We start from the raw sequence: 144179 nt of genomic DNA, 5'->3' as shown, positions 1-144179 counted from the left end.
TCTCAGCAGCCTCGACTCTACTCGACCCCAAAGACCATCGCACTGTGTTGTACATGTACCAATTCTACTTGGAACCTGCTACCTCTGTACTGATGATCAGGGATGCTACAAGCACACCAAAATTGGTAGTACCCTACAAGCTCTGCGCAAAATATCTCCACCAGGCCCATGATTGTATCAACCACTCTGGGATTACCCACATGCAGGAACACCTAGCCAGCTACTGGTGGGAATTTAAAGATCGCGACATCAAGGCATATGTCCAGTCATGCTAAACATAAGGGAAACTATGGCATGCACCAGAACTGGCCCACGGGCCATTGCAGGAGAGGGGGAAACCCATTCGAAGTTGTGTACATAGACTTTGTCTCAATGCCCCTCTCAAAGGGCAAATGGTACATAGTAACTATGCTAGACAGCTTCAGCCGTCACCTCATGGCCATACCATGTGCCAGAGACCACGCAATCGACGCAGCTCGCAGGCTCTATCTGTTCTTTCTTCATCACCGCGAGATTCCCCGCATCGTCTCCTCCGACCGAGGAACCCATTTCACTGGCGAGGTCTACAAGGATTTCTGCGAATTAACCTCAATCACCCGAGAACTTCACTGCAAATGGCGACCGCAAAGTTCATGGAACATCGAGAGGCAACACCGGACTTTAAAGAATGCTCTCTACATGATCTGCGAAGATAGAAATTGCGAATGGACGGACGTCCTCGAATCTATAGTATCCTCGATGAATGCCACAGCCAACACTGCCACTGGTGCATCCCCACACTACGTTATCACCGGCCGCCAACCACACATCGGTTTACCGAAGATCCCCTGCCAAGACATTGCTAATAACAATCCAGGTGTTTATGGTATGCAGATAAACGCTTTGCTTCGACAGGTGCACCAACGAGTTGCCCTGGCGAACAATGAGGCTGACCAAAAAATGGAAGCCAAACTAAACCAAGGCACCTTTAAAGACCCTATACGGGTTGGAGACAGAGTACTACTCCACCGACCGAAATCCACAGTAGCCCACTCGTCACACCTGCCTTGGATAGGTGATTTTGTAGTCATTAAAACGAACGGTTTGGTGATTCAAGTAAAAAATGAAAATGGTGAAACAGATTGGGTTCACTGCGGACACATCCACCGACTCATACCGCGACCAAATAACCTACAACACAGGGATCTACCACTTCCACCTCCGCCTCCATCCACGCCAAGCCAAATTCCTGATCACTCATTGGCTCGCCTCCCCACATTTTCGTCAGGGGGGGGGCATCACAGCACAAATAACTGCAGTTCTAGAGGTGGTGCGGAAAGGCAAAATCTAACGAAGCGATCAACACGCTAACGACTCCCAGCACGCTTCCAAGATTTCGTTATGTGCCACCAGACAAAGTAAAAAACATGCACATGCAGGCAGACGACGGACGACCACATGGCAACAGTCTCGAATCATGGTAAGATCTAAGGGTGCTGTTACAAGATGAGATCTTGCCCTGATGCGAGAAACGGAAGTTTTTGTTATCTCGAGTGCGGAGAAAAGGGGATTTTTGAACATCTGCGGGGTAGTCCGGGCGGACTTCTGAAAAAAAGAAAGGAAAAAGGTGCAACACGTGGCCGACCGGAAAATCGCAGCCGCTACGGGATTTTCTATTCACAAGTGAACTGTATTTATTTGTGTGTTTCTATCGTTATTCGATAGTTGCCGTATCACGCGACATCTCCACAACGTTATGATCAGACAAGCCACGCCTATACCCCGAGTCATGGAACAACAACGTTTTAACAGACGAGCCGGCTCTAAACCATTATAGATGACGATAAAAGATTCAAACAAAACCTCATCTGATTTATGGTAAATAAATATATGTTCAACTTACTCAGTTATCGTATTCTTGTTTTTACAACCATACAACATTAAAAGTTGTCTAAGTTATTTTTCATTTTAAATTAAAAATACATTTTACTAAAAATTTTACGGGCGGACTTCTGGAAAAAGGGAAGAAAAAAGGTGCGACCGGAAACTGTATTTATTTGTGTGCTTCTATTGTTATTCGATAGTTGCATATCACGATCAGACAAGACACGCCTATACCCCGTGTCATGTAAAAACCAGACAGACAAGCCGGCTCTAAACCGGCTCAAGACTTTATTGTGACCATTATAGATGCCGATAAAGGATTCAAACAAAACCTCATCTGATTTGTGGTAAATAAATATACGTTCAACTTAATCAGTTATCGTATTCTTGTTTTTACAACCATCGCATTTTATCGCCCACAATATATAGAATATAACAATATATAGAATATAACAGTTCGTTTTCTGTTTAGTTGCTAATATTAACATTAAAAGTTGTCTAAATTATTTTTCATTTTAAATTAAAAATATATCTAACTTAAAAATATAACTTAATTTTTTTTTATTCTACATGAGTAAAAATAAGTTGTTTTAGCTGTTTTGCATTTCACATTTGTAAAAGAAAACAAGAAAGCTAAAGTACAAGCCAAATTGAAATTTTTTTTTTTTTACGTTTGAATAAAAAATAATTATCAATGTCAAAACTGTCGTGTTCTCGTCGAGTAAGTTTTTTTTATTCAAGAAAATGAAAGGTACTCCTTAAAAAAAAACTCCCCCTCCTCAAAGAAAACAAAAAAAGAAAAAACAAATACGGCCAAAAAAAAAATATCCACAAAGAAAATAAAACATAACGAAATAATCCGAAAAGCGCAAAATTCAAACTAAAACAAAACAAAACAAAAAAAAAATGGCCAGTTGTCAATTTCATTTCGTTTTCCTGTACGCTCGATCTGACTTTTTGATCACCCGTCTGGTCGGCCATATTAGATATTCATCGTTAGTTATTTACACGAGACATACACATTTAAATCATGATTTTCTCTAGTTCAAATGGGTGCAGTAAATAAACTTTTAACTCGAAATGACCCCTAATGTACTAATGTATAACATAAGACACAGAAAAGAAACATTTATAATGCGTACACAGCTTTATTTTCTCATATAATCAACATACGCTCTCCAGGGATATTACCTGCATGTTATATGTAATTTCATTCTAAAATGGATAAGTATCGAAATTTTTACGAAAATCTAACCATTAGTTGATTTTTGCTAGATTTATTAAATACGTTCGGAATGTCTACTACATGGAAACGTTATTTTAAAGCGCCAATTATGTAAACACGATTTTCGTCTCGCAATTTCATTATTTTCGTTAGATGAAATTTTTTTAAAAATTATTACTTGTGTATTTTGTCCTTTTAAATGGTACAAAAGTTATACTGATAATATTAATTTATAATAAAGTTACATCGTGTTACATACAGAGTAATTCTGTGGTGAATGTTGGCAGTCCCTATCGATCTTGGTTGTGGTAACTGATTTTGTGACATCTTTTTAATATTTGGATTGTGTAGATGGACTAGAAAAACGTACCATTAACATCGTAACACCGGCTATAACTGCGGACTTAAATGCTTTATGGAATAACCATGATGATACTCTTCGTTGATCTGGTCCCTATACGCAAGAGAACTGCTAATAATTTTAACAACATACAAAAATAATGTAAACGCGAGACAAAAATCTTTCCTGTGTATTGATGTTTTTGAAGCCATAGACATACCCATTTTTAAGAAATCTAAAAAAAAATTCATGCATCCTCTACATTGGTTATGCATTTTTGGTACCGGGTTATTTGTGAATAGTGTTTTCAGGTAAAATTCAAGTTTCGTCCTATTTTTTTTAATACTGACAGCCCCTCCCCTTCCAAAGGTTTAAATCACATTGGAAATTAAAAAAAAACAATATTATTTCAGCACAATACCAAAAATACATATGTACCCAAAATTGTATTCTGCATTGTTCAACGTTTTTAATATTAAAAAAAAAAGAACATGTATTCATTGTAAAACTTCTGATCTTCTTCAGTTTTAAGTCGGGTTTTCCGTGATTCTCGGTAGGCAACGTCCGGGGAACGATGGAAACCGGCAGATTATACAGACTGCGCAAAGAGAAACGAGTACGAGCCAACAGGCGATAAAAATAGTAAGAAAAATGTAAAGGAATGATTTTAATAAGAAATATATATATATATATATATATATATATATATATATATATATATATATATAGGGCAGAGTATCATTGTGTCAACGTATTATAAACAACCCAACCTCCCATATTAAGAACGGCTTACGGAATAAACACCACCAACCTCAGAAGTGGCTCTTAACACAGGGAGGTTTGACTGTGGTCATTTCGAAAGCCGTTCTTAACATGGGGAGGTTGGATGTGTTTATACTACGTAAGAAAAATAGAAATAACTTTGCATACACAAGCAAAACAAAAGAATATTTATTGCGGACTTATTCTCATCTTTATTGGTTGTTGTTTCACGACGTTTCGCCCAACTATTCCTCTGACCTTCGTCAGGTGGTAACCGCGACGAATAGAAACGTCGAATCCCCGAACTGCATTCTCAGCAATCCCTGCCATCTGTAGTTGTTGTCGTCTCGCCACGTTTTGGCCAAGTAAGCCTCTGGCGGGCTTTGGGTAGGATTGAAACCGCTATCTTCAGACAATGCTCATCTGGAACCGTAGTCTCTATCAACTGAGCCACTTGGCCAAAACGTGGCTTAAAATTTTAAATGCAAAATCAAGTATCATGCTTCACTTGTGCTCTAAATAGAATCATTCATTTCGAACGCGTCGCAGTCATGTCAAAGAACCACTGTTGATTTTATGCGCCGGACCTTTCTGCTTGGGTGGTGATAATGGCTTGAATTTAAGTTTAATATACAAAAGACAAATATCTTGGTTCATTTGTGCTCTGAACAGAAACATTCATTTTGTCATTTTTTGTCATATCAAAGAACCGCCTGGTGTTTTTATATGTCGAGCCTTTCTGCTTGTGCGTTAAAACTTGCCACATCTCAATAATGAATTCAAATTAAAATAATATACAAAACAAACAAAAAAAATGTTTGTAATACTGACAAAATACCCTCCCCTTCCGAAGATTAAAATGGCTTTGTAAATAAAAACCAATATTATTTCAGCACCAAAAATACGTAAGTACCCCAAAGTGTACTTTGTATTGTTCAACGCATTTAATATTAAAAAAGAACATGTACTGATTTACAATCTTCGGTACTTCTGTAGATTTAAGTAGGGTCTTTTTCCGGGGTTCTCTGCGGACAATGCCCAGCGAACGACAAAAACCGCCGAATTATATTAAATTATATCGATCGATCAAAAAATAAACGCGAACGAACAGACGTTAAAAAAAATTAAATAAAAAGTAAAAGAATGATTTTAATAAGAAAAATAAAAGAAACGACAGAGTATCATTAAGTCCACGTATTACTAAAAACCGATCCTCCCCATGTTAAGAATGGCTGTCGGAATAAACACCTACCAACCTCAGAAGCCCTTCTTAACACAAGGAGGTTTGGCGTGTTTATACTACGGTTGCGCAGGTCGTAAGAAAAATCCACAAATAACTTTGCATACAAAAACAAAAAGAAATAAATGGAATGAAATGAATTGTTACAAAAATTTGTCACAATAGTAAACGTTTTTCCTGTATATTTTTTATGTTTAATCGATAGACAAATGTATAAACATTCTTGTAAAAATAAACTATCCCCGTTGCATGTGATTTTGTAAAAAATACTAAACGTGTTTTTCCCAATATATTTTTATTCGCTTCACAAATGTATAAACAGTCTTGTAATAATAAACTTTATTAAATTTTATTATTTAGGAAAGAAAAAAAAATCAACGGTATGCGAAAAGTTTTATCAAAGCAAAGTCAGTTTCGTTTAGAAAAAGAAAAAAGCCAACTCCATTCCTGTTGTACAATTTGAATTTTGAATATGTAAACATTCTTGTAAAAATAAACATTATTTAATTTGAAGCCTTATAATGCAACCATTAAAAATAAAAACGGCGTATTTCTCTATCTCTCTCACTCCGGTACGACAGAGCTTTATCAAACAATTATTTTTGATTTGCAAGCGTAAACATTGATGTCAGCTCCGTTAAAAATAAAACCGGCTTATTTTACACCGTATCTCTCACTCCTAATCTTTGTATCTCTATCTGTAACTGTCCCTCACTCACATTGTCTATAATCAGGACTTGTATCGCGTAGCTGGTCAGCATTTATGTTTTGGGAGTGTAACATTTTCACAAGTAAATAATAGAAGATCAGAGTGTAAAAGCGGAACAAATTCACGAATAATAAATAAAACGTAAGGTTATTGTGCACGTACCGAAAAATGGCGGCGAGTTTAATAGTTGATAAGTGTTCGTTTATTTGGTGGAATAACCGAACGTTGGTATTGTAGAAGGAATAGTTCTCATCCAATCAGCGGCGCCAGATATTTAACAGGGAGAAATCCTTATTTTGTCGGATTTAATGGGTAAGAATATGCGTGTGTGTAAGAAATGTGTAATCGTGAAAAGTATGTAAAAGTATAAAAGTACTCGGTGTAGAATGGTGTCGTAAGAGTTGTCGGTAAAGTGAGGGTGAAATTTTAGCTACTTTCTCTTTAGGTTAGGATCATGATGGTCATGGCGCTTCTAGGACTTAATGTACTTGTACTAATGTGTATGTAATTGCGGTCTATAGTTAGATAACGTAATGACTAATGACGTAAACGTAGTAAGGTTTTATGTGCGATCTGTTGTCAATCTAATGTAGTTTCATCAAGATAGGGAAAATTGCGTCTCTTATATTATTTATATACAAGATACTGAGATAATGGAGGTTCTCTTCTGTAGCCGCCTCAACGCTGTAAGAGGCGATAAATTGTTTTAGCTGCAACAATTTCTTTTCTGCAAAAACTCAGCCGATTCTGGAGCTTCCGTTATAAATATGTGGTCTTGTTTTTTGGGTTTTTTTTTTTTTTGCTCAGGACGGCCTTTGTTTTTTTTTAATTGCGAGACTCATAATTTAGAGTTCTGCAACTTAAGATATCTGGTTAAGCTCCAGATGAAGTGTGTTGTATGTTACAACTTTGAATAGCAGCAGTAACTTTTTATTTCTGTCGTTGTAATTCTCGTAGTTTGAGAACCGAGCGCTTCTCTACATTCCTATACTCTGGCCATTGACAATCGGGTTTCGCAATTTCTAATGTTACTGTCCAGTTGTTTGCAATAGCTTTGCCATTGGAAGTAGCGATGATGCACCAGCGAGCGACGGTTTGATAGTTTTCCATTATTAGCTGTTGATAAGGGACGTATAAGGGAGTCAATTCACAAATAAAATCATGGTTGTAAGTGATGAGATGCCATGGTCAAAATTGTAGAAAAAAAATAATCACATTGTTTACAAGATTATAAAGTGTGAGTTCTGAAATGTGTAGAAAGATGTTTACGAGAATTGTAATATTAATATTGTTCACATGAATCTGGTTTTCACCTTTTATGGTGTTTCATATGTTTTGTTAGTTCTTCTTTATGAAAACATGAATATACACATTTTTCACATGAATATGGGTTTCCACTAACGTGAAATTTCATGTGGCCCGCTAGACTATGTTTGTATGCACATGAAAAATCACATAGTTTACAAGAATATGGTTTTTCTCCAGAGTGAATTCTCATATGTATTCTTAGTTTTGATTTAGTTGAACATGAATATTTACATAGTCCACAAGAATATGGCTTTTCTCCAGAGTGAGTTCTTATATGTGATGCTAGATTTGATTTTTGTGAACATGAATAATTACATACTTCACAAGAATATGGCTTCTCTCCTGAGTGAATTCTCATATGTATTTTTAGTTTTGATTTAAATGAACATGAATATTTACATTCTCTACAAGAATATGGCTTTTTCCCAGAATGAGTTCTTATATGTTTCGGTAGATCTGGTTTATTTGAAGATGAATACTGACATTGTTCACGAGAATATGGCATTTCACCAGTGTTAGTACTCATATGCATCGCTAGATTTGGTTTCTCCGGGCTGGAATATTCCCATTGTCACCAAGAATATGGTATTTCTCCAGGGTGAGTACTCATATGCATCTTTGGATTTGGTTTCTCTGAACTTGAATATTGTGATTGTTCACGAGAATATGGAATTTCACCAGTGTTAGTACTCGTATTTATAGCTAGATTTTGTTTATCAGGACTGGAATAATCCCATTGTTCCCAAGAATATGGCTCTTTTCCAGTGTGAGTACTCATATGCATCGGTAGATTTGGTTTCTCAGAATGTGAATAATGACATTGTTCACGAGAATATGGATTTTCTCCAGGGTGAGTACTCATATGCATTGCTTGATTTGGTAGCTCAGAACGTGAATATTGACCTTGTTCCCAAGAATACGACTTTTCCTCCGTTTGAATACTCATATACATCGGTAGATTTGATTTCTCTGAACTTGAATATCGATATTGTTCACGAGAATATGGATTTTCTCCAGGGTTACTACTCATATTCATTGCTAGATGTGCTTTCTCAGAAAAGACATTATCCCATAGTTCCCATGAATATGGGTTTTCTACAGTGTAAGTACTCATATGCGTCGCTAGATTTGGTTTCTCTGAACTTGAATATTGACAAATATCAGATTGTTTTGCCACAGATGACAGTTTATATCTTCAAACACGAATATGATTTTCTCTGTAGGAAATATTAAAGAAAATATAGACTCGTTCAGATTCAACACAAGCGTTCAAGCAGGAACATCTGCAAAGAAAAAATAAATATAATTTTATTAATTGTTGCCAATATCATTTTAAGTGATTTGTATTAAAATATTTGAAATTTTTATCGTTATGGAATTTGTTTGACTGTTTAAAAACAATTATTTAGAGATTTCGCTTTTATATTAATACAATCATAACTACGATTAATGTATTTTATATTGATACAATCATAACTATGATGAATATCTTTTATATTGATACAATCATAACTATGATGAATATCTTTTATATTGATACAATCATAACTATGATGAATATCTTTTATATTGATACAATCATAACTATGATGAATATCTTTTATATTGATACAATCATAACTATGATGAATATCTTTTATATTGATACAATCATAACTACGATGAATATTTTTTATATTGATACAATCATAACTACGATGAATATTTTTTATATTAATACAATCATAACTACGATTAATGTCTTTTATATTGATACAATCATAACTATGATGAATATCTTTTATATTGATACAATCATAACTATGATGAATATCTTTTATATTGATACAATCATAACTATGATGAATATCTTTTATATTGATACAATCATAACTATGATGAATATCTTTTATATTGATACAATCATAATTATGATGAATATCTTATGTATATGTTTATTCAATTTTCACCCCAAACAAGGTAGAGTGCACCTTTTTAGTAAGGGTTACCATCGGGGACATAAGTTTTAGGGTATTATGAAGAGAGATGAGTGGGAAGATGTCTGTTTATATGACACTTGAACTTCTGCATGCCAGTATAGTTGTGAAAGCAGAAACCCGGGAGCGAGTTTCAAAGTCTAGCAGTCCTGGGGAAGAAACTATTGGAGTAGAAGGCTTTTTTACACCTTGTGATCTCTACTTTGAAGGGATGACATTTAGGTGCTTGCCGCGTTTGTCGGGGGTGCTCACGTCGAGGCGTACAAGTGCTTGTAGTTCGTCAGAGCATTCATCATTAAAGTAGTTTTAGAACATGCAGAGCGATGCAACATTTCGTCTATGTGACATAGGTTCTGAACTGTCATCTAAGCTTCGGCATATCAGGTTTGCGACTCTTTTGAACCCTGTTAAGAAGTAAGAGACAAGTGGCAGATGCACAAGCCCAACTGTGAAAACAGTGCTCAATACATGGACGAATGGTGGCCTCATAGAGGTATAGGATACTTTAAGGCATAAGTAGTTTTCTAGCACGGTACAGAGAGCCCACATTTTGGCAGCAGCCTTGGAAAAGCTCACAATGTATCTATTCCAGTTCATGTTCCCTGTAAAGGTTAGGCCAAGGAGTTTAAAGGAAGTACTTTAGGGTAATGTTTTTAAACATTGCTGTTGGTGGTAGAGAAGGTTTCTTGTAGTTATTGAAGGAAACAAGCTTAGTCTTGGCACCCTTGAATGTGACCCTCCATTTTTGTCCCGTCCACTACAGATTGGAAGCTATCCTCTAGTGTTTCTGCCATTTCCTTAGATATATGTTCATTTGTTTTCCCCTCGTGCCTGGTATAGAGTGTGGTGTCATCAGCAAATATACCCATCTCCGAAACAATTTTATCAGAGGTCATTCATGAATATCAAGAAAAATAAAGGTCCAAGGATAGACCCATGAGGTACTCCCGCATTTATATCATACTAGCAAAAGTACCCGTCGTTGACTGGGTTCAAAAACAGCATACAGAAAACGGACTCTGCTTTATTAAAGTACTAGCGGGGGTACCCGGCGTTGCCCGGGTGTTTGTAGGTGTGTGTGGTGTTAAATAAAAAAGAAACCGGGGGTAGGTTCGAACCCGAAGCCCTGAGGCGAAGTTTGAAAATAAAATCGGCCAGCCAGAATGAGTTAGTGAAAAATGTTTGAATTTATTTAAGTAAGAACCAAATTGACAGGTGCGCGCCAGGAAGTCGTCGAGCGTTATGACGACGAGAGAAGGTTTGTTTGTTATAAGTAAAAAAGAAAACGTTTTAATTAAGCAGGGGGGGTAATCAAAACCTCGGAAAAACAAAAAAAAACTAACGTAAGGCAAACGAACGATTAAAACAGAAAAACGAACACGTGAAAAATGGCGTAAATAAGCCTGTTTCGATATTAAAATTTAAAAAATCGGTGGGTACCCGAGTGTTTTGGGGTGTGTGGCCAGCGCTGGATAATCGAAGTTAAAAAATATCAGAAAAACGAACGTTGCGTGAAAAATGGCTTAAATAACTCTTGTTCAATATTTAAATTTAAAAAAAATCGAAAAAAAAAAGAAGACATCTCACACCACGATTCGAACCCAAAAGGTTTAAATAATGAGCCAACGTTCTAATCGACGGACCTAACGCGACGTACATGAAATTTGTTCAGTTTTTCAACTATTTAAAGTAAATCAGGTCATGACGTCATCTGGCACATGCGTAGAACCGCTCGTCGTCACGAGAGGACCGTTTTTGTTGACCCATCCTGTCGAAAATTATCGATTTCAGGGTGAAAAATGAACGTTTTTGGCAAATGTTTCAATATTTTTCGAGCGAAGGATGAGGCTTCGATATGATACCGTTTTTGTGAATTTTCGTTATGTCTGTCGAAAATTTTTAGCAGATACACAAACATACATACATTTTCGCTTTTATATATATAGATTTCAGTTACAACCGTCAAGGACAACCTAGATTTTTCTGTTATTTAAGAAGGATATAATTACTTTATGTATTCTTCCAGTGATACCATATAATCTAATCTTCCTTCAAAAATCACTGTGCCATACCCTGTCAAAAGCCTTAGATATATCGGGAGCTACCGCTCTACCCCCCCGTGTTTTGTCCAGTTAACAGTATATACGTTCAGAGATTACAGTTAGGATATCTGCTGTGGAATGGGCTAGCAGAAATACATATTGATTGTCGGTCAAGGGTTTAGCAGCTGTACGGTGATGGACTAGAGGTTGATTAATTAAAGACTAAAATATTTTGGTGAAAAGCGGGAGAAGGCTAATGGGGCGATAATTTACTGGGCCAGTTCTTTCGCCAAAATTCTTGAAACTAGCACCACAGAAGCAAGAAAGCAAGATTCGTTGAGGCATTTGTTGTTAAGTTTGGATAGAACTGGAGCAACATCAGCGGAGCATTTTTTTAATAGCACAGCTGGGATGAGATCGGGTCCACATGCTTTTGAAGTGTCTAGGTTTTTTATGATTTTTTTTACAAGTTGATCACCACTTATCAAGGCCCGGAAGATAAGTGAAAATGAGATTAAATAAAAACCATCTGTTTTTAATAAAAACAAAAATAAAAAAACGCGTTCTATTTTTCATTTTGTATCTAGTCTGACGACTTTGTAGCATTTTTCTCGGCTAATGAACAGTTGTGGTCATATATATATATATATATATATATATATATATATATATAGACAACACAAGGATTTTGCAACGAGAAAGTAATTGTAAAAAATTAAGAATACTTGAAGCATTATATATAAACATCCAGCACCCATCTATAAATAGCATTAATTTTGAAAGTAGCAATAATGTGCTGAAATGTTTAGCATAACAAGTATACGACTGGTTTTACAAACATTGCTGTTTATCATCCTAATTTTTAATCGAGTTTTTTATCACTCGTAAATGTATATCTTAATCGACTTTTCATTGACTCTTTATCATTCGTAGTAACTATATAATTCACTTCTATTTTTAATATTTATCTCCACCTGATGATGATTCAAGAAAGAATCGAAAGCGCCTGTGTGAACCATGGAACATATGTAAATACCTTATTAATCATTAAGCAAGGTATCTCTGTTGATTTTAATAATGTTTGCTAATGAACAGTTGTGGTCATATATATATATATATATATGAGTGTTCAAAAATACAAACAAAATTTTTTTTTATCCAAACCTTCAACGTGCTGTCATAAAAACGTGTTTTTCCACTGTAAAAAAAAAAAAAAAAAAAAAAAGCCAAAGTACTCGATCAAATTAAGTGAATTTTTTTTTCGGAAATCTTCAGTTCAAAACGGATACGGACAATATAACCTTTTTTAGACTTAAGTATCAAATTAACAAAAAAACAATTGAAAAATAAAATAATTTAATGACTTTTAAGAAGGGATGCTAATTACATGACAAGTCGGTAAAGATAGGTACGGGCAAAATGAATGCCGATACTCAAAATGTATAAACATTTTCACCCTTCCATTCACTTAAAAAAAAAAAAAATCAGCAAAAATCAGGAAATTAACCAATTTTAATGAAATTTTCAGTATTTACCAAATAATGATCGCGGATTAGAATGAACTAATAATTTTTATTTAACTCTGAGTGAAAATATATTATTTTGTTTAAACAAAAAAAAATACCTTTACTAAAGGTATAATTTACAGTAGTAAATAAAAAACGCAAGACTTTATTTTTGTTTTTTATGTAAATAAAACATCGTAATTTTTAACAATAGAAATAAAATAATTTTCATAGGAACATTACGAAAAAAGCCCCTAAATCCGTATTAATTAAATATATATATAGAATTCATTAATACGGATTTAGAATTGTAAAAAAAATATTTCTACTTTTTTTTTAATTACGGGTTTCGCATAAGTTTTATATGCAAGATTTTAATAATTTCCTGGCTCGCAAGAATGTGAAACTTTCGGCGGAACATATTTTTTATATATTATTGAACAATTAAGAAAAAATAATAATTTAAAAATAGGAACCTGGAAAAATAATTAAATTAAAAAATGCAAAAATTAATACAATCGTTCAGAAATGGAATGTACGGATGCGCGACAGGGGGGACTTCCTCCCTTTTAATTACATGATGGCATTTTCACAATCTTTCAACTGACTGAAATTTTAGGCCTTCGTAATTTTCGTGTTCACAAAATTTTAGTTTTTTGCGTTTTACGAACACCAGAATCACTCGGTTTGGGGCTAATTAATATATGTTTTGTACAAACAAGTTTTTTTTCATTCAATTCAAAATCTTAGGACTTTACTAATAATCCTATAAATAGACACTGAAAACAAACATTTATTTTTTAAAGGATTTTTTTTTTTACAATTAATTTATTTAACTTCAAAATTTAGCTGAATTAGGTAGCTCGCCGTGAAAATATTTTCATAACTTTTTTTCACGTGTACAAATATTTCTTTTCTTTTTGGAAATTAAGTTCAGTCCTTAATCTTTCAAATACAATAAAAAATTAGTCGGAAACCTTAAAACAAATTTGATAAATCGGCTTTCAAAACTAGGTCCCCCATTTTATGTCCGCCCATTTTTGCCCGGACCTATAAAAGAAATGGATCCTAAGGTAGCAATGAAGTAGATTTTCATTAAGTTGTTTTTTTTCTCTTATTAAGTCATTATGTCATCTGTGATAATCGTCAAAAGAAAGTTAAAAAAAAAAAAATTGTAAAACACGCATTTTAGAGGGTGAGAAATCTCGTACAGATCCGCCGTATTTTTCTTCCGGTAGGTAGCGGGGGAGGGGTCTCAAGTTTCCGCTAGGTGGCAGTGTCGGTTGTAGAGAAGTAGATTTGGTAAAAAACATGGCCGCTAAAGAATACAATGCATAATACTGTTTTTTTATATCTCGATTACCACTGTCTTCCCAAAATTTCAATGCGATTTTCGTATTCAGCATAGTCGAAAACCTATGTAAGTCGTCATTTTAAAGAACATTGTGGACCTTCTGGACCTAATTTAAAAAATTACCCTTTATTTTTTTGTTACACCTTATTGTAATGATGTATTCTATATAATATATTCCTGAATAAATCGTTTTTTTCTGTAAAAAATATTACCCTTTTCTTCAGTATATACAAAATATGAACCGTTTTTGTTTTAGTTAGAGTTTTAAAGTTTTTACCGTATTTTTGTTGTTCATTGTTGGAGAACAGTAACAAAAAAAATCATCCCCTTCTGTTATAGTTGCCATTTTTTTTGGTGGATAATGAGAATATATTTTAACTAATGTTTTTATTAAATAATGCAATTATTTTTTTTATTTATTGTTAGAGAACAGTAACAAAGAAAAAAAATAATCCCCCTTCTGTTATAGTTGCCATTTTTTTCTACTGAGAATATATTTTACATAATGTTTTTTTATTAAATAATGAAATGTTTATTAATTAAATAATTTAATTTGAGTCGCTTCTAGACAATTGGGACAACATTTTATAGTCGATAAATGAAGTTTTCTGATAAAAAACAATGGTTTAAACTGATGTTTTGTTAATTCTTAGAAATTACAATGATAGCTTCCAAATTATGCAGTCAAAATTACCCAAATATAACAAAATTATTAAAAAAAAAAACTAAGCGTGGTAACAGTTGGAACATTGCCGCCATCTTGTTTAAATCGAAACGGAAAATATCTCCCTTTTGAACTCTCCTGTATCTTACGATCAGTTTGCTCAAATCTAATTGTTGTATTTCCTTTAATAAATAATATTCTACCTCATCGATTTTCGTAATTTTTTATATTATCATCGTAAAAATACGGTGAATACGTTGATACACTTGCTTTCATGTGGAATTCACTTTTAGAATTTCCGAAACTTCGTCCGTATAATGCAGAAGCGCTAAATTAAACAAACAAAAACAGTATTTTTAAAGTTAAATATTTATAATTTCCTACATTTGACACCATGTTATTTTCCTGTCCCATAAAACACATTACTATTTTTAGATATATAGTAAATAATATGTCGTATCTCACATAATCTATTCTTTTTTTTTTTTTACAAACATCAATAAATTTTATAATAATGATGACTTTACCCATACAGAATATTTTAAGATATTTTTATATAAAAAGAAATAAAATGATTTTAAAATATTATATCCCTTATTTTAGAATATGCCTTATGAAATATGTTTAATATAAATATATGTTTAAATATATTATTTAATATTCCTTGACATTTTAATATTAACATAAATTTTTAAAAACAAGTACCGCATATAACTTATTTCTTTAATTTAAATGCGCACATATTCATTTTTAAATATATTTTATAATTTAGCAGAGAAACCTGCAAACAAAAATTAAAAATATATGAGTGAAAAATTAAAATGTATGGCAGCTAAATATGACCAAAGGCAATATAAATTATAGTTTTAACTACTTGGAAAAGTTTTGTGTGGTTGAACATATTTTAAAGCGTCTATTTAATTCTAAACACAAGTAGTAACGAGTTGGGGAGTTAAAACGACAAGATGCCCGACATTCAACTGCGAAGTCTCGATAATCGCTTAAATCATGAAAACAAAGCAAACTAGAAACTTGTACTAGTGCACTTTTGATCCGTGAAGTATTAATGTTATTATTTAAAATAACATTCTTAACATGGGGAAGGGAGGGATTTTTGTACCTATTCTATACTTTAACCTTACAATTGAATAAAAAAACCCCAAAAACATAATACAATTTTAATTAAACTTGGAAATGCGATTTAAAAAATAGCGCGGATCAGTAGAGTAGCACCTAGAAACTTATACTTGTCGGCCTTATTTATTTTTAGAATAAAAAGGATTTCCAAGTTTAATTAAAGTTTTATGGGTTTTTTTAATTAATTGTAGGGTTTAAGTATGGAATATGTACAAAAACCTTCCCTGCCCCATGTTAAGAATGGCTTTTTAAATAATAACGTTATTATGTCAGCACAGAACAATAATTTTTTGTGAAAATAGCGAATAATTCCACCCCATCTTTCCAAGCTTATAACTCCTCGAAAAATGCAATTCAAGCCCTAATTTTTTTTTTCAATTAAAGGAGCAAGGACCAAGATTTCATTAAAAAAAAAATAAAAAAATAAAAAAATAAAAAAAACGTGTTTTTTTTTTAAAAAGGTTTTAAACTTCGGACTTTACAGGTAAAATTCGACGAGAACACGATGTCCGTTTTTTTTAAAATTTGAATATATTATGTATTGACCTTTTCTCTTCAATTTGTGAGTAAATAATTATGTACTTATCCGAGTCGAAATTAATTATTATTAGACATTTACAAAATTGGAGGCGTGAATTATTCGACCCCCTGTCTTTCCAAGCTTATAACTCCTCGAAAAATGTAATTCAAGCCCTAATTTTTTTTTCAATTAAAGGAGCAAGGACCAAGGTTCCATTAAAAAAAAAAAGAAAAAAGAAAAAACAAATAACGTGGTTTAAAAAAAGGTTTTAAACTTCAAACTTTACAGGTAAAATTCTACAAGAACACGATGTCCGTTTTTTTTAAAATTTGAATATATTATGTATTGACCTTTTCTCTTCAATTTGTGAGTAAATAATTATGTACTTATCCGGGTCGAAATTAAGTATTTACTTTGTAATAGACACTTAACAATTGGGATGGGGGGGGGACCGTGAATAAAAAAAAAAAAAAACGTTTGTCTAAAATATTATATTCGGTTTATTGGAAAGAACATAAAATTTCACACTGACCCTGAAAATATCGTAAAAATAGAATCAATAGAAAAATTTTGATAGATTTTTAAAATTTAAAAATTTAAAAATATTGAGTTTAAAAATTGAAAAATATTGAGTTCGGAAAATTCATTACTGTTTTAAAAAAAAAATAAAAATATTTTTATTACTTTTAAAACAACTGTAATAGTTTATTTTGGAAGTATAATTCATAAAGAAAATAAATAACCCACTTTTAACAGAGAAATTACGAGATTTTTATATTGTATTCGCAGTTTCGTGTTAGGGGTGTCAAAAATTCCTACAAAAATTCTGATAGTGCTATAAGTGCACTTGCACTAGTACCAAAAAAAAAAAAAAAAGAAAAAAAAAGAGGATCCAGCTCGAAAGAAGAGTAACTTTCTTTTATTTGATTACATTTATTTTTTATATATCAAGAATTTTACCTTTTTTTGTTATAGTTGCCATTTTTTTCTACTGAGAATATATTTTACATAATGTTTTTTTATTGAATAATGAAATGTTTATTAATTAAATAATTTTATTTGAGTCGCTTCTATGCAATTGGGACAACATTTTATAGTCGATAAATGAAGTTTTCTGATAAAAAACAATGGTTTAAACTGATCTTTTTTTAATTCTAAGAAATTACAATGATAGCTTCCAAATTATGCAGTCAAAATTACCCAAATATAACAAAATTATTAAAAAAAAAAACTAATTGTGGTAACAGTTGGAACATTGCCGCCATCTTGTTAAAATCGAAACGGAAAATATCTTCCTTTTGAACTCTCCTGTATCTTACGATCAGTTTCCTCAAATCTAATTGTTGTATTTCCTTTAATAAATAATATTCTACCTTACAGATTTTCGTAATTTTTTATATAACCATCGTAAAAATACGCTGAATACGTTGATACACTTGCTTTCATGTGGGATTCACTTTTAGAATGTCTGAAACTTCGTCCCTATAATGCAGAAGCGCTAAATTAAACAAACAAAAACAGTATTTTTCAAGTAAAATATTTATAATTTCCTACTTTTGACACCATGTTATTTTCCTGTCCCATAAAACACATTACTATTTTTAGATATATAGTAAATAATATGTCGTATCTCACATAATCGATTCCTAAATGTTTTTCTACAAATATCAATAAAATTATCTTTTAATAATGATGACTTTACCCATATAGAATATTTTAAAATATTTTTATATAAAAAGAAATAAAATGATTTTAAAATAATATATCTCTTATTTTAGAAGATGCCTTAAAGTATGTTTAATATAAATGATATATTTTTAAATATATTATTTAATATTCCTTGACATTTTAATATTAACATAAATTTTTAAAAACAAGTATTCCATATAGCTTATTCGTGAAATTATTTATTTAATTTAAATGCGTACAGATTCATTTTTAAATATATTTTATAATTTAGCAGAGAAACCTGCAAACAAAAATTAAAAATATATGAGTGAAAAATTAAAATGTATGGCAGCTAAATATGACCAAAGGCAATATAAATTATAGTTTTAACTACTTGGAAAAGTTTTGTGTGGTTGAACATATTTTAAAGCGTCTATTTAATTCTAAACACAAGTAGTAACGAGTTGGGGAGTTAAAACGACAAGATGCCCGACATTCAACTGCGAAGTTTCGATAATCGCTTAAATCATGAAAACAAAGCAAACTAGAAACTTGTACTAGTGCACTTTTTGATCCGTGCTGAAGTATTAATGTTATTATTTAAAATAACATTCTTAACATGGGGAAGGGAGGGATTTTTGTACCTATTCTATACTTTAACCTTACAATTGAATTAAAAAAAAACCAAAAACATAATACAATTTTAATTAAACTTGGAAATGCGATTTAAAAAATAGCACGGATCAGTAGAGTAGCACCTAGAAACTTATACTTGTCGGCCTTATTTATTTTTAGAATAAAAAGGATTTCCAAGTTTAATTAAAATTTTATGGTTTTTTGTTATTCAATTGTAAGGTATAGTATAGAATAGGTACAAAACACCCTCCCTGCCCAATGTTAAGAATGGCTTTTTAAATAATAACGTTATTATTTCAGCACAGATCAAAAAGTGCACTACTGAGTAGTGCACTAGTACCAGAAAAAAAAGAGGATCCCGCTCGAAAGAAGAGTAACTTTCTTTTATTTGATTACATTTGTTTTTTATATATCAAGAATTTTACCTTTTTTTGTTCGTTTTGTCTTTGCTAAATATCTATATTCATTTTTTAAACTTTTATAATTGTTTTGTTTAAATAATAATTAGAAAGACTTATAATCGGACTTTTTTTTTTACAGATTATATTGCCTTTTTCTTTCGATAGGATGTTGAGGTTAAAGTCAATTCTTATGGTTGCGGTTGTTAATTAAATTGTTGACGACACTACAGATTATGGTTTTATGTAATCGATATCACCATGGGTTTCTAAATAATAGCGTTAGTATTTTAGTACGGTCCGTGTTTTGTGTGAGTAACAAAAAGGGTACTCATGCAGAGAGTAATCCGTGCTTAAATAATAATGTTAATGCTTAAAAAGCCATTCTTAACATAGGGAGGGGAGGGTGTTTAGTACCTCTTCTGTACTTTAACCGTACCATTGAAAAAAAAAACTTTAAACGTGGAAATACCATTTAAAAAAAAAATGGCGCGGATCAGTCTCTGCATTAGCACCACAAAAAGAAATTGTAATTTCATTTAAAAAAAAAGGGTTTATTAAATTAATGTTTGTACAATTTCGGATTCATTTATAAAACAAACTGATTTTTATTTTTTGAATTGAAAATAAAATGAACATTGCAAATTGCTTTCTTAAAATCCATGTAAACAATGGAGAAACCGATTTAAAATATCAAACGTTGAACTGACTTCACAGTTGACAGCCATTTTGAGTGGAAAACTACACATTTTACCATTTAAATATATTTTTATATTTTAAGTATAAAAAGTTTTTTTAAAAATAGAATAGAGTTCTATATACTCAGTCACCATGTTAAGTATGGATTTCTAAATAACGTTAATATTTCAGCACGGTCCGTGTTTTGTATAAGTAGCAGAAAGTAAATTGTAATTTAATTTGAAAGAAAACAGTTTGTAAAATTAATGTTTCTTCAATTACGGATCCATTTATAAAACAAACTGATTTTTATTTCCAATAAAATTGAGAATAAGGAGGAATGTTTTTAGGTACTAGTGCAGAGAGTGATCCGGACGTTAATAATAACGATATTATTTCAAAACGCCATTCTTAACATGGGGAGAGGAGGGTGTTTTGCACCTATTCTATATTTCAACCTTACAATTGAATAATAATAAAAAAAACAACTTTAATTAAACTTGGAAATACGATTTTACAAAAATAAGGTGGATCAGTAAGTGCACTAGCACCTTTTCTTAAATAGAAAATTTATTTCTATTAATTCATAAACACGTTTTTTTTTTTTAATAGAAAATGTATTTCTATACATTCATAAACCCGTTTTTTTTTGGGGGGGACTGGTTTAAAATAGCGAACGTTGAAGTGATTTCATAGTCGGCAGCCATTATGAATGGAAAACTACACATTCACTATTGAAACGTTTTTACCGTTTTTACTTCTTTAAGTAAGCCTGTTATCGAACAAAGGGAATATCAAGATTTTCATAGGAAATACAATGATTTAAAATGCATTAAATTTGTTAAAAGTTAAGGAAATAAAATATAGAAAAATCCTTACCTTTCATTTTAGGCAATTCAATACGAAAAAAAATTGGATAATTTCTTTTTCTTATTTTGCTCGTGGTCAAAATTGAAAATTTGGTCGGTTTGTAGGAATTTCTTTAGTAAATGGATACAATTTCGATTTCGTGTGTCCAGTACATGAAGAAATACGAGAATGAAGATTTCAAAAATGTAAAAAAAGAAATAAAAACTCAAAATATGATTGAAACGTGCATTAAAAATGGCTGAACAAAGAATGAAAGATTAAAATGTAAATAAAAAATGTGAAAATTGTCAAAAATGAAAACGAAAATAAAAATGAAACGTAAATTTAAAAAAAAAAAACTCGGTAATTACGTGTGAAGAAACGTTTAGCACATATTCTGTCCATTTAAAACCGAAAATAATGAAAGGTGAGATAACCGAATAAAACTAAGATATCTTTCTTCCGCGTTAGCTATATTTTATATAACGGCTTATATAAATATAAATATAAATATATATATATATATATATATATATATATATATATATATGTCGTGTGTGTGCGTGTTAGTGTGTGTGTGAGAGAGTGAATGTATGTATGTATGTATATATGTGTGTGTGTGTGTGTGTATGTATATATATATATCTAAATATGTCTATATGTGTATATGTGTATGCATATATATACATATACTTGAATATATATGTATATATTTAAATATATATACTTATGTAAATATATATGTAATTCAATTAGTTATTTATATATATATATGTGTGTATATATATATATATATATATATATATATATATATATATATATATATATATATAAAATTGAACGTGTCTGTGTGTCTGTGTATGTACATTTTCCTACACAATAACTCTGTCAGGTTTAAGTCTACAGACTCGAAATTAGATATACAGGGTACAGAAATTTAGGAAAATCTTTCGGATCCGTTTTCAGCCAGAGATCCGATTGTTAAGGGGTCTAAGTTCAACGATTATACCTTTGAGCCCTCCACTAAACTCCTCCGAAAATTTTGGATCTAAACACGTGAAATTTTAAACAGATTCCTTGGACATGGATCTAACTTAATAACTTGATTTTAACCCAAAAAACAATAAATGTTAAAGGATCATAATAGGGTTCAAAGTTTTAAAAAAATTGACCGTTTTTTTTTTTTCGCTTAACACAAACCTCCAAATATGCGGGCAACGCCGGGCGGAAATGCGAGTATATATATATATATATGCGTACACATAGTGGGTAGGAAAAGTATTTGCCACATTGAAATTTTTTCGTATTTCTCAAAAATAATTATTTTATATTAATTAAATTTACACTATGTCTCTGGAGAGATATTATCAAAAAACAAAAAAGGATATTAATATATATTTAGGTGACAAATCCCAACGAAAAATCAAATTACCCCAACGCAAAAGTATTCATCAGATTTACTCATATTTAGTTATATATCCTCTGCTACAGCATCTGTTTTACTTTAAAACCTCCAAACGCTTTCCATAACTGCCTACTAGTTTCTTACAAATTATTGCTGGCCGTTTCTCTATTCTTCATCGAAAATTTCTTTAATTCTTTGATATTCTTGGGATCTCTTGCATGCACCCTTGACCTCAAAGTTTTCCACAGATATTCGATGGGATTTACGTCGCTAACGGCCTAGGCTACTGCAGAACGCTTATCCTATTATCCTTAAACTATTTCGTAACTATGTTAGCCTTGTGCTTGGGATAATTGTTTGAAGATAAAAATCACGGCCCAATCCTTAATCTGCGGCATTCTTGCGTTGACAAAATCTTTGTGTATTTTACTGCATTCGTTTTTCCTTCTATGTTTGCAATTCCTCTAACTCCATTCGCAGAAAAGAAGTCCAAATCATCTCACTTCCAAATCAAAATTTTCCTGGGGGAATAGTATTAGATGGTTTAATTCTATGCCATTTTTCCTTTATACACATGTGCGCATGTTTCTTCCGAAAATCTCAATTTTAGTTCCATCTGACGAAATAACTCTGTTCCAGAAGTCATCCGATTCATATTGATATTTAAAAACAAATCTCAAATCATCTTTCACATGTCTTGGATTCAACAATGGAGTCTTTCTAGAATACAGGCCTGTACGATTCAACAATTTCTTGGTTGTGTTCTTGCTTACTTCAATATCAGCTTTCTGCAAATCCCTCTGAATTTCTGAACGAGTCAGAAATGGTTCTTTCTTCACGTTACGAGCCATGTAACGATTCAGAAATGGTTCTTTCTTCACGTTACGAGCCATGTAACGATTCAGAAATGGTTCTTTCTTCACGTTACGAGCCATGTAACGATTCAGAAATGGTTCTTTCTTCACGTTACGAGCCATGTAACGATTCAGAAATGGTTCTTTCTTCACGTTACGAGCCATGTAACGATTCAGAAATGGTTCTTTCTTCACGTTACGAGCCATGTAACGATTCAGAAATGGTTCTTTCTTCACGTTACGAGCCATGTAACGATTCAGAAATGGTTCTTTCTTCACGCTACGAGCCATGTAACGATTCAGAAATGATTCTTTCTTCACGCTACGAGCCATGTAACGATTCAGAAATGGTTCTTTCTTCACGCTACGAGCCATGTAACGATTCAGAAATGGTTCTTTCTTCACGTTACGAGCCATGTAACGAGCAGTAACCATTTACTATACTTAAGAGATTTTTAGTATTACCACTCATTGTTTTCCAATTTATCATGACAGTCCTAACTGTACTCATCATCAAATTTAGTTCTGAAGCAATTTTCATGTACTGTTTTCCATCTTTATGCTTTGTTATAATTTCATCATTAGTCAATTCCTTTGTTTTACCATTGTAAAACAGCAATGAAAGAGAAAACCTTCGCACTGTCTGAGAGCTGTTATCAACTGACGTATAAGGAGCCAAAACTCTGAGGTGCCTTCTGATTGGCTAAGATATCGTAGAAAGATGAAATGACTGCTTAAGAATGAAATTCCTGCTTGGTTGAAATAGTATAACAAGATGAAATAACTGCTTAAGAATGAAATTTGACAGTGTGTTAAATACTTTTGCATGTGTGTAATATAATTTTTGGTTAATAAATATTTGTCAACTAAGTATATTTTTATTTCCGTCTTATTTTTAAATAGTTAATATCTATCCAAATATTGAGTGTAAATTTTATTCGAATTAACTGCATATTTTTGGGAAATACGGAAAAAAACAAGGTACCAAATACTTTTGCTACACAATGTATATATATATATATATATATATATATATATATATATATATATATATAATATATATTTTATATTATCTATTAATTATATATATTTATAATTAAACCTATATATATATTATAATATGTGTATATTTATATATATTATAATATATATATAGTATAATATATATATATATTTATATTATCTATTAATTATATATATTTATAATTAAAAGTATATATATATTATAATATATATTATAATATATGTATAGATATTATAATATATATATATTATAATATATATATATATATATATTTGTATTATGTATTAATTATATATATATATATATATATATTTATGATTAAAAGTATATATATATATATACTTTTAATTATAAATATATATATTTATTTTTATTTCTTTTTCACCTCAGAAAAAGCAAAGTTACACTTTGATGTATGAGAATACTATCTGGGATATATCTTTGTACGGGTACTATGTAGAGAGAGAGCAGCAAGATGCCTGTTTACATTACACTTGATCTTCAGTACAATTAAGAAAACAGGAACCCGGAAGGGAATTCCAAATCTAGCATTCCTAGGGAAGAAACTATTAGGTTAGAAGATTTCTTACATCTAGAGATTTATACTGTGTAGAGGGGATTTTTGCTGCTTGTCGGGGCTGTCGGAGGTATTTACGTTGAAGGGTCACAATATGTTGTAGTTCTTCGGATCACCTACCATTAAAGTATTTGTAAAACATTTCGCTGATGGCATAGCGGTTTAAGCCTAGCTGATAGTGCGTGATCTATTAAGTTGGCAACTCTCTTTTGAAGCTTGTCTAAGATGAAGAGACAAGAAGCAGATGCAGCAAACTTGGGCGAATGGTGGTCTTGTAGATGTACACGATTCTCTAAGGCGAATGTTCTTTTGCAGCAGCTTTGGAAATGCACTCAATGTATTCGTTCGAACTCATGTTCCCCGTGAATGTTAAGCCGAGCAGTTTTAACGAACTACTATCAGCTAATGTATCATTTGCCAAGGTTTCTTGTAGTTATTAAAGGAAAGGAGCTTAGTCTTGGAAGCATTGAATGTGACCATCAATTTTTGTCCCCATTCCACCACAGATTGGCTTAGATACGTGTACATTCGCTTTCCCCTCGTGCCTGTTAAAGAGCGTGGTCTCGTCAGCAAATATACCCATCTAAAAGACAATTTTTTTCAGGGAGGTCATTTATGAATATCAGGGATAATAAAGGTCCTAGGATTGACCCCTGAGGTAATCTCGCATTGATATATTGTTTTGACGTACGTTCATCGAGGACAACCTGGATTCATTTCTTAAGAAGGATTTAACTATATTAAGTATTCGTCTAGTAATACCATATGATCTTTTGAAGGTTTTGTTTGTAAAAAAAGAGACAGAGAAGAAGAGAGAAATAAACTTTAAAAGAACCTTGCAACCTGCATGTTTTTCTTTTGAAGGTTTTGTTTGTAAAACTAAAGAGACAGAGAAGAAGGGAGAAAAAGAAATAAACTTTAAAAGAACCTTGATTGTGTTTTGTATTGTTTTTTTTTTGTTTTATTTCATATGTTACAGGTTTTGAAAACCTGAGCTTAGAAAAATATAAGTAACCGTAATATTTTCTTGTTTTAAAATAAATTCGTATTATTTTAAATTCATTTCGGGTCGTTATTTAATTTGTTCATTCTTCTTTGCTGTGATTGTTAAATTCCTCCCTTTTTTTCCTTTAATTTATTACCTTTAAAAGCAGATTTTGGTGACGACCCTAAAATTTCCGTCACCAGGTCAGAATGTCCCATCAGTTAAATCGCCTTTTCAACATTGAATGATTTTGTGATTTGTTTTTGTATAATTATTTATTAAAAAAAAACGACAAATTATTTTTTTACTTTTACATTTTCACAGTCAATAAATTTGTGTGTAGAAAATATGATTTAATGTTTGTTTTGAAAATTGTTTATTCGTCGAGATTTGTACACGTTTTTATGAAATATGAATCGGGGTGCATTACAATAAAATGTCAACATCCCAATGCTTAAACAAGACGTAACTAAACCAACCACCAGAACTACGAACCGAATATTCTTGGCAATATAAAAATAGTTTCTAACGGATTGATGGTTGTTCCATACTGAGATACAAAACCAATCTTTAATTACAAACATTCCTTTAACAACAAAAGTGACGATATATTGTGTTTTCTTGTTTTCCTTTTTTCTTTTTTCCATAGCCATCACCACTTATCAAGGCCGGGAGACCACTCAAGGATAAGGGTTAAAGGGTGTGCAGTAGTCAAAAGGACAATATAGTAACCGATAGTAATGGAAGTTCGTTAAATTTGTTAACTTAAGTGGAACGGCTCATGAGAAACTTGTTCACGTTGGACTTGAAGACAACCATATGGAAAGCAAGAAAGCGGAAGAGAATTTCACAGGCGTTCAGTTCTAAGAAAGAAGCTTTGATTATGGAATCTACGGTTAGGTTTAGGCACAAATAAAGAGTTGGGGGATTATTGATAATGTTTTCAGCTAGACGAGTGTTTCTTGTAAAAGTTTGGCGAGGGGGGGACCATAGATTGAAGCTCAGTCGAAAACTTTCCATGAAAATATTGATAAAGCAGAGACAACTCGCAACATCTCTTCTGTGAGATAGAGGTTGCAGCGAAGAGAAAAGAACATCTCCCCTCGAGGCCACGAAGTCTATTTTGAAGCCTATTAAGGCAAGACAAGTCCTTTCTAGCAGCTCCTGCCCAGATGTGGCAACAATATTCCATGCTTGGGCGTACCTGGCTCTTATATAGATAGAGAATTTACTGGATCGATAGAAGGATCCGACCATTTTTCCAACGGCCTTGGCAACAGATTTGATATACGTATTCCATTTAAGATCAGGAGTAAAGGTCAAACCCAGAAGCTTACAAAGATATTGTTTCAACCTCATTCTTACAACCAATCAGCCAATTCCCTCCTTCAATTATGACAGACAACACATTAAATCGATCATGGTCATTTGCATGTCATTGCTTTTCAGACAAGCTTCGGATGCTGCTGCTGCTGCTACAGTTATAATCAAAGAAAAGGCAAAGGTGGACATAACATGTTTAACCTTTATTGACAAGAAGATAAAACTCCAGTTCGAAAAGGGGATGACTGTTTCTGAGGGCAAAGATGGGATTCTGAATGAAGATGACTGCGAACTAAATTAATTAAACGAACGGTCTACACGTTGCGAGTTTGACGTGCACCAGCTGACCAAACATATGTATAGAACATGTTCCTGTTCCCCTGGCACGTGTTTCGTCTTCTCCAACTCATCAGAGTGGCTGAATCTAGCGTGACTCGAAATCGGGCCCCCATGAAAAGCCCAAACCTCTACCACGGGACCATCGCACAAGAATGTTGGGTCATCGGGGGGGGGGGGGTTCTGTAGATATTGTTTATTTGTTTTTGTTTGCGATAATTTTTGAATAAATTCAAACAAAAACAAATAAACAACATCTACATTTTCAAAAAACGCGATGGTAGAGATTTACGCTTCTTATAATGGGGAGGGGGGTCGTGATTGTGAATCACGTTATATTCAGCAACTCCCAAACACGTGTCAGTGGATAATTACATTTTAAAAACAATACATATTATTCCCAACTCGCAATTTTAGTAAAAATACAATTTCGTATAAATAATTTTAATGTCCCTGGTGTCGCACAGTTCCCGAAAAATCACGTCTCACACGTGATTTTGAGGGGCGCCATGTCACCATGAAAGAAGGTTGCTGGGTGGTGGGGCAGAAACGTTCAGACCTGTGTAGAGTGAATATCGTCAGACTTTTCCAAACTTGTTTACATTGGACTTGAAGGCAATTTGCTAAAAAAATATGTTCCTTTTTATTTCAATTTTATTATGAAAACATTAATTATGGGCATGAAATTGAACAAATATTAATTAAAAAAAAACTTTTTCCTTCTTTTAAATTAAATTACAATTTAATTTTTTGGTACTTATACAAAACACGGACCGTACTGAAATAATAACGTTATTATTTAGAAACATATGCTTAAAAGAAGGTTGCTGGGGGTTTAGAAGCGTCCAGATCGGTGTAGACTTAACATCGTCAGAGTTTTCCGAACTTGTTTACATTGGACTTGAAGTCAACGATATTGTAGTCGGTCAAGACGCAAGCCAGAAAAACAGTGTTCCATAGGCGGACAGTTTTAAGAAAGAAGTGTTCAGATTTGTGTAGAGTGAACATCGTCGTGCGACTCGTCAGATTTTTTCCGATCTAAACAAAATAGAAACCATCCGATTTTTTTGTATTGAATTGCTTACAAAGAAAGGTACTTTTTTTTTTCAATATTTTATTTGTTAACTTTTACCAATTCAATGCATTTTAAATCAGTGTAATTTTATATGTCAATCTCGATTCCCCGTTGCCCGTAGACAGCCTTAAAGAAATTTAAACGCTAAAATGTTTAGTTTTCCATTCAAAATTCCTGCCGACTGTGAAGTCGCTTTAACGTTCTCTATTTTAAATTTGTGCGTTCAAAAATATGTACATGAATTTATAGAAAGCAATTTGCTATTAAAAATATGTTCCTTTTTTATTTTAGGTTTATTAGGGAAATAAAATTAAGTGTATCTTATAAACTGGTCTGAAATTGAACAAACATTTATTTTAACAAACTTTTTCTTCTTTCGAATTAAATTACAATTTCACTTTTTGGTTCTTATACGAAACACGGGCCGTACTGAAATAGTAACGTTATTATTTAGAAACACATGCTTAACATGGTGAGAGTGAACATAAAACATTATTCTGTCGTTTCATCTAAAATTTAATAAACAATAAAAACCATAAGAATTGAATTTAACTTGAATGTCTTATCTAAAGTAAAAGCCAATATAATCTGTATAAACATAATCTGTCGTTTCATCTAAAATTTAATAAACAATAAAAACCATAAGAATTGAATTTAACTTGAATGTCTTATCTAAAGTAAAAGCCAATATAATCTGTATAAACATAATCTGTCGTTTAATTTAAAACTTAATTAACAAAAACCATAAGAATGTAATTTAACCTGAACATCATATCTATCATGGAATAGTTCAAGTGAAATGTAAACAGACAACTTGTTACTCAACTCCCTACATAGTATCCTTTCAATTATGTCCCAGCACTCCACGTCAAAGTGACACTGTGCTTTGTTTGGGGAGAAAACGCAATAATTTTTTTCTTTTTTAACTATAAATATATATTTAAATATATGTATGTGTATGTATATTTATAAAAATATACCTTATAATATATCTGAATATATAAATAAATATATGTTTTAACACACACACACATACATTTATTTATATATATATATATATATATATATATATATATATATATATATATATATATTAAAATATATGCAAATATATCTGTACACATTTCATTTAAATACATATATTTACATATTTAAACACACACAGACATATATATATATATATATATATATATATATATATATATATATATATATATTTGGTAACCGTTAGCATATAAATAACGCAGAACAGATGCCTTAGACGTATTCGATTCACCACCTTTATTCATCATAGTTTTATGATTGGACAATACGTTCTAAACTTGATATGAAAACATTTCATCACACGTAATTAACGAACTTTTAAAAATTGACAAAGTTTTATTCTACTATTTTTTTGTTTTGTTTTTTGTCATCTTTTAATCTTGTTTAATTGTCATATTTTTATATATTCATTGTATCCTTACGTTCTTCGTTCAGTTATTTTTTTAAATAGACGTTTGGTTCAATTTAGTAAAGAAATACAAATCGACCAAAGTTCATGTTTTGAACACAAAAAAAAAAAAAACAATTCATCCGATTTTTTTTGCTTCATTTTAATTTAAAGGTAAGATTTTTTTTTTGATATTTTATTTCCTAACTTTTAACAATCCAATGCCTTTTAAATTATTGTATTTTTCCATAACTTTTAACGATTCAATGCCTTTTAAATGATTGTATTTTTTCCATAACTTTTAACGATTCAATGCATTTCAAATAAAGTTTGTTTTTTTAAATTGTATTCCTATGAAATTCACAATTTCCTCTTCATCGGATGACAGTCTTGCATTGATTTAAATTTTTAATTTAAATTTTAAACAAAGAAATTTAAATGATGAATTCGTAGTTTTCCACTAAAAATGGCTGCCGACTGAAGTCACAATGTTTTCAATATAATTGTTCCAACTCATGTTTCCTGTGAACGTTAGACCAAGCAGTTTTAAAGATGTACTCTCAGACAGGGAGTTACTGGCCATTGCTATTGGTGGCAGAGAATGTTTCTTTTTTTTTTTTCTTTTTTTTTTTTTTACACGGTAATCACCACTTATCAAGGCCCGGAAGCCACTCAGGGATAAGGGTTATTGCAAGTACATTACGTTAGTGAGGAGATTTGATGAAGTGTTTAATTAGGGGGGCGGTTCATTAGGAATTTGTTAACATTAGACTTGAAGACATCCAAGTTGTAGTCCGGAGGGAAGCAGGCAGACGGAACAGAGCTCCACAGGCGTGCAGTTCTAAGAAAGAAGCCCTGTTCATGAAATCCGCGTTTTGATTTAGGCACAGATATAGAGTGGGGGAAATTTTTTACAGTGGATTCAGCTAGACGGGTGTTTTTCGTGAAAGATTGGTGAGGGGGGACCAGGGATTGGAGTTCAGACGAGCACCTGCCATGAAAATAACGATAAAACAAGGATAGGCTCGCAACGTCTCTTCTGTGGGAGAGAGATTGCAGGGTAGAGAAAAGGGCATCCCCCACTAAACCACGAAGTCTATTTTGTACTCTGTCAAGGCATGATAGGCTGTTTTTTGGCAGCTCCTGCCCAGATATGGCAACAGTATTCCATCCTTGGCCGTACTTGGCTTTTATATAGATAGAGAATTGCATCAGTCGTGAGATATCTTCTGGAGCGGTAGAAGGATCCCACCATCTTTCCAGCGACCTTGGCAACAGACTTGATGTACGTGTTCCATTGTAATTATTGAAGGAAACCAGTTTAGTCTTGACAGCATTGAATGTGACCATCCATTTTTGTCCCCATCCCACTACCGATTAAAGCCAATGCAGTAATCCGCGTTATTTTTTATATCGTATTTCCACGTTTAAAGTTTTATGTTTTTTTTTTATTCAATTGTGTAAGGTACAGAATAGGCACAAATCAACCTCCCCTCCCCAAGTTAAGAATGGCTTTTTATATACTAACGTTATTTCAGAACGGATCACTTTCTGCATAAGTACCGAAATGTATGTTTATGATCGTTTTCATAAAATTCTATGTATTATTTCCGCTTTATCGGATGACAGTCTTGCATTGATTTAAATTTTTAATTTAAATTTCAAACAAAGAAATTTAAATGATAAATTCGTAGTTTTCCACTAAAAATGGCTGCCAACTGAAGTCACTTCAACGTTCGCTCCAAAAAAATGTACATGAATAAATTTACTATTTTTAAAAACTGTTCCTTTTTATTTATTCTTTTATTGGGAGAATAAAAATCTACTTGTTATATAAATGCATGCGAAATTGAACAGACTTTAATTGTATAAACTTTTTCATCTTTCGATTTAAATAACAATTTAACTATTTGCTACTTATACAAAACACGGCCCGTGCTGAAATACTAACGTCCTTATTTAGAAACTCATGCTTAACATGGTGAGCTGTGACAAAAAAAAAACTATCCCGAAGTTTCATCTAAAATTTAATAAACAGAGGCATAAGAATTGAATTTAATCTGAACATCATATCTAAAGTAAAAGGCAATATAATATGTAAAAAAAAAAAAAAACAAAAAAAAACTATTCATATGAAAAAATGGTCCGATTCTGACTAAGTGTTTCCCATTCTTAAAGAACAATCATAAAAAGTTTATAAGAATTTAAAGTTATTTAGCAACGAAGACAACAAACAAAAAAAAAAATTAAAAAATTAAAAAATATAACAAACAAATATAAGACAAAGTTACTCTTCTACATAGCGGAATTGTAATTTAACGTATTTTAATGTTTTCTAACGTGTTTTAATGTGTTATTTGGTTCGAAAAACAAGCAATGCTAAATTGCAAGGTTAAAAATTAAACATGTCCGGCAAGTATAAATTTCTGTTTTGTTTCCATGGTTTGATCAATTATCGAAACATTCCTATTGAATGTTTGAATGTCGGCCATCTTGTTCTAACTTACCAATTTGTCGCTACTTATGTTTTGAATTAAATAGATGTTTTAAAATATGTTCTACAACACCAATCTTATCCAGGTAGATGAAAGAATAATTTATTTTGCCTTTGGCCATATTTAATTGTTCAGATTTTAATTTTGGACTTTTTTTATTTGTAGGTTTCTCTTCCTAAATATATTTAAAATTATTTTATTATTTAAATTAAGTGTTTATTTTTTTTACATATATGATGTGTACAGTGTTTAAAAATATATTGATTACTAAAATGTCCAAGAATATGAAATAAATATATTTAAAAATAATTATTTTATTTCCATTTATATAACAAAATATTTAAGAATATTCTATGAGATGTCATTTTTAAAAAGTAATTTTATTGATGTTTTTCTAAAAATATTTAAGAATAAATTATCTAAGATACGGCAATATTATAAAAAAAAATTACATACAAAATATTAATATGGGAAATAATATGAGGTGTTAAAAACAGTAAATGATAAATGTTTAACTTGAGAAATACTGTTTTTAAAATCAGATTTTATTCATTAAAAAATTTAATTATTTAATAAAAACGTTATTTAAAATATATTTACATTAAAAGAAAAGTCCTATATAAAACGACAACCCTCACAGAATTCATATTATACGGAATACGGCATTACTATAAGGTGATATATATAACAGCATTTTTTTTACAGTGATCACCACATCAAGGCCCGGAAGCCACTCAGGGATAAGGGTTATTGCAAGTACATTACGTTAGTGTGGTGATTTGATGAAGTGTTTACTTAAGGGGGCGGTTCATTAGGAATTTGTTAACATTGGATTGAACACATCCAAGTTGTAGTCCGGTTGGAAGCAGGCAGACGGAACAGAGCTCCACAGGCGTGCAGTTCTAATAAAGAAGCTTTGTTCATGGAATCCACGTTTTGATTTAGGCACAGATAAAGAGTGGCGGAAATTTTTCACAGTGGATTCGGCTAGACGGGTGTTTTTCGTGAAAGATTGGCGAGGGGGGACCGGAGATTGGAGTTCAGACGAGCACCTGCCATGGAAATAACGATAAAACAAGGATAGGCTCGCAACGTCTCTTCTGTGGGAGAGAGGTTGCAGGGTAGAGAAAAGGGCATCCCCCACTAAGCCACGAAGTCTATTTTATACTCTGTCAAGGCACAATAGGCTGTTTTTTGTAGCTCCTGCCCAGATATGGCAACAGTATTCCATCCTTGGATTTACTTGGCTTTTATATCGATAGCATTTTTCCGAATTAAATAAAATCACATGATTTTTTTTCTTTTAATTCGGAAAAATGCTTTTTATAAAAATTTTTAAATTGAAATAATAACGTTATTATTTAGAAAGTAAAACCTAAGAAGGAGGGCTTTATTTATCTATTTTGTACTTTCACCTGACAAAAAATACGATGAATTTGAATTCAACCCAAACTTCTATTTAAGAAATAACACGGTTTGTAAACCGCACAAGTTCTGAAGGAAAGTTAGCTTTTTCTTTTTTTTCATCGAATTATACAGAAAAAAAAATCTGGATTTAGCTTGAAAATTTGAACTAAAACAAGTCCAGTCCTTCTTCTGCATGTACTAAAGAAAGAGGTTGCATTTATTTTACAGAAATTAATGGCGTATGAAAACAATTAATTCAGGAATATATTATATAAAATACTGTATTACTATGAGGTGTTAAATAAGTATATTACGAATTTTTTAATCTATGAAAATATAGATTTTATAATGAATTATATAAATTGAAACAGTTTGTTAAATTGAAATAATAACGTTATTATTAAACATAGCTAAACATAAGTAAACGGGGATTTATTTAACCATTTTTACTTTTATCTTACAATAAATACTTTAAATTTGAATTTAACCTGAAATCTCTAAGAAATAGCACGATTCATAAACTGCAGAAGTTCCGAAGGAAAAGTTTGTTAATTTTTCTTAATTTTTCATCTGAAAATCGAAATTGAACATTAAGTAAAACCAATGGTACCTAATTTGTCAGGTCGCAGTAATAAACATCCAAATAATTACGAAAAACAGTGAGGTAGAAAATTACTTATTAAATTAACTAGCCGGACATGTGGAAATTCCACAAGGGACGCATTTAAATGTAATATATTGATGTTGGAATTCTGTAGATGTTCAGCGTAAATGGAGACGCTTTGGTATTGTAGCTCTTTTGTTAAAACTGCAAAAGTATTTGTCTAAGCTAGCTGAGACGCCCGGCTGTAAAATATGCTTAAATATATTTTAATTCTTGCAGATTTCGTATATAATATTATAATGTTCTATGCAAATAAAGAAAAACATTACGAATCAATTTGCTAAATTGAAATAATAACGTTATTATAAAAAAAATCAGAAGACGGGACGTCATTTAGCTATATTGTACTTTCATCTAACAATAAATGAAAGAGTCTAAAAAAGGCCAAATTTGACATCAAAAAATGGCCAATCATTACAGACTTAGAAAGGCCAAAATTTCAAAACAAGATGGCGGTCTCGACTGTTTTACATTTAGTCTAATAAAAAATGTTGCAAAAACAACAAAAAATTTTTCGGATTTTATTTCAGTCTTAGGGTCTAATAATGTGTTTTATATAAAAACAAAAAAAAATTATATATTTTTGTCTGTCAAATAATGTACGCCGCTGAAATACACATTTGCCTAAAAATACTGTTGGAAGTTCGCTCAATATATATTACCGTGACATAAGTTATTCGGTGTTTTTTTTTAATAGTATTTTGTCTAGTTTATTATTTATAACACCTTTTCCCGAACTTACCGTGTTAAAGAGAGAGTCGGGCGCCATTCTGATTTTTCCAGTACATCGGTAAATACTGCATGTTTTTCGAGCTGAATAAACATGTTACATTGAATAAAAACACAAAAAATATATCCAGTGTGGTAGAAAAGTAACTTATCTTGCATCTGATAACATTTATTTGTTATATATTTGTTTTTTGACAACTTTTTTCGAATCTGTGTAGAGTAATACAAACCCACACTGATTAATGTGTAGATTAGTGATTTTATAAATTGATCCATTTCAGACGATAACGGAATTACGTACTTACCTGTCATGTTAAAATAATTATAAATTAAAAAAGTTACGAAAAATATTATCTATTAAAAAATAATTTTAAGTATAATAGAATTTCTGGAATTATTGCGTTTTATCGTATGTTTTAATGTGGAAGAGTTATGAGACCAATTCAGCATGAGAAACTGTCTTATCTCACTTGACATACATTGCCTAAAATTAAAGGGTCGTCTTTTTCGTAATTGTGGATGTTTATTGTTAAAAATACATTTAGCACATTTACTGGATCATTATGGGTAAATTAAAGAACTTATGCTAATTTTGACATGACACGTAAGTACGTAATGTTTTGTTGTTTTGTTATCTGAAATGCGTTGGTTTTAAACGACTACTAATCTACACAAAAACTATATTATTTTGTAATTATTTTCTATGGATTAATTTTGCATAATTTCTGAAATTTATACTTCATTAATTTCTACGTGATTTTTATGTACGTAATGTTTTCAATTCAAATGCGTTCATTTAAAATATTATCAATTCATACAAGCACTGAAGAAACTTTTCCTTCTTGTTTTTCCGGGACAAGAACACAAAATGGCGGACGTTTATGAAATCACTAAATTACGTCCATTTCTAAATTTCACAATAATTCTTGTTCCATGTTTAGCTCGTCAATTACTTAATTTTCTGATTTTAAAAAATGCTAATGACTTTATCGTCGTGAGTAGTTTTAATTTATAACGTTCTACAAAATTGAACACCTACATTGTGACCATCTGAAATACTGTTACGAAGGGAACTCTCTTAACCCTTGTCTTTCTCTTGTGAGATATTTTATCTCCCCGGGTTTTGCTCCAAAGCAGTATCAAAAAATTAATGTAAAAATTACATCAAAGCATACTTAAAAAAAATCGACACAAATGTTTTATGATCTTCAAAAATACTGAAATTAACTTATAATAATATTTCAATTTCTCTAATTTTAAAATCAATTAACTTTTTGACATTTTCGGCTTCCGTACAATTTATGCGCGGCATCCTTTCGTTTATTTCGATGATACAAAACGTTGGGTGTTACTAAACTTTGAATTTTCGGGGCTAATTAAGCTATTTTTGTAGAAATAAGGTGTTTGTTTTCAATATCTTTCATTTCTAATGTTTGAAAATGTCACAGAAAACTAATATTTACCTTTCAAGTGATTTTTATAATTAATTGATTCAACTACAAAACTTAGTTTAATTTGTCAGTTTTCCTTGTCGTGTATGACCGCCATTAGATTTTAAAACCAGGTATTATGACCTTAAAAGTACGTTCAAAAACAAAACAGAAAGAATACAGAACTAGCAAACCAATACTGGGAACTTAAAGACAAGCAAGTACATGTAGAAACCTAGCCGATCTATGTAGATTATGCATAAATGAATGATTTTCTATCCTATTCTTTAAAGAACACAACATCTATTAAATTGTAGAAGAGAAATAGCAAACAAAGATTGTAGATTCTGCATAAATGAATGATTTTCTATAATAAAAAGAGAAAATAAATAAATAAAATACAATAAACATATATTCATAAAAAAGTATTTCTATATATCTCTTTAATATATATATATATATATATATATATATATATATATATATATATATATATATATATATATCCGAAATCTAGACTAAAAGAAAAAAACTACAGCTTCGGTGAAAGTAGATCCGCTTACTAGAACAAAATGATATCTATACTTCGCATAAACACACAAGGAGAAGGGTGAACCGGAGGTAAACTATGTCTTTGCCTTGTAAGTGCCCGTCCATTGGCTGATTAAGATGGACATGGTGGCAACTAGGAGGTTGATTGGTTAACTAGAAATTTCAAAAGCATGTGCATATATATAAATGCGCGATAACCAAAACTCACGTTTAAGCCTGACAAATCCTCACGAGAACGAAACGCAGAATATTCTGTGTATTCATTTTACAATGATTAATATAATGTATAAAATATAATTCACTGTTAAACATATGGAAATTAACGACTGTATTGTGTCTAAAAGCAAAAAGGGGCAGGTTTGCAAATGCATACAAAGTTCGAAAGAAAGTCCAGTTATAGCTGATGATACATTTGGAATATGAGAAATTAGACGAAAATAACGGAGGTATTCATCATAGTTATGATTGTATCAATATAAAAATATTCATCATAGTTATGATTGTATCATAAAAATATTCATCATAGTTATGATTGCATCAATATAAAAAAAATATTCATCATAGTTATGATTGTATCAATATAAAAGATATTCATCATAGTTATGATTGTATCAATATAAAAGATATTCATCATAGTTATGATTGTATCAATATAAAAGATATTCATCATAGTTATGATTGTATCAATATAAAAGATATTCATCATAGTTATGATTGTATCAATATAAAAGATATTCATCATAGTTATGATTGTATCAATATAAAAGATATTCATCATAGTTATGATTGCATCAATATAAAAAAATATTCATCATAGTTATGATTGTATCAATATAAAAATATTCATCATAGTTATGATTGTATAAATATAAAAATATTCATCAATGTTATGATTGTATCAATATAAAAATATTAATCATAGTTATGATTGTATCAATATAAAAGATATTCATCATTGTTATGATTGTATCAATATAAAAAAATATTCATCATAGTTATGATTGTATCAATATAAAAAATATTCATCATAGTTATGATTGTATTAATATAAAAAATATTCATCATAGTTATGATTGTATCAATATAAAAAATATTCATCATAGTTATGATTGTATCAATATAAAAAATATTAATCATAGTTATGATTGTATCAATATAAAAAATATTAATCATAGTTATGATTGTATCAATATAAAAAATATTAATCATAGTTATGATTGTATCAATATAAAAAATATTAATCATAGTTATGATTGTATCAATATAAAAAATATTAATCATAGTTATGATTGTATCAATATAAAAAATATTAATCATAGTTATGATTGTATCAATATAAAAAATATTAATCATAGTTATGATTGTATCAATATAAAAAATATTAATCATAGTTATGATTGTATCAATATAAAAGATATTAATCGTAGTTGTGATTGTGTCAACATAAAAGTGAAATCTCCAAATAATTTTCATAAAGAGTCAAAGAAATTCAATAACGATAAAAATAAAAAAAATAGTTTATTACAAAAATCCTTTAAAATAATATTGGCAATAAGTGAAAAAAGTTAATTATATATATTTTTTTTTGCAGATGTTCCTACTTGAACGCTTTTCTTGAATCCGAAGGAGTATATATTTTCTTTTAATATTTGCTACAGAGAAAATCATATTGGTGTTTGGAAGATATAAACCGACATCTGTGGCAGGAATATATCTCAAATTCTCATATTTATTAGAAAAAATCCTGAATAATTTGTCATGAGAAAATACTGAAACCTGCAAGTACACAGTAAATATAAACCATATTGTGGTTTAGTACGTGAATGCTCCACTTCTCGAAAAATACATCTTGTTCAACAGATTGTGAGCCACACACAAAAGAAAACTCTTATTTTTGTACAATGTGCGCATCTATTTTTTCTCAGAAATAGAATCTAATGCGACATATGACAAAGCTGAGGATTCGTGTGAAATTTTTTATTCTGATGAATCAAATTCAGCAAAACATAAGGATTGGTGTTAAATTGTTTGTTCTCGATTATCAAATATAGAGAAGCCTGTAAGAACTCATTCTGGAGAAACCAAATCTAAGGAACGAAATCTAGCGATGCATATGAGTACTAACACTTGAGAAAAGCTATATTCTTGGGACCAATGTAAATATAAACGTTCTAATAAACAAAATCTACCGATGCATATGAGTACTGACACTAAGGAAAAGTCGTACTCCTGGGACCAATGGGGATATTCCTGTTCTGATAAACCAAATCTAGCGATGCATATGAGTACTAACACTGGTGAAATGCAATATTCTCGTGACCACTGTCAATATCCACGTTCTGATAATCCAAATCCACCAATGCATATGAGTACTCACACTGGAGAAATGTCATATTCTTTGGAACAATTGGAATATTCCTCTCCTGAGAAACAAAATCTACCGATGCATATGAGTACTAACACTGGAGAAAATCCATATTCATTGGAACAATTGGAATATTCTTCTCCTGAGAAACCAAATCTACCGATGCATATGAGTACTCGCACTGGAGAAAATCCATATTCATTGGAACAATTGGAATATTCTTCTCCTGAGAAACAAAATCTACCGATGCATATGAGTACTCACACTGGAGAAAATCCATATTCATTGGAACAATGTCAATATCCACGTTCTGATGATCCAAATTTACCGATGCATATAAGTACCCACACCGACGAAAAGTCGTATTCCTTGGAACAATGGGAATGTTCCCCTCCTGAGAAACCAAATCTACCGATGCATATGAGTACTCACACTGGAGAAAAACCATATTCTTGGGAACAATTGGAATATTCCCCTCCTGAGAAACCAAATCTAGCGATGCATATGAGTACTCGCACTGGAGAAAGGCCATATTCTTTGGAACAATTGGAATATTCCTCTCCTGAGAAACCAAATCTACCGATGTATATGAGTATTCCCACTGGAGAAAATACATATTCTCGTGAACAATGTCAATATCCACGTTCTGATAAGCCAAATCTATTGACGCATATGAGTACTCACACGGAGGAAAAGTCGTATTCTTGGGAACAATGGAAATATTCCCGTCCTGAGAAACCAAATCTAGCGATGCATATTAGTACTCACACTGGAGATAAGCCATATTCTTGGGAACAATGGGAATATTCCCGTCCTGAGAAACCAAGTCTCGCGATGTATACGAGTACTCACACTGAAGAAAAGCCACATTCTCATGAACAATATCAATATCCACGTCCTGAGCAACAAAATCTAGCTACGCATATGAGTACTAACACTGGAGAAAAGCGATATTCTTGTAAAAGATGTGATTACTCATCTTCGTATAAATCACATCTAGCGGTACATCTTAGGATTCACACTGGGGAAAAGCCATTTTCTTGTTCACAATGTGAATATTCATGTTCACAGAAACAAAGTCTAGTGAAACACATGAGATATCACAGTAGTGGAAGGCCATATTCTTGTGAAAAATGTGTATACTCATGTTTTCATAAAAAAGATCTAACAAATCATATGAAATACCATACAATGTGAAAACCATAATTATGTGAACCATGTTAATATTAAAGTTCTCATAAATAAAATCTTGCTTCACATCTCAGAACTTGTCTTCGGATGTCTTCACGCTTTCTTTATTTCAGGTACCATCAACCTGTATATGAGGACACTTCCCACTATAAGGTCAACTATTAATCAAAATGTCGTTAACTATAAGATAATCATATGTAAAATAATAGGAAACAATACAAACAAATGCCGGCACACAAGATAAAGGACAGAAATAAGACGATTTCAGTCTTGATAAAATCTATCCAGGTCCGTGTTTCTCCATCATTTGTAGCAACAAAGAAAAGAATTAAGAACTCATAAAACTCCTGAATTTTTTGTAATAAAAGGAAAGTGTTTGCTATCACTAATCCAACTTTGTAGCAAATTAAAATCCTGGCTGAGAAAATTAAAAGAAAAATAATACACTGGTTGACCCTAAAAAATAAACTGTCAGCGACGAAAGTCTCTGGTGTTTTTTTTTTGTTATGTGTGATCGTCTAGTTGTTCTGTCTATTGGTTGTATATCATATTTAATTGTTGTGTGTGTGTGTGTGTGATACATGTATTTTGGACAAACCTTACTTCATGCATCGTTGATCTTTCCAGCTGGAATTCATCTCAGGTCTTCGAGGGGAGACTGGGCCTGTTTTAGACGACTATTCAGAAGAATGGAAAGTGAATTCGTTACTTGCGTGGTCAACGTCTAATTTTCACACCCGTCAGCTCGTCCCGCTCTCAGTGAAGGGGAGGGGACGACCCGTTAAACCGTCTACTCTCGTCTACATCCAAATCCAAACTCACTGATCACAGCTAACCTGATCATATGATTCACATGCAATCCGATCAGGTGATCCGCAGTTCCGGCACAACGTGTCTACAAAATGATTTAACACACCTCCCTCTTTTTCGATCCACTTCCTAAGATTGGTCTTAATGAAAACACAAATATCATTTCTCAAAATTAAAAAAGAGAATCCCAATTGGCTTCATTCAACAATGCATCAGAAACACATGTTAAACTACACTACCATTCATTTGTTGATTCATTTGAACAGTTTTAACCATGACATGTCATCACTTACAACCATGATTTTATTTGTGAATTGACTCCCCTATACGTCACTTATCATCAACAGCTAATAACGTAAAACTCTCAAATCGTCACTCGTTTCCATCAATGGCAAAGACTCACTTTATCTTTTTCGTTATTATCACACCGTTACTCGCTGATTCTTTCTCGTTATTATCAATGGCAAAACTACTGGACAATAACCTTAGAAATAAGATAATCATATATAAAAATAACATGAAAAAATACAAGTAAATGCCGGACCCAAGATAAAAGACAGAAATGCGTTTCAGATATAAGGTCTTGATAAAATCTATCAGTGTGTTTCCATCATTTGTAGCAACAAAGAATAGAGAATTAAGAACTCATAAAACCCATGGATTTTTTATCAAAAGCAAGTTTTTTTGCTATCAATACTCCAAATTTGTAGCAAATAAAATAAAATCCTGGCTGAGAAAATTAAAGATAAGAAAGCGATGTCACTGCAAAGAAAAATAATTCACTGGTTCGACCCCAAAATAAACTGTTGTCGACTAAAATATCTTTGTTTTTAACGAAAACACAAATATCAACTCTCATAATTAAAAAAGAGAATCACAATTGTCTTCATTCAACAATGCATCAGAAACACATGTTAAACTACACTACCATTCATTTGTTGATTCATTTGAACAGTTTTGATCATGGCATGTCATCACTTACAACCATGATATTATTTGTGAATTGACTCCCCTATACGTCACTTATCATCAACAGCTAATAATTTAAAACTCTCAAATCGTCACTCGTTTCCATCAATGGCAAAGACTCACTTTATCTTTTTCGTTATTACCACACCGTCACTCACTGGTTCTTTCTCGTTATTATCAATGGCAAAACTACTGGACATGCTAGTGAAATGCAAATCCTCCAGTTTTTCTTAATACAAACGTATTTAACCACATTTTTATATGAAGATTATTTTGATTATTCTGATTACTAGTTCAACATATTATGAGTCACACACGAGAAAACCCCTATTTTTGTACAATATGTGCATCGATTTTTTCCCAGCAAGGAAATCTAATACGACATATGATAAAGCATGCTGATGAGTGGTGTCAAATTTTTTGTTCTGATAAATCAAATTCAGCAAAACATGAGAATTAGCACTAGGGAAAGGCCATATTCTCGTGACCAATGTCAATATTCACGTCCTAAGAAACAAAATCTAGCGAAAAATATGAGAACTTACACTGGAGAAAATCCATATTCTTGTGAACTATGTCAATATTCATGTTCACAGAAATCACATCTAACAGTACATATGAGAAATCACTCTGGAGTAGAGAACTTGAATGCCTACAGGAGAGAACTTGAATGCCTACTAGACCCTATCCTCGAGTGTCTAACGTCTCTCTGTACAGGGGTTTGTCAAAACAATGTGGCATAAGGATACTTTTTCCATAGAAGTAAACCCTGACCAAATATTCAAAATCACATAGTATTCGCAGCCCAAATAAGATCTCCTCACTATGTACTCAAAATGTCGCCGTCATTTAGCTCTCTGATTTTGAAGTTCGTTTGGAAAAAAATTCTTCGGCGCTACTACTACATACCCTTCATGCTTACAAAAGTAAAGACGAACATTTGAAAGAGGAAAAAAACGTATCGTTCCGACAAACACGCACCGAAAATTAAATTATACAAGTAATCAGTTTTCGCTTCAGTTTTGTTTCTTCGTAAACAAACATTATTTATCCCAGGAACGATAGAAATGTAGAATATTTAAAAAAATCTGGACATTAATTATAAAAATGTAAATATCTAAAAATATAAAGGCGGCTGATTATGTAACATGTTATACATGATATAATATTTTGACTTGCCTTGTAAAAAATAAAAATATAGGATAAATGTATAAAAACCTTTGTTTCATTAACAAAGCTATTACTTGGTTAATCTATATAAATTTTGCTGAAATGTTCAATGCTATATGATGCTAAATGTCCATTTGTATTATGATCTCGCTTCGAGTTTTGTTCAGTAATAATTGTAACTATTTCTGATTCTTTTGAGCTCCTGGGATGATTGTGTGTTTAAGAATATTTTTCAATTAGAGACATCATATTGAAATGTTTTAATGAAAAAATGAATATCCAATATTTGTTTTGCATTTTTAAATATATTCATTTCAAGGGTGTGGTTTTACATTATATTTTCTTTGTGTATAAAGTTAGATATATTCGTTTTCTAACGGTACCAATAAACACAGTCTTGAATTATTTATATTTCAGTTGTCATTTTGATACTACGTATCAGCATCCGAAGATACGATTCTTATTCATATGGACCAATGATATGAATGATGCTATATAAAGAAACTGGTGTTGTATTTTAACGTCTTGTTGAATATTTACTGAAATGTTTGTAGTAATAAAATAGTTGATTTACAAGAGTTAAACAAATATTTTCTTGTTAGATTATACACACGGTAATTTCTTGAATTGTTGTAAAATTATTTACTATTATTGACTGAAACAAAGACATAAAGTCGGACGAGTAAAAAATATTTTGGGGCAAGTAAATTTTCCCTTACACTCGACCGGCGGTCGAGTGATTGTTTTTTTCAAATATCAAAGGCTGGTGCCCGTTCCAGTAGTGACAATAAATACAGGTTCTGTAATACAAAAATGGAAAGTGTGAGTCATCTGATATAAAGTGTCAAGGTACTTTTAGGGGATGGCTACTAAACTGCGAGAGATGATGGAGTATGTAAGTACCTTCACTGGACCATCTGTAAAAAAATTAAACATCCAGTGTAGCAGCAACAAGTCCTGGGAACATCAACCTGAAAGAGCAGTTAGAAATGACTTGTATACCATACATTACGACAATGGAATCCCTACAGCCACCTAGCTTGAAAATGCCGCTGTGAAACCCGACATAGTTATATGTATGGTGTATTGTGTTTCGTATGGATACGAAACTTCCCAATAGCACTCTCCCTGAGGAAGCGCTAGCTCTGTATACTACTCCAGTAGTGTCCGCCATGTTACTTTATAGTGTTGACGTCGGACCCGACGTATCGTTCTTTTGTGCTAATAAAAACCTTATTTATAGGGTATATAGTATTTGTTTTACTTACAACAATTTTATTAGCAGAAAAGGGTAAAAAAGTAAAAGATTTTAAAATGGATCGTGCCCTGAGGCCTTCTCGATTGGACGTAAACCCTAATTCATCTAACGTCGAGCGAGAATTTAAACACTGGCTTGCTATGTTCAAATATTTTTAGCGGCACTACCCAAGGAAAATCTCAACAAGTTGTCGGTCCTGATAAATTTTATTTCACCGGATATTTTTTAATACGTCAGCGATTGCGGAAATTATGAAGAAGCCTGGCTCAAACTGGAGGAACTTTTTATAAAACCAAAAACAAGATATACGCACGGCATCTACTCGCCACGAGGCGACAACAACCAGGAGAAAGTCTGGACGAGTATCTTCGGGCATTACGAGTCCTTAGTAAGGACTGCAATTTTAGGGACGTCAGCGCGGCTATGTACGCTAATGAATCGATTCGGAATGTTTTTATTGCCGGAATTCAGTCCCATACCATTTGCCAGCGTTTGTTGGAAAATAAAACGCTCGACCTGGGCAATATGTTTGACCAGGTCCGAGCGCTGGACAATGCAACGAGGAATATGGAATCGTATTCACCAGCACGATACCGGGAACCAATCGCTACAGCCCTCGGGAAAGAAGAGACATCGGAGTTGGATTTTAATCAAAGAAACCTAAATGCTGCTAGATCAGAAATTAAATGTTGGAACTGTGGAAATTATAAACACCCAAAACCACAATGTCCAGCGAAATCGAGTATTTGTCATCGATGTAAACGGATCGGGCATTTTGCAAAATACTGCAAATCAAATAATACTACTCAATCAACTTCTGCCTCGGTCCATTATCGAATCTTAGCCTCTATAAGATCGAGTTCGGCAGTTCCATCGTTCCTACAGAGTTCTACCGTAGAAATCCACATTTTGGGTCGGCCAATAAGAGCACTAATGGACAGTGGTAGCTCTGACAGTACCAAAGTAGCCGAGGATCTTATCTCATCCAAAGTAGTAGGTGCTTGTTTTCCTAACGTACTTTTTAACAAACGTATGTATCCCAACCAGAAACTGTCAGTTTTAAATAACCTCTCTTGTGATGTGATTTTTGGACTGGATTTTCAAAGTAAACATGAAAGCGTTACCTTCAAGTACGGTGCGAGTTCAACTCCTAGTGAGATTTGTGGACTCGCTGTGGCTTCGGTGGAACCGCCTGAACTTTTTGCTAATATAAATAAGAACTGCAAACCGGTTGCCACCAAGTCTAGACGTTATAGCGCAAGTGATAGCAAGTTCATTGACTCAGTGGTTAAGCGCCTATTAGAGGAGGGGATCATCGAAACTTCAAACTCCCCCTGGAGGGCACAAATGGTCGTGGTTAAATCCGATAATCAGAAAAAAGAATAGTCATTGATTATTCTGAGACTGTGAATAAGTACACAAGCCTTGATCCCTACCCTAACCCTCTCCCGGCTGGATGACGTAGTGAATAAGGTTGCTCAGTATTCGGCACAATCGACCTGAAAAATGCATATCACCAGATCCCTATCAATGAGAATGCTAAACCCTTCACTGCTTTTGAAGCTAACTCCGGTTTGTATCAGTTCACCCGAATACCGTTTGGGGTTACATACGAAGTTGCTTGTTTTCGGCGAATTGTCGATAAAATTAATAGTTCTGAGGATTTAAACGACACCTTTGGATACCTGGACAATATTTTCATCTGTGGAAAGGATCAATAGCAACACGATGAGAATCTGGCGAAATTTATCAAAGTAACAGAAAAACGTAAAATTGCGTACAATAAAGAAAGATGTGTTTTCTGTGAATGAACTGAGCTCCATCGGTTATATCATTTGACCCAACGGTCAAATTAAACTCGACCCCGAGAGGTTGAAGCCTTTAAAAGAACTCCCTTATCCAACTGACGGCAAGTCACCCAAGCGAGCCCTGGGTTTTTTCTCGTATTATTGAAAGTGGATCCATAGGTATTCTGATAAGATTCAGTTTCTTATTGAGACCAATTTATTTCCCTTTAACCAGGAAGCTTGAAATGAATTTGACAGTCTAAAGCTAGATATTGAATCAGCGGTAATAAAAACTATCGACGAGAATGCTCCCCTTGAGTTGGAGACTGATGTCTCTGATTGTGCTCTTTCTGGAGTCCTCAACCCAAATGGTAGACAAGTTGTTTTTTTCTCACGAACTCTACACGGCTCTGAACTAAACCATCCCGCTGTTGAAAAGGAAGTGGCTGCCATTATAGAAGCAGTTAGATATTGGCGCCATTAAGTCTTGGGGAAGCACTTCAAACTTATTACTGATAAGAAATCAGTAAAATTTGTTTTGAATAAAAAACGATAAATTGCTTCGTTGGAGATTGGAGCTTTCATGCTTCAATTTCGACATTATATATCGCCCTGGTGAGAATAATCTTGTAGCTGACGCATTGACACATACTTCTTTTGCTATTGTGAATAGTAGCAACAACCTCCTCAATTTGCATCGATCCTTTTGCAATCCTGAGATTACAAGGATGATGGTCTTCATAAGGAGTAGAAACCTCCCTTACTCTCTTGAGGATATTCAGCAGATGACAAAGGACTGTATTGTTTGCAATAAGTGCCTACCAAGATTTTCTGCCCTGTTGATGGGCATTTAATCAAATCAACTCAACCTTTCGAGAGGTTGAACCTCGATTTTAAAGGACCCTTACCTAAATCTACCCCAAATAAGTATATGTTGGTATTAGTTGATGAATACAGCCGCTTCCCATTTGTATACCCTTGCAAAGACATGGTGTACTGCAATCTTGCTCCAACCTGTTTTCTATATTTGGCATGCCCAGCCAAGTTCATTCAGATAACGGGAGTGATGAGTACAAGAATTATATACACGGCAAAGGGATCTCCACCAGCTACAGCACTCCATATCACCCGCAGGGGAATGGTCAAGTGAAGCGAATGAATGGAACAGTGTGGAAAGCTATTTCATTAGCATTGGAAGACAAAGATTTGCGGACTGAACACTGGGAAGAGGTTTTAGCAGACTCCCTCCATTTCATTCGGTCTTTAATATCCACAGCCACAAATGAGACACCTCATGAGCGCCTGTTTAAACACCCAGGAAGACTAGTGACCGGGACAGCGGTACTGTCTTGTCTGACCGAATCTGGTTTTGTTTAAATGCGGAGACACAACCGGTTAACTAAATATGAACCTCTGGTGTATAAGGTTTAACTTATAGATGCTAACCCCATTATGTCTTTGTTCGATCTAACGAGGGTAGGCAGATGACTGTATCTACCCGTGACTTGGCCCCGTTGAAAGACTTCCAATTCACCGATCACCTACATGACTCGGAAACTAGAATCAGCAGCAGATCAGCAAGAGGAAAATTCACCCCCACCAGTAGAACCACCTGTTTTGCGACGGTCAGAACGTAGTAGAAGACCACCAGATAAGTTGAATTTGTGATTCTAGAGTTTAGTGAATCTTGATTAAATTTATTTTGCGCATCAGAACTATTAAATTGCACTCCTTGTGCTGGCTGAATTAGTGAGTTTTAACATTGTGAACCTGAACTATTAAACTACATTCCTTGCATTGGTTGTGATCAACCCACCTTCATACACTTATACTTGAATGAACTTTCCACCCACGACAGGAACTTCCTAATTAAATGGAGGGGAGAATCTTGTATTGTGTTTCGTATGGATACGAAACTTCCCAATGGCACTCTCCCTGACGAAACGCTAGCTTTGTATACTAGTCCAGTAGTGTCCGCCATGTTACTTTATAGTTGACGTCGGACCCGACGTATCGTTCTTTGTGCTAAAAAACTTATTTAAAGCGCATACACTATTTGTTTTACTTACAACACTTATGTAAAAAAAATAATGTGTTACTATGTTTTATTGCTGGTAAAGTTTATATAAAAAATGACGAGTCTCCTGTAACAAAATAATAATAAAATTCTCCTTCCCACAAAATTTCTAGTTTTGTCGGCAGGAATCGCATTTATTCTGTTGTCATGTTCCTAACTGTTGACTTTTTTCTTATTCTGCGACCATTTATCCTTAGTAACAGGTTTGGTCTGATTCAATTTACCGGCTAGTCGAAATCTAACGTGATATCATCAATGCTCAATTAACTCATCGAGATAATCATCTATACAACGTGATAGGTATCAGCAGATCAACAAGATCTCAGTAGAAAACAGTTTATTTCTTAATCGAGAACAAGTCATCAACCCAAAACCATTCCAGAAGAAAATTCTTGAACAGTTACACACTTTTACGCATTTACGGCATAAAAACAATCCTGCGAATTAGACAGTATACTGGCACAAGATCAACATAGACATAACTGACATGTGCAAAAAATGTATAAAGTAAATATAAAGAGTTCCAAAAAGCTTAGCAGCTTATAAGTCTACTAAATCAATAGAAACCAACAAAATCATGAACCTATTTTAGACATATTTTTTGCGAAGTCGAAAATCACCATGAAATTGTACTAGAATATGAGGTGCGAACACAACCATGATACTATCTAGGGATTTACCTATTCTCGTTGGATGCGGAAAACTATCTGGTCATTGCGAATTACTACAGCAAATACATGAAAAGTTATTGAATATGGTATACCATCCACCATGAAGTCTGACAATGTTGCTCAATACAGCAATGCCAAATCCGAAAATTTGAATCAAATTTGAATTGCAGACATGTAACATCATCAAAACAGATCCAGCTGTTTTTAGAAACAAATTCAAATAAAAACATTTAAAAAATCACGAGTCAATCAATATATTGATCAGAAACTTGCTGAACTAATCTTTAAAAGAACAGTAAAGGGCCACATTGTTCTGGTATGAACGTCTTTCATGATTGACTACATATGTGACACCTTCATACACTAATACTTGAATGAACTTTCCACCCACGGCAAGAACTTTCTTATTTAATGGAGGGGAGAATGTTGTATTGTGTTTTGTATGGATACGAAACTTCCATATAACATTCTCCTTGACGAAGCGCTAGCGCTGTATTGTATAGTAGTGTCCGCCATGTTACTTTATAGTGTTGACGTCGGGTTAGGTGCAAATGTATAAAGCAAATATAAAGAGTTCCAAAAAGCTTAGCAGCTTATAAGTCTACTAAATCAATAGAAACCAACAAAATCATGAACCTATTTTAGACATATTTTTTGCAGAGTCGAAAATCACCATGAAATTGTACTTGAATATTGTACTAGCAGCTTACTACATCAATAGAAACCAACAAAATCATGAAGCTATTTTAGACATGAAATAGTATGAGATGCAAACACAACCATGATACTATCTAGGGATTTACCTATTCTCGTTGGATGCGGAAAACTATCTGGCCATTGCGAATTACTACAGCAAATACATGAAAAGTTCTATGGAAGTTATCAGAACAGTGAGTTAAAAAATGTGTTTCCATGTAAACAAATATTTACTGAATATGGCATACCATCCACCATGAAGTCTGACAATGTTGCTCACTACAGCAATGCCAAATCCGAAAATTTGAATCAAATTTGAATTGCAGACATGTAACATCATCAAAACATTACCTCAGATACAGCTGTTTTTTAGAAACAAATTCAAATAAAAAACATTTTAAAAATCACGAGTCAATAAATATATTGATCAGAAACTTGAACTAATTTTTAAAAGAACAGTAAAGGAGCACATTGTTTACACAAAAAGTCATTCCATTAATTCTAACTCATTTTTGTGTAGGAAGGAATATAGTATGTTCTGGTATGAACGTCTTTTATGATTGACTACATATGTGACACCGGTGAAATTGTAATCTTCTTCACATGGTGTATGGTACGACTAGTTTGAGTGCATATATGTTCTATCAATGAAATAAACATAAAATACACCAGTATATTGGAATCTTATTCAGACTAGTTATTTTATTGCGGTCGCAGGTGCTTCACCTACAGTTTTGTACATTTTGTTTTCCAACTTCTAACCCTATTAAAGGCAGCATTGTCTATGCTGTTTATGTGTTAAATTGTGTCGAGAGAATGTTTTGAAGTTTAGCATTGGATAAAGTATTGTATCAACAATATCACCCACTACAGCATTAAAAGCATTACTATAAAAAATATATACAATCAAGCAAAACAAAAAGCTCTAAAACTCACTGCATAAAACAGGGCTGACCCAATCAACTTGTACAAAATATTAAAACTTTATCAAGTTTTCTCCAGCTGATCAAACAATAACTAAAATACAGAATAACAACAGATTTTCTGAGAGAGTTTCTATACAATATGTTATCATGAGGGTAACTAATTTTTATTAGCTATAAGCAAAGGTACACAAGATAAAGTATAGTATATTTTTAAAGTTTTGATACAATTGGTTTTGAAAATATTGTCTAATTTTTAATGTTTTTTTTAATATTAGGACAATTATATTACTTCGTTTACTGTTTTCAAGTCATTTCAGGATATTAATAATTCCTCTGTAGCACTTCCACGAGATAAATTTTAGCCCCCCCCTCAATACATTCCCATCATGTAAAACACAGGTTGTAATTTTATTCTATATTAGTAAATGACATTAAAGGCGCTTTATATATTCTCTCTGTACTTTATCATTTATTATCAGAAATTATTGAAATATCCTTACTTGTTGACAGTTTTGGTTCAGGTTTTTATTAACCTTTTTATTTATTATCAAACGCTCAAGCGTTGTAATATCCTTACTCCAATAGATCATCTCTATCAACTTCTGCTTCAGTGGTTGGAAGAGGGTTCGGTTCTGCAAGACATGCGTTACACCAACATCAGAACGCTTTACCATAATATAGGTGATTGTGGTGATTGTAATAATTACCATGGCATCCCTCTGCTCAGCTTTGTTTGAAAGGTCTTCACTCGTGTTGTATTGAAAAGACTCCAGTCACTCGCGAAGAGAGTTTTACCAGAGGCGCAATGCGGTTTTAAAGCAGAAAAGTCAACTGTTGGCATGGTATTCTCATTACAACAACTATAGGAGCAGACGAAACCACTGTATCTCGCTTTTATTGATCTCACAATGGCATTTTCATCAGAAGCGACCTCATTATGTTACTACAAAAAATAGGATATTTCCCCAAACTCGTGAGATAGGATGTTCCTCCAAACTCCTGAGAATGATCACCTCTTTTCATGAAGACATGAAGGGGGTCCGTCAAATTCAATGGATAACTTTCAGAATATTTTCCCATCTTCAGTGTTGTTAAACAGGGCTGTATTCTTGCCTCAACTCTTTTTGGCATATTTTTCTCATTTCTGCTACTATGCACTTTTCATGAAGTTGGTGTCTATATTCGCACAAGAGGAGATGGGAGTCTTTTACACCTGACCCGTCTATGCGCCCTCATCATGGAAATGCTGTTTGCAGATGATGCAGCATTAGCGGCCCATTCTGAGGACCCCCCAACAACAACTCCTTGACCGCCTCACCCGTGCTTACAATGAGCTTGGTCTGACAATAAGCCTCAAGAAAACAAATGTCATGGTTAAAGATGTTAGCAACGCCCCTGCATATCCATTGGAGATCAAATACTAGAGGTGGTGAAAGACTTCACCTATCTAGGCTCCATTATTTTCAACAACCTCTCACTGGACGCCGAGCTAAACACCCTCATTGGAAAAGCAGCAACAGCTATGGCCAGCCTGACAAACAGAGCGTGGAATAACAACATGCAACAACTAAAAACACAATGATGGAATAACAACATGCAACAACTAAAAACACAATGATGAGCATGTATCAAGCCTGTGCCATCAGCAGGTTACTCTACTGCAGTGAGACATGGACCCTCTACACATGTTAAGAGCGCAGACTAAATGCCTTCCATCTATCTTAGGCATTACATGGCAGGATCGCGTTCTGAACAAAAACGTTCTTGCCAAAGCAAATATTCCAAGAATGTTTGCCCTCCTCTCCCAGAGACGTCTGCACTGGCTAGGGCAGGTGGTCCGCATGCAAGATGGCTGAATCCCGAAAGACATCCTGTATGGCGAGCTCTTAGCAGGCAGTAGACCAACCGGTAGATCACTCCTCAGATGTTATGGTGTTTGCAAAAAGGGACTTAAAATCCGGCAACATCAACCTTTTTGACCTTGAATGCTATGCTGCAGACTGTGACTCCTGGAGAGTCAAAGTTAAGAAACGCAAGCGAGAGAGGAGATGAACAGTGGGAGGAGAAAAGGAGCAGACGCAAAAGGACAGCATCAGCAGCAGTCACATAAATAGTTGCCACCACTCATGACAACCTTCAGGCACGATTCTATATCGTCTATCTAGACGGAAGGACGCATACAATAGAACAGGTGATTAACTTTTTGTGCGGCTTTGGTGCAGATTGTAAGCATTCTAGCATTTATTAAGAAGCAGACTTTTTGGCAGGTGTACATTTTACTAATTAGGAATGCTTAGATTTCCTTGCTTTTTCTTCTATTACCTGCAATAATTGTGCTTGATGCCCAAACACTTCATATATTTTACTTTAGATTGAATTTTTCATATATTTTTCATAGTCAGGGAAGGGAATTGTGTGCTGATGAGGGAGTAGATTTATGTGTTTCAATCATTTTGGGTCTAATTTAATTTATTGCCAGAAAAATTAAGTAGACACGGGTGTGGCATATTTACATATATTGTTTTTCCCTTTTATGATGTTGACATCATGGATTGTCGTTGTTCAATTAATATTGTTTAATAACAGTGTTTTACCAATTTTGTAGATATTTTTTCTATTACAAATAATCGCAATAGATAAAAGTGGGGCACTCTATCATGTGCGTTTCATAATTAAAACCATCGCGGAGTACATTATAATATCATTTATAGTAATAAATTCTAGTAAATTTGTAAATACTAGATTTCTATTAAATCTCATATCATTTTTAGTAATAAATTCCAGTAAATTTGTGAATACTAGATTTCTATTTAATCTCATGTTAATTTGAATATTTTGCATCTGATTTTGTTTAAATCTTGACGTAATTCATGAAAAGCATGTGATTTACTTTGTTTCATGACCGATTTGAAGTATTGGCAGTTTATGAGGAATCGAAAAGGTAATATCACTCCAAATGAGTAAACTACTGGAAGTTACTCTTTATAACAACCTGACTGCACTTGACTATGAGAAAATAAAATCCTACTAAAAATGTCACCTTGTAAAAACTTGAATTTATAAAGTCGTCAGATAGTATAAATAAGTGATTGACTCTCGTTTTTGTTTTGTCTATGCTCAAGTGTTTATTTATACAATATGGTTAAGTAGCAGAATTAATGACTCAAACATTTAGTCAGTAGAAGATTTATCGCATTGATTATCGCTTTAAGAATACATAATATAAGCTGTACATTTACAAGATTCATTTTCGCATGTTGATAGCAGGGGGTGTTATTTGTCAATATAAAAAGCCGAATGTTTTGTTTAATAATCTAATCAATGCTTAGGTTTGTCTGTTTCTTTTCACAAACCTCAATAAAAATCCTCTTAACACACTTCTTCCTGCAGACGAGAATTGTTTATAGATGGTGTATACAACCAAGCGAAGGAAGAGCATGTGTTGAAGAGCATGTGTGTGTGTATATATATATATATATATATATATATATATATATATATATATATATATATATATATATATATATATTTGCATATATATGTGTCAGGTTGTATAGCGTCAATGTAATTCTCTTCATAGATGTTTGCCTTTGGATGTGCGTAGAGTGTTCTCTCTTCTAATTTGTAGTATATAGCGCCATTTTTGTAACAGTGTTCACAACCGCGGCAACTAATGTACGCGATATAATTATTTTAACATGACGAATTGAAATATTTGTCATTGTGGCAGATAAGACAAAAGCAAAATATACCTTATATTTTACTCAGGTTACAAAGAGTATAACTGTACCCGAGTGAAACACTTTAGCACCAAGTTATATTATAATTATTTTAACATGACGAATTGAAATATTTGTCATTGTGGCAGGTAAGACAAAAGCAAAATATACCTTATATTTTACTCAGGTTACAAAGAGTATAACTGTACCCGAGTGAAACACTTTAGCACCAAGTAATATTATAATATAGCTTTATTCCATGTCTATGACTTCCCTTTAAGTTGAACACATCATCTCTAGTAAGTTCATCTGCTTTCAGAGATTACAGCAACAGAATCTCGATCCATGTCCGCTGTTCAATCTTGAGTTTAACTGACAAACTCTTGCTGACTTTCTTAGCAAGTGACTATGTGATGACTCGTTTCATTCTCTTACGTCACCAATTAAGTCATCTTATAGTTTACAGTAAAAAAAAATAATTGTAATAATTCTATTTTGGTTATCTTACATTCCAACATTTGTGTAAATTCTCTTTTGATTATTTTTGTATCATAATAAATTCCCATTGGTAATCAATCGAAATCAAGATTAGAATTTTCTGCTCCTTTCTTTTACCCTTTTTTATTATATTTGTTAATACTTTATGCTACCAGAAATTTTGTAGAGTATTCATCACATTGCGATACATTCAAGATCTACTTGATGTGTTGCTTATTTTCTGATCATTTTGTTCTAGCTGAGAAAGAGCATCGTAGCAGATGCCAAGAAATCACCTGTTATCTTATACATTACGTAGCGGATGCCAAACAATCACGTGTTATCTTATAAATTACGAGAAATATTTTTTAACATTCTAATGATCCCTTTAATCGCAATTGTGTAAATATATGTAACTTAGTTTAAAATGTATATTTACAAATAGTTTTGGAATTTTCCTCAGTGTAAATTCTTTTACATAAAATTAAACTTTAATTCTCATATAATTTAGCATTTCGCCGTTATTTTCTATCAGAATAAATGCTTTAAAAGAATATGACTTTTGTCAAGTGTTTGTATGGGCTAATATTTAATTTTCATTATGATTAAAATATATACCAGAATTTTTTGCTTTTGTACTTTTATTTGTTTTTCGCAAAGACTTGGTCTTCTATGAATTGTGTCTAATTAATACTTGAGATTTTTATTAGCGTTTTTGCTGTCATAAAAATCTGTATAATATGTAAATATTTCAGAAACAACATCCTTTCTTTTTTTTACATAGTGTAAATATTTTAAAATCTAAAATCAATATTTTTATATTTCAGAGACAATATCATTTTATCCAATTTCTTTTTTACATATTGTAGCATATTCTAAAACAAAAATAATATTTTTATATTTCAGAGACAATTTTACCACATTTCTTTATTTCTATATATTGTAGAATATTCTAAAATCTAAAATCAATAATATTTATATATTTCAGAAGCAATTCTTTACTTTTACATATTGTAACATATTCTTAAATATAAAATAAATATTTATATATTTCAAAAACCATGTCGTTTTAACACAATCCTTTACTAAAATATATATTGTAGCATATTCTAGAACCTAAAAGAAATAATATTTATATATTTCCGAGACAATGTCGTTTAAACGTGTAGATTCTTTACTTTTACATAATGTAACATATTCTAAAATCTTGTTGCATATTCTAGAACCTAAAATAAAAATATTTATATATTTCACAGACATATTATAATAATTTCGAATTATTTCATCCATCATGAATTATTTCACGTTTGTCTTATTTAAGCTCAAAATTATTATATGAAAAATGCAAACTTTTAGAATAAAGTTATGCACATAGTTTGCAGAAAAACAGTCTCCAATGATTTGCTTTTTCATGTGTATCGAAAAACTTAATAAATGATAACAAAAATCGTATCATAATAATAAATAGGTTTTCCCTTGTCTGAGTTCTCATATTGGACTGAAAATTTGATTCTTAAAACAAACATATCAGCATACTAAAAACAATGTTGATTTTCGTTTTTGTTAAATTTTCTTCCTTTGATGATTGTAATGCTGAGTATGGAGCAGCCAAACATTGCTTTTATTTAAAACAGTCAAAAGCGCTCTTTGTTCCTTGTCTGAATCTCTTTTGCATTTGGTTCACTATTTGGTAGGTACGGTTTCAGGTTCTTCATCATAAGCCATGTGTCACCTATAATTATTCGTATGATTGATATCTCCCTAAGATTCCTCAGTATGAATTTTCATATGTTTAAGTAAAGTTGATTTTTTAGAACAGGAGAATGCACACAGCTCACAAGAATATGGCTTTTCACCAGTGTGAGTTCTCATATGTTTCACTAAATTTGATTTGTCAGAAAAAGAATGTCCACACACGTCACAAGCATGTGGCTTTTCCCCAGTGTGAGTTCTCATGTGTTTCTTTAACTTTGATTTTTCTGAAAAAGAATGCCCACACACGTCACAAGAATGTGGCTTTTCTCCAGTGTGGGTTCTCATATGAGTCAGTAACGTGGATTTATCAGAAAAGGAATGCCCACACACTTTACAACAATATGGTCTTTCTCCAGTGTGTATACTCATATGTCTCACTAGATTTGATTTTGCTGAACAGCAATACCCACACACTTCACAAGAATGTGGCTTTTCTCCAGTGTGAGTTCTCATATGTCTCACTAACTTCGATTTTTGTGAAAAACAATATCCACACACTTCACAAACATGTGGCTTTTCCCCAGTATGAATTCTCATATGTGCCACTAACGATGAATTTTGGGAACAAGAATATCCACAAATATCACAAAAATGTGGCTTTTCCCCAGTGTGAGTTCGGATATGCCTCACTAAGTCTGATTTTTGAGAAAAGGAATATCCACAAACTTCACAAGAATGTTTCTTTCTCATTTTTTAAATTTTATTTTGTAATTTTACTTCTCAAAATAAAATTTCTCACTAAACTTGAGTTTGCAGATCATGAATATCCACGTACTATAAAAGAATGTGACCTTTTCAATTGTGAATTCTCATGTTTCATGAAAACTGAATATTCAGAACAAGTTTCATATATATCACTCTCTGTTTGGTCTCTCAGTTTTACTGAATTTCAGAACAAGAATTTCTCTAGTCTGGTGGACTATACAGTTTCATTGCTTTTATTTAAAACAGTTGAAAGCGCTCTTTGTTCTTTGTCTGAATCTCTTTTGCATTTGGTTCACTATTTGTTGGTAGGGTTTCAGGTTCTTCATCATAAGCCATGTGGCAGCTATAATAATTGGTATGACTGATATCTCCCTAAGATTCCTCAGTGTGAGTTTTCATATGCTTAAGTAAAGTTGATTTTTTAGAGCAGGAGAATGCACACACCTCACAAGAATATGGCTTTTCCCCAGTGTGAGTTCTCATATGTATCACTAAGCTCGATCTCCGTGAAAAAGAATATCAACACACTTCACAAGAATGTGGCTTTTCCCCAGTGTGAGTTCTCATATGTATCACTAACTTCGATTTTTGTGAAAAAGAATATGCACACACTTCACAAGAATATGGCTTTTCCCCAGTGTGAATTCTCATATGTATTACTAAGCTCGATTTTTGTGAAAAAGAATATCCACTCACTTCACAAAAATGTGGCTTTTCTCCAGTGTGAGTTCTCATATGTATCACTAACATCGATTTTTGTGAAAAACAATATCCACATACTTCACATGAATATGGCTTTTCCCCAGTGTGAATTCTCATATGTGTCACTAACGATGATATTTGAGAACAAGAATATCCACAAATATCACAAGAATGTGGCTTTTCTCCGGTGTGAGTTCGGACATGCCTCACTAAGTCTGATTTTTGAGAAAAAGAATATCCACAAACTTTACAAGAATGTTGCTTTCTCATTTTTTAAATTTTATTTTGTAATTTTACTTCTCAAAAATCAGGTTTGCGTATGTCTCACTAAACTTGAGTTTGCAGATCATGAATATCCACGTACTATAAAAGAACATGACCTTTACCAGTGTGAATTCTCATGTTTCATAAAAACTGAATATTCAGAACAAGTTTCATATGTATCACTTTCTGTTTGGTCTCTAAGTTTTACTGAATTCCAGGACAAGAATTCATCTAGTCTTGTGGAGTATACAGTTTCGTACTATTACTTGAGGTAAAACCACTTGTAGAAGGTGCACCATTCCTCGTAAAAGCTAATATGGATTGGCCATAGTGAGGAGATCTTATTTGGGCTGCGAATACAAAGTGTGGTTTTGAATATTTGGTCAGGGTTTACTTATATGGAAAATATCATCATGCCAGATTGTTCTGACAAACCCCTGTACAGAGAGACCTTAGACATTCGAGGACAGTGTCTAGTAGGCGTTCAAGTACTCAAATGCCCCAGTAAACCGTATTTTTATGAGAAATACCCCCCACATATCCTCGTCGATCCCTTGAGTACAATTGTCTGGATCTGTTTGGCATTTGGTTCACTAGGAATATTAGTTAGATAGGACTTCTGCATCTTCTCCATGGTACCTATAATAACTGGTATGATTGATATCTCTGTAAGATTTTAGTTTTTCATACAATACATGAGACCTTGATATTTAGTCTGTTTCTCCATTTCCGCTCTGTTAAGACCTCCATCATTAAGGACATTCACTTCAACCAAGGTTGCGTCTCTCCTTCTGACTAATCCAATATAACTATGTCAGGTTTGATAGCAGCATTTTTAAGGTAGCTGTCTGCAGGGATCATATGGTCATAATATTTGATATATGTCATTTCCAACTGTTCTTTCAGTTTGATGTTCCCAGAACTTACTGGTACACTGGATGTTTATCATTTTACAGATAGTCGAGTGGATGTGGAGTGTGTGTTCTCAAATGTACGAGTAAACCGTATTTTAATGAAAAAATACCCATACATACACACAAATCTTCCAATGGATGTCGCTGTAGTCTCTCAAATGAAGTAATAAATGTTTATAGGTTAAAGTTTAAAAAAAGTATACTCCATTGAAATTCAATAATAATAGGGTTTAATCAGGAACATCTGCAAAAAAATGGTATAAATTCAATATTTTTAGTATTCGTATTCAAATATTTCAATTCTGTTTGTGTATTGTTGTCAATATGAATCAGTATTGATAATAATAATAGATTGAACTCGCAATTTAATTTTCAATCCACATGAAATATATTTAAAGAATTAACCAAATATTTTCTAACTTGACACAGAGCCAATCGATCAAGGTGTTGCTTAAGATATAATCTAGTTGACATTACATCTAGCATTGTTTTTATTTCATCATTACGAGAAGAAATACATTAATATTTATCTATACAATATTGCAATGTACATATATATACATATATATGTGTTTGTGCGTGTGTAAATGCACATTTTAATGTAACAATGATAGTAAATTAAAATAAGTCAATCAAAAGAATTCATACACGTTTTTGCTTCCTACAAACATATACATGTAAGTGATATATGACTTACATAGAAGTGATATATGAAATACATAGAAGTGATATATGAAATACATAGAAGTGATATATGACACACATAGAAATGATATATGACTTACATAGAAATGATATATGAAATACATAGAAGTGATATATGAAATACATAGAAATGATATATGACATACATAGAAGTGATATATTACATACATAGAAGTGATATATTACATACATAGAAGTGATATATGACATAAATATAAGTGATATATGAAATACATAGAAGTGATATATGCCTTACATAGAAGTGATATATGACATACATAGAAGTGATATATGACTTACATATAAGTGATATATGAAATACATAGAAGTGATATATGCCTTACATAGAAGTGATATATGAAATACATAGAAATGATGGATGAAATACATAGAAATGATATATGACATACATAGAAGTGATATATGACATACATAGAAGTGATATATGAAATACATAGACGTGATATATGAAATACATAGAAGCGATATATGAAATACATAGAAATGATATATGAAATACATAGAAATGATATATGACATACATAGAAATGATATATGAAATACATAAAAGTGATATATGACATACATAGAAATGATATATGGAATACATAGAAGTGATATATGAAATACATAGAAGTGATATATGAAATACATAGAAGTGATATATGACATACATAGAAATGATATATGAAATACATAGAAATGATATATGACATACATAGAAATGATATATGACATACATAGAAGTGATATATGAAATGCACAGAAATGATATATGAAATACATAGAAGTGGTATATTATATACATAGAAGTGGTATATGAAATACATAGAAGTGATATATTATATACATAGAAGTGGTATATGACATACATAGAAGTGATATATGAAGATGCAAAATAATAAAAATATATAGAAACATTTTCTTAATATATGCATGCTTAGTTGCCAAATTCTATGCACAGTGTACGAGACATAAAAATGACTAAGTTCAGTAAACTCCCCCTATTTAGCCTTAAAAGTCCCCAGAGGACGTCAAATTTTGGTGAAAATGAACAAACTGTGCAGTTTTATGCCTTTACATATGTAAATTTGAGTTCGGCACAATGCAAAAAGAAAATGAAATGACTAAATCTATCATTTTTCCAATCATTTAGCCATAAAAATCCCCAAGTTCAACACCATGCAAAACTGCTTAATACATGCAAAGAATTTTGAACAAATATGGTAATATACTCCCAAAAATGAAGTGCTTTTATAAATCCAAAAAGAGCCCCTAGGGCACACACAAAAGTCATTAGGAAATATAGACAAACCAAATTATATAGAAATCAGTCACATCTTATCAAAAAGTTTTATAAAAATCCAAGGCATCAATTTTTTTTGAATAAGCACAAAAGTGCCAATTTTAGCCATTTTTACCCGAAACACCCCCCCCTTCCAGAGGGAGGCAACTGGAGTTTTCCCGGAAAATCCGTACTGTTTCTGTTTTAATCATATCATTTCTAATGTTAGCGAAAAATTTCAAAAAATTCCAAGGCGTAGATTTTTTTAGAAATGTGCGAACAGACGAATGGGCAAGGGTGAATTTACAGGTCCACCTTGCTTTTACTGGGAACAAAAATATCCGTTCGCACTTAATTCATCTGAATGTAAAAATTATTTGTAACGAAGGGCGTCTAATTAATCTTAAATATTTAAATATTAGCAAGACAAAATATGTAGGCGTTCAGCATTAATGAAAACACCATCATATTATTCTTAAAATAATACTACTAACTAAAAAAAATAACTTTGATATATTGCCTGGGCTAATTATTTCATTAAAAACACATAAATCAATTAACGCACATTTTATAATTTTTCCATAATTCTTGGATATGGTACTAATTTCGATGGAAAAGTGGTTTTGATCAGGATTCCTAACCAAAGTCGACCATTTTGGATCTTGGGAAAGGTTACGCAGTTGTATCCAGGAGAGGATGGCTTGGTGAGATCTGCGCAGGTAAAGCGTGAGGATGGGTCCCTGCAGGTGAACTCGTTGAAAAACCTTTACCCACTGGAGTAAGGACCGAGAGAGTCGTACATATACAGGGTGACCGTGACCAGTAAGAGCACACCTCCCTTGATACGGCATCTGAGGTTCAACCTGCAGGGGGAGAACATGTTGGGAATTACCCAGTGTGCAGTTTACCCGACGATGGGAGTCCCATGGTATGCTGTGACAGATGCGATGACCGGTTTCATTTTTCATGAATAGGCTTAAGTCAATTTCCACTAGGGAAAGAAAATTGGTATTGCCCCTTCTGCCTTCAAGAGAGCACTTCCACAGAGGAGGATTTGCCTTCCTCGCAGCCTGATTGGCACGGTTTAGAACCATCTCTGGTGGACGAGGAGCAAGATTGCATTTGTTCGGGATGTGGGAATACGGATGATGGAGTGGCAATGATTGGCTGCGATGGTTATGGTTAGTGCTTCCATCATCCCCCTCCTGAAGAGGACAGCTGGCATTGTTATAATTGCCAAAAACAAGATTGAAAAAAAAATATTCTTGTTCGTTTGATTTTTTTTCTGAAGATGGAAGAGTAGAGGAAATAATTCTTTACCTCTGACAACAGAAAGTTGCTTGTTTCCTTTCTTTTATGAGGGTTTTTTCACGTGCACCTGATTTTTCCTTATGTGGGCCAAGGCATTTTACTATTTAAGGCTGTTTTTTTTGTGAGTACTGATCCACTAGGTGTATCAGAATTTTTGTAGGAATTTTGACACGCCTAACACGAACTGCGAATAAAATATTTAAAAAAAACTCGTAATTTCTCTGTTAAAAGTGGGTTGCTTATTTTCTTTATGGATTATACTTCCAAAATAAACTATTAAAGTTGTTTTAAAAGTAACAGAAATATTTTTTTTAAAAAAGTAATGAATTTTCCGAACTCAATATTTTTCAATTTTTAAACTTTAAAAATCTATCAAAATTTTTTTATTGATTCTATGTTTACGATATTTTCAGGGTCAATGTGAATTTTTATGTTCTTTCCAATAAACCGAATATAATATTTTAGACAAACGTTTTTTTTTATTCACGCCCCCCCCCCCATTTTCAAGTGTCTATTAAAAAGTAAATAATTAATTTACTCACCGTAAAGTAAATAATTAATTTACTCGCAAATTGAAGAGAAAAGGTCAATAAATATATATTCAAATTTAAAACAAAAAAAAACGTAGTGTTTTTTTAGAATTTTACCTGTAAAGTTTGAAGTTTAAAACCCTTTTTTTTAAACAACGTTATTTGTTTTTTCTTTTCTTTTTAATGGAACCTTTAGGGATTGAATTACATTTTTCGAGGAGTTATAAGCTTGGAAAGACAGGGGGATCGAATAATTTACGCCTCCCATTTTGAAATTTCTATAAAAAAGTAAATAATTAATTTATGTACTAAAGTCTTATATATCACAAATTGAAGAGAAAAGGTCAATAAATAATATATTCAAATTTAAAAAAAAAGTAGTTTTTTTAGAAATTTACCTGTAAAATCCGAAGTTTAAAACCTTTTTTTTTAATGAAACCTTGGTCCTTGCTCCTTTAATTGAAAAAAAAAATTAGGGCTTGACTTACATTTTTCGAGGAGTTATAAGCTTGGAAAGATGGGATGGAATTATTCACTATTTTCACGAAATTTCTGACACACGATCCACTAACACTAATTTATCAACTAAAGGACTTTGTGGTCGCAACAGACCAATCTGTTGCAACGTCTACAATCTTTCAGTGACTGTATCCTGGGAATTCGCCATAAATATATATTTGTTAAAAGTGGCCTAATAACCTTTCTTAAATCCAAAATATTGGATTAAACATAAAAATCAAGATTAAATCTCAAGCGACTTCGTCGAATGTAAACAGGAAAATTATTTTTGAAAATCTTTCAGCAATTAAATTCGAAAATGCATGTTTTTTACGCTCAATAAAACGAACTTTGAATAAATTTATTGTGTTTACTATAGGAAACATTATTATTTTCTCAGAAGTCACAAAACTTTTAGTTAAATAAGCATATTTTGGACAAAAACTAAATATCAGATGGAAAATATATAATCATATGTCAGCGCTTATATTTTCTAGAAGATGTTTTGGTTTTAATGCAGAGTGATCCGCGCTATTTTTTTAAAATCGTATCTCCACGTTTAATTAAAGTTTTATATGTTTTTTTTTATTCGATTGTAAGGTTAAAATACAGAATATGTACAAAACACTCTTCCCTCCCCATGTTAAGAATGGCTTTTTAAATAATAACGTTATTATTTCATCACGGATGCATGAGTACCTATTTTTTAACCGGAGACTTTTTTAATCACGTCTGTTATGAAGTATGAAGGAATGGATGTTTTTTTTTTTATATTGTATTGAAATAAAAAAATAAACATAATTCAATTTTTAAGATTATTTTTAAAAAGTTATCGAATGGAAATGTTTTTAAGTGTAAACATTAAAGGAAAAAAAAAAGAAAACAAAAAACTTACCTTTTATTCCACGATTTCAATACGAAAAAAAAATAGGATGAATTCATTTTTTCTTTTGTGTTTTGTTTGTTAGGATTTCTTTTATAAATTTATACAACTTTTGTTGTGTGTTTCCAATTCATTAAGAAATAAAATATATGAAAATATAAACGAATTAAAATTCAAAGTGTAACGATTTAAACGTGAAATTATTTAAAGAGAAAATCAACTAAAAAGAAAAAAACAAACAATTTAGGGCAACGTAATACGGTGTAAAAATTATTTCGTTCCTCGTGTAAAAATGTTCGTTCAATCTGATTAATTCAATTAATCCTCATAAAAAAAAATAAATAACAAACTGGATATTTCACATAAACAACTCAAATAAGAGAAGAAAATGCTCCAAAGTACAAATTACAAATTTAGATCATGCGTTAGTTATGTGTGCAAATTTGTTTTAATATCATGTGTGTTAATGCTTAATTAATTAATATAAAGACAAATTAACCAAAGGCATGTTTTGTAAGATTAAACATTTTACATAAAATACAGTCCTCGGCGTGGGGTGCCCCGGGTGCAGGTAAAGAGTCCTTGTGCATAACAGATGAAAGTGTATATTTTCTGTCCTCGTTCAGTGTAGGAGAAATCGTTAATGACTGAAAAAAAAAATTGTTCCTATCAAGTGTGCCTCTTTTGGGGGAGCTGGATTTTCTCCTCATTACAAGCGACTTTATGTCTAACTTTTGGGGAGGCAATAAATAAGAACAACAGATATATTTTTGTTGTTGTTGTTGTTGTTGTTGTTAATAGTTATATTATTAAAACCAACCTTGTGTCTAACTCTGCCCTTGTGGGGAGGCAAGTATATAGGAATAATATATAAAATCTTGTTATATTATTGAAAAACGCACAAGGACAAAATAAACATAAGCCAAGCTTAACCAAACAACAAATACATAATTCATTAATGCAAATAAATAAATAAATAAATAAATAAATAAATAAAAACAAACAACAACAAAAAAAAAGAGGAAAAGTTATACTTACCTGACGGACTCCTGTAAGTTACCAGAACCGGATACAAGCAAATCAGTTCATTCATTTTTATTATTCTTAAGTATTCTATTATGAATCGATTATTGAAAACAAATATACGAAAAAGTATCTTTATGCGCACTTAACATTCTTTTCGGTCCGCTAGGTGGCGTGGGGGTACGTAAATAATCCTTGTGTCAATAACAGATATACGGCAAATATAGTCTTAAGTATTAAGAAAATTTTCCTATCATGTTTGTTAAAGCTTAGTAAGTCACTAAATAAATAAATATCAATACAAATTAAACAAAGACAAGTTTTGTGAGATTAAACATTTCACATAAATTCAGTGTTTTTATTTACAATTACATTCTTTTTTGTCCTCGGCGTGGGGAGCGAGCACGTAAAAATCCATTGGTCAACAAGATCATAGTGTAGTATCTGTTCTGATATTACACTTCATATTTTCTGTTCTCGTCCATGGGAGAAGAAATCCTTCATGACTGAGAAAATTATAATTTTTGTTCCTATCCAGAGTGCCCCTTTTGGGGGAGTGGGGTTTTCACTACGTTAAAATCGGGTTTGTGTCTAACTCTTGGGGAGGCAAGTAAATAAGAACAGCATATATTTCTGGTCGTTGTTAATAGTTAATATTAATAGTTATGTTTTGTTAATAGTTAATATACATAGTTATGTTTTGTTAATAGTTAATATTAATAGTTATGTTTTGTTAATAGTTAATATTAATAGTTATGTTTTGTTAATAGTTAATATTAATAGTTATGTTTTGTTAATAGTTAATATTAATAGTTATATTTTGTTAATAGTTAATATTAATAGTTATATTTTGTTAATAGTTAATATTAATAGTTATGTTTTGTTAATAGTTAATATTAATAGTTATATTTTGTTAATAGTTAATATTAATAGTTATATTTTGTTAATAGTTAATATTAATAGTTTTATTTTGTTAATAGTTAATATTAAAAGTTATATTTTGTTAATAGTTAATATTAATAGTTATATTTTGTTAATAGTTAATATTAATAGTTATATTTTGTTAATAGTTAATATTAATAGTTATATTTTGTTAATAGTTAATATTAATAGTTATGTTTTGTTAATAGTTAATATTAATAGTTATATTTTGTTAATAGTTAATATTAATAGTTCTATTTTGTAAATAGTTAATATTAATAGTTATATTTTGTTAATAGTTAATATTAAAAGTTATATTTTGTTAATAGTTAATATTAAAAGTGATATTTTGTTAATAGTTAATAGTAATAGTTATATTTTGTTAATAGTTAATATTAAAAGTTATATTTTGTTAATAGTTAATATTAATAGTTATATTTTGGAAATAGTTAATATTAAAAGTTATATTTTGTTAATAGTTAATATTAAAAGTTATATTTTGTTAATAGTTAATATTAATAGTTATATTTTGTTAATAGTTAATATTAAAAGTTATATTTTGTTAATAGTTAATATTAATAGTTATATTTTGTTAATAGTTAATATTAATAGTTCTATTTTGTTAATAGTTCATATTAATAGTTATATTTTGTTAATAGTTAATATTAATAGTTATATTTTGTTAATAGTTAATATTAATAATTCTATTTTGTTAATAGTTAATATTAATAGTTCTATTTTGTTAATAGTTAATATTAATAGTTCTATTTTGTTAATAGTTAATATTAATAGTTATATTTTGTTAATAGTTAATATTAAAAGTTATATTTTGTTAATAGGTAATATTAATAGTTATATTTTGTTAATAGTTAATATTAATAGTTATATTTTGTTAATAGTTAATATTAAAAGTTATATTTTGTTAATAGTTAATATTAATAGTTATATTTTGTTAATAGTTAATATTAATAGTTATATTTTGTTAATAGTTAATATTAATAGTTATATTTTGTTAATAGTTAATATTAATAGTTATATTTTGTTAATAGTTAATATTAAAAGTTATATTTTGTTAATAGTTAATATTAATAGTTATATTTTGTTAATAGTTAATATTAATAGTTATATTTTGTTAATAGTTTATATTAATAGTTATATTTTGTTAATAGTTAATATTAAAAGTTATATTTTGTTAATAGTTAATATTAATAGTTATATTTTGTTAATAGTTAATATTAATATTTATATTTTGTTAATAGTTAATATTAAAAGTTATATTTTGTTAATAGTTAATATTAATAGTTATATTTTGCTAATAGTTAATATTAATAGTTATATTTTGTTAATAGTTAATATTAATAGTTATATTTTGTTAATAGTTAATATTAATAGTTATATTTTGTTAATAGTTAATATTAATAGTTATATTTTGTTAATAGTTAATATTAATAGTTATATTTTGTTAATAGTTAATATTAATAGTTATATTTTGTTATATGTTATATTATTGAAAAACATTAAAAAAAAATGAGCCAAGCTGACCCGAACAGTTTAGGTTTGTTTTAGAGTTAAAAAAAAAAGTGGTAAAAAAAACAAATGTATAACAAATACATCAAAGACAAAAAAGGTTACTCTTCTACCTAACTGGGAATTGTTTTAGCTGTTTGATTAATTTTAAAAGATTTATTCGGTTCTATGATATATAGTGTCAAAGGTTACGTAAAAGAGAGAAAAATAGCCGCGATTTGAATCCGAAATATTAAAGTTTGGAAAAATTGTTAAATATACACATAATCGTCATTGAAGCGATTTATTGAAATAAAACATTTTTTTTTTTAATCAGAGTTAAATTACACATTAGTCGTTTTTTTGTACAATAGCAAATTTCTTAAAAGTTTTTTTTTAAGTAAAGGTTTTTATTTGAACATTTACAATAAACATATGTTTATAAAAATATATGTTTATAAAAGTACAATTATTGAAATAAAAAAACAAATAAAATTATTGAAATCAAAATAATAAATGAAATTAGTGAGATCAAAATAACAAAATTCCAAACATCATTAAAAAAAAATCCCAAAACATGATAAAATGAAGGAACTGATTAATATTGTCACCGCTTCCGGTAGCGTTCCGCAAAAAAATTTAGAAGTACGTTAGCTGACTATAAGCAAACTAACAACAAAGGCAATCAGAAGCTGATGCTTGTAATATGGTGTTTTAATTAATTAATTTTACTATAAAAATCTTTTTAAAAAATCTTTATAATGTACGTACTTGTCACTGCATGAAAATGTCATATTCCAAAAATCACGTAAATCGATCAAGTAGTTTTTTATTTAAGAAAATCAAATATTATCAAACGTTTCATCGAAGATTTGCTACACGCCATCTTGTTTGAGAGATAACAGCACTAACGACTCCTGGCGGAAATAAGGTGGAAGTATGGGTCAACAACGGCAGACCATCAACTATTTTTAGTTTTTTTTTTCTTAAATGTCGGAAACACTTTTTTATAATACAAATGAAAAATAATAAATTAACATTAATAAACATTTTTGGGATTAAAACAAATACAAATGTGTGGCAAATCTTCGATAAAACGTCTGATAATATTTGTTTTCTTAAATAAAAAAAAAACTACTTGATCGATTTACGTGATTTTTGGAATATGACATTTTCATGCAGTGACAAGTACTTACATTATAAAAAAAATTCAGATTTTTATAGTAAAAAGGATTACTTGTGGACCATTTATAGACTTGCACCAAATCAAAATAACGAATGAAATTTTGTAAATCAAAATAACACTTAAAACATCATAAACAAAAAAACAAAAAAACTATCCAATGAATAATAAAACAGAGGATCGGTTTTGCCTTATCACCGCCACCGGTAGCACTCTGCAGAAAGTTAGGAAGTACGTTAGCTGACTATACACATCATAACCACAACAACAATCAGAATGTCTAAACGCCTTCTTAGGTGGAATTGTAATGCAACTTAATCGAGTCCTTCCTTCGCAGTCGATATTTGCAATATTATTAATTTTCAAATAAAAATAAAATTATTAAAATTTTAAAATAAAAAATATGTAAAAAAAAATTATATTGGAAGTAAATAAAGTAAACGGACAAAATATACATTTTTAGATATTTATAACTATTTATTTAACAGAAAAATGAAACAAACTTTGAAAGTGTATTATTGTCTTAACAGAAAAATAAAACACGTAACAAAATATAAATTTATATATATATACAAAATAAAACAACTTCGAAAATTAAACATTTCGGATCAAGTAAAGAATAGATACCATGTAGCAGAAGACGACGCCTGGCGACCACCGGGCCACATTTCAAGTGACACCGGTTATTCGACCTTGACATGGCATTGGTTGTATGTAAACACGCCAAATAGCAGATTTAAAATATATATATATATTTACAAAACTTTTGAAGATTTAAAAAAATATATATATTTACAAAACATTTTTTTAAAAGTAAGTAACAAAACGAAAAAATATATTTAAATAAAAGATATTTAAATAAATGGGTGTCTTTCTGTTTCAGATTTTTGCGACTAAGATTGATTTTTATGTAGGGGAAGTCGGGGTAAGTTGAGCCAATTTTCCATTTTGGCTCTTCAGAACCCAAACGACTAATTATTTTGCAAAGATGAGTGTATTATTATAAAATTCTTTTATTTGGGAACATTTTGAAACAAGTTGCAGTTTTCTGCTAGTACACCTAAACCGATCATGTGCTTTACAAAAATGCATATCAAATGGCTCAACTTGCCCCGACCATGGGGCAAGTTGATCCAACCTCTGGGGTAAGTTGTGCCACACAGGGGTAAGTTGTGCCACGCAAAAATGTGTTGCAAATAAAGAAAGAACAAGCCCAAAATTGTTGCTGTGGTTATAAAACAAATTATAATAATGAAGTAGAAATGTTAATTACAGCGAATGAACCAGCACAAAATGTGAAACATATATCTGAAAGTAAGTTAATGAAGTTGCCACTGTGACAAGTCACAGCTGAAAACGAGCTGGCTAGAACAACGGACAGAACTGCCAACACTATTTGGCTGTGGCAGGTTGTAAACAACATCTTCTGCATTGAAACCCGCTTCGTCCTTTGGGTTTGGAACAAACACAGGCTTGTCCGTTCCTACCTTCCCAGCAACTTTTTGAAGGAAAACACCTTCAAACTCAAAATCCTCCCCGTTGAGAGTGTCAACCCGGGCAATATAGTTCACAGTTCGTGATTTGCCAGCACATTTGACAACCACAAAGTCACCTTCGATTATTAGGCTATCCAGATCAATATCACCATCACTATCTGATGACACATCATCAAATTCAAAATCTGAATCATCAGTGTCACTTGAACATGGGGTTTTAGATCTTAGGGGATATGACTTTTTCCCCACCAGCATTGAACAAACACTGTTTTTTTCTATTTTCAGAAAGGGCTATCAGCTTCTTCTGTCGTTCAGGGCTGTCAGTCAAAATCTTTGAGTTGAACCTCACCTGATGGTCCTGCATCTTCCACAGTAGAATTTGCTTCAAGGCTTTCTGCAGCCACATTTTGCTCACGGTCAGTTGGAAGAGAAGGGGAAAAGTCAATTTCACTAAAGATGTCCCGGTTAAATGGATGAATGCCCGAGGCTTGGAATCCAGCAGCAATGTTCAATGGTGTCATGGCAATCATCTGGGCTTAGTTCACTAGAGCTGGGATTTAATATATAGTTACTGTTTTCCCTGGATTGGATCGTAGCCACCCATCCATGGCTCTGTTGTACGCTGTTTTGAAGGGTCCATACACTGACTGGTCGAGCGGCTGGAGACGATGGGAAGTGTGTGGTGGAATGGTCAGTAAGACAACGCCATGAGATCTTGCTGTGTTCACAACATTCAAAGAAATGTGTGTGTCATGGTTGTCGAGGATTAAGAGGATTTTCTTTCCTGGTGAGCATCTGGTGTGCTTGATGATGTGATTTAAATATTCCACAAACACCTCTTCATTCATCCAGCCACTTCGTGTTGCCCTCCCTATGCACTGTTGGTCCACCTCTGATGAAGTGATCTCTGTAGTGGACTCTGGGAAAGATGAACAGAGGAGGCACGACTGATCCAATTGCACTCACAGTGTACACCACCGTTACCAATTCCACACGTTCAGCGGAGGTGATTGAACCAACTTGTTTCTTTCCTTTTTCTGTGACAACGGCTCCAGCGTTTTGAACGGTGGTGCACCCAGTCTCATCAGTGTTGTAAATGTCACTTGGTGAGAACTTGTACTTGTCCATTATCTGACTCAAGTTGTTGAAAAATTTATCAACAACTGGGCGGTTGAAGGCTGTGGCACGCCTAAAAGATGTTGCTTCTGTCACTCTAATTGCCAGGTTCTGGCGCTTCTTGAAGCCTAACCACCAATCATGTCCTGCTTTTTTCTCACGATCCCAACTTGGTGGCAGATTGAGACAGTTTTTTTTAGCAAACTCATATGCCAGTGTGCGACATCTTCTCAATGACAAACCAGGAAACATGTCTGACAATTGTTTCACGTGGGCAGCCAAATCCCTTTCCATTTCAGGACTAAAAACCAATTGCCGTAAGGAAACAGGTGTGTAAGCAGTCCCTGCTGGTTGACTGTCTTGTTTGTCCATGTACCGCTTCAGTGTCATTCGATCAATGTTAAAGTCCTTTGCAGCACTCCTCACACTCTGACCTCCATTAACAGCGGCAGCAGCACGTTCCATAACATATGTAGGAGGTTGTCCACGATTTGTCTTTCACACGTAGTGGCGCATGTCTGGTGGGCTTTTTTTCTGTGAAACACACAAAAAAGAAAAATGAAGTTAACACAATAAATCCGATAATGATGTAGAATATTACTAAAGTGAACTAGTTGATTCAGTGAAGTTCCTGGCATAAGTCTGGAACATTGAACAATGAATGCCAGAACAGCTGGCATTTGTAGAGAATTGTCTGTTCAAATGCATGCATCTCATGTGTCGTGAATGTAAAAATCTTTTACAGGTATGAAGGCAAGTAATTGAACAAACAACTACCACATATTATATCTAATCAAACTATTACTACACACAAGAAACATGCACTCACCTCTGTAACGCTTTATTTTACTTTTTTGGCACGAAATCTGATTTTCTTTTACTGCATCAACCTCCGATATTGGTTCAGCAAAACAAAATGGTGGAGGTTAAAGTCACGTGATCAGTTGTTTATAGATTGCATACAAACTTGGATTGGCTTAGTCAATTGTGGTTAAAAGGGGGTGGCTCAACTTGCCCCTATGCTCAACTTACCCCGACTTCCCCTACTGTTTGTGTGTGTGTTTTTTTCTGTGTGCGTTTTTAAGACAATTCAATATTTATTTAATTATTCTTTAAAACATTAATTTTTGCGACAATTAATACATTTCTTAAATAATATTTTTAAATATTAAATTTTGACGAATGTTTCTGCCATAAAAAAAGTGTGGTTTAAATAATTTTATTTTTAAAAATCATCTATTTTTGATAGACAGAACCTTGATTTTTAATGCTTTGTAATTAATGCAGCTCATTCTTTTTATTTATTTTTATTATAATTATGATTATCATTATTTTAAGTATAATTAAAAAATTCTGTAAATATATTAAAACTGCACCCGGAAAGACACCCATTTATTTAAATATATTACTTTTTGGATTTTTTTGTCATTTAATAAATTAATCACGTGAGGGTATCATGAGATTAAATCAAACTTTTATATTTAAAAGTATTATTTTAAAGATATATTTATAGTTAATGTTTTAAAGAATAATTAAATAAATATGGATTGTCTTAAAACGCACACAGGAAAAAAAACGGTAAATAAAAATCAATCTTCGTCGCAAAACTCTGCGAAACATAAAAATACTTGTAGAACAGGGAGAGGGCTAAAACATTTCGTCGATGGGACAGAGGCTGAAGCTTAGATGACATTTCAGGACCTATTAGGTTGGCGTTTCTCTTTTGAACCTTATCTAGGAGCGAGTGACTAGTAGCAGACGCAGCAGCCCAAATATGACAACAATATTTCATACATGGGCGTAAGCCATTTGGAGTTTCAGAACAGTTTCAGATGGTTCGCTGTTACACACAAGTCCTGGGAGGTGACTTGTTTGTAGTAGACAGTTCCACAGAACAAAATATTCTTACCGTGTCAAGACGAAAAAGAACATGTGAAATTGCTCCAGAAAAGGTTTAATATTTATGAAGCACTTCTGGTTTCTGATTGGTTGGTAGCAGAACGTGAATTAATTTGATTCCCCCATTACAAGTCACAAAAGATTGCAACAGTGGCCTTATAGAGATAGAGGCTACTTTCGGGCGTTAGTAGTTTTCTAGCACGATAGAGAGAGCCTACATTCTTCGCAGCGGGCCTGGCAATGTTCTCAATGTAATTATTCCAACTCATGTTTCCTGTGAGCGTTAGGCCAAGGAGTTTAAAAGAAGTACTTTCAGATAATGAGTCTTTCGTCATTTCTATTGGTGGTAGAGAAGGTTTCTTGTAATTATTGAAGGAAACAAGTTTAGTCTTGGCAGCATTGAATGTGATTATCCGTTTTTTGTCCCCATTCCACGACCAATTGGAGGTCATCCTCTAGTGTTTCCATCATTTCCTTAGTTATGGGTTCATTTGTTTTCCTGTCGTGTCTGGTATAGGGCGTGGTGTCATCAGTATATATACCCATCTCAGAGACAATTTTGTCAGGAAGGACATTTATAAATATTAGGAATAATAAAGGTTCAACGATAGAACCCTGGAGCACTCCCGCATTTATATCATATTGTTTAGATGTACAACCGTCAAGGACAACCTGGACTTTTCTCTTATTTGAGAAGGATTTAATTATGTTAAGTTTCTTAACGTCCATCGGTTTTTATAATCAGGTAATTTTTAGTTTTAAAACGTATTTATTCTTTTATTCAGTATCATAGGTTTTTAATTAACTAATTATCATTTAAATAGTTTATGAAAAATTATAATTTTTTTAAAGATTTTTAAAGTTAAAATTCAAATGAATTTTGTTTCGTTTGCAATGTTTTCGCAATAGTTTTATTAACACGAAAATGTGTTTCCATTTTCTTTTTGCTTTAATATTCAAAACACACAAACAAAAATTCAAAATAATCATGATAATTTGAATTCTATAGTTTTATTAACACGTAAATGTCTTTCTTTTTAGAAATAACTTTTTGTGCTTTTATCTTTTACACAATAATAATTACAACGTAAACTATAAAATAATCATGATAAATTTCTTCCAAGAAATCTTTGTCAAACTTTACTATTATGTTTAATGAGCAGGGTTTAAAAGTGTAAATCTTATAAATATTTTTGATTATTTTTCATATTCAAATGACAATAAGTAAGACATTTTTCATAATCAAAAGTAAGAAAAATTTTCATTTTTCATATTCAAAAGTAAGACATTTTTAACTAACTGTAAAAGAAACTAACATTATTTCTAAAAGAAGAAAATAAAAAAATTATTGAACATAGTTGAATAATTTAATTGAAAATGAAAAATACAAACATTCAAAAAACTGAAACATAAAAATGAAACTGGTAAAATTTAGGTATTTGTTGAAATAAAAGCAAAATCACATAGCATTACAATAATTATAGATCGGTATTGTAAAAATATCCATATCATGCACAAAAAAACTTCAATATATGTGTGGTACATGTTAAATAAAATACAAATCACATAGAATTACAATATATTGTATTGTCAGACTCTTGATGATATCCACCAGAAATATCAGTGTATGTATGGGATTTGTTGACACGACATAACTCACAAAGCATTACAATAATTGTAAAGAAACATTGTATGTATGGTATTTGTGGACACGACATAACTCACAAACCATTACAATAATTGTAGAGAAACATTCTCACAATATACGTGTGAGCAACCATAAACATATATGCGAGATTTGCTGGAAGAAAATCCAAATAACATTAAAGCATTAAAATGTTTTAAGGCTGTATCAGAACGTTATAAAAATATTGAATTTTCAAATATATGTGTTCATAGTTTAATTACATAATGGGTGTAGAAAATAAGTGTTTGATAAATAACTTTGAAATATTTTAAAATATACTCCCATTCGTAGATTGATGGAAATTGAAGTTTTGTTTATTATCGCAGTTCCCTGACATTTTCCATTTTTTTAATATCAGCATCAATCGTTATTACCTGTTCAATTGTAAACATTCAATTGGGTTTTCTTATAAAGATCAATTTTTTACACACATTTATTATATTGTATTTATATTTATATTATATTGAATTTGTCACATTTTCGTTATGTTTATCATATATTTTTTATGCCTTGCTTGTTTTACTAGTAGTATTTGAAAAATGATTTTTACATGGATACTATCACATACTTTTTGTGTAAATGAATTTATTTGTCATATTTTAACTATCCTTTCCTTTTGTAATAATGAGAATTCCATTTAACTTGCAAATATAGTATTTACCATTCTTGACTACACATCTCTTGATAAGTGAACTTTTTTCTTTTACATTTGTATTTGGCATGATGTCCTTCTTGCAGAGTTTGAATCTAAAATATGAAATTGTTCATATCATTTTTTAGTGTTCATTAGATTTGTGCAAATTATATTTGTTTTCAACAATATTGTTTTTATTTTAATGTCATCGAATCTGTTGCAAAATATTTAAATATTTGCGATAAAATCAAAAAGTTGATGACAGGTTTAGCTTTATTTACCGCCACGTTTAAGTCTTCAAATACATTATTTTTTGTTTTTCCAAACTCTTTAGTAGTTGTAATTAATCTTCTTTCACTTAACGTTTGTTTTTTAGCCTCAAATCCATTTAATCTAATAATAATGCCACTGTTCATATCAATGTTTATTACTTTTTTCCATTAAAATCTGTTTACATATTTTCTATTTGAAATATACTACAAGTAAGAATATACAAACCATGTATCCACATAATATACTACAAGTAAGAATATACAAAACATGTATCCACATAATATACTACAAGTAAGAATATACAAAACATGTATCCACATAATGACGACGGAAAAATAAACAAACCAGAAAATGAACGATTTATAATAACTGCAATGATAGATATCTTTATAAGATTCCAATTTTCAGGTTTTATGGCTCCGGTTTCTATGTACGTAGCTGTAGGAATCGGATAATCATGATAGAATATGAATGCCTTATTTCTTACACTAACAGAATAATAAAGATCTTTTTAAGATTCCAATTTATTTTCAGGTTTTATGGCTCCGGTTTCTATGTACGTAGCTGTAGGAATCGGATAATCATGATAGAATATGAATGACTTATTTCCGACACAAACAGAATAATAAAGATCTTTTTAAGATTCCAATTTATTTTCAGGTTTTATGGCTCCGGTTTCTATGTACGTAGCTATAGGAATCGGATAATCATGATAGAATATGAATGACTTATTTCCGACACTAACAGAATAATAAAGATCTTTTTAAGATTCCAAATCTTTTAATGTCATGCAGAAGATTTTGGATTTCGTTATCCCTTTCAGCTCTATTTAACCCAGCATCATTAAGGACACTAACTTATAATGACGGTGCTTCTTTCTCTTTCTTGTCCCACATTACTATGCCAGTTTTTATGGCTCCGTTTTCTAGATACGTAGTTATAGGAATTGAATAGTCATGGTGGATTTAATATAACATTTCCGTTCTTTCTGGTGTTTTATGTTCCCAAGATTTGCTGCTGCATTCGATATTCAGTTTTTTGCAGATTGTCCAGTTGAGATATTTACACGCTTCATTGTCTCATGTCGTATAATAGTGACTCCCAGCAGAAAATTACAGTTAGATATTACTTATACACCCATTTTCTTAAATTAGTCATCAAGCCTTGATCTTGGGCAGCAATTGTGATTCTCCCCTGCTCGTAGTAGAGCGATCCTCTTTTCAGCAAGTCTATGGAGCTTATATAGTCTTGGGTGAATTAATCCACAAAATACTGGGTACACTGTTTGTTAGTCCATTATTTCAGTTTTTTTGTAATGGAAGTTCATTGTGTAATTCTAGCAACTCTTTTGATCTATTTTTCGAGCATACTTGTTTTCTAATTCTTCTCATTTGTAAAACAGCCTTGAGAAAAATGTTCGGCGAGTTTCGTGATGATATATTTCTACTGTCTCTTGTTTCATGGTGTTTGAGAACTGTTTTAAGATTTGCGTTTTGAGATCTCATCAGATATTGTCTGGTTGTATAGTTATGCAGTGTAATATTCATGTTACTAAACTTTTTTTTCAGAAATTTCGGGGGAACAGGATTGCTTGCATATTATACAAAAATATAGTTTTCCCTATTCCCTAGTGTGAGTTCTCATATGTCTGACTAACTTTGATTTTTCAGTGCAAGAATATCCACACACCTCACAAACATGTGGCTTTTTTTATTATTAAACTTAGTGTGAGTTTTCATATGCCTCACTAAATTTGATTTTTTAGAAAAAGGATATTCACACACTTCACAAGTATGAGGTTTTTCCCCAGTGTGAGTTCTAACATGCATAACTAACATTGATTTGTCAGGAAAAGAAAATCCACACACTTCACAAGAATGTGGCTTTTCCCCAGTGTGAGTTTTCATATGTCTCAGTAGACTTGATTTATCAGAACATAAATATTTACATAGTTCACAAGCATGTTGTTTCTCTCCAGTGTGAGTTCTCATATGTTTCACTAAATATGATTTTTCAGTACAAGAATAGTTACATAGTTCACAAAAATGTGGCTTTTCCCCAGTGTGAGTTCTCATATGGGTCACTAAATTTGATTTTCTAGCAAATGAATATTCACACACTTTACAAGAATGTGGCCTTTCCCCAGTGTGTGTTTTCATATGTCTCACTAAATTTGATTTTTCAGAACAAGAATAATTACATAGTTCACAAGAATGTGGCTTTTCCTTAGTGTGAGTTCTCATATGTGTAATTAAATGTGATTTTTGGGAACAGGAATATCCGCATATTATACAAGAATATGGCTTTTCCCCAGTGTGAGTCCTCATATGCTTCACCAAACTTGATTTTTCAGAACAGGAATATGCACACAGTCCACAAGAATGTGATTTTTGTCGACTTTGTACCTGCATATTTTTGCTCTCCAAAAATTCTGACGTAAACTTTATTTAATTCCTAGAGAAGCATATCAATATAATTCTCAATCATATGGAATTTTATCTTCGTTTTTCTTAGAGAAACTACATAATACAAGATTGTTGAATATTTAAAATATTGAACACTTATTTTCCCTAACACAAAAATATGATCTTCCAAACGTGTGTCAAAACTATTGTACAAATATTAGCCAAAATTATCCAGTACAATAAATCTTCCTACAGATATCTAAATAAATTTATCTGGCTGTTGACGTAAACATAAGGCAAATATTGTCTGTAGTATAATGTTTAATAAAAATAATGGGCCATTCAACATCAGTAAATGTGTTCAATCAGGAAGATCTGTAAAGAAAAATAAATGCAATTCAATATGTTTAGTATCGTCTTTAACAGTACTGTATGTGGATGACTATATATATATATATATATATATATATATATATATATATATATATATATATATATATATATATCAATTTCAATTTTAAATTATTTATGCATTTTATTTTCTGTCCAATTTCAAATGAAAATGCTTCCCCTCAATAATAATTGTACTATTTAGAAAGCCAGTCTTAACATAAGAAAGGTAGTCTTTGAAAACTAATATGTACTTTCACTAAACAATTTAATAAACAAGAGGGATATTTTATAGTTTAGACAAAAAAAAACAGTAGAAAAAATAAAACCAATATATTACAAATATATATTACAATAAATATTACAAACGGCGACAAACTCTATCTAACTGGATAAGTTTTTTGTATTTTATATTTATTTTGAAGCGTTTATTTACTTTAAAAAAGTTAATTATTTTGCAAAAATTAGTGATGGAATTACGTCAGAACAAAAAAAATAGAATTTATTTCGGTGATAAACTACGCTTATTGAAATTATAAAGATTTATCAATATTTTTCGGCCCTCTTGCACTTTAAGGAAACAAATGTACGGGGAAGAAAAATGGGACATAAGTCGTATAAAACCGGTTGAAAGAATGCCATTTGATTGGATAGCGAAATATTGACGTCATTTTATAAAGAAAATGTAATATTGAAATTGACAATGTTAGAAAACAAATTTTTTGGTACTTCACGGGAAACATGGACTCTGTGTATATTTTTTGTTTAATGGATGCTACCTGAAAGCGCATGCACAAAAGGTTTTCATTGGTTTATAAATAAATAAATAGAATCATGATTAGTAAAACAAAAAGTTCTATGAGATATATATGAAGAAAGTGAAAAGAATTTTTGCGCATTTCAGGGAGCAGCCATTAAAAGAAAACTGTTTACGCAAGGTCCATGTTTCACGTTAAATAATTTTTTTTACATACAAATAAACAATAATTTCAACTGTTAAATTCTATCAATATTTTATAGTAATGACGGGAGATCTAATTAACTTCTTTAATTAAAATAAAATAGGGTGCTAGTGCAGAGAGTGATCCACGTATTTCCAAGTTTAATTAAAGTTTTATGATATATTTTTTTATTCAATTGTAAGGTTGAAGTATAGAATAGGTACAAAACACCCTCCCCTCCCCATGTTGAGAATGGCTTTTTAAATAATAATGTTATTATTTACGTCCGGGTCACTCTCTGCACTAGTACCTAAAATAGTTCACTATAAATAGGCGATCAAATTGTGTTCCTTAAATATGACTAACTTTTTAAAATTCTTTACAATATTATTTTATGCTAATAATTATTAAATACTTAGTAATTAAATTCATTTAAAATAATTTCAATTGTTAAATTCTATCCATATTTTATCGTAATAACTGAAGAGCTAATTAACTTTTTTTTAATTTAAAATAAAAGTAAAAAAGTTCACCATGAATAGGCGATCGAATTGTGTTACTTAAATGACTTTAATTAATTTAAAAATTATTTTACATTAATTATTTTTATACTATTATTAAATACTTATTAAATTCTTCAACAATAATTTCAATTTTTAATTTCTATCTTAACTTAAACATTTTTTTAATTAATTTACAATATTATTTTATACTATTAAATATTAAATACTTATTTATTAAATTATTTTACAATAAATTCAATTTTTAATTCCTTTCTTAACTTAAACATTTTAAAAATTATTCTGCAATATTATGTTTATACTAGTAAATATTAAACACTTATGTATTAAATTATTTTACAATAATTTCAATTTTTAATGTCTATCTTAACTTAAACATGTTTTAAAATTATTTTACAATATTATTTTTATACTATTAAATATAAAATACTTATTTATAAAATTATTTTACAATATTATTTTTATACTATCAAATATTAAATACTTATTTATTAAATTCTTTTAAAATATTATTTTTATACTATTAAATATAAAATACTTATTTATTAAATTCTTTTTCAATAATTTGAATTTTTAAATTCTATCAATATTTTATAGTAATGACGTCAATATTTCACTATCCAAGCAAATGGCATTCTTTCAACCGGTGTAATACGACTTATGTCCCATTTTTCGTCATCGTACATTTGTTTCCTTAAAGTGCAAGAGGGCCTTTTTTGTCTAGATTGAATTTTTTTATTAATTTGTGATGGCCGATAAATGGGTATTTATTTGAAATAATGTTTATAAAAAAGAAAGTGATACCCATTCTAAAATTTAAAATGTTGGATTAAACATTAAAAATGAAACGAATTTATATTTATAAGTGTATAGAAATTTTTTTTTTTTTAAATGTCAAAACAATCAAATATCAAAAAGCAGTTTTTGTGCTTTGTGTAACAATTACACCAACTTCGAATTAAATTATTATTATTTTCTCATATGTTATAAGTTTTACTTAAATAAACGCATTTCGTACAAAATTAAATTTATTTATTTGTCAGATTGAAATATATATTTTAGGAGATTTTACTTTTTTTTTTTATTCACGTCGCGTATAGCGAAATTGATTTTTTTTTTTGATTGCAATAAAAATAAACGGTTTTAATGTTTTAGTTAATTAGAAAAGTTATTGGATGTGATTTTCTTTTCGTGTACAAAGAAAGAAAAGTATAATAACTTACCTTTCATTCCTGAAATACAACACGTATAGAAACAACAACAAAAAAAAAACGGAATAAATTCGTTTTTCTTTTGTTTGTTTTGTTTAGTAAATTGATACAACTTTTGTTTTTTGTGTCCAATTCATTAAGAAACCAAATATATGAAAATATAAAAGAATCAAAATTAACAGATGAAAGACACGATTCAAACGTGAAATTATTTAAAGAAAAAAAAAAAACACTGCTAAAGAACAATGAATTTAGGTCATTGCAAAACGGTACAATCATTATTTTGTTCCTCGTGTAAAAATGTCCGTTCATTTGTTTTCCTATCAGGTTTAGATTATATTGTTGGGAATTCTTTATTGAAATTATTTTTGTGTGTCCAACTAATTAACAAGAGTAAATTTCTGATGAGTCTCTTTGTAATTGTGGGTGCAGAGAGAACTGTCGCTTATAAGGTGAGCTTAGTAGGTCACCTCGACATATCCTTGTGATGTTTGTACTTTGTTTGCCATTCGCCTCACGCATCTTTTTGGATTTCGTCTGATTTTTCCCCAACAAATTGCCGAATTGTTTACCTATCAAGTTTAGATAATATTTGTTAATACTTAAGAGTTGTTGACATTTCGGTGCTAGTGCACTTATTGATCCGCGCTATTTTTTAAATAGTATTTTCAAGTTTAATTAAAGTTTTACGATATCTGTTTTTATTAAATTGTTTGGTGAAGGTGCAGAAGGTACTTAAAAATTTCCCGTCCCCATGATGAGAATGGATTTCTAAATAATAAATGTTATTATTTCAGCACGGATCAATAAGTGCATGAGTACCGAGATTTCTTTTATAAATGTATATTTTGTATATACTATTCTTGGTAATTATAGCGATAACGCTACAACAGAGCACCAGTCACCACCGACCACTCTAATGAAACCCGTCGCAAGTTTACCGTTTGCATGGTATTGACCCTGACCCCAGGGACTATTTTCCGCCATTTTACAGCTTCCTTTTACGCTACGCGCGAGCGCAGGGTAACATAAACGACTGCTACTGAATGAGCCTTCATGTAGAAAACTGCCTTTTTACATGGCGTATAAATATTGTGTGGAACATTTAAAATAATATGAAGCAGAAGAAAAACACCAGGTGTATCAGAATTTTGAGGGAATTTTTGACATGGACCAAAGGCGAAGGGGAGATAGAGTGACGTTAGAGCATGTGGTCGGTTCGTCGACTAAGCAGCTCGAACGCTGGTCCGGAAGAAAAAAAGGGAAGTATATGCGTGTGTGTGTGTGTGTGTGTGTGTGTGTGTGTGTGTGTGTGTGTGTGTGTGTGTGTGTGTGTGTGTGTGTGTGTGCGTACATGCATGCGTACATGTGGGTGTGTATATGTCAGGGAAAACATGGTCTAACAATACTCCCCCTCCTGGGTAGAAAATAAATAAATATATATATATATATATATATATATATATATATATATATATATATATATATATATATATATATATATATATATATATATATATATACAAGAGAAACGTATTTCGTTTTTGTTTTTATGTATATATATATATATATATATATATATTTTTTTTTTTAATAAGTTATATATTGTTTGAAATGTTTTGGCCAATGAACTTTTCGACCAGTTTTTGTTGTTGTTTGTGGTGTGTTGTTTTTTGTAATTTCTTTGTTTGTTTCTGAGTGTATGTTCTTGTATTGGAGTAAGAGAAATGTGTAATTGTTCGTCTATAAATGCAGGTTTAAGTGTGTCTATTACTATAGTGCCTCCTTTCTCTTTTTAAAATAGTAAAATACTTTTTACTCCTGTCGACAACTAAATAAGTTCCGGAATAATTTGGACATAGTTGTTTTTTTACTGCGTTGTTCCTGATAAAAACGTATTTACATGTGTAAATATTGCTTGGAATGAAAATGTTCATGTCTGAGTTTTGGTTGGAGTACATTTTAATTGTGACATTTTGTGTTTTAAGTCCATCACAAAAGTTGTCGTTGGGGAAATGTCTGTATTGTTTTCGCAGAATTGTTCTGGTTAAATCTATGTTGATCCGAAAACTAATTCTGCAGGTGTGCTCTGCAAATCTTCCTTCACAGTGTTGCGAATTGCTAGGAGAATCAGTGGCAAGTTGTCTGACCAGTCCGATTTGTTTTCGTTCATAGCCAAAGATGCTTTTAATTGTCTATGCAATCGTCCCACCATACCGTTTGCGCAAGGATGATAGGTAGTAGTCTTAATGTGCTTTGTTCCCAACAAATGGTTGAATTCAGTGAAAAGAGTTGATTGGAACTGTGAGCCCCTGTCCGTTGTGATTACAGAGGCCACTTCGAAAATCGCTATCCAATCTTGTAAAATCGATCTGGCTATTGTTGCGGCTGATATTTCTTTCACTGGTATTGCTGTTGGTCATCTGTTGAATCTATCAACTATAGTAAGGATGTGGGTATGTCCTTTTGAAGTGGGCAAGGGCCCAACCAAGTCGATATGTATATGAGTAAACCTAGCGTCTGATACACTGAAAGTTCCTGAAGGTGATTTTGTGTGCCTGTGAACTTTGGTTTAATTTGTTTTGGCAAGGAATGCAAGTTTGGTCCAACTACGGATGTCCGTATTTATATTTGGCCAAACAAAATGTTCCTCTATTAATTTCACGGTGGCACGTTTTCCTGGGTGGGACAAATTGTGGAAGTGCTGGAAAACTTGTCGTCTGGGGCTGGGTGAAATATAAGGGCGAGAGTATTTTTGTGAGACATCGCAATAGAAATGTGTTGTTCCGAATGGTATCGGCATTTCTGTCAGCTTCAGTGAAGTTTTGCACATTATAGCTGGAAGCGTGGTATCGGTTACTTGCTGTTGTGGTATTAATGTCATACTTAGTGGAGTGGAATTTAAAGAAACAATTGATACTCGAGATAAAGCGTCAGCTACAACGTTTTCCTGTCTTTTTACGTACCGTATATCGGTAGGATATTGGGCTATAAAGTCCAGGTGTGGAATTTCTCGTGGACCATTTTTGTCGACATGTGTGTGTAGAGCAAATGTTAGAGGTTTATGATCTGTATAACTGGAAAATTTTCTGCCTTCGAGGAGATGTTTAAAGTGCTTAATTGCAAGATAAATTGCAAGTAACTCTCTCGAGAATGTGCTATATTTAGTCTGCGCTTTTGTAACTTGGCAGAGAAGAATGAAATAGGGTCATTTTTGGTGAATGACAGCTCCTACTGCTATTTCACATACGTCCGTCGTATATGTAAGTTCCGTTGTATCGCTATCTTTGGTATAAGTGAGTTTGGTGAAGTTTGCAAAAGCAGTTTTCGATTGTTCGAAAGCCTGTAGTGCAGGTCCTTCCAAAATTAACTGTTGGTTTTTTGTTAATAAATCCGTTAAAGGTGCGAGTAATGTGGAACAGTTAGGCAGAAAACGTCGGTGATAGTTAATTATGACTACAAAACGGCGTACTTGTCTGACAGATGTCGGTAGAGGGAAATTCAAAATATCACTTACTTTTTCAGGCAAAGGGGAGATTCCGTCCTTGTCAATTAAATGGCCAAGATATTGAACTTCCTGGTGGCCAAAAACATATTTATCGGTGTTTAGTTCAAGACCGAAATGTGACAGTCTTTTAGAAGTTTGTTCCAGGTGTAGCCGGTGTTTTCGAGGTTTCTGCTGGCGATTAAAACGTCGTCCACATAAGCGAATATGAACGGCAGACCGCTGAAAACTTTGTCAATCAAACGCTGGAAAGTTTGACAGGCGTTTCTCAGATCGAAAGGCATCCTTAGGAACTCGTAAAGGCCAAATGATGTGGTCAGTGCGGTTTTATGAATGTCTTCTCCCGCGACTGGAATTTGAAAATATGCCTTAACAAGGTCCAGTTTGGAGAAACTTGTGGCGCCTTGGAGTCCATTGGCGAAGTCATGGATATGGGGAATAGGATATCTATCTGGAACAGTTTTCGCGTTTAAGCGTCTAAAATCTCCCCACGGTCGTCATGTGGTGTTGTCAGCATTCTGTACCATGTGGAGTGGTGATGACCAAGCACTTTTCGAGGGCCGTATTTTCTCATGTGAAGTAGGTTTTGAAACAGATTTTGTCAATTTGTATTTATCTTGTTTCCAGCGTCTGGGGGTTGAATAGACGGGCGGTCCTGTTGTCTTAGTATAGTGCTTAGCGCTGTGTTTGATGGGGTCCGTGTTTTTAAACGGCTGGGAAAGTTAAGGAAATTTTTGGAGTAACCGGCGGACGTGTAAATCTTCGGCTAAGGCAGTGCTGATTCCGGTGGTTAAAAATTTCGAGGTAGTTCCTATCACTGAAATCTTCGTTTCGTTGTCTGTCACTGTGTGATGATGAGTCATGACGATAGACAGGTTGAAATGGGCTAAAAAGTTTGCCCCCAAAATTGGAGTGATCACGCTGGCTATGGTGAAATTCCATAAACAATTCCTCCGCATTCCAAGGTTTAAATTTAAAGTTTTTTCGCCAAAAGTGGGTATTTTTGTACTGTTGGCGGCTTGTAGGTTGAAAAATTGTTGCCTATTAAAAAGTTATATCCGTTAATTTTGTCTCGGATATAAAATAGACGACCTTTTTGTGTGCTCCAGCTTCACTCGTCGTCGTTACTGGCTGGAAGGTTCGTTTCCCTGTGCCAGTTTTTTGAACGCGCAGGTTGTAGTGCATCTCACGTCGACGCCGAATCTCTTGTGGTAGAAACAAACACCTTGTTTATCTCGTGATATCTTGTACTTCTTCGCCTGTAATTTTGCTGCATGTCATTGTTGTTTCTTGGGTAACGAGTTTGAAGTGCGTCGGCTAGCTGCTTCAAAAGCTTTTTAACTGCTGACTTTAATTCTGTTAATTCCTCGTCTCGGTTTTGGTCAGGTTGCCGAATGTTTAATGCTATGGTTTCGTTGTAAGGGTCCGTCTGTTGAAGTTCCATTTTTTTTTTTTTTTGTGTTGAAATTTTTATATTTCAATTTCGTGTGCGCGGTTTGAAATTGTTCCTCCTCGTGGTCGACAAGTTTGCTTGTTTGTTAGAGAAATATTATTTTTCTTGTGTGGAAGGGTTTAGCTTACACCGCGTGTTTCGTTCATTCTCATTAATTTCATTTTAAATAAAGGGGTCACCATTTCATGTTGCGGACTAGGATATAAATACTCTAACTCGCTACAAGAAAAAATAATGAAACGAATTGAATGAAGGAAACAAAGAACTCAAATGCTGGAATAAAATAAAGATGTCGTTGTTTTCTGTTGAGAAATGAAAGTCTTGGGTGTACACATGTTCATTCAGCGGTTGACGACTACGCGCGTGGAAGGAAAGGGGAATGCAATAGAGAAACTTGAAGTGGACAAGCCGGCCTGTAGAAAGAAAGGGTTAAGCTCAGTAGAGCGTCGCGCACATGTCTGTTTTGATGGACCAAAGCCGAAGGGGAGATAGAGTGAGAACGTCAATCCAGTTCATGGAGAGAGAAAACGTATAAAATGTACGTGCGCTTACCCCACATTACAGTAGCAGGGAAAGTGACGTAAGAGCGCGCGGTCAGTTCGTCGACTCAACAGGTCGAACGCTGGTCTGGAACAAAAAGGGAAGTTGACAGGGTTTGTTGACTTTTAAACTGGGGTCAGTGTTCTGACTGCGCATGTCTGGCTTCCACTTTAAAGGAAATGACGTCACAAATCGGGTGTGTGTGCACGTTAGAGTGTGTGTGTATGCGCATGAACGTGAGTGTGTGTATGAGGATGTGTATATGCGTGTGTGTGTGTGCGCGTATGTGCGTGTGTACATGTGGGTGTGTATATGTGAAGAAAAACATGTTCAAACAGGCAATTGCTCTTGACATATCAAAGACCTTCGATAAGGGCCTACTTGACAAGATTTCCAGCAACGGTATATCTGAAAATGTTTTCTCAACTGTTAAATCATTTTTCTCTGATAGCTTCATAAGAGTAGTGGTTGATGGGCAGAAATCAGAAGCCCGCAGTATTCATGCTGGAGTCCCTCATGGGTTCATCCTGGGCCCAACTCCATTCCTGATCTACATCAATGATCTCCCAAAACACATACTTAAATCATTCCTTGACATCTATGCTGATGACACGGCCATCTATGTCAACACATCAGAGGCCGTAAATGACAAAGTTCTCTCTGATTCTCTCCCCTCTGATCTTGAGCGCGTGGTACAATGAGGGAAGAGATAACTGGTTACTTTTAATGCATCTAAAACCAAGCTCCTGCCTTTACATCATCAAAGCTCTGATCCCATCTGGCATCAATTGAAATGAATGGCTTTCGTCATGGGGAGGCTTTACGTTTTGACAAGCTTCTGCGATTGATATTTACTCCTGATATGAAATGGAACATGTACACCAAGTCAATTGCCAAGTTCGCTGAAAAAATTGTGGGATCGTTCAACCGATCCCGTAGATATCTTACTGCTGATGCAATTCTCTATCAATATAAAAGCCAAATAACTCCAATCATGGAGTACTGCTGCCACATCTGGACAAGAGCTGCTAAAAACAGCCCATCCTGCTTTGACAGAGTAAAAATAGACTTCGTAACTTAGTAGGGGTGTCCTTTTTTCTTCCCTGCAACCTCTCCCCCAGAGTAGAGACGTTGCGAGCCTGTCTTTGTTTTATCGTTATTTCTATGACAAGCGCTCGTCTGAGCCCCAATCTCTGGCCCCCTCGCCAATCTTTCACGAAAAAACTCCGTCTAGCTGAAACCACTGTACATAATTTTCCCCACTCTTTATCTGTGCCTAAATCAAAACGTAGATTCCATGAACAAAGCTTCTTTCCTAGAAGTGCACGCCTATGGAACTCTCTTCCGTTTGCCTGTTTCACACCTGACTACAACTTGGATGTCTTCAAGTCCAACATACACAAATTCCTGATAAACCGTTCCTTAAGTAAGACACTTTATCAAATCTCCATTACTAACGATTACTACGATATTATCCCATTGATTACTGTACACGCAATAACCCTTATCCTCGAATGGCCTCTGGGCCTTGATAAGTGGTGACATCCATGTTAAAAAAAAAACTAACGATTACTACGATATTACCCTATTGATTACTGTATACGCAATAATCCTTTTCCCTGAATGGCTTCCGGGTCTTGATAAGCGGCGACTACCATGTAAAAAAATTAATTAATTAATCCGTTTTTGAATCGTAAATGAGGGACACATTTTTCCGATTCCGATACCTCCAAAAGTTCCGTTTTTTTTACAACCTTTTCGGTATAAAATTTCATATTTTTTGCTAGCTTTTATTTATTTTTTATATTCTATTTTATCCTTACAAAATGCTGCCACCTGTTATGTGCCGTTCGTAAAATAGGGACAATCTTTTAGATTCCAATACGTCCAAAAGTTCCGAGTTTTTAAAAAAAAACTTTTCGGTATAAAATTTAAGATATTAGCTTTTATTTACGCTTACATATTTTTTCTAGTTTCTATTTTTACCCTCTCAAAATGCCGCCCCTGACATGGGCCGCTCGTAAAATAGGTACACATTTTTCTGATTCCGATAGATTCAAAAGTTCCAATTTTTTCAACCTTTTCGGTATAAAATTTTAAAGTTTTTGTTAGCTTTTATTTATTTTTCTATTTTCTCCCCCTCAAAATGCCGCCCCCTGACATGGGCTTTTCTTAAAATAGGGACACATTCTTCTGCTTTTGATACCTGAAAAGTTCTGATTTTTTACAACTTTTTCAGTAAAAAAATCCGATTTTTGTTAGCTTTTATTTTTTTGTTCTATTGTCTATTTTTAACTTCTCAAAATGCCGCCCCTGACGTGTGTCGCTTATAAAATTGGGGGTCCTGGATATGACCTTAAACTTTATCCGATGGTGAGGGCCCCAGCTTGCAGGCCTTAGGGAGTGTGGAGCCACCCTTTAATTGCCATTGCTCCCAGGTCCACTCTGACCCGGAGTGGTAGCACCTGTTAGAGTCCCAACTATGGGTTAAATAGAATACGACTTAAAAAACAAGTATACTATATTAAAAAATCGTTCTTCAAAATCACCAGATTCGGCATTAAATAACCTGAAAACAAAACAACCAACCAACCAACCAACTTATAAAATTGGGACACATTTTTCTGATTCCGATATCTCTACGAGTCCCAATGTTTTACGAGCTTTTCGCCATAAAATTTAAGATTTTTTGTTAGCTTTCATTTCTTTTTCTTTTTATCCTCTCAAAATGCTTCACTATGGAACGTGCCGCCCGCGGCGGACCGGCTCCACCGCCCCGCCGTTGCTACGCAACTGTGTTGACTACATAGTCCCTGATATGAATGGAGATCTCTAGACTTTATCTTGAAAGTGAAAAACTCTAAGACAAAAGACCCCTACCGTACGGAAATCACATCAAACAATGATTGGTTTCCAGTGAATGACAACTTTTGATATTGAACATAGAGAAATTTTAATAATTATTTCTATACTGAATTTTGAAAAGTAATGTTCATTTATCTGTGAATTTTAATATTGAATGAATAAAAGAACACAAATACATTCGAAGAAATAATTTTATTTCCAATCTTTTAATTAATTAAAGTGAAAAAAACAGTTGAAAACCTAATTAAAAATTGGGAATGAAAAATATATAAAATGTTTGAAGCATTTAATGAGTCAGATGTTGTTAAAAACGTACAAGGGTTGAATGTGTTTTATCTCGTTAAGCCAACCCTGCTCAATAGGTTTTTGGAGCGAAGAGTCCATGAATAGGACTTTATTTAACTGTGATTGTTGGAGGCGTACAAAAGGAATTATAAGACATTACCAGGCGAAATGGTACCATTTCCTCAGCAAAACCTTGATTAGTAAATGGTTCGGGAAATACTATATACTGTTCGACATGTCCCTATAAAAAGGATTGGATAATTGTTGTAAGTTTTGGACGGAACCCAATCTTCTGATGCATAGTTGGAACTGAACTTTACCGTACGTTGATTAATTAAAGTAAAGAAACAATTGAAAATCTAATAAAAAAGAAATTGATTTTTTCCATCTTGAAATTATTGGTGTTGCTTGTCATATCCGTCCAGTTTTTGCATCTTGAAATTATTGGTGTTGGTTGTCATATCCGTCCAGTTTTTTGCATCTTGAAATTATTGGTGTTGCTTGTCATATGCGTCCAGTTTTTTGCATCTTGAAATTATTGGTGTTGCTTGTCATGTATGTCCGGTTTTTTGCATCTCGAAATTATTGGTGTTGGTTGTCATATGCGTCCAGTTTTTTGCATCTTGAAATTATTGGTGTTGCTTATCATATGCGTCCGGTTTTTTGCATCTCGAAATTATTGGTGTTGGTTGTCATATGCGTCCAGTTTTTTGCATCTCTAAATTATTGGTGTTGGTTGTCATATGCGTCCAGTGTTTTGCATCTTGAAATTATTGGTGTTGCTTGTCATATGCGTCCAGTTTTTTCCATCTTGAAATTATTGGTGTTGCTTGTCATATGCGTCCAGTTTTTTGCATCTCGAAATTATTGGTGTTGCTTGTCATATGCGTCCAGTTTTTTCCATCTGGAAATTATTGGTGTTACTTGTCATATGCGTCCAGTTTTTTGCATCTTGAAATTATTGGTGTTGCTTGTCATATGCGTCCAGTTTTTTGCATCTCGAAATTATTGGTGTTGCTTGTCATGTATGTCCGGTTTTTTGCATCTCGAAATTATTGGTGTTGCTTGTCATATGCGTCCAGTTTTTTGCATCTCGAAATTATTGGTGTTGCTTGTCATATACGTCCAGTTTTTTGCATCTCGTCATGTATGTTCAGTTTTATTGGTGTTGGTTTTTTTTATAGAAATTATTAGTTTGCATACATGGCCAGTCTTCTGCAGTAGAAATTATTGGTGTTTTTTGCCGACTGTTTTGTTTTGGTTCGCAGCAGATATTATTTGTTTGACTGTCTTATTACATAATCTTATTAAAGGAGTGTATGTACGGATGAAGTGTATTCTTGTATGGACATATTTTAAGATTAACCTTTATTAAGAAAGTTGATTTTACTAAAAATATCTATAACTTAAAAAAAGATCGGTTTTTATATATTTTAACAAATTTCGGAAATGAAGGTTTTATGTGTTCCTCGTACATCATTGCAATGAACTTCTTTTCAGCATGATTTTGGGATATGTTAAACTAATATGTTGTTGGAATATGTTAAAGTAATATGTTTTTGTATATTCAAAAACATATTACTTTAACATATCCAAAAATCATATTAGGTTATCATATTCCAAAAGTATATTAGTTTAACATATTCCAAATACATATTAGTTTAACATATTCCAAATACATATTAGTTTAACATATTCCAAAAACATATTTGTTTTACATATTCCAAAAACATCAGTTTTACATTCCAAAAACATATTAGTTTAACATATTCCAAAAACATATTAGCTTAACATATTCCAAAAATGTTTTCGAATATGTTAAACCAATATGTTTTTGGATATGTTAAACTTATATGTTTTTAGGATATGTTAAACTAATATTTTAGGATATGTTAAATTAATATGTCTATAGGATATGTTAAACTAATATGTTTTTAGGATATGTTTAACCAATATGATTTTTGGATAAGTTTAACTAATATGATTTTTGGATATGTTAAACTAATATGTTTTTGGATATGTTAAACTAATATGTTTTTGGATATGTTAAACTAATATGTTTTCTGGATATGTTCAACTAATATCTGCTGTTAAGCTAATATGTTAAACTAATATTTTATGGATAAGTTAAACTAATATGTTTTCGGATATGTTAAACTAATACATTTTTGGACATGTTAAACTTATATGGTTTTGAATATGTAAAATTAATGTTTTTTTCTGAGAAAATCTCCTTAGATAACAAAGAGTTTAAATTAGTTATTTCGTATGTAATTATTTCATTAAATTTAATGCTGAATCAATTTGTGGGAAAAGCTTTTATGTTATTTTTGTTTATTTATTCAGTTATCCATGGTGTTACTCTTAGTTGTTTTATTGTAGAGTGCATGAACTCTGCTTTGGGTCTTATTTCAATTATTTTGGGAAAAGTTTTCATTATTCTTTATGTCGTAAAATTATTTTTGATTTGATCGACTTGTAGAAGTGCAAGTCCTCATATGTCTCACTTAGGTTGAGTTTTTAGAAATAGAATATTCAAGATATACAAGACTATGTCTTTTCCCCACTGTGAGTTCTAATATATGTCATTAAATTTGATTTATTAGAACAAGAATAATCACATATTTTACAAGAATATGGCTTTTCACTTTTTTTAAATTTATTTTACTTCAGTAAGTATTAAGAGATCAAGGGGCTCCCTCCTGGAGCTAACACTTGATTCTGTTATGATTTAAATTTATATCCGAGGGCTCTTTTAAGAATAGATACTGTTCCCTTTATGGCTGTTATCTGTATTTCATTACAGCTTGGTCTTCCAGGGATTGCTTCTAAGTATTTATGAAGATTCTTTTTTATTAACCCAGTTGCTCCTATCACAACCGGTATAATGTTTATTTCTTTCAGAGACCATGTCGTTTTTAGATCATTTTTTAGGTCCTGATATTTTGTTATTTTTTCCCGTTCAGCTCTGTTAAGGCCAAAATCATTTGGGACTATAACATCGATACCTACCACTGTGAGTTCTCATATGTCTCACTAAAGTTACCTTTTGAGTAAAAGAATACTCACATATTTTACAAGAATATGGCCTTTCTCCACTGTGAGTTCTCATATGTGTCACTAAATTTGATTTATCAGAACAAGAATAATCGCATATTTTACAGGAATATGGCTTTTCACCACTGTGAGTTCTCATATGTCTCACTAAATATGACTTTTGAGTAAAAGAATTATCACATATCTTACAAGAATATGGCTTTTCACCGCTGTGAGTTCTCATATGTCTCACTAAATGTGACTTTCGAGTAAAAGAATACTCACATATTTTACAAGAATATGGCCTTTCACCACTGTGAGTTCTCATATGTGTCACTAAATCTGATTTTTTAGTAAAAGAATACTCACATATTTTACAAGAATATGGCCTTTCACCACTGTGAGTTCTCATATGTGTCACTAAATCTGATTTTTGAGAACAAGAATAATCACATATTTTACAAGAATATGGCCTTTCACCACTGTGAGTTCTCATATGTGTCACTAAATCTGATTTTTTAGTAAAAGAATAATCACATATTTTACAAGAATATGGCCTTTCACCACTGTGAGTTCTCATATGTGTCACTAAATCTGATTTTTTAGTAAAAGAATACTCACATATTTTACAAGAATATGGCCTTTCACCACTGTGAGTTCTCATATGTGTCACTAAATCTGATTTTTTAGTAAAAGAATACTCACATATTTTACAAGAATATGGCCTTTCACCACTGTGAGTTCTCATATGTGTCACTAAATCTGATTTTTTAGTAAAAGAATACTCACATATTTTACAAGAATATGGCCTTTCACCACTGTGAGTTCTCATATGTGTCACTAAATCTGATTTTTGAGAACAAGAATAATCACATATTTTACAAGAATATGGCCTTTCACCACTGTGAGTTCTCATATGTGTCACTAAATCTGATTTTTGAGAACAAGAATAATCACATATTTTACAAGAATATGGCCTTTCACCACTGTGAGTTCTCATATGTGTCACTAAATCTGATTTTTGAGAACAAGAATAATCACATATTTTACAAGAATATGGCCTTTCACCACTGTGAGTTCTCATATGTGTCACTAAATCTGATTTTTTAGTAAAAGAATACTCACATATTTTACAAGAATATGGCCTTTCACCACTGTGAGTTCTCATATGTGTCACTAAATTTGATTTTTTAGTAAAAGAATACTCACATATTTTACAAGAATATGGCCTTTCACCACTGTGAGTTCTCATATGTGTCACTAAATCTGATTTTTTAGTAAAAGAATACTCACATATTTTACAAGAATATGGCTTTTCACCACTGTGAGTTCTCATATGTGTCACTAAATCTGATTTTTTAGTAAAAGAATACTCACATATTTTACAAGAATATGGCCTTTCACCACTGTGAGTTCTCATATGTGTCACTAAATCTGATTTTTTAGTAAAAGAATACTCACATATTTTAGAAGAATATGGCCTTTCACCACTGTGAGTTCTCATATGTGTCACTAAATCTGATTTTTTAGTAAAAGAATACTCACATATTTTACAAGAATATGGCCTTTCACCACTGTGAGTTCTCATATGTGTCACTAAATCTGATTTTTTAGTAAAAGAATACTCACATATTTTACAAGAATATGGCCTTTCACCACTGTGAGTTCTCATATGTGTCACTAAATCTGATTTTTTAGTAAAAGAATACTCACATATTTTACAAGAATATGGCCTTTCACCACTGTGAGTTCTCATATGTGTCACTAAATCTGATTTTTTAGTAAAAGAATAATCACATATTTTACAAGAATATGGCCTTTCACCACTGTGAGTTCTCATATGTGGCACTAAATCTGATTTTTTAGTAAAAGAATAATCACATATTTTACAAGAATATGGCCTTTCACCACTGTGAGTTCTCATATGTGTCACTAAATCTGATTTTTTAGTAAAAGAATACTCACATATTTTACAAGAATATGGCCTTTCACCACTGTGAGTTCTCATATGTGTCACTAAATCTGATTTTTTAGTAAAAGAATACTCACATATTTTACAAGAATATGGCCTTTCACCACTGTGAGTTCTCATATGTGTCACTAAATCTGATTTTTTAGTAAAAGAATACTCACATATTTTACAAGAATATGGCCTTTCACCACTGTGAGTTCTCATATGTGTCACTAAATCTGATTTTTTAGTAAAAGAATACTCACATATTTTACAAGAATATGGCCTTTCACCACTGTGAGTTCTCATATGTGTCACTAAATCTGATTTTTTAGTAAAAGAATACTCACATATTTTACAAGAATATGGCCTTTCACCACTGTGAGTTATCATATGTGTCACTTAATCTGATTTTTTAGTAAAAGAATAATCACATATTTTACAAGAATATGGCCTTTCACCACTGTGAGTTCTCATATGTGTCACTAAATCTGATTTTTTAGTAAAAGAATACTCACATATTTTACAAGAATATGGCCTTTCACCACTGTGAGTTCTCATATGTGTCACTAAATCTGATTTTTTAGTAAAAGAATACTCACATATTTTACAAGAATATGGCCTTTCACCACTGTGAGTTCTCATATGTGTCACTAAATCTGATTTTTTAGTAAAAGAATACTCACATATTTTACAAGAATATGGCCTTTCACCACTGTGAGTTCTCATATGTGTCACTAAATCTGATTTTTTAGTAAAAGAATACTCACATATTTTACAAGAATATGGCCTTTCACCACTGTGAGTTCTCATATGTGTCACTAAATCTGATTTTTTAGTAAAAGAATACTCACATATTTTACAAGAATATGGCCTTTCACCACTGTGAGTTCTCATATGTGTCACTAAATCTGATTTTTTAGTAAAAGAATACTCACATATTTTACAAGAATATGGCCTTTCACCACTGTGAGTTCTCATATGTGTCACTAAATCTGATTTTTTAGTAAAAGAATACTCACATATTTTACAAGAATATGGCCTTTCACCACTGTGAGTTCTCATATGTGTCACTAAATCTGATTTTTTAGTAAAAGAATAATCACATATTTTACAAGAATATGGCCTTTCACCACTGTGAGTTCTCATATGTGTCACTAAATCTGATTTTTTAGTAAAAGAATACTCACATATTTTACAAGAATATGGCCTTTCACCACTGTGAGTTCTCATATGTGTCACTAAATCTGATTTTTTAGTAAAAGAATAATCACATATTTTACAAGAATATGGCCTTTCACCACTGTGAGTTCTCATATGTGGCACTAAATCTGATTTTTTAGTAAAAGAATAATCACATATTTTACAAGAATATGGCCTTTCACCACTGTGAGTTCTCATATGTGTCACTAAATCTGATTTTTTAGTAAAAGAATACTCACATATTTTACAAGAATATGGCCTTTCACCACTGTGAGTTCTCATATGTGTCACTAAATCTGATTTTTTAGTAAAAGAATACTCACATATTTTACAAGAATATGGCCTTTCACCACTGTGAGTTCTCATATGTGTCACTAAATCTGATTTTTTAGTAAAAGAATACTCACATATTTTACAAGAATATGGCCTTTCACCACTGTGAGTTCTCATATGTGTCACTAAATCTGATTTTTTAGTAAAAGAATACTCACATATTTTACAAGAATATGGCCTTTCACCACTGTGAGTTCTCATATGTGTCACTAAATCTGATTTTTTAGTAAAAGAATACTCACATATTTTACAAGAATATGGCCTTTCACCACTGTGAGTTCTCATATGTGTCACTAAATCTGATTTTTTAGTAAAAGAATACTCACATATTTTACAAGAATATGGCCTTTCACCACTGTGAGTTCTCATATGTGTCACTAAATCTGATTTTTTAGTAAAAGAATACTCACATATTTTACAAGAATATGGCCTTTCACCACTGTGAGTTCTCATATGTGTCACTAAATCTGATTTTTTTAGTAAAAGAATACTCACATATTTTACAAGAATATGGCCTTTCACCACTGTGAGTTCTCATATGTGTCACTAAATCTGATTTTTTAGTAAAAGAATACTCACATATTTTACAAGAATATGGCCTTTCACCACTGTGAGTTCTCATATGTGTCACTAAATCTGATTTTTTAGTAAAAGAATACTCACATATTTTACAAGAATATGGCCTTTCACCACTGTGAGTTCTCATATGTGTCACTAAATCTGATTTTTGAGAACAAGAATAATCACATATTTTACAAGAATATGGCCTTTCACCACTGTGAGTTCTCATATGTGTCACTAAATCTGATTTTTTAGTAAAAGAATACTCACATATTTTACAAGAATATGGCCTTTCACCACTGTGAGTTCTCATATGTGTCACTAAATCTGATTTTTTAGTAAAAGAATACTCACATATTTTACAAGAATATGGCCTTTCACCACTGTGAGTTCTCATATGTGTCACTAAATCTGATTTTTTAGTAAAAGAATACTCACATATTTTACAAGAATATGGCCTTTCACCACTGTGAGTTCTCATATGTGTCACTAAATCTGATTTTTTAGTAAAAGAATACTCACATATTTTACAAGAATATGGCCTTTCACCACTGTGAGTTCTCATATGTGTCACTAAATCTGATTTTTTAGTAAAAGAATACTCACATATTTTACAAGAATATGGCCTTTCACCACTGTGAGTTCTCATATGTGTCACTAAATCTGATTTTTTAGTAAAAGAATACTCACATATTTTACAAGAATATGGCCTTTCACCACTGTGAGTTCTCATATGTGTCACTAAATCTGATTTTTTAGTAAAAGAATACTCACATATTTTACAAGAATATGGCCTTTCACCACTGTGAGTTCTCATATGTGTCACTAAATCTGATTTTTTAGTAAAAGAATAATCACATATTTTACAAGAATATGTTTTCTCGCCAGTGTGAATTTTCATATGTGACTTTAAATCTTATTTTCCAGAACTAGAATAATCACACACTTCACATATATATGTCTTTTTCTCTGTGCGAGTTGTCACTAAATTTGATTCATCAGAACAATCATATTCACGTATTTCACGTGAATATGCATCTTCTGCACTGTGAGTTATTATATGTATTACTAAATTTGTTTTATTTGAACAATTATATTCACATATTTCACAAGAATATACATTTTCTGCACTGTGAGTTCTAGTATATGTTATTAAATCTGATTCATCAGAACAAGTATATTCACATATTTCACAAGAATACATCTTAGCACCAGTAAATGTTTATAAAAATAATGATCAGTTCAAATACGTCTTTTCACGAGTAAATGTTTATAAAAATAATGATCAGTTCAAATACCTCTTTTCGTCAGTAACTGTTTAGAAAGAATAATCAGATCCAATACATCTTTTCACCAGTAAATGCTTATAAAAATAATGATCAGTTCAAATACATCTTTTAATCAGTAAACGTTTAGCAAATAATGATCAGTTCAACTTCAGCAAAATTGTTCAACCATGAATATCTGCAAATAAAAAATGAAATTCAATTTTTTTAGTATTTGCATTCAGTTTGTTTTATCTTAAATTGTAAAATATTTCATTAACATCCAGACTCTGAATTGATTCATTCTTTTACGTTTTAATTATTTGAATAAAAATTTTCTCCGTTTACATGGTATTCGTTATGACACGTTAATACGTTTTACTTTGAATGAGAATTTCAAACTGAGATTTGATTCATTCTTTTGACTGTCGCTATCATTTACATAAAAAACTTTTGTGAACGTTTTCTACCCAAATAACGAAAGCCTGGTTTAATTCATAATTTGATTCATATAGATCTCAGGAGTTATACACCTAGCAGACTTAACTCATAAAAGAGATAGGATCAGGAAAATATTCATTAAAATGCTTATCCAGAAGATCTTATTAAAAAATGAAGATTTCAAATCATCAAAATGATTATGCTTTAAAATGTATTCTTTATTTCAAATTAATTTTTGGGAAAAATATATAATTGAAAAACACATTGTTAGTATGATTATAACTTGTTTCTTTAGGTTTGGTGTATACTATTAGACCTACCTGTCTTTTGCGCAAAGTCAGTGTGTTTTATGTTAACTGCGGTAATGTTGTTTATCAGTTTAAATTCAAATGTGAAGCTGATTTTGTGGGACGTGCTTTCATGTATTTAGAGATCCGGATAAAGCAGGACAATCCATTTAAATTAAAAAAGGAAGGATAAGATTTGCGTCTCCCTTCCTCTTCAACTGGAGACGCTGCTATCAACCAGCATTTGGTTGAAAGTCAATGCTGTGTCAGTAATTATATTAAAATAAAGTGTCAGTAATTATATTAAAATAAAGTGTCCGTAATATAATAAAATAAAGGGGTTTAAGGTCATACGTCGAGCTGAGCTTAGAAAGCATTAACAAATTTGAATACAAAAACTTCCTTATAATTAAGGAGTGCATTATAACTTAAAATCTCTTGGGAGAAATTAATCCATCGTTTCCTACTCACAGTGTGCCATTTAAATCGTATCAACATAAATGTATAATAAACTTATTTTAATCTTCCCTAATACTTAAAATTCCTTTAAATGCTTTTTTAATGAGGAATACTCGTACAACTGATTTCTTTTGATAAGATGATACTTAAAAATCCTATGCCGAATTTTCTGTTTGATCTATACATTCTTTACCTAAACCATTTACACACATATTATGGAGTATTTTTTACATACACACATTTAATCATTTGCATATAAAATTTTACAATTATATGAATGAATTAAAACCTTTAATCATTTGAATATACAATTATACAATTATATTAATGAATTAAAAAAATTAATCATTTACATATAAAATTATACAATTATACAATGATATTAATGAATTAAAAAAATTAATCATTTACATATAAAATCATACAATTATATAAATGAATTAAAAAATTAATCATTTACATATAAAATTATACCATTATACAAATGAATTAAAACACTAAATAATTTACATATAAAATCATACGATTATATAAATGAATTGGACCATTTAATCATTTACATATAAAATTGAACAATTATATAAATGAATTAAAACATTTAATCATCTGCATATACAATTGTACGATTATATAAATGATTAAAACATTCAATCATTTGCATACAAAATTATACAATTATATAAATTAATTAAAACATTTACTCATTTACATATAAAATTAAACAATTATATAAACGATTTAAAACATTTAATCATTTGCATATACAATTGTACAATTATATAAATGATTACAACTTTTAATCATTTGCATACTAAATTATACAATTATATGAATGAATTAAAAAATCCAATCATTTACATATAAAATTATACAATTATATAAATGAATAAAAACATTTAATCATTTGCATAATAATTATACAACTATGTAAATGAATTCAAACCTTTTATCATTTGCATATAAAATTATACAATAATATAAATTAATTAAAACTTTTAATCATTTGCATATAAAATTATACAATTATATAAATTAATTAAAACATTTACTCATTTACATATAAAATTAAACAATTATATAAACGATTTAAAACATTTAATCATTTGCATATACAATTGTACAATTATATAAATGATTACAACTTTTAATCATTTGCATACTAAATTATACAATTATATGAATGAATTAAAAAATCCAATCATTTACATATAAAATTATACAATTATATAAATGAATAAAAACATTTAATCATTTGCATAAAAATTATAAAACTATGTAAATGAATTAAAACATTTAATCATTTGCATATTAAATTATACAATTATATAAATGGATAAAAACTTTTAATCATTTGCATGTAAAATTATAAAATTATATAAATGAATTAAAACATTTAATCATTTGCATACAAAATTATACAATTATATAAATGGATTAAAACATTATATAAAACATTTATACTCAGTATGAAAGTAATACACCTATGATATTAAATTCTTGCAAACCACCAAACACGATGACAGGACCGGGAATACATTTGGATGGGAATAAAATAACACTACAAATGAAAAAAACCCAATGATACCAAACTCTTGCAAAACACCAAACACAATGACTGGGCCGGGAATAAATTTGGATGGGAATTAAATAACACTACAAATTAAAAAAACCTATGATACTAAACTCTTGCTAAACCCCCAACACGATGACTGGCCCGGGAATAAATTTGGATTGGAATTAAATAACACTACAAATTAAATAAACCTATGATACTGAACTCTTGCAAAACACCCAACACGATGACTGGGCCGGGAATAAATTTGGATTGGAATTAAATTACACTACAAATTAAATAAACCTATGATACTGAACTCTTGCAAAACACCCAACACGATGACTGGGCAGGGAATAAATTGGGATGGCACATTAAATAACATTACAAATTAAAAACACTTATGATACTAACCTCTTGCAAAACACCCAACACGATGGCTGGGCCGGGAAAAAATTTGGATGGGAATTAAATCACGCTACAAATTAAATAAACCTATGACACTAAACTTTTGCAAAACACAAAACATGATAACTGGGCCAGGTATAAATTTGGATGGGAATAAAATAACACTACAAATTAAAAAAAAAACTATGACAATAAACTCTCGCAAAACATCCAACACGATGACTGGGCCCGGAATAAATTTGGATGGGAATTAAATAACACTACAATTAAATAAACCTATGATACTAAACTCTTGAAAAACACCAAACAGGATGACTGGGCCAGGAAAAAATTTGGATACAAATAAAATTACCCTATGATACTAAACTCTTGCAAAACACCCAACATGATGACTGGGCCGGGCATACATTTGGATGGAAATAAAATAAATCTACAATTTAAATAAACCTATGATACTAAACTCTTGGAAAACACCCAACACAATGACTGGGCCAGGACTAAATTTGGATGGGAATTAAATAACACTACAAATTAAAAAAACCTATGACACTAAACTCTTGCAAAACATCCAACACGATTACTGCGGCGGGAATAAATTTGGTTGGGAATTAAATAAAATTACAAATTAAATAAACCTATAATACTAAACACCTGCAAAACATCCAACACGCAACAGCAAGAGTTTAGTATAATAGGTTTATTTTATTTGTAGTGTTATTTAATTCCCATCCGAATGTATTCCCGGCCTAGTCATCGTGTAGGGTTTTTGGCAACTGTTTAGTATCATCGGTTTATTAAATTTGTAGTGTAATTTAATACCCATATAAATGTATTCCCGGCCCAGTCATCATGTTGGGGTGTTTTGCAAGAGTTTAATATCATAGGTTGGATGGGAATTAAATAAAGCTGTGATACTAAACTCTTGGAAAACACCCAACACGATGACTTTGTCGGGAATAAATTTGGATTGAAATTAAATAACACTACAAACTAAATAAACCTATGATACTTACCTCCGGAAATAAATTTGGATTGAAATTAAATAACACTATAAATTAAATAAACTCGACTCTTGCAAAAACCCAACACGATGACTGGGCCGGGAATAAATTATTATTGGAATTTGATAACACTACAAATTAAATAAAGCTACAAATTAAATAAAGCTATGATACTAATCTCTTACAAAAACCCAATCAAATGACTGGGCCGTGAATGAATTTGGATGGGAATTAAATAACACTACAAATAAAATAAACCTATGATACTAAACTCTTGCAAAACAACCAACACGATATCTGGGCCAGGAATAAATTTGGATGGGAATTAAATAACACTACAAATTAAATAAACATATGATACTAAACTCTTCACAAACCCCCAACACGGTGACTGGCCTGGGAATCAATTTAAATGGGAATGAAACAACACTAAAAATTAAATAAACACAGGATGCTTAACCCTTGAAAAACACCAAACACGAGGACTGCGTCTGGAATAAATTTGGATGGGAATTAAATAACACTATATATTTAATAAACTTATGATATTAAACTCTTGCAAAACACCAAACACAGTAACTGTGCCGGAAATAAATTTTGAAGGAAATTGAATAACACTACACATTAAATAAACCTAGCATACTAAACTCTTGCAAAACACCCAACACGATGACTGGGCCGGGAATAAATTTGGATGGACATCAAATAACACTACAAAATAAATAAATCAATTATACTACACTGTTGCAAAACACCCAACACGATGACTGGGTCGGGAATTAATTTGGATGGGAATCTAATAACACTACAAATTAAATAAACCTATCAAAACACCAAACACGATGACTGGGGCGGGAATCAATTTGAAAGAAATTAAATTACACTACAAATTAAGTAAACCTATTATACTAAACTCTTCCCAAACAGCTTACACGATGACGGGGCCGGGAATAAATTTGGATGGGAATTAAATAACACAACAAATTAAATAAACTTATGACACTAAACTTTTGCAAAACACCCAACACTATGACTGGGCCTTGAAAAAATTTGGATGGGAATTAAATAACACAACAAATTAAATAAACCTATGACACTAAACTCTTGCAAAACCACCAATACGATGACTGGGCCGGGAATACCTTCGGATGGGAATTAAATAACACTACAAATAAAATAAACCTATGACACTAAACTCTTGCAAAACACCAAACATGATGACTGGACCGGGAATACATTTTCATGGGAATTAAATAACACTACAAATTAAATAAACCTATGATACTAAACTCTTGCAAAACCCCCAATACGATAACTGGGCCGGTAATAAATTTGGATGGGAATTAAAAAACACTACAAATAAAAAAAAAAAACCTAGTATACTAAACTACTGCAAAACACCCAACATGATGACTGGGCAAGGAATACATTTGGATCAGAATTAAATAACACTACAAATTAAATAAACTTATGATACTAAACTCTTGCAAAACCCCCAATATGATGACTGGGCCAGGAATAAATTTGGATGGGAATTAAATAACACTACAAATTAAATAAACCTATGATACTAAACTCTTGCAAAACACCCAACATGGTGACTGGGCCAGGAATAAATTTGGATGGAAATTATGTCACACTAAAAATTAAATAAACCTATGATACTAAACTCTTGCAAAACACCCAACACGATGACTTGGTCAGGAATAAATTTTGATGGGAATTATATAACACTACAAATAAAATAAATCTATAATACTCCACTGTTGCAAAACCCCCAATATGATGACTGGGCCGGGAATAAATTTGGATGCGAATTAAATAACACTACAAATTAAATAAATCTATGATGCTTAACTCTTGCAAAACACCCAACACGATGAATGGGCCGGGAATAAATTTGGAAGGAAATTAAATAAATCTACAAATTAAATAAATCTATGGTATTAAACTATTGCCAACCATCCAATACGATTACTGGGTCGGGAATAAATTTAGATTGGTTTTCAATAACACTACAAATTAATAAACCTATGATACTAAACTCTTGCAAAACCCCCAATGCGATGACTTGGTCGGGAATAAATTTGGATGTGAATTAAATAACACTACAAATTAAACAAACCTATGATACTCAACTCTTGCAAAACCCCCAATACGATGACTAGGCTGGAAATACCTTCGGATGGGAATTAAATAACACTACAAATTAAATAAACCTATGATACTAAACTCTTGCTAAACACCCAACATGATGACTGAGCCGGGAATACAGTTTCATGGGAATTAAATAACACTAAATATTAAAAAAACCTATGATACTAAACTCTTGCAAAACACCCAGTACGATGACTGGGCCAGGAATAAATTTGGATGGGAATTAAATAACACTACAAATTAAATGAACCTATGATACTAAAGTCTTGCAAAACACCCAACATGGTGACTGGGCCAGGAATAAATTTTGATGGGAATTATATCACACTAAAAATTAAATAAACCAATGATACAAAACTCTTGAAAAACACCCAACATGATGACTGGGCCGGACATAAATTTGGATGGTAATTAAATAAAACTACAAATTTAATAAACCTATTATACTAAACTCTTGTAAAACACAACACGATGACTGTGCCGGGAATACATTGGATCGGAGTTAAATAAACCTATGATACTAAACTCTTGCAAAACACCCAACACGATGACTTGGCAGAGAGTAAATTTGTTTGGGAATTAAATAACACTACAAATTAAATAAACCTATTATACTAAACTCTTGCAAAACCCCTAATACGATGACAAGGCTGCGATTAATTTGGATTAGAATTAAATAAACCTATGATACTAAACTCTTGCAACACACCCAACACAATGACTTGGCTGGGAATAAATTTTGAAGGAAATTAAAACACACTACAAATTAAATAAACATATGATACTAAACTCTTGCAAGACACCCAACACGGTGACTGGGCTGGGAATTAATTTGGATGGGAATTAAACAAGACTACAAATTAAATAAACACAAGATGCTTAACCCTTGAAAAACACCCAACACGAGGACTGCATCTGGAATGAATTTGGATTGGAATTAAATAACACTACAAATTAAATAAACTTATGATACTAAACTCTTGCAAAACACCAAACACAGTAACTGTTTGGGAATAAATTTTGAAGGAAATTGAATAACACTATACATTAAATAAACCTAGGATACTAAACTCTTGTAAAACACGCAACACGATGATTGGGCCGAGAATTAATTTGGATGGGAATCTAATAACACTACAAATTAAATAAATATATCATACTAAACTCTTGCAAAACACCAAACACGATGACTGGGCCGGGAATAAATTTGGATGGAAATTAAATATCATTAAAAATTAAATAGACCTATGATACTAAACCCTTGCAATACCCCCAACACAATGACTGGGCCGGGAATAAATTTGGACGGAAATTAAATTACATTACAAATTAAATAAACCTATCACACTAAACTCTTGCGAAACACCAAACACGATGACTGGACCGGGAATAAATTTGGACGGAAATTAAATTACACTACAAATAAAATAAACCTATGATACTAAACTCTTGCAAAACACCCAACACGATGACTGTGCTAGGAATAAATTTGGAAGGAAATTAAATAACACTACAAATTAAATAAACCTATGATAGTAAACTCTGTCAAACCACCCAACACGATAACTGGGCCGGGAATAAATTTTGAATGAAATTAAATTACACTAGAAATTAAATAAACCTATGATACTAAACTCTTGAAAAACACCCATCACAATGACTGGGCACGGAATAAATTTGGACGGAAATTAAATAAACCTACAAATTAAATAAACATACAAATTAAATAACACTACAAATTAAATAAACCTATGATACCAAAGTCTTGCAAAACAGCCCAATCGAGAAAAAATTGTGAAGGTGAATTAATCACTAATGTGAAATTTATCGGTAATACAACATCTTCTTGTTAACAACCATAGAACTGTTTTGGGAACAGATGTTTTGTAATAATTCTATTGTTTCTATGAATAAGTCTTTGTCAAAACTTTAATTACTGGGAAGGAAAATATAATAAAAGTTTCACTGAAGTTTTTTCAGCCGATCATGAAAAAGGCACAAAAATGTAAAAGGTGAATTTTAATAGAATACACAAGTATTGGAGATAAAAAGAAATGTACCGTTCATTGTAGGGGGCTACTATCAGGGGCAACAACCACTGGGGTACTATGTAGAGATTTTTGCAGCAAGATGTCGGTTCACATTACACTTGAACATCCGCATGTCAGTACAGTTGGGGAAGCAAGGACCTGGAATGCAATTTCAAAGTCCAGCAGAGTAGAAAGATCTTTTACATCTAGGGATCTCTACTGTGTGGGGGATGGGATTTAGCTACCTGTCTGGTTTGTCGAGATTGTCTGCAGTTCGCCAGAGCATTCAACATTAAAATACTTGTAGAACAGGCAGAGGGATGCAAAATATCGTCGATGGGACAGAGGCTGAAGCTTAGATGCGTGTTTAGAGCTTATCAGATTGGCGACTCTCTTTTGAACCTTGTCTAGGAACGAGAGACTAGTAGCAGATGCACCAGCCCAAATATGACAGCAATACTCCATACATGGGCGAATGCTGGCCTAGTTGAAGTTAGTCAAGAGGACTCTCCTAACATCTATGTAAAAAAAGAAGTCAAAAGAGAAAGAGATTGGAGCAACTCGACTAAATTTTAAGCAATTTAATCATGCGACCAGTAACAGCTTGTTTTCAATAAAATCTAATTCTACGAAGAAGACAGAAAATACTCAAAATTAAATTTTAAGCAATTTAATCATGCGACCAGTAACAGCTTGTTTTTAATAAAATCTAATTCTACGAAGAAGACAGAAAATACTCCAAATTAAATTTTAAGCAATTTAATCATGCGACCAGTAACAGCTTGTTTTCATATAAAATCTAATTCTATGAAGAAGACAGAAAATACTCAAAATTACATTTTAAGCAATTTAATCATGCGAGCAGTAACAGCTTGTTTTCAATTAAATCTAATTCTATGAAGAAGACAGAAAATACTCAAAACTAAATTTTAAGCAATTTAATCATGCGACCAGTAACAACTTGTTTTCAATAAAATCTAATTCTATGAAGAAGACAGAAAATACTCAAAACTAAATTTTAAGCAATTTAATCATGCGACCAGTAACAACTTGTTTTGAATAAAATCTAATTCTATAAAGAAGACAGAAAATACTCAAAATTAAATTTTAAGCAATTTAATCATGCTACCATTAACAACTTGTTTTGAATAAAATCTAATTCTATGAAGAAGACAGAAAATACTCAAAATTAAATTTAAAGCAATTTAATCATGCGACCAGAAACAGCTTGTTTTGAATAAAATCTAATTCTATGAAGTAGACAGAAAATACTCCAAACTAAATTTTAAGCAATGTAATCATGCGACCAGTAACAACTTGTTTTCAATAAAATCTAATTCTATGAAGAAGACAGAAAATACTCAAAATTAAATTTTAAGCAATTTATTCATGCGACCAGTAACAGCTTGTTTTCAATAAAATCTAATTCTATGAAGACAGAAAATACTCAAAACAAAATTTTAAGCAATTTAATCATGCGACCATTAACAGCTTGTTTTGAATAAAATCTAATTCTATGAGGAAGACAGAAAATACTCAAAATTAAATTTTAAGCAATTTAATCATGCGACCATTAACAACTTGTTTTCAATAAAATCTAATTCTATGAAGAAGACAGAAAATACTCAAAATTAAATTTTAAGCAATTTAATCATTCGACCATTAACAGCTTGTTTTGAATAAAATCTAATTCTATGAAGAAGACAGAAAATACAAAAAATAAAATTCTAAGCAATTTAATCATGCGACCAGTAACAGCTTGTTTTCAATAAAATCTAATTCTATGAAGAAGACAGAATATACTAAAAATTAAATTTAAAGCAATGTAATCATGCGACCAGTAACAGCTAGTTTTGAATAAAATCTAATTCTATGAAGAAGACAGAAAATACTCAAAATTAAATTTTAAGCAATTTAATCATGCGACCATTAAGAACTTGTTTTGAATAAAATCTAATTCTATGAAGAAGACAGAAAATACTCAAAATTAAATTTGAAGCAATTTAATCATGCGACCATTAACAACTTGTTTTAAATAAAATCTAATTCTTTGAAGAAGACAGAAAATACTCAAAATTAAGTTTTAAGCTATTTAATCATGCGACCAGTAACAGCTTGTTTTCAATAAAATCTAATTCTATGAAGAAGACAGAAAATACTCAAAATTAAATTTTAAGCAATTTAATCATGCTACCAGTAACAGCTTGTTTTTAATAAAATCTAATTCTATGAAGAAGAGAGAAAATACTCAAAATTAAATTTTAAGCAATTTAATCATGCGACCAGTAACAGCTTGTTTTGAATAAAATCTAATTCTATGAAGAAGACAGAAAATACTCAAAATTAAATTTTAAGCAATTTAATCATGCGACCAGTAACAACTTGTTTTCAATAAAATCTAATTATATGAAGACAGAAAATACTACAAAATTAAAATTTTAAGCAATTTAATCATGCGACCAGTAACAACTTGTTTTCAATAAAATCTAATTCTATGAAGAAGACAGAAAATACTCAAAATTAAATTTTAAGCAATTTAATCATGCGACCAGTAACAGCTTGTTTTGAATAAAAACTAATTCTATGAAGAAGACAGAAAATACTCAAAATTAAATTTTAAGCAATTTAATCATTCGACCATTAACAACTTGTTTTCAATAAAATCTAATTCTATGAAGTAGACCGAAAATACTCAAAACAAAATTTGAAGCAATTTAATTATGCGACCATTAACAACTTGTTTTCAATAAAATATAATTCTATGAAGTAGACAGAAAATACTCAAAATTAAATTTTAAGCAATTTAATCATGCGACCATTAACAACTTGTTTTCAATAAAATCTAATTCTATGAAGAAGACAGAAAATACTCAAAATTAAATTTTAAGCAATTAAATCATGCGACCAGTAACAACTTGTTTTCAATAAAATCTAATTCTATGAAGAAGACAGAAAATACTAAAAATTAAATTTTAAGCAATTTAATCATGCGACCAGTAACAGCTTGTTTTTAATAAAATCTAATTCTACGAAGAAGACAGAAAATACTCCAAATTAAATTTTAAGCAATTTAATCATGCGACCAGTAACAGCTTGTTTTCATATAAAATCTAATTCTATGAAGAAGACAGAAAATACTCAAAATTACATTTTAAGCAATTTAATCATGCGAGCAGTAACAGCTTGTTTTCAATTAAATCTAATTCTATGAAGAAGACAGAAAATACTCAAAACTAAATTTTAAGCAATTTAATCATGCGACCAGTAACAACTTGTTTTCAATAAAATCTAATTCTATGAAGAAGACAGAAAATACTCAAAACTAAATTTTAAGCAATTTAATCATGCGACCAGTAACAACTTGTTTTGAATAAAATCTAATTCTATAAAGAAGACAGAAAATACTCAAAATTAAATTTTAAGCAATTTAATCATGCTACCATTAACAACTTGTTTTGAATAAAATCTAATTCTATGAAGAAGACAGAAAATACTCAAAATTAAATTTAAAGCAATTTAATCATGCGACCAGAAACAGCTTGTTTTGAATAAAATCTAATTCTATGAAGTAGACAGAAAATACTCCAAACTAAATTTTAAGCAATGTAATCATGCGACCAGTAACAACTTGTTTTCAATAAAATCTAATTCTATGAAGAAGACAGAAAATACTCAAAACTAAATTTTAAGCAATTTATTCATGCGACCAGTAACAGCTTGTTTTCAATAAAATCTAATTCTATGAAGAAGACAGAAAATACTCAAAACAAAATTTTAAGCAATTTAATCATGCGACCATTAACAGCTTGTTTTGAATAAAATCTAATTCTATGAGGAAGACAGAAAATACTCAAAATTAAATTTTAAGCAATTTAATCATGCGACCATTAACAACTTGTTTTCAATAAAATCTAATTCTATGAAGAAGACAGAAAATACTCAAAATTAAATTTTAAGCAATTTAATCATTCGACCATTAACAGCTTGTTTTGAATAAAATCTAATTCTATGAAGAAGACAGAAAATACAAAAAATAAAATTTTAAGCAATTTAATCATGCGACCAGTAACAGCTTGTTTTCAATAAAATCTAATTCTATGAAGAAGACAGAATATACTAAAAATTAAATTTAAAGCAATGTAATCATGCGACCAGTAACAGCTAGTTTTGAATAAAATCTAATTCTATGAAGAAGACAGAAAATACTAAAATTAAATTTTAAGCAATTTAATCATGCGACCATTAAGAACTTGTTTTGAATAAAATCTAATTCTATGAAGAAGACAGAAAATACTCAAAATTAAATTTGAAGCAATTTAATCATGCGACCATTAACAACTTGTTTTAAATAAAATCTAATTCTTTGAAGAAGACAGAAAATACTCAAAATTAAGTTTTAAGCTATTTAATCATGCGACCAGTAACAGCTTGTTTTCAATAAAATCTAATTCTATGAAGAAGACAGAAAATACTCAAAATTAAATTTTAAGCAATTTAATCATGCTACCAGTAACAGCTTGTTTTTAATAAAATCTAATTCTATGAAGAAGAGAGAAAATACTCAAAATTAAATTTTAAGCAATTTAATCATGCGACCAGTAACAGCTTGTTTTGAATAAAATCTAATTCTATGAAGAAGACAGAAAATACTCAAAATTAAATTTTAAGCAATTTAATCATGCGACCAGTAACAACTTGTTTTCAATAAAATCTAATTATATGAAGACAGAAAATACTACAAAATTAAAATTTTAAGCAATTTAATCATGCGACCAGTAACAACTTGTTTTCAATAAAATCTAATTCTATGAAGAAGACAGAAAATACTCAAAATTAAATTTTAAGCAATTTAATCATGCGACCAGTAACAGCTTGTTTTGAATAAAAACTAATTCTATGAAGAAGACAGAAAATACTCAAAATTAAATTTTAAGCAATTTAATCATTCGACCATTAACAACTTGTTTTCAATAAAATCTAATTCTATGAAGTAGACCGAAAATACTCAAAACAAAATTTGAAGCAATTTAATTATGCGACCATTAACAACTTGTTTTCAATAAAATATAATTCTATGAAGTAGACAGAAAATACTCAAAATTAAATTTTAAGCAATTTAATCATGCGACCATTAACAACTTGTTTTCAATAAAATCTAATTCTATGAAGAAGACAGAAAATACTCAAAATTAAATTTTAAGCAATTAAATCATGCGACCAGTAACAACTTGTTTTCAATAAAATCTAATTCTATGAAGAAGACAGAAAATACTAAAAATTAAATTTTAAGCAATTTAATCATGCGACCAGTAACAGCTTGTTTTGAATAAAATCTTATTCTATGAATTTAGACAGAAAATACTCAAAATTAAATTTTAAGCAATTTAATCATGCGATCAGTAACAGCTTGTTTTGAATAAAATCTAATTCTATGAATTTAGACAGAAAATACATCTACAGCAGATGTCCTTACAGTTATATCGCATAGGATTAGCAAATCTCTCGATGGAGGCAATTTTTCACGGGCAATTGCTCTTGACATATCTAAAGCCTTTGATAGGGTATGGCATAAAGGTTTACTTCATAAGATCGCTAGCTATGGTATAGCTGGAAAAGTCTTCTCAATTATTAAATCATTTCTTTCTGATAGGTTCATAAGAGTAGTAGTTGAGGGGCAAAAATCAGAAGCTCACAGTATTAATGCCGGTGTCCCTCAGGGATCCATCCTGGGCCCAACTCTTTTCCTGATCTACATTAATGATCTTCCAAATCATATCCTTACATCATTTGTAGACATTTATGCTGACGACACTACCATTTATGGTACCACATCTAAAACAGTAAATGACCGTGTTCTCTCCAATTCTCTCTCCTCTGATCTTGAGCACGTAGTACAATGGGGAAAGGAGTGGCTGGTTACTTTTAATGCATCTAAAACCAAGCTTCTCTCTTTACATCATCAACATTCTAATCCACATTTGGCATCAATTGAAATGAATGGCTCTCGTCATCAGGAGGCCTCAAGTTTTGACAAGCTTCTGGGCTTGACCATTACTCCTGATCTTAAATGGAACACATACATCAAATCTGTTGCCAAGGCCGCTGGAAAAATGGTGGGATCTTTCTATCGATCCGGTAGATATCTCACTGCTGATGCTATTCTCTATCTATATAAGAGCCAGGTACGTTTAAGGATTGAATACTGTTGCCACATCTGAGCAGGAGCTGCTAGAAAGGACTTGTCCTGCCTTGATAGAGTTCAAAATAGACGTCGTAGCCTCGTAGGAGATGTCCTTTTCTCTTCCTTGCAACTTCTATCTCACGGAAGAGATGTTGCGAGTTTGTTTCTGATGTATCGTTATTTTCATGGAAAGTGTTCGACTAAGCTTCAATCTATGGTCCCCCCTCGCCAAACTTTCACAAGAAACACTCGTCTAGCTGTAGACACTATCAATAATTACCCCCACTCTTTATCTGTACCTAAACCTAAACGTAGATTCCATGAACAAAGCTTCTTTCTTAGAACTGCACGCCTGTGGAATTGTCTTCCGTTTTCCTGCTTTCCGGCTGACTACAATATGGTTGTGTTCAGGTCTAAAGTGAATAAGTTCTTGATGGGCCGTTCCATATAAGTTATCAAATTTACCAAATTTTCATTACTAATGATTACTATATTGTCCAATTTCTACTGTACACTCTTTAACCCTTATCCTTGACTGGCCTCTGGGCCTTGATAATGTGGTGATGCCTATGTAAAAAAAAGGTATACTCAAAATTAAATTTTAAGCAATTTAATCATGCGACCAGTAACAGCTTGTATTCAATAAAATCTAATTCTATGAAGAAGACAGAAAATACTCAAAATTAAATTTTAAGCAATTTAATCATGCGACCAGTAACAGCTTGTTTTCAATAAAATCTAATTCTATGAAGAAGACAGAAAATACTCAAAATTAAATTTTAAGCAATTTAATCATACGACCAGTAACAACTTGTTTTCAATAAAATCTAATTCTATGAAGAAGACAGAAAATACTCAAAACTAAATTTTAAGCAATGTAATCATGCGACCATTAAGAGCTTGTTTTGAATAAAATCTAATTCTATGAAGAAGACAGAAAAAACTCAAAATTAAATTTTAAACAATTTAATCATGCGACCAGTAACAGCTTGTTTTGAATAAAATCTAATTCTATGAAGAAGACAGAAAAAACTCAAAATTAAATTTTAAACAATTTAATCATGCGACCAGTAACAGCTTGTTTTCAATAAAATCTAATTCTATGAAGAAGACAGAAAATACTCAAAATGTAATTTTAAGCAATTTACTCATGCGACCAGTAACAACTTGTTTTCAATAAAATCTAATTCTATGAAGAAGACAGAAAATACTCAAAATTAAATTTTAAACAATTTAATCATGCGACCAGTAACAACTTGTTTTCAATAAAATCTAATTCTATGAAGAAGACAGAAAATACTCAAAATTAAAATACTTGTAAACCATAAAGATGCAACATTGTTATTAGATTGTGACTCTTCTTGAATTCTGTCTATGACAAAGATAGTTGTGGTAGTTATACCAGACCAGATGTAGCAAATTAGTGTTTTGACCCTACGAATGGCTCAGAAAAATAAGCACACATGGGTACTTGGTACTTTTCCTGTTTTTGTAATTTTAAAAAGTAAACATTGATTTAATGATTATTTTTTGTTGTGTCTTGAGAATTATTTTTATTATTGAATGACTTGATGTTTGAACGCAGAACCCAGAATGCTACTCAGATAATAATAATAATAATAATAATAATAATAATGATGATGATGATAATGATGATAATAATAATAATAATAATAACAAAAATAGTTTGCTATATCTTTAGATTCTAACCCAGCATAGTTTACACAATAAAAATTCAAACTCTATATATTTTTGTACATTTCAAAAAAATCTGCAAAGAAACAAATAAAAAATAATAATAAATATTAAAGGTTTTAGAATGTGGGATAACTTTCCTATTTAAATCAACTTTCAACAGCCTTAAAAATACATCTGCGAAGCTTTAAAATACATCTGCAAAGAAGAATTAAAAAATAATAATAAATATTTAAGATTTTAGAATGGGTTATTAATTTCTTATATAAATTCCATGTAGATTGTCGTTAGTGATCATTGTTTGTGATTTCGAAATTTTACCAAACAATTTACTAAATGAAAGATACCGTAAAAATATCGTTGTTGGTTTTCTTAAATTTCTTATATTTGGTTTCATATAAAAATAGGGGGGGGGTCATTTACAATTATTATTCGGGGATTTTGTTTTTTACTCTTTCGTTGAAAAAATAATCGATTTTTAGATTTTTTAATCGCAAATTCATACTTTTATTCACGTCTTCTATGAAACATATAGAACCAATATTTTTATTAGATTGCAAAATAAATAAATAAATAAATAAATAAATAAATGTAATTTAATATTTAAGTTCATTTTAAAAGTTATTTAATGGAATTGTAAACAAAAAAGAAGAAACTTACCTTTCATTCCAGGAATTCAATGCGAATAAAAATCAAGTTAAATTCTTTGTTCTTTTGTGTTCAAAACATAAAATTTATTTTGATTTTTTAGGATCTCTTTAGTCGATGAATACAACTTTTGTTTTGTGTGTCCAATTCATTAAGGAATGAAATATTTGAAAATATAACAGAATCAAAATTTGAATATGAAAAACACGATTTAAACGTGAAATTATTTAAAGAGAAAATCCACTGCTAAAGATTTAGGTCATCGTAAAACGGTGTAATCATTATTTCGTTCCTCCTGTAAAAATGTCCGTTACTTAGGGCGCCGAATTGTTTTCTTATCAAGTTTTGATTATATTTGTCAATACTTTGGGTATTTATTTGGTAAATTTCTCTTTTGCGAGTCCAATTCATTAAAAAAAATATATATATTAAGATCAAAAATGAGTTTTTAAAGAATGAACATTTCATTATTATTTGGATTAGTCGAACTATTGTTAACATCCAAGAGGAGAACAGTAGTTCGAATAATCCAAATAATCATCATATTAAAAATTGACAAACTAAATATTTCACATAAAAAACTTAAATAAGGAATAACACAAACAACGAAATATGGAATTTAGACAATACATTTTTTTACTTGGGAATCACCACTTATCAAGGTCCGAAGGCAACGCGAGGATAGGAATTAATGAATAAGGCCGTGACAGTGATCATTAATTGTGTAAATTTGGTAGAATTGGCTTATTTATTGTGAAGGGTCAACAAGAATTTGTTTACATTTGATTTGAACGCTACCATTTTTTTATCCAACAGTTCAGATCAAGAGTGAAAGAATCTTGTCATGACAAAGAGCTTCCCCAAGACGAGAGTCACTGATTTCAATTGGGGTCAGGGCATATATGACGAAAGAAGAGAAGCTTGGTTTTCGATGCGTTAAAATTAACCAGCCAGCTTTTTCCCCATTGCACCGAGTTCTCAAGATGAGAAAAGAGAATAAAAAATCTCTTGGTCATTGCTAGTCTTTGAAGTGTTGCCATAAATTGCGGTGTCGTTTGTATAAATGTTTAGGAATGATCTAAGAATGTGATTTGGGAAATCCTTGACGAAGATTAAGAAGAGAGTTCGGCCCAGGATGGAATCTTGAGGGACACCATCGTTAATACTATGAGTTTCTGATTTCGGCCCATCAACAACTACTCTTATAAACCTATCTAGGCATATACTTATTCTCTTCGGATGCTGAAAGCTATCTGGTCATTTCGGATTACTACAGCAAATACATAGTGATACGGAAGTTATCAGAATAGTTTGCGAGTTCGAAATTGTAGAAATTAAACTAAACAAATAGAGTGTGACAACGTTGCTTATTATAACAGTTTTAAATACCGGAAATTCGAAGCAGATTTGAATTGCAGACATGTAACATCATTAAAACATTATCACATACTCCGTTGAATTGGTTGAGAGACAAATTCAAATGAAAAACACATTAAATAATTCAAACGATTCAATAAATATATTTAATTTGCTTTGATATTTTTTGTGTTCGTCTGAAAACAGACTTTAATAAGCGAAGTACTTTTTTTTTAAGAAAAACAAATTTTACGATTTTTAGGGATAATAAATAAATTGACTTCTTTTAATAAAGAGAATGTGTCTTTTAATAAAGAGAATATGGAGGGAGACCATCGACTATTTTTTTTTCTTAAATGTCGGTCATCGACTATTTTTAGTTTTTTTTTTTTTTCTTAAATGTCGAAAACACTTTTTGGGTTTGTATTACTCTACACATAGATTCGAAAACGTTGTCAAAAACAAATATATAACAAATAAATGTTATCAAATGCAAGTTAAGTTACTTCTAACTGGATAATTTTCTAGTGTTTTTATTTAATGTAACATGTTTGTTCAGCTCGAACAAGATACAGTTTTTACCGATGTATTGGAGCATTTAAAATGGCGCCCGACTCTCTCGCTCACACGGTAAGTTTGGGAAAAGGGGTTATAAATAAACATTAGAAAAAATACTGTTGGAAAGTCGCTAAATATATGTTACCGTGACATAGGCTGACATATAATCGGTGGGTTTCTAACAGTATTTTGTATATTTTAATTTTTTACTCATTTTCCCAAACTTCAACAGAGAAGCCGCGCCATTTTAAATTAAGAAAAAAAAACCTTGCCTAGAATATTGTATTCGGTTTATTGGAAACTGAAAATATTCTAAAAATTGAACTATTTGAAAAATTTTGATAGATTTTTAAAGTTTGAAAATTGAAAAAAAATTAACTCGTAAAATTCAATTGATTTCATTACGTAAAAGATATCTGCATGAACGTACGCAGGCACTTTGTAAACACTATTTTTTTTAAAAATAAAAATTATATTTCTATTATTTTTAAACAACTTTGTAAACACTGTTTTTTTTTATAAAAATTATATTTCTATTATTTTTAAACAACTTTAATAGTTTATTTTGTAAACAATATTTTTTTTTAAATAAAAATTTTATTTCTATTATTTTTAAACAACTTTAATAGTTTATTTTGTAAACAATATTTATTTTTTATAAAAATTTTATTTCTATTATTTTTAAACAACTTTAATAGTTTATTTTGGAAGTATATTCCATTAACAACCTAATTTAAAAAGAGAAATTACGAGTGTTTTATATTTCATTCGAAGTTTTTTGTTAGGGGTGTAACCCCCCCCCCAATTCTGACAGACCTAATGGGCCGTTCATGGTATTTTTTACAGAAGCTGTGATAGAGGGAGTATATTTTCAGATTAGGATAATGTAAGTTATTTTCAATAGATTACAATAGATTATGTTGTTTTAAAATAATGTGAGTTATTTTCAATAGATTACAATAGATTATGTTGTTTTAAAATAATGTTTTCAAATGCGTATCATACACTTACATTGACTTGAATGATTTAAATTTTTCAAAAGGAAATATCATTTTATTTCAGGTTACCGGGTATATTTGGCAGGTACTTTTCCAATTTTCTGTCACCGGGTATATTTGCCAGATAGACTTCCAATTTCCTCTCCTCGGGTATATTTACCAGTTAGTTTTTCAATTTCTTGTTAATGAGTCTAGTTACTCCTATAATTACCATATAATTACATCATTTTAGTATGATTAAGATCTTCCTACGATTCCAATTTCTAATTCCATGTCGTACGAACGACTTTCGTATTTTGTTATCCTCCCTTCTCATCTCTGTTTAACGTTGCATCGTTGGAAACACTCATTTCTACTAATACTACTACTATAAGGTTGATTCGTATTCTTTCGTGTTTCATATAACGATGCCAGCTTTAGAAGATCAGTTTTTAATACGTAGCCGTAGGAATTACGCAGTCATAATTGATTGTGTATGACTTATTCCAACTGCTCTTTCTGTATACGTTCGCAACAACACTTGTTGAAGCATTCGGTATTTAAATTTTTACAGATCGTCTAGTGAACATATTTACATTCATCTTCTTAAAATCATTAGCAAGTCTTGATTTTTGTCAGAAATAATAATCTTCACCATTAGACAGTGATCCTTATTGAATTCACCCGAAATATGCTTAGCCCGTTCTTCTATTTTTACTGCAAGTTCTTGTATACCTTTTGGGATATTTCTGTAGCAGATTTGTTTTTTAATTCTCTCTCATCTATAAGAAAATTTTGTTCAAAATGGCTTTATTAAGTGATGTTGGCGTAATATTTTGAGGTTTGGATTTTGAAAGATATTATCCAGTACTCACAATAGCGGCAAAATGCAGATGACCCCCTACCTCATGACAATATGGGAAGATAAAGCCAAAGCCGTGTCCCCCATGTGAGTTCTCACATGTCTGTTTTTATCGTTGCAATTGTTATTTATTATCGTGTCATTTATGATTGTTTTTTGTTGCTTTTAATCAAATCATAGATTTCTTTGCTCTCCTCATTGTATGTTCCATCATTCATTCTCTAATATAAAACTTCACTAATCCTCGAGTCCTTGATTTTACGATAACTTTTCTGTGTCCATAATAAAAATTTTAGGATCAAGTAAAGATTAGATACCACGTAGCAGACGACAAAAATAGGCGAACAATTCAAGAGGCACCGTTTGTTCGACCTTGACATCGCCGTTAGTTGTTTCTAAACTTGTAAACAGGTCAAATAGCGGACATATTCGAACAAAACTTTTAAGGATAAAAAACAACAACTTTTTTATTTACGCAAACTTTTTAATCTCTATATAAATAAAATGAACTCATTTTTTTCCCTCCGACTTTGACCTTTATAGGACTGCACCTGTATACATTTGGTGCAGCCGTATCATTCACAAACTCAATCACGACATCTGCCGTATGTTATAGGCTTATTACGTATCCAGTATCTCGCTGATCAGAGTTTCCTATATTCTGTCTGGTGAGAGTCCACTGTAAAAATCGGTTACATTTAATGGAAGTAGTAAAGTATACTCTCTCTACTATATTCATCCTTCCACCGCCACTCACTTACACGTTCCAGACCGTTCACAGGAGACATTTAAAACCGACCACCGGTTAGAATTTATCTAAAAACTGAACTGGACTTACGCTGAAACGAACCACGCTTATTTGCCATTGGTTAGCATAAAACATAAACACAATTTATAAAGCATTTATTATAATAAAATTAGATTTAAACAGAACAGAATCTGTTACCTGGAATTGAATTCACTATTACATTACTTCGATTTTGTTATAACCCGCATGGTTAGAGTTTTATGAAAACCTGGATTGACATTTACGTGAAACACACGAAACTTACTTTCACAAACACAACTTCCGTTTTGCTCTTTCCTTTCGTTCTTTTTTCTTGCCGTTCGTTGTCTTTTTCGCTTTTTGGGTGATGGTGGTGGGGGTACTTCCCTATGTTTCTCTTTCTTTCCTTAAACATAAACACAAACTAAACGCTATACGTTATCTTGAATTGCATTACCGAACACATTACTTCGATTACTCGACTTCCATTAACTTTAGACTCGCGTTGGTAGGGTTTTCTAAAAATCAGAACTGCGATTTACGGGACGGCATGTTTAACATCGTTACATTTTCATTTTCATTTTCTTATGTTGTGCTGATGGTGGTGGGGGGACCACTTTCCTATGTTTTCAGTCTACACGATATTTCACTTTTGTAAAGCTATTTCTTACCAAACTTCCTTTATAATCTTTCCTTTCGGTCTTTCCTTCTTTCTTTCTTTTCTTTCCTTTTTCTGCTCTTTCCATTGTTAAAACGAAACGAAACAACCTGATATTCCAGGTTTTACTTACACTCTATCACTTTACGACTCTACGACTCTACGACTCTTACTTGTGTATCCAACTCTATTTGTGCCACGTTCCTTGGTACTGGTCGCGGTAAGAGTTCCCTGCCGAACACCCTAAAAAAACAATGACTTCTCCCCGCGCAGCCGCAAAGGACATGTTTTAGTTGCCATAGTAACAACTTTTTATCGACATTGTTTTACTGTTTATGAATATTGAAATAAAATACATTACTACACATTAATAATATCTCACTTTTAATCACTTTTAGCGACTTTTTAAAACTTTTTTTACTCTTTTTAAATGACAACGTTAATGTTTATGAATATTGAAATAAAATACATTACTAAACATTTATTAATATCTTTCTTTTTTATTACTGTTTGTGTGTCAATTTTATCGACTTTTTCTTTTCTTATATTGAAATATTATATATATGAAATATTGAAATTATTTCTATATTGAATATTGAAATAAAAGACATTACTACACATTTATTAATAATATCTTTTTTTATGTTTTACTGTTTATGTCTCACTTTTATCGACTTTTTCTTTTTTAATAGCATTTTCTTAAAATGAATATTAAAATAATTTCGCAACTTTTTACATTTCTATGTGTTTTTAGTTTTGTGTGTTAAATGAAACTTTTTTTTCCATTACAACAATAGTTATCGACCCCGGTTCTTTGGCTGACAAACGACATCTGTCGGCGGTTCTTGAAACTAAATTACACGCATTTGCTCCATGTTACTGACATGCAGAAGTGCCAATGGTGCCATAGGTGTTATTGTAAATTAACACTCTTAGCTAATTCAGTAAAATGAGATTCTACTTTTTTAGGCGAATTTGCACCCTCCCCATGTTAAGAATGGCTTTTTAAATAATAACGTTATTTCGGCACGAAAAAAACATTACACTTTAAGCTTAGAAATACGATTTAAAATATAGCGCGGATCATAAGTGCACTAGCACCCATTTTCTTATTAATAAATATTTAATAATTATTTTTCTTTTAATATTCATAAACAGTAAAAACGTCGTCATTTAAAAAGAAAATGCTATTTAAAAAAGAAAATAACATTGATTAAACGTAAGTAAATTTATTATTCTATCACCATTTTGTGGTAAGTAAATTTCAAGAACCGCCGACAGATGTCGTTTATCAGCCAAAGAACCGGGGTCGATAACTATTGTTGTAATGAAAAATAAAAGTTTCTCTCAACACACAAAACTAAAAACACATAGAAATGAAAAAAGTTGGGAAATTATTTTAATATTCAAGAAGATATTATTAATAAATGTGTAGTAATGTCTTTTATTTCAATATTCAATATAAGAATAATTTCAATATTTCATATATATAATATTTCAATATAAGAAAAGAAAAAGTCGATAAAAGTGACACATAAACAGTACAAAAAAAGAAAGATATTAATAAATGTTTAGTAATGTATTTTATTTCAATATTCATAAACATTAACGTTGTCATTTAAAAAGAGTAAAAAAAGTTTTAAAAAGTCGATAAAATTGATTAAAAGTGAGATATTATTAATGTGTAGTAATGTATTTTATTTCAATATTCATAAACAGTAAAACAATGTCGATAAAAAGTTGTTACTATGGCAACTAAAACATGTCCTTAGCGGCTGCGCGGGGAGAAGTCATTGTTTTTGAGGCGATTATAACTTCCCCAAAACCGGGGTATTGGAAACATCCACAGCAATGTTTTTTTTTTTCAACAAAAATTGGCCACTACAAGAACTATGATTATTTCCATTTTTGTCCGCAATAAATAACAAATAAATATAATCATTACCGGTTTATTTCGTTTGCAAAATACAGTCCGATGTTTGCATTTACATAAACTTTACTCCTCTCATATATTATCTACATCGATTCATAATGTGGTAGACTCATACATTTCGTTCATTAATGGAAACGTTGAATTTATTTCTTTCGTCGGTAGAAGAGGGGAGGGGGCAATAAAAACATAAACTTAATTCTGTCAGTTTTTTCTTTTTCAGTTGAAAAGGCAATCAAATATCAAAAGTCAAACATCAAGACCATAGAGCTCATTAGTTGAGTATATAACAATTTTTCACTTTTTACACAATACAATCTTTTATAAAATATGCCACCAAAAAGACTTCCCTTAGTCGTAATACAACAGCAGTTGCAACCAGAAAAAGAAGTCGACAATGGGAACATTATGAACAGTCTCAGGAAGACACTTCTGGTACTTTATTCTTTTGTTTTGATTTACTCAAAACCGCACACGCCTCGAAACATCCGAGCAACGCCGGGTGCCCCTGCTAGTTTAAGTAATAAAACGAACGTATTTAAACAAAATATATTTAAATAAATGGGTGTCTTTCTGAGTACGTTCTTTTTTATATATTTACAGAACTTTTAATAAAACTATTAATAATAATAATAATAATAATAATAATAATAATAATAATAATAATAATAATAATAAAAATATAAATAAATAAATGGTAGATTTTTTTAGCATATTATAAACACTTCAACCACCCCCCTATATTAAGAACGGCTTTCGGAAAAAGCACCCCAAACCTCAAAAGCCGTTCTTAACATGGGGACGTTGGGAGGTGTTTATTCCGAAAGCCGTTCTTAACATGGGGTAGTTGGTGTGTTTATACTACGCTGGGGCAGGTCGTAAAATAATACCAAATAAATAAATAAACCGAGGTTATAACTGAGAATTTCGGATGATGTCAATAAAAAAAATACACAATTTAAAAAAAATTGAAATAAAATTATTATAAACAAACTTTTTATGGCATAAACAAATAAAAAATAACTGACTTGTGCGGAATTTTGCGACCAAGAGTAATTTGTATGTACAGTGTGTGTGTGTTTGTGTGTGTGTGTGTGTGTATCTTTCTTCGTGCGCTTTTAATACAATTCAATATTCATTTAAAGTGTGATGTATGTAGGTGGTCAGTGACCGAGAAATCCTTCTAGACCGAGGCAATTTTATGCATAATAAAATCACAAGTATAAACAATCGAGATTTAAAAAATATATACTTTATTAACATATCTTTTATAACTTTATTTTTATAAAGATGAAAAGTATTATCACAAGATACAAATCTTTTTATAATTTTTATTTTTATTTAAAAAAAAACAAAAAAAATTGCTATTTGATTACTTCTCCATAAAGACAAGTTTAGCGTCCGAAAATTTCAATTTCTAATGTTTTGCAATTTATATAGGACATTCATTTTATTTTATTTTTTTTTTCATCATCATCACCATCACCATCATTATTATTATTATTATTATTATTATTATTATTATTATTATTATTATTATTATTATTATTAAAGTTCTGTAAATATATTAAAAAACGCACTCAGAAAGACACCCATTTATTTGAATATATTTTGTTCCATGTACGTTCGTTTTGTTACTTACACAAAGTTTTTTTTGTGAATAGAAAAAAGTTGTTTTTTTAATCCTTACAAGTTTTGTAAATATTTAATATGGTAAATATCCAGATCCGCTACTACAGAACACCGATCACTCTAATTTGATTTTTATAGGTAATTGAGGTCGCTGACAACGAATCTGATAGTCAAACTTGGGGCAAATTTACCGTTTGCATGGTATTAACCCCATAACCCCCGAACCCCCGAATAACTTTCTACCATTTTGCAGCCTCCGTTTACGCTACGCGCGTGCGCTACAGCATAAACGACGGCTTGCTTCACCTAGCAAACTGCCTTCTCACATGGCGTACCAATCAAAAAATTACGGACTGACATTTTTTTTTAATGACTTACAGTTAAAAAGAAAAGTACAACAAATTGGGGGACTTTTTTGTTGTTGTTGTTTCGCGTAGTTTTTAATGTGGTTTACAAAAACATAAGCATCAAACGTCTTTATGTTTTTCATTATTTTTTTGCGGGAGGGGGATTCAATTATAGAACTTATGTGGCTTAATAGGTGCTTTTGCAGTTTAGTTAAACGTTTTTCCGTAAGTAACGCACCGCACATTTACCAATTAGAACACCATTGGCATTTTCCGAAGATTTTACGCGCCCAACATCACATTCGCCCCCGCCCTGCTTGCGCCCCCAATGTACACAGTAAAATCTTCGGAAAATGTTAAATGGTGTTCTAATTGGTAAATGTTGGTGCGTTACTTTTTGAAAATTATAAAATTCTATGTTCCAGGTAAACAACAAAACAAACAAAAAAAAACCCCCAGCTAAATTACCCCCCCCCTATTCCAAATTGGAGTGCTTTCCTTTTCTTGTTTTATTTCTTTTTCAGCTAATTTTAAATTTTCCACCCAAAAAGTGCTATAATGTATTTTTGAAAATTAGAAAATTCTATGTCCTGGAAAAAAAAAAATCCCCTCCCTCCCAACATAGTTTGCTTGGTGAAGCCGTCGTTTATGCTACAGCGTGCATGCGCGTAGCATAAACGGAAGCTGCAAAATGGTGGAAAGTAGTTCGTGGGTTCAGGGGTAAATACCATGCAAACGGTAAATTTGCCCCAAGTTTGACTATCAGGTTCTTGAAACGATATATAAAAAGGCAAAAAAAAAATGTGATTTAATTAATTATCGATTTGTGTTCTATTCTATTTTCTCACATACTCACACCCGCGAGCAGGGCATTGCACATTTCATCTGGTGATGAGGATGAAAAGATAGAAGGATTTAAAAGCAACTGTTTCATGAACATATAAACTGCAAGATGTTTGTATTTTAGTTTCAAAAACCGTCGAAAGATGTCGCTTGTCAAGGATCGATAACTCTTCCTTTTCGAAAAGTTAGTGCAAACTTAAAATATATTTTTCTATATTTTTAGGTACTCTTACATAATTTGACCCGAATTCTCGTTAATTCCCGTCAAGCATGGATCGGACGAGACCTGCAATGATCGGTATTAGCCGAGCGTCGTAACCTTTCCCTGGCAATTACTTTATAAATATTAATCTTTAATATTTATAATTTACTTTAGTTTTGCCGTCTTGGATCATTTTGGTAAACTTAACTGTAATTCTTATATATATATATATATATATATATATATATATATATATATATATATATATATATAAATATATATATATATATATATATAAAAATATATATATATATATATATATATATATAAATATATATATATATATAAATATATATATATATATATATAAATATATATATATATAAATATATATATATATATATATATATATATATATATAAATATATATATATATATATATATATATATATATATATATATATATATATATATATATATATATATATATATATATATATATATATAAACAAGTAGGGTGCAAGCAAATTACTGAATGTTCTTAGATATCGATTTTTCTCATATTCACATCTGCGAGTCGGAACATTTTACAACATTGCGGTACTTCTCTATCAAAGGAGGTGGTACTACATGGGAGGGCGGAAAACATGCCAAGTAAAACCAAAAATGTGATAACGCGATACAACGTTGAAATGCGTAAACAAACTAGAAACAGTTACTACACTTCCATCGTTAGTCGTTGATTGCATGTAAAACATCAGGTTTAAGTCTGGAATTATAAGTTAAGGTCATCGTAAAGTTAACGGAATCGAATCTGATAAAAATAAGTCGCAATTTTCATAATGTAATCATGTGATTATTGTTTTGTTTCTTGTTGGTTCAAATGTAGTTTGTGTTATTTGATTGACTTCGCTATTTGTTCAATTCCTTCCTTTTTGAATTGTTTATGTGAAATATTCAGTTTTGCATTTTTTTTTTATATTTGGATTATTTGGATTACTGTTCTCATTGTGGATGTAAACAGTAGTTCGACGAATCCAAATCATAATGAAATGTTCAATCTTTTACACGAGGAACAAAATAATGATTACACCGTTTTACGATGAACATAAGTTTTTTGTTCTGAAGCAGTTGATTTTTTTTTTTCTTATAATAATTTAACGTTTAAATCGTGTTTTTTATCTTTTAATTTTGATTCTTTTATATTTTCATATATTTAATTGCTTAATGAATTGGACACACAAAACAAAATTTGTATCAATTTACTGAAGATTATATTAAGAAATCCTAACAAACAAATTTTCTGCGTTGGACACAAAAGAAAAACGATATTTTTTTTCGTATGAAATTCCTGGAATGGAAGGTAATTTTTTTTATTTTTTTTTTTTACTTTACAACAATATTATTCAACAACTTTAAAATAATCTTAAATATTAAAATGAGTTTATCTTTTTTTATTGCAATCCAATAAAAAATATTGGTTTCGTGAATAAAATATATATGAAATGTGACCATGTGGGTCGGGTCAATGTCAAGTTTCTTTCCAACTCCTCAAAAACCTTTAAACTGACGACTTGTCTAGGTTTTCAATGGTGCTTAAAACGAATATCACATGTAAATTTGGGGCAGATAAGTAGTTTTCATGATATGAAAACAATACTTTTTTTTAAAAAGTATTGTGGATATCACTGTCTTATATAAATTTAGCGTAAAAAAAGCACCCGTCTTCTGGTCACCTAATTATTTGGTCATATAAAACAAATTTGAAAATGAAAAAAAAAAAAAAAATGAACGAATGTCTTAGTAAAAAACAGCGCCGGTTTTGGGGGTGCTGAAAACGAATATCATGCTTAAAAATTGCTTTATGATATGAAGAAATTACTAAGTGACCAAAAAGTGGGTGCCGATTTCACGTTACTTTTATATAGGAAAGTGATCCCCCACTTATTGAAAAAGTAATTTCTTCATATCATGAAAACTACTTATCTGTCTCAAATTTAAATGTGATATTCGTTTTCAGCATCACCGAAAACCTATTCAAGTCGTCATTTTAAAGTTTTTTTTTAAGGAGTTGGAAAGAAACTTGGCATTGACCAAAATGTGTTTATTTAAGTAAAATTTAAATATTAAAATAATTTTACAATATGAAAGGCAAGTTATTTTTTTACGCTTTAAAAAAAATCCCATTCAATAACTTTTTAAATAATCTGAAACAGTTTTGTTTTTGTTTTTTTGCAATCTCCATTCAATACCTTTTAAAATAATAATAAATCTTTTATTTCGTTTACATAAAATGATTCTTTTATTACGTTTACATAAAAATGATTCTTTTATTACGTTTACATAAAAATGATTCTTTTATTTCGTTTACATAAAATGATTCTTTTATTAAATTTACATAAAATGATTCTTTTATTAAATTTACATAAAATGATTCTTTTATTACGTTTACATAAAATGATTCTTTTATTTCGTTTACATAAAATGATTCTTTTATTACGTTTACATAAAATGATTCTTTTATTTCGTTTACATAAAATGATTCTTTTATTTCGTTTACATAAAATGATTCTTTTATTTCGTTTACATAAAATGGGTATTTTATTAAGTTTACATAAAATGATTTTTTTATTAAGTTTACATAAGATAAGCACATAATAGAAACTTAATAAAGAAAAAATAATTGATAAATATTTACAATCGAATCCAACGTAGTTTACTAATAAAAAATAAATTAAATAAAATGAATTTTTTGTTTGCCATTACGTCTGAAAAGCCATAAAAAATGTTCCGAAAATAGAATGAAAAAAAAAATTAATATTGACGCCCTTGTTTCATAAATTAAACTGAAAATGAGCACCCACCCCTTCCTAATCTTTCTAATAATAGATGATTCAATCTGATATTTGGATTTTTTTTATAAAAAATGAGTTTATTTATTTTCGTTATTTCTGAGAAAATAATAATGTTTACCATAAACAAAATAAGTTGATTCAAAGTTTGTCGACAACTGAGCACAAAATATTTTTTTAATATTTTTATTGTTTTTTTTTTTTAAATATTTTTACAAATACTTTTCTGTCCACATTTACCTAATATGTCGCTAGAGAATTGCTTGAATTTTGATATTTTATTCAATATTTGGGGTTTTCGAATAAGGATAATTTTATTTAATAAAGTTTACATAAAATGAGCCCTCATTTATTGGGCATCACTAATTAACAGAAACTTAATATAGAACAAAATAATTTGTAAATATTTACAATCGAAACCAGCATAGTTTTTTTTTTTTTTTAAGATTTCTTTTTTTACTTTTCGATGTCCACAATTATCTAGTTTTATATATATCAAAAATTTATAATTGATAAAGATCAATAAATAATGTATTCAAATTTATCAATCATAAAACAAAAAGTAGTGTTTTTTTTAGAAATTTACCTGTAAAGACCGAAGTTTAAAACCCTTTTTTGTTTAAACCACGTTGTTTGTTTTTATTTGAATGAAACCTTGGTCCTTGCTCCTTTAATTGAAAAAAAATTAGTGGGTGAGTTACATTTTTCGGGTAGTTATAAGCTTGGAAAGACAGGGGGTCGAATTAATTCACGCCCCCTATTTTGAAATGTCTATTAAAAAGTAGATAATTAATTTACTCATCAAAGTGTTATATATCACAAATCGAAGGAAAAAGATCAATAAATAATAAATTCAAATTTAAAACAAAAAAAAACGTAGTGCTTTTTAGTAATTTACCTGTAAAATCCGGAGTTTAAATCTTAAAAAAACACGTTGTTTGTGTCTTTTTTTTAAATGGAGACCTTGGTCCTTGCTCCTTTAATTGAAAAAAAAATTAAGGGTTAAAAATTACATTTTTCGAGTAGTTAGAAGCTTGGAAAGACAGAGAAAGGAATTATTCAATATTTTCACAAAGTTTCTGACACACCTACTCTAGCAGTTCTAGGGAAGAAACAATTACAGTAGAAGGCTTTCAAACATCTAGGGATCTCTACTGTGTTGGGGTGGGACTTTGCTGCTTGTCAGGTTTGTCAGGAGGATCTTCATTAGGGGGGTGCAAGAGCTTGTAGTTCTGTCAGAGAATCCACCATTAAAATACTTGTAAAACAAGTGGATGGATGCAATATTTTTTTGATGGGACAGTGGCTGAAGCTTAGATGACAGTTCAGGATCTATTAAGTTGGCGACTCTCTTTTGAACCCTGCCCAGGAGCGAGAGACTAGTAGCAGATGCACCAGCCTAAATGTCACAACAATACGCCATACATGGGCGAATGGTAGCTTTGTAGAGGTATAGGATATTTTCAAATGTAAGTAACTTTCTAGCAGGGTAGAGAGAGCCCACCTTCTTCACAGCAATGATCTCGATGTATCTATTCCAACACATGTAAACAACAGAGTAAAAAGTAGACTTTGTAGCTTAGTGGGTGATGCCATTTCTTTTCCCTGCAAACTCTTTCTCACATCATGTCTCTGCTTTATCATTATTTTCATGGTACGTGCTCGCCTGAGCTTCAGTCTATAGCCCCCCCCCTCGCCAAACTTTCACGAGAAACACTCGTCTAGCTGAAAAAATTATCAATAATTTCCTCCACTCTTTATCTGTGCCTAAACATAAACATAGATTCCATGAACAAAGTTTCATCCTTAGAATGCACACCTGTGGAACTCTTCCATTTGCCTGCTTTCCAGCTGACTATAATATCGTCATTTTCAAGTCCAATCTAAACATGTTCTTAATTAGCCGTTTCCCTTAAGTAATCCAATTTATCAAATTTCAATTTACAATTAAGACTACAGTGTTCCATTGACCACTGTATGCTTATTAACCCTTATTCTCGAGTGGCATCTGGGCCTTGATAAATGCGGACTCTTTTGTAAAATAACATAAGTCAAACGTAGGTATATAAAATTTCAAACGTAAAATTTTCACTGACTCCAAAAATATAATAATTTAAAACTTTTCTTAAACTTGAAAAAATATATTAATTATTGTTTAAAAAAACTTTTAAAAAATATAATAATTTAAAACTTTTCTTAAACTTGAAAAAATATATTAATTATTGTGTAAATAAAACTTAAAAAATATGATAATTTAAAACTTTTCTTAAACTTGAAAAAATATATTAATTATTGTGTAAAAACAACTTTGAAAAATATAATAATTTAAAACTTTTCTTACATTTGAAAAAAAATATTAATTATTGTGTAAAAAATTTTTTTGAAAAATATAATAATTTAAAACTTTTCTTAAAAACAACTTTTAAAAAATAGCAATTGTTAAAAACTATTAAAAACTGGGGTCACAAATTTAAATCTAAAAAGTTTCAGCACTTTGTAAGAACATATTCTGTGGAGATCATAAAATTCTATAAAGTCTCTCCTGTGAACAACTTGTGCTCTAGTTCTAATTAAATAACTTCTTAAGTTTGCACTTTATAAACCAAACTCAATAATGATAATCATATAAAATCTTACTTAATTCAAGAAAAACTCAATAGTAATGATAATTATATGAAATAATATTTAATTCCATGTAACAAACTCAATAATAATAATAATCATGAAAACACTAACCATGGCCGACATTTTGTGCTCGTTTGACTTGTTGATCTAGTGTTACGCTTCATCAATTCTCTGTTTAGGTAACTCATTATAATACATCATCATATTCCAGTACATTTTTATTCAAAGCTGTAGACTTATATGAGTTTTTTTTGTTTCTCCCTTTCAATTGTGACTTAACAATGAAAGAAAGAAGTTCATGAAAACATTTTTAATTCTCTCCCTGTTCCCTGTTTCCCTGACTATATAGACATGCTAAACTTCAATGTGATGTTACAGACATATCACATCACAACTAACAGGGAATGCCTCTGCTGATATGACCCATAATCCATAGTATCTCATTATGTTTCAGGTGCAATGTGTGTTGTTTTTAAACGCCAATAAGAATACTTTTTCAGTATCTTTTGTTTATTAAATTTTTACGTGAAATTATAGAATAGTTAACGACACTTGGCTCTTATTCTCCCTCAACAAACGTAAGAAAACTAAAACCGATACAACTTTCTCTGCCACAATAAATTGTAACCATATTGTTTATCATGTTAAATGCATAAAATATAAACGACATGCAAAATTTGTCTTACTAATATTTAAATATAAAACATTAACCTCGCTTATAAGTTAAACGTCTATGATTACAAATCATTTTAACGTTTGGATGAATAAAAAATGAACAAATATTTTAAGATAAAACATTTCAATCCAATTTTAAATTTTTTCGTCTCAAACAATAGAAGCCTTACAAGCAACAACAAATGAGAATGCTTGGATTTTGATGTTTGTCCGATTGGTCGACACTAGGTATGTTTGTGCAGATCGTATATTTGAGACTCTTTTAGAAGTCTAAGACAAAGGTGGTGTTGATAGTTGGCCGAAAGCATATTTGTCAACAATACACAATACAATTTGTCAACAATACACAATACATGTTTGTCAACAATACACAATACATATTTGTCAACAATACACAGTACATTTGGTAATCTTAGCTTTGTAGACCTATACTCTCATGTGCTTACTATGTTGATAGTGGATAAAAAAATTATTAACAATTTTGTTTTAATCATAGTTAAAGATTAAATATTAACTCGCTCACGAGTTAAACACATGTATTAACAACAATTTCTATGTTAAAATGAATTAGCGATAAACGGATATCATTAAACAATTTATACATTTTAAGAATATGCTTTAAATTTGATAAATATAAACGGAAAACATTTAAAGATAAAACATTTCAATCTAATTTTAATTTTTTTCGTCTCAAACAATAGAGGCCTCACAATCAGCAAAGGAGAATGGTTGGATTTTGATGTTTGTCCAATTGGTGCAGAGCGTATATTTGAGACTCTCTTAGTATGTTTATTGTGTATTAAATATATTTTTTAATCAATAGTTAAAGATTAAATATTAACTTGCTGATGAGATAAACACGTAGTAACAATTTCTATGTTCACATGAATTAGCGATATACGGATATCATTAAACAATTTATACATTTTAATAATATGCTTTAAATTTGATAAATATAAACGCAAAACAAAAAATAACTAATAAAAAATAAATGTACAGATTTTAATGTAGGTTTTCGCACCGAATTAGTTACGTTTTCGGCATTAAATAAATCCATTATAAGAAATTGTCGATAGTTTTGATAAATTTACATATTTTATATACAGTATATGCATGTGCTTTAGGAAGGCAGAAATAAACGTTTTCTGATGAACCTAGATATATTTCTCTCATTATAACAATGAAAAATATTACATCACGATTGTCACACACACATGCGCGCATAATAATAATAATAATAATAATAATAATAATAATAATAATAATAACAATAATCATGAAAACACAAACCATGGCCGAGATTTTGTGCTCGTTTGACTTGTTGATCTAGTGTTACTCTTCATCAATTCTCTGTTTAGGTAACTCATTATAATACATCATCATATTCCAGTACCTTTTTATTCAAAGCTGTAGACTTATATGAGTTTTTTTGTTTGTTTCTCCCTTTCAATTGTGACTTAACAATGAAAGAAAGAAGTTCATGAAAACATTTGTAATTCTCTCCCTGTTCCCTGTTTCCCTGACTATATAGACATGCTAAACTTCAATGTGATGTAAACAGCCATATCACATCACAACTCACAGAACATTTTCCTTAAAACAATATACGTTTATAATGTATTTATTCAATATACATATCTTAAAATGCAACGGTTTATTAAACTCAATGAAAATTATTTACACTTTCAGAGCATATGTAACTTTATTAAACATTTAATTCACATATTGATTAAATTACTGCGTCTTACACGTGTTTCATTGCATAAACTAAAACAAATCATGAGACTTCTGATCAGTTCATCAAAGAATAAAATGTTCACTTTTTTCTTGGTTCAAAAAGGAAATGTTTAACGAAATAAAAATCCAAAATCGATTAAAGGAAATGTAATTTTAAAGCGAATTAAAACAAAGTTTAAAAAAACAATAAAATATCTACTGGTTATCGATACAACATTAATATGCAGAAGAAAGAAGTTTAGTTCGTATCCCATATAAAGTCTCTCCTGTGAACAACTTGTGCTCGAGTTCTAATTAAATAACTTCATACCTATTAAGTCTGCATCTTATAAACCACACACAGAATTGATAGTGCCAGCTCAGAAATGTTAGGTAAGCCTATCTAATCCAATGCTCATCTAATAGGGAAGTACAACTACACAATATTAAGGCCAATCGATATGCAGAAAAAAGAAGTTTAGTCGTATACCATGAGTTAAATAGGCTCATTTTACAGGCGATATTTAAATTCATACAAAGCTTTCAACATCAATATATTTTAATAATTTATACTATTAGAAGGTGAAAACAATTAGGATAAAAATCATAAAGAAAATAAAAAAATATATGAATAATAAATACGCAAAAATAGTGGACGAAATAATTTCTTAAATTTCCAAAATAAAAAATTATTTTACTCAAAATTAAAATAATTACTAAGAATATCAATTCTGTAATATTTGGTAAGGTAATCAATTCACCGTTTTTGCTATACAAATATGTATTACATCGTAATTTAAAAAATAAAATTGCAATAATCGATTGTTAAAACTGTTTATATCATTTCGATAATAAAATATGTGAATGATAATAATGAATTCAAAAACGTGGGGTTAAATAGTTTGTTGAATGAAAAATCTTAATTTCTTAAAATAATAGTAAAAAAAATAAAAACCTTATTCTGTTTCATTAAATTCGCTATTATCAGTATTAACAGATGTGTAATGTAAGGAAAATATCCAGTTAAATATCAAACACATAAATAAGCAGCTAATATTTTAACACAGAAATACAAACAAAAACTATTTTAAAAGACCATATTAGTATGCATTGCTAAGTAACTAGATTATATATTGATTTCTATTATTAACTTTAATTTAATGAGTATTTAAATTAAATTTTCATGTATTATAAAATTATTATATTTCTATTGTTAGCAATATATTTTTTTTAATTTCAGTAGCAAATACGGTAATTGTATGCATATTAGTAGCAATATATTTTATTATTAATTATAGTATTAATGTCCCTACAAATTCTTACTATATTATTGTTTATTTCACTTTATTAATTGCATAATTCTTTTATCAATTATAAAATAATACGAATAGTATTAAACATTTAAACAATATGAATGTGAATTAAATGTTTATTTCTGTGAGTTTTACATGTTTTATAAAGTTATGTTTCTTGTTTTCTTGACACGATTAAAATAAACAATGATATTAAAATATTTAATTTCATTTATTTTTTATTTGCAGATGTTCCTACTTGAATGTTTTTAATGAATATTAAGGGACCATCCTTCACCTTAAACAGTATTCTATACACAATTATTTCCTTACGTGACTGACAACAAAAACGGCAGCACAAAACTTTATTAGACATATATGTGTGAAGAGTTATTTTATCTGGATTGTTTAGCAAATAGTGATAAGAACATCACACATATTTCAATTTGTGAAATTTTTGTTTAATGTTTTCATAAATCATAAGATATCGAATTTAACATTTCAGAAAAATCTGCTAATTTCCAAAATAGAATATTTTCACTTTTACACTACAAAATATCTCTTATCAAACAAATGAAAAGTTATACACAATTAAGAATTCTTTAGCATAAACTCTAACTTCCATAAAAAACTAAGAATTCTTTAGCATAAACTCTAACTTTCATAAAAAACTACAGATTAAAACTGAAAAAGCCAGGATAAAATCTCATATTGCTTATAACTTGGTAGTGATAACTTTCGCCAGGAGCAATTTAATTTAATATGAATATACACATTACGGAAAAGCCACATTATTGTGAAGTGTGTGGCTATTCTTGTTTTAAAAAATCAAAATTAGTGATACATATGAGAACTCACCATGGGGAAAAGCAACATTCTTGTGAAGTGTGTGGATATTCTTTTATTAAAAAATCAAACTTAGTGAGACATATGAGAACTCACACTGGTGAAAAACCACATTCTTGTGAAGTATGTGGATATTCTTGTTCTGTAAAACACTCATTAGTGATACATATGAGAGCTCACACTGGGGAAAAGCCACATTCTTGTGACGTGTGTGGATATTCTTGTTCTCGAAAATCAGCATTAGTGAGACATATGAGAGCTCACACTGGGGAAAAGTTACATTTTTGTGAAGTGTGTAGATATTCTTGTTCTCGAAAATCAACATTAGTTACACATATGAGAACTCACACTGGGGAAAAGCCACATTCTTGTGAAGTGTGTGGATATTCTTTTTCTCAAAAATCAACATTAGTGACACATATGAGAACTCACACTGGGGAAAAGCCACATTCTTGTGAAGTGTGTGGATATTCTTGTTCTCAAAAATCATTATTAGTGAGACATATGAGAATTCACACTGGGGAAAAGCCACATTCTTGTGAAGTGTGTGGATATTTTTTTTCTCAAAAATCAACATTAGTTACACATGTGAGAACTCACACTGGGGAAAAACCACATTCTTGTGAAGTGTGTGGACATTCTTGTTCTCGAAAATCATCATTAGTGACACATATGAGAACTCACACTGGGGAAAAGCCACATACTTGTGAAGTGTGTGGATATTCTTGTTCTCGAACATCATTATTAGTTACACATATGAGAACTCACACTGGGGAAAAGTCACATTCTTGTGAAGTGTGTGGATATTCTTTTTCTCAAAAATCAACATTAGTGACACATATGAGAACTCACACTGGGGAGGCAGAAAAAGATAGCTCTAAATAGGCAGAAAAAGACAGCTCTAAAGTAGGCAGAAAAAGACAGCTGTAAAGTAGGCAGAAAAAGACAGCTCTAAAGGAGGCAGAAAAAGTCAGCTCTAAAGGAGACAGAAAAAGACAGCTCTAAAGGAGGCAGAAAAAGACAGCTCTAAAGGAGGCAGAAAAGACAGCTCTTAAGGAGGCAGAAAAAGACAGCTCTAAAGGAGGCAGAAAAAGAAATGAAATTAAGACTGCTGCTCTAAAGGAGGCAGAAAAACACTACATTCCTATTATGGAAGAGGAGAACATTCGAAGAATTGAGCCAAGATGGACCTGGGAAGAAAAGTGGATACTGATGTGGGCAATAGAATATGCTCAGGCAAAATATTCCAAACAAAAACAAAGGACAGAAACTTGGAGGGAAATATTCTTCCATTTCTGTCCAGGAAAACGGAATGTCCCATCTCCAAAAATTAGGTCACAAAGATACAACAGCTTAAAGGTGATGAATGAGGAAGAAATAAGACATCTAAAAACAGAAGTCGCATCCCTCATTAAAACAAACCAGAACCCACTTCAAAACCCCATAGAAATACCACCCAATAACCTACCCATATCTACGAATGAAAATGAAAGAACCACAAATAGTCCCACACTGGTACTTGATTCTTTGGCACCAATGCTAACAGGTGAAATACCACAAACACCAGCAACACTCCCTCAGGAAATGCCCGAGGTGGATGATGACCAGTTAGTCTTGGAAGAAGAACTATGTAAGACCATTGAGGAGGTCCAACGGATGGGACTTCAAGAAAGACAAATGCTGCCTAAAATAACAACCACGAGAGCAACAAAGGTAGCAATAAAAAGGGTTAATGTTGCTCTCAAGAGACTAGTGCCATATAGCACAACCCTGACTGAGTTAAATCAGGTGTCTTATGCATCAGGACTCTACATTGTAAGGAAAGTAATGCCAACATTCCAAAAACAACGGGAACCAGAGGCAAAAGACAAAATACCACGCTGGAAACAAAAGATCCAAAACCAGCTAAACCTGTGCCGAAGGGAATTGTCTGAAGAACATCATCGGCAAACTCAGCAGGAAATATGGTACAAAAGCAGGACAGCTACAAAACGTAGCTAGAGAATTAGAAGGAAAAATCCCAGCACTTTCCAAACGCATTAAGAAAAGAGAAAGCAAGAATAGGGCAAAGCATGAAAACAAACCATTTAAGCAGAATGCTCGGTTATTTTACCGTAACCTAATAAGGGACACTATAACGGTAAATAACCCGCCCAAAATGCAAGAGCTGGAGGATTATTGGAGGCCTCTCTTTGAGAACGAGATCACCCATAACAAAGAGGCTCAATGGATCCATACCATTGAGAGAAGCCTAGAAAATAAGCCAGAGATGCCGGAGCCAAAAATAACACCTGGCACTATAAAAACGAAGCTTAATGGCGTCTCAAATTACAAAAAGCCTGGCATAGACAATCTCCCCAATTTCTGGCTGAAACAACTAACATCATTACATGGGCATTATAACAGTTGTTTCAACAGAATATTGAGCGGTGAAGAAACCACACCAGAATGGCTATTAAGAGGAGATACAACCCTCATAGCAAAGACAAAAGAAACGCAACGCCCTAATAAATACAGGCCCATTTGCTGTCTCACTACCACCTACAAACTCTTCACTGGCCTTGTTGCGGACAGTATATACCAACACCTCTCCTGCGCCACATATCTTGAAAAAGAACAAGCAGGCTGTAGGAGGGACTGTCTAGGTACCAAAGATCAGCTCTTAACAAATAAAACTATCTTGGAAGACTGTAGGAAGAGACAGCGAAATTTAAGTATGGCTTGGATTGATTATCAGAAGGCTTATGACAGTGTACCGCACACGTGGCTTCTACGCTGTCTAGAGCTATATAAGATACACCCGATAATCAAACAGGCCATAGCTACACAAATGAAAATGTGGCAAACAAATATGACATTAAGCCACACAAAAGGAAATATAAGGGTCACGGACGTAAACATCATGCGAGAAATCTTCCAAGGAGATAGTTTATCCCCTTTACTCTTCTGCTTGGCAATAGATCCGTTAAGCAAACTTTTAAACAAAAACAAATGTGCTTACAATCTAAGCCAGGACCGCCGACAAGACCCAAACAAACGAATTAACCACCTGCTCTTCATGGATGACCTCAAGCTGTATGCCAGTTCTGATGCCGACTTAAATGAACTCTTGCAAGTCGTACATAACTTCTCCAGAGATATTGGCATGAAATTTGGACTCGACAAATGTGCCAAGTGCTCCATCAAATCTGGGAAGAAGATCGAAACTGAAAATATACAGCTTGATGAATATACCACCATCAAGGACCTACGTTTAGGTTTAGGCACAGATAAAGAGTGGGGGAAATTATTGATAGTGTTTACAGCTAGATGAGTGTTTCTTGTGAAAGTTTGGCGAGGGGGGACCATAGATTGAAGCTCAGTTGAACACTTTCCATGAAAATAACGATACATCCGAGACAAACTCGCAACATCTCTTCTGTGAGATAGAGGTTGCAAGGAGGAGAAAAGGACATCTCCTACGAGGCTACGAAGTCTATTTTGAACTCTATCAAGGCAGGACAAGTCCTTTCTAGCAGCTCCTGCCCAGATGTGGCAACAGTATTCCATCCTTGGACGTACCTGGCTCTTATATAGGTAGAGAATAGCATCAGCAGTGAGATATCTACTGGATCGATAGAAAGATCCCACCATTTTTCCAGCGGCCTTGGCAACAGATTTGATATACGTGTTCCATTTAAGATCAGGAGTAATGGTCAAGCCCAGAAGCTTGTCAAAACTTGAGGCCTCCTGAAGACGAGAGCCATTCATTTCAATTGATGACAAATGTGAATTAGAATGTTGATGATGTAAAGAGAGAAGCTTGGTTTTAGATGCATTAAAAGTAACCAGCCACTCCTTTCCCCATTGTACTACGTGCTCAAGATCAGAGGAGAGAGAATTGGAGAGAACTTGGTCGTTTACTGTCTTAGATGTGCTACCATAAATGGTAGTGTCGTCAGCATAAATGTCTACAAATGATGTAAGGATATGATTTGGAAGATCATTAATGTAGATCAGGAAAAGAGGTGTTCTCAGGGACCAGTAGTAGATAGAGAGAGAAAGAGTGAGAATGTGTACATACAGTCTGTTTGCTCGTGCCCCATACATAGTAGTAAGTGGGCGTGATGTACGCGTGTGTGCGCCAAAATGGCGGCGGCTAGCACGCCGACCAGCCACCTTGGAGGCTAGTCTCGAAAAAGGAAGAAGCCGGTTGTTACTCTCTCTTTTATACTCGTTTCCGGTGGTCCTTCGCGCATGTGTATATCTCCCTAGAAAGCGGAAGTGACGTCGTCTCTGTGTGCGTTCGTGTGCGCGTGTGTGAGTACATATGTGTGCGTTAGCATGTGTGTATATACACGTGAATGTGCGTGTATGTACGCTAACATGAATAAATGTACGTGTGTGTGGACGTGGGCGCGTATGTTTGTGTGCACGTATGTATATGACATAGCTTGAAATATGAATGTGTGTTTTTGTGTGAGGCTTGTAAAAGGCTCATGAGACAACTCTATGAAGAGCGAAAACATCAGGAAACACAGTAAATTGAAAATATCGACAGAATCAACCAAAATAATCCCAGTCTATCCAAGTGTCCATGAAAGGGCCCTTGGATTCTCTGTAATCGTGGGTTAGGTTGCAAGTTAAACTCTGGGCGAGGGCCCGTTGCACCATACAACCCTGGAAATAAGAAAAAAAATTAATTAACATAAGGGAACACAATATTCATGCAGAAAATGTGATATTTATGTTCTCATAAATCAAGTTTAGTGATGCATATGAAGAAAACAATAAAAACGTGTCTATTTATTTGGGAACTAGTACGACTATAACAATACTTTAAAGATTGCAAATGACTTTTGAGAACAACGCAATATGAGGTACCAAAGTTAATAACGAAATATGAAAAATAGCAACTATAGTGCTGTTTCATTCGCATGTATGTATGAACATTTTTTATTTAATGCGTACCTTAAAAATACAGTATACAGCAGAGATTGTGTTTATCAAGAATTTAGTTGTTGATAGGCACTAAGGTTTGATTACCAAAAGGTCATATTTTCCTATATTATACGATACTTTTAACTATCCATCAGTCAATCAAGAAAACCTGTTCATGACAAAACATGTTATTAAACAACATCGATTGAATAATTACAATATGTAGCGAAAACGTTGTTTAATAATTTTTAAAGTAGAAAATTTATTTCCTATACTATTTTATGTGACGATAAATCTGCAAATTAATAACCGAGACGCTAAAACGGCCAACAAGAATAATCACATGTTCTCTTGAAGACCTTGGAGAGGATGATGTCTGTAAATAATTCAAAGTAAATGAGAACATAACGATTGAGTGTTGAGTTATAAAACAAGCTTCAAGGAGATTATGTCAGCCTCGGATGTTTAGAAATAAATTTTAGTGAAAATATATAAAATAAATGTCATCAATAAACTGACAAAGGCTGTCGTTTTATGGAGGTTTCATTACTGATTGGTAGGCATTAGGCACCTCCATACGTCACTACAGTATTACCCCCTATATGTAAAACGATGTAACTTTAGTATAAATTAATATTATCAATATAACTTTTGTACCATTTAAAAGAAGAAGGGCAAAATAAACTAGTAATAATTTTAAAAAATTTCATCGAACGAAAATAATGAAATTGAGAAACGAACATCGTGTTTACATAATTGACGCTTTGAAATAACGTTCCCATGTAGTAAACATTTCGAACATGAAAACATACACGTGTTTAATAAATCTAGCAAAAATCAACTTATGGTCAGATTTTCGTGAAATTTGCGATACATCCATTTTAGAATGAAATGACATAAAAATGCAGTTTCGTAAAATATACGAGGGGAAGTATTTTTAGTACGTCCCCCCATATTTATTTTTTCGACATTCGAACAAAATATATTTAAATCTATCAGAATTTCTATTTATTATGAAACATAAGAGGTCAAATAAGTAAAACAGTTTTTAAACTTGAATACACGTATTGAATAAAAACTTACCTTGAAGTTGCAATTTAAATTAAATATTATTATGTTTTCTGATATCGTTTTTTCGAATTAATAGATACTATAATCAGTTGAATTGCCAAGAAAAAGAAACTTCCTAAAATAAATTAATTTTTAAAAGATTGAAGCGATTAAAATTCCATTATTTAAAAATGTTCCGTTACAAAATAGATTTTTAATTATGTTTAATTTTTTTTAATATTAAGTTTTAATATAAACATTGTCCTTGTCAGTTATTTTATCGCCAAATTAACACCGATTTGAACATATTATCGAACAAATATTTTGTAGGCCCCCCCTCATATTTTGTTTGTCTCCTTTTACCGAACAAAATATAAAAGCCGGTAGTTAACCAAATGAATATTCAGTAAAACCGTATTTCATATTAAATATACAAATGTTTATAATATTAATTATCATTAAACTATGGAAATCTTAAAATCTAAAAAAATTATAACAAAGATTAATTATTAATTGCAGTTTGAAGAAGATAAACAAAGGTTTAAAAATCATTAAGTCGCTTCTGCTTTTCCATAGTTCGTATAGTTAACACAAGTCTGTCGTCACGGAATCATGTGTATTTTTTCACATTCATTTGGCAATGTCTACTGATTGGCCAGCAGACTACATGAATTGCCTTCACACAAAAACCTGACAAATGCTGCCTCAACATATCATTTACTAATATACAATGTAAAACCAATATGTATTTAATGTGAAGAGAAGGTAGGTTGTCCTTAAAAAACCTGCGGATATAAAATTTATGGCGGCGAATCAAGACTTTGAATATCTTGGAATGACTTTACAAGAAAATAAACTTTGACGAAAGAAATATACTTGTTGTGATAGGGGTAATTGTCCTAATGAAAACATTTCAAATTATGCAGAATCCTTGCAACTGTATCTGCCCTTATGACGTAGTCGGTAATCGATTCACCCTCGTTACGTTTCAGAGACGTTAGTTCTATACAGAGTGTTGAAGCGAAAGTTCTACTTTTTTCAAATCTGAATCTAACATCTGCAAAGTCAAATAGTCATTTAAAAAATGTCCTAAATTTCCTTCAATTTTCCTATTATTTTCATGTAACAGAAACATGCATATACCCACACACACATTTACATATATATCTTGAGAGATATGCTTTTGCATTTACTAGAGAGACGTTTCTTTCGTATCTATGTTTTTCTTTGTGTAGAGGGACACTTTTCTTACATTTTTTCAATCGGAGGGTTGTTTTGTGTGGATGGAGGAAGAGTACACTTCCCTTTCTATGAACTCTCCGAAAAAGGAGGAAGACTGTATGAAAAAAACATGGCGCTCAATAAAGCTGCTATTACATCCTAACTCCGTGTCGTCTTCACTCTGATATTAACCCGTGGACGTAACACAAACTTATCGTATGAAAGAGAGAGTCGGGCGCCATTTTAAACGCTCCAATATATCGGTAAACACTGTATGTTTTTCGATCTGAATAAACATGTTACATTAAATAAAAACACTAGAAAATTATCCATAGGTAGAGACGTAATTTATCTTGCCTTTTATAACATTTATTTATTATATATTTGTTTTTGACAACGTTTTCGAATCTATGTGTACAGTAATACAAACCCAAAAAGTGTTTTCGACATTTGAGAAAAAAAAAAACTAAAAATAGTCGATGACCGACATTAAAAAAAAAAAAGAAGAATAAAAATAGTCGATGGTTTGCCCCCAACATTCTCTTTATTAAAAGACACATTCTCTTTATTAAAAGACACATTCTCTTTATTAAAAGACACATTCATTAAAATACACATTATCTTTATTAAAAGACACATTCTCTTTATTAAAATACACATTCTCTTTATTAAAAAACACATTCTCTTTATTAAAAGACACATTCTCTTTATTAAAAGACACATTCTCTTTATTAAAAGACACATTCTCTTTATTAAAATACAGATTCTTTTTATTAATAGACACATTCTCTTTATTAAAATACATATTCTCTTTATTAAAAGAGACATTCTCTTTATTAAAAGACACATTCTCTTTATTAAAAGACACATTCTCTTTATTAAAAGACACATTCTCTTTATTAAAAGACACATTCTCTTTATTAAAAGACACATTCTCTTTATTAAAAGACACATTCTCT

At 31.4% G+C, this 144179-nt stretch overlaps 1 protein-coding gene across 1 annotated transcript; it reads left to right on the top strand.

The window, feature by feature from the left end:
* The first annotated feature begins 47744 nt into the window (after positions 1 to 47744).
* Positions 47745 to 48089, top strand: LOC145270242 (uncharacterized). The gene has a single exon (XM_080125878.1). The coding sequence runs from the start codon at positions 47745 to 47747 to the stop codon at positions 48087 to 48089; it is 345 nt and encodes a 114-aa protein (XP_079982004.1).
* The last annotated feature ends 96090 nt before the right edge of the window (positions 48090 to 144179 follow it).

This window comes from Euprymna scolopes, chromosome 46 (assembly GCF_053919585.1).
Source record: "Euprymna scolopes isolate OS-2025 chromosome 46, ASM5391958v1, whole genome shotgun sequence".
NCBI lineage: Eukaryota > Metazoa > Mollusca > Cephalopoda > Sepiida > Sepiolidae > Euprymna > Euprymna scolopes.
The sequence above is the reverse complement of the archived record's forward strand: the minus strand, read 5'-3'. Positions and strand labels throughout refer to the sequence as shown.

Bases quoted from the DNA above. Each gene is read 5' to 3' on its own strand.
- LOC145270242 (XM_080125878.1), top strand. From the start codon at position 47,745: ATGCCCAGCCAAGTTCATTCAGATAACGGGAGTGATGAGTACAAGAAT.